The 117,211-nt window shown below is 37.7% G+C and overlaps 4 protein-coding genes across 7 annotated transcripts; 1 reads left to right on the top strand and 3 right to left on the bottom strand.

Annotated features, from left to right (window-relative positions):
• Positions 1-20,917: 20,917 nt before the first annotated feature.
• Positions 20,918-21,511, bottom strand: LOC121427932. The gene has a single exon (XM_041624509.1). The coding sequence runs from the start codon at positions 21,509-21,511 to the stop codon at positions 20,918-20,920; it is 594 nt and encodes a 197-aa protein (XP_041480443.1).
• A 7,402-nt stretch (positions 21,512-28,913) lies between these two features.
• LOC121427931 (putative nuclease HARBI1) lies at positions 28,914-30,215 on the bottom strand. The gene has a single exon (XM_041624507.1). It carries the CDS (start codon positions 30,213-30,215, stop codon positions 28,914-28,916), a length of 1,302 nt encoding a protein of 433 aa, XP_041480441.1.
• A 21,905-nt stretch (positions 30,216-52,120) lies between these two features.
• Positions 52,121-67,575, bottom strand: LOC121428151 (development-specific protein LVN1.2-like). 3 transcript variants are annotated; one of them, XM_041624742.1, is made up of 7 exons: positions 67,382-67,575; positions 61,893-62,031; positions 61,269-61,447; positions 58,344-58,428; positions 56,117-56,311; positions 54,462-54,556; positions 52,121-52,870 (listed from the first exon to the last, which is right to left on the bottom strand). In XM_041624742.1, the coding sequence occupies exons 2-7, from the start codon at positions 61,990-61,992 to the stop codon at positions 52,787-52,789; spliced, it is 738 nt and encodes a 245-aa protein (XP_041480676.1). In that variant the 5' UTR covers positions 61,993-62,031; positions 67,382-67,575; the 3' UTR covers positions 52,121-52,786. The 3 variants fall into 3 exon arrangements, with proteins under 3 accessions (XP_041480676.1, XP_041480675.1, XP_041480677.1); XM_041624741.1 differs by having other exon boundaries at positions 61,893-62,023; XM_041624743.1 differs by having other exon boundaries at positions 61,893-62,023; positions 67,402-67,575.
• Positions 67,576-72,374: 4,799 nt separating this feature from the next.
• Positions 72,375-109,129, top strand: LOC121427355 (chloride transport protein 6-like). Of its 2 annotated transcripts, XM_041623705.1 has the most exons (22): positions 72,375-72,521; positions 76,685-76,744; positions 77,381-77,512; positions 78,692-78,758; positions 79,599-79,705; positions 83,612-83,738; positions 84,402-84,528; positions 84,989-85,035; positions 86,008-86,093; positions 86,544-86,657; positions 88,907-89,067; positions 89,604-89,697; positions 90,031-90,163; positions 90,916-91,069; positions 92,684-92,843; positions 95,399-95,505; positions 96,018-96,204; positions 97,315-97,454; positions 105,020-105,185; positions 106,184-106,291; positions 107,380-107,505; positions 108,110-109,129. In XM_041623705.1, the coding sequence occupies exons 1-22, from the start codon at positions 72,438-72,440 to the stop codon at positions 108,218-108,220; spliced, it is 2,598 nt and encodes an 865-aa protein (XP_041479639.1). In that variant the 5' UTR covers positions 72,375-72,437; the 3' UTR covers positions 108,221-109,129. The 2 variants fall into 2 exon arrangements, with proteins under 2 accessions (XP_041479639.1, XP_041479640.1); XM_041623706.1 differs by lacking the exons at positions 72,375-72,521; positions 76,685-76,744 and having other exon boundaries at positions 77,387-77,512; positions 78,696-78,758.
• The last annotated feature ends 8,082 nt before the right edge of the window (positions 109,130-117,211 follow it).

Below are 117,211 nucleotides of genomic sequence, written 5' to 3'. Positions count from 1 at the left end.
TAAATCTTGGTTTTGTTTTTTCTGGGATGCACTGTATATTACTAATTTATCTCAAAAGGTACATTTCAAGACTAGCTCTTTATAATACATTGCCAATGAGAGACCACACAATAAATGGCCAGTTCATTTTCCCTCTATAAAGAGTGATAGGTGACCACATTTTCCAGAATATATCACAATAGACTTTCATGTGGTTCAATCAGTCACTCTTTGATGTAATTTCTGTAGTGGTTTCGTCCTGAAAACGACAAGAACACACTTGTTGAAACTTCGAGTTTGAGCATAAGCGGCGGAAGCGGGGGACAGGTCCCCCCTATATTTGAGGTGGGGGATGTTCCCCCCCCCTCATTTTTTTGTTGATTACCTTTTTTTTTCGCTTGTCAATTTTTTTTACCTGTGTCCATCACAAATTTCAGGTGGAACCCCCTAAATTTTTTGGCTTCTGCCGCCAATGAGTTTGACTGGTCCTTCTCAGCACCATCAATTGCCCAGTATGAAATACTTGGTGTATCATGTCACCAGTACACTCAGTCTTTAATATGTTGATTTTATCTATTCTTATAGTCGATTTGACATTTTCCGGACCTAGAAATGTTCTTTCCGATGAAGTTTTTTTCTTGATTCGTGTTCCTATGGGGTCCTAGAACAAATTCAGCTTGGTTGCCAAAAGTTGCCGTTTGGGCAATTTTGCTAATTTGCATAAATCCAAAATGGCCGCCAGATGCCATCTTGAAAACCTAACTTTTGAACCCCTGTCCACAAAATGATGAGTAATGACTCATTTTAGGGGTTTAGAGATGTGTAGAACTGATTTCTGTAATCATTTTTGCAATATAAGGTCATCTTTAGGTCAAATCCAAGATGGCCGCCATATGCAATCTTGAAAAATTGACTTGTGTTCCCCTTGCCCCAGAATGACGAGTAATACTTCTATTTAGGGGTTTTGGGGTGTGCAGAATCCATTTCTGCTTTCTATTTTGCAATATAATGTCATCTTCAGGTCAAATCCAAGATGGCCGCCATATGACGCCATCTTGAAATATCAATTGTTGAACCCTTTGCCCCAGAATCATGAATAATAATTCTATTCATGAGTCATTAGGTATGTTGATTCAATTCATGTAGTTATTTTGCACAAAAGATAATCTTCAGATCAAATCCAAGATGGCCGCCAACCGCCATCTTGAAAAATTACTGTCTGAGGCTTATACGTGTTAGAACTAATGTAAAGGGATTTCAGTAAGAATACTCATTTCTTTTATTAATTCTCAAGTTCATTTCAACATTAATTGCTCAACTTAGAATGAATCCTCTTTAGGTTTGGGCTATCCATTTCGAGTGTATTTTTTAAGGTCTATTCATACCTTTGTACTGAAGAGGCTTTTAGGGTCTTATTTCAATTTGAAAGTGTTTTATCAATATTATTTTTCTAAATCAATGTGTCCAATGATTGGTAGGCATCAGTTCGCCTTAAAAGACGATGGTGTATCGCTTGGCCTTACATTTTTGAGAGTGACTATAGAGCACCACTCTAGAGTGGCAGTCTCTAGAGCAAATTTTTACAGATGAAGGAGGAGGGCGCTGAGACACGTTTATATAGAAATGCTGCCCTAGCCTTCCTCCTAGGCCTTTTGTCTGCCAATTTAGCATTCCGATTATTTTCTGACGTCTTGACCCCTGTACTTAGTAGCTCTCCATAGAATGGATGGCGACTATCATCTACACCTTCATAAGTGTTAGTGTCTATGCCGGCAAGTTTTATGTCATATTTGCATGTGTCTTTAAAACAGAGGTGTGATCTATCGATGGGGTGAGACCAATCACACAGCTTACCTTACCTTGGCGAATCCAAGAAGGGATTCGCCAAGGTTTCATGGGGCAAACATGCCCCAACCACCTGAGGTGCCTTTGACTAAGGAGCGAGAATAAGCTTTTGATGCCAGCACGTACGCTGAAGGGCCTCTGTATTTTTCACTTTGTCCTGCCATTTAACGTGCATGATACGTCCGAGGCAGCTGACGTGGAAGGTGTTTAGACACTTTTCTTGGTCGGCGTACGTTTTCCAGGACTTACTTCCGTGCATGAGCTTGGCCATGACTGTGACAGATTTTACAATCCTGATGCTTATATGCTTGTCCTGTGAAAGGGGACAAGAGACATATAGTCGGTCCAAGGTAGGTGAGGAGTCCACCATAACCAGACGAGTGTGTGCTGTTGATATACATATCTGGAGGACAGTCGGTGTCTTGAGTCTATCAGGATTTCTGACTGTCTCAAAGTCTGATGGATGGTCCAAACCCCTTACATGCACAAGACAGGCAGCTGTTATGTATGACTAGGTCTTGTACTCCCACTTCTTGAGAGGCAGGGGCGACATCGTTTCCGTAAAACATTTCACGAATGAGAACAATCCTGACCGTGGAACAGTCTTGGGGAGCCTATCTTCTTCAGGAGGCTAAAGAGTGCACTCCTGCTGACCAAGTCAATGGCTCTTGTCAGGAGGAAAAGTCCAATAATAATTATAAAGGAAGTTAATAATTAAATCAATTTTTTTTAAAAAATATGGAGAAATCACTTTTTAATTCAAATAATACTTTAAAGTCATTTCACTGGAAAAGTATGGTTGCACAGAAATAAAAAAGGGATCAAAACTCCCGAAATCATAGCCCAAACCTTGAATGGTTTAATTCTAAAGTAAGCGGTTAATGACGAAATCTATCAACCATCTGACCATCTTAGACATGACTTGACCTCAAACTAAAAATGGAGTGATTAAAAGAAATGAATCATTCTCACTGAAATCCCCTTACATGAGCTCCAATACATAACAACAACCTTATTAGGGACAGCACTTCTTCAAGGTTCAATAGTCTCGGAAGTAGTTTTTTTTTCTTAATATGGCGTTTAGTGGTCATGTTGGATTATTTTGACCTGGAGATGATCCTACATTGCAAAATTATGAACAGAAATTGAATAAACATACCAAATAACTCACGAAAAGAGGGATATTATTCATGATTCTGGGACAAAAACTTGAGAATTAATAAAAGAAATGAGTATCTTACTGAAATCCCTTTACATTAGTTCTAACACGTATAAGCCTCAGACAGTAATTTTTCAAGATGGCGGTTGGCGGCCATCTTGGATTTTATCTGAAGATTATCCTTTGTGCAAAATAACTACATGAATTGAATCAACATACCTAATGACTCATGAATCGAGTTATTATGCATGATTCTGGGGCAAAGGGTTCAAAAATTGATATTTCAAGATGGTGTCATATGGCGGCCATCTTGGATTTGACCTGAAGATGACATTATATTGCAAAATAGAAAGCAGAAATGGATTCTGCACCCCCAAAACCCCTAAGTAGAGGTATTACTCGTCATTCTTGGGCAAGGGGAACAAAAGTCAATTTTTCAAGATTGCATATGGCGGCCATCTTGGATTTGACCTGAAGATGACCTTATATTGCAAAAATGATTACAGAAATCAGTTCTACACATCTCTAAACCCCGAAAACGAGTCATTACTCATCATTTTGTGGACAGGGGTTCAAAAGTTAGGTTTTCAAGATGGCATCTGGCGGCCATTTTGGATTTATGCAAATTAGCAAAATTGCCCAAACGGCAACTTTTGGCAACCAAGCTGAATTTGTTCTAGGACCCCTTAGGAACACGAATCAAGAAAAAAACTTCATCGGAAAGAACATTTCTAGGTTGGTGTATTGAGCCTATGAGACTGTCAAATCGACTATTATTCTGCATCCAGTATATTCAAATTTCAAGTGATGATGAAGGATTTGAATTATACATAGTAATTCTTCAGCCCTTTACAAGGAGGAGCTCACCAATAGTATATGTGGATTCTAATAATAGCAGAAAAATATTATCGAAAGTTTACTACAAAAAATACTTCAAGAATTATGATTTGTTGAACATTCTATTTTGTGACGTAATGCGAGCAGTTCCTCTACATGTGTGATATAAAAAATTTTAAATGCCACTTTCTCTATTAATAGTTGAAAGTGATTTTATTTGTGCCAGGAATGTATCGTCAGGCTCATCATTTCATACCACTTTCTGTTTATTCCTCATTTTCAAGAGCATGAATTTTATGGAATTCATGGTATATGGTGGAGCTTCTTGCATTATGACGTCACAAATTAGCAACTTGACCAATGTATTATATATTGTTTAATGGTACTGTGTCACGCATCCAACATTCCTCATATTTCTCTGCTTTTTATTAAGACTAACTTCTTGCTAGGGTGAACTTCCCGTATGATTATTTTTTTTTTAGGGAAATTGTTGTTTACCAATTAATTTCTTGCTTATATAGATTTTATTCCATCCATTCTAATTGGGTTTTGGAAAAGGTAAAAAAAGAGGCGAGACATTGGACAGAGGAAAAAGTGACTATGTATGGGAGGGAGAGAGAGAGGTGTGTGTGTGAGAGAGGAAGGGGGTGGGAAATGTAAGTATGTGTGAGTGGGAAGTTTTAGTAAGTGTGTGGGAGAAGGATAGGAGGTTTGTGCTGGGTGAGAGGAGTGGGAGATTTATGTGTGGGAGAGGGAGAGAGGGAATGGGGTTTGGGTGTGTGTGTGAGAGAGGAGGGGGTGGGAAATGTAAGTGTGTGTGAGTGGGAAGTTTTAGTAAGTGTGTGGGAGAAGGATAGGAGGTTTGTGCTGGGTGAGAGGAGTGGGAGATTTATGTGTGAGAGAGGAAATGGGGTTTGGGTGTGTGGTGTGTGAGAGGAAGGGGGTGGGAAATGTGTGTGTGAGTGGGAAGTTTTAGTAAGTGTGTGTGTGTGGGAGAAGGATAGGAGGTTTGTGTGAGGGGGAGTAGGTGGTTTTCGTGTGCGTAGGTGTGAGAGGGAAAAAGAATGGGGGTGAGAGACCGTTATAAATTATATCTCAAACCCAGTAAAATTCACAAGGTTAAATGCTGAAAATCTGATAATAGAAATGTAACAAAGTTATTGAATTTCAAAATATAGCAATATTTTGTGAAAAGATGTTAACCACACAGTCATGAATGCAAATGATGGCCTGATGACACCATGACCCCAATTTCCATTTTCGCTTGTTACATGTATTAATGGTTATTTCATAACAAGCGTGTATGTGTCCCTTTTAACGAAATAAATTAGTGGCAGTCAATCTAATGTCTTTCATTCTTGTTGGACAAAATTTGATTGAATATAATTGCGTATGATATAAAGTACAAATAGTAGACCTGCCAAAACGATTTTTGTCTCACCTGCATAGCAGAGTGAGACTATAGGCGCCGCTTTTCCGACGGCGGCGGCGGCGTCAACATCAAATCTTAAACTGAGGTTAAGTTTTTGAAATGACATCATAACTTAGAAAGTATATAGACCTAGGTCATGAAACTTGGCCATAAGGTTAATCAAGTATTACTGAACATCCTGCAAGAGTTTCATGTCACATGACCAAGTTCAAAGGTCATTTAGGGTCAATGAACTTCAGACCATGTTGGGGGAATCAACATCAAAATCTTAACCTGAGGTTAAGTTTTTGAAATGTCATCATAACTTCGAAAATATATGGACCTAGTTCATTAAACTTGGACATAAGAGTAATCAAGTATCACTGAACATCCTGTGCAAGCTTCAGATCACATGTTCCAGGTCAAAGGTCATGTGAGGTCAATGAACTTTGGCCACATTGGGGATATTTGTTGAATTACCATCCTATCTCTGTGAAGTGTATTGGTCTAGTTCATAAAACGTGGAAATAAGAGTAACCAAGTATCACTAAACATCTTGTGCGACACCGTGTGTCTCAAAAAAAACGTAACACTTTTGAAATGGTTGCCAAATTGAGCATATGTAATTTTATGAAGAAATGTCGATATGTATAGAAAGCTGGAGGACCAACCTTTCATATGATATGAAAAATTGGAAAAAAAAAATCATGCTTCGATGAACAGTGTTCACTTAAGTTAGAGGTATGAAAATGTGCCTGCGCAGGATTTTTCCTTCCAATTTTGGACAGGTAAGTTACTTGTAGCTTACAAAATAAGGTCGATATGAGATATTCATGATCAATGGATCAATAGGATATTTTGAATACCTTGAATACCATTCCTTTTTCTCTGTTATTTATCAATCCCGAAACTCCACCGCCCACCCCCCCCCCCCCCTCCTCACACACACACACGCACACACACTTCCACTCCCATCTTATTGTATCATTGATCTGGTAGATGTGAACGGGATTAAGGATGAATGGGAATTGGCTAAATTGAAATATTCCAAATCATAATTAACATTACGCAACCCACTGTCCTCCCACACACACACACACATACAGCCTTCTTCCTATCCTGTCACCTACTCCTTCCTTTTTATCACTTTTCTTCTGAAAGTTTGGTGGATCATTTTTTTTCCATTAATAATCAAATTATTAACCAGTCACTCATTTTGATCAATGAAATCAATCGATAAATCACTGAAACATTAATTCCATCAAGCAATTGCTCAAACCAATTATCACACGCACACAAACCACACACACACACGCATGTTTTTTTTTTAATAATATTTTATTTTCTTCCTCTTTCAAAACAATAAGTTGACAATCACAATTCATATAAATAAAGATTCTTTGCATGTATACAATCAATTAACAATCAAACAAATATATCAATTAAATTACAAATATTTTAAAAATGATTACAAATGAAATCAAACCGCCGTATTTCTCTTCTATCATGTCTATAACAATATGAAACTTTTTTTTGTAAGAGAGAAAAAAAATACCTCAAGATCATGTTGATATAAAAATTATGTCAAATCAAATAAGAAACTCTACACACACACACCCACATACACGCGCACACACACACACATTAGGGCAGACATGACAAAAAACAAGTTAGATTTTTTTTTTAAGATGTTCATGTTTCTTTTATTTTTTTTTCTTATTTACAACTGCTTTGTTCATCTTAAAATGAAAGATCTGACAAAAGTAATCAGTTCATAGTCCACATGGCTATCTTTTCTTCTTGACTGACTATCACGGCTTTCAAAGTACCGATTGAATATTTCAATTAAACATTTTCCAATTCTTCCTTCATCCTGTTCACATCTACCGGATCAATGATACATTAAGATGGGAGTGGAAGTTGGTGTGTGTGTGTGTGGCATGGGTGGTGTTTGGGGATTGATAAATGACAGAGAGAAAGGACTGGTATTCAAAACATCCTTTTAACTCTTAATCCATCGATCATGAATATCTCATCAAATTTATTTTGTATGCTATACCTGTCCAAAATTGGAAGGAAAAATCCTGCGCAGGCCAATTTTCATACCTCTAACTTAAGTGAACCCTGTTGATCGAAGCATGATTTTTTTTATCATTTCATATGAAAGGTTGGTCCTTTAGCTTTCCATACATATTGACATTTTTTCATGAAATAATATATGCTCAATTTGGCAACCATTTCAAAAGTGTTACGTTTTTTTTAGACACACGGTAGTAGTTTTCAAAGTCAGCACTGTTGCTATATTGAATCGCGTGATGCAGGTGAGACGGCCAGAGGCATTCCACTTGTTTATACTTTGGACGGCAAAATTTGTTAATGCTTGCTAATGCTTGGCATCCCAGCTAATAGTCTTGCAAAAATACCCAGGAATAGCGTACGGCCGGATGCCAAGCACACTTTTGCGTGAAAGTGTCATTTTGGCGTAAAATCTGAAAGAATGTCGAAAATCACGCATTTTGATATTTTGACGGGTTATTGTAATATTTTTGATTTTCGTTGATATGCATTTATTTTTATTTGGAGTTTCAAATTATAAGTCTCATGAATATGCATTTCAAATTTGAATATTACACACACTTATATGGCACAGGGAAACATAAAACCGCGATTTCCTCAAAATAAAAGTTTGTGAAAACAATCAATAGTAAGTTAAAGTTTTTTACGCAACTTAAATTCTTCGATTTCAATTCTTTTCTCCATCGAATGTATAGTAAATGTCCTAATGCCACAAATATTAAAAGAATTTTCAAGTAAGATGGAATATATCTCATTTTATGTTATCCAAAAGTAGACAATATACCAGGTGCGCATTTTGAAAGAAAAAATGAAAATACCGTACATTATGTACATGATTACATGTATAAGTACACACTAAAGCGAGTTTTTCATGGAATAGCACAATTTGTCAATTCTTTGCATCCCATTTCAAATTCTTGCGGAAAAACTGAGGAATAACGTACGGGCGGATGCCAAGTACACTTTTGCGTGAAAGTATCATTTTTAGCGTGAAATCTAAAAGACTGTCGAAAATCACGCATTTTGATATTTTGACGGATTATCATCATATTCTTTATTATCTTTGATATGGAATTATTTTTATTCAGAGTTTCAAATTATAAGTATACTAAATATTTTGGAATATTACACACATATATGGCAATATGACTTAACCCTAATTCTCCGGGGGGGCATAATGCCCCGCCCCCCCCCCCCCTCCCCCGACAATGTTCGCGATATATCTGCTGCCCTAAATTTCTTGACCTCGCCGCTCACTGACTTTTTAGTTTCAAGTCTCGCGCAAATTTTGAGACCACATTCGTAACGCCCGGGTACGCGGTTACGACATTACGCAACATTATGTAAGTGCATGTCAGGCCCAAAATTGCTCATAAACGTGATTTCATGTACAAATCCAATGCAAATTGTGTATTTAGCCAAAATTCATTAATGTATCATTATTTCTACTTTTATACTGATTTAACTCAATTTTGCCTTGTTTAATGATCAGAATTAAGTCTGGAACAATTTCCATTGAAAAAACAAAAAGAGAAAACAAAGAAATACATACGAAATTCATAAAACAATAAAGTACATAAGAATTTATGTCCAAACCGAAGTTTTTTTTATTACGATTATTAAGAATTCTACAAAGAATTTTTTTTACCAAATATTAGCATTTTAGGAGCTTTATTTAGTGAATCAGAGCAAAAAGTATGATTTATGCATAAATTAGCATAATTAATTCATATAAAATAAAATCTCATTATTTTGGAAAATTTTACCATACAGCCTTGTAGATTACATCGCACACTACCAGCGTGCAAATTTTTGCGTCTCTCGAGCGATCGGCGGCCGAGATCTTAAGGGGGGCCATAATGCCCCCCCCCCCCGGGAATGACAAGAATCAAAATACCCTGGGAGATTTAGGGTTAAAAAAAATCGTGACTTACTGAAAATAAAAGATTGTGAACACTGTCAATAGTTCTAAGTTTTTTTTATAACTTAAATTCTTCGATTTAAATTTGTTCATCTATTGAATATCGATCTTTCTAATTTCACAAATATTAAAAGAATTTTCGAGTAAGGTGGAAGAAATATTTTCCGAGAGGGGACATGCAAAATTTATCGGGGAGGCATTTTGAATGTAAAATTGAAGATAAATTATAAATAAATTAGAAACATAATTACATGAACAGGTACATACTTAAAACGAGTAACAAAATTTCTGGACGCAACTGCCTCTACACTCCCCCCCCCCCCCCCGCTACCTAAGGTCACGTGTAGTGTCCAAAAGGATTACATCGAGCTGAAAGTATCCCGTTTTCAAGATTATAAACCACTATATAGCGTACATAAGGGGGAGGGGTAGACTGCCCCCCCCCGACCAGACACAACTCATGCAGGGGATGTACCCCTGCCCCCTCCCCCTGACGATTTTTTTTTGTACGAAATCCTTTATTTGTGGTTCAAAAAAACTTTTTTTTTGCTTGTAAAAATTTTCGCGGACGAAATATCCTATCCTATCCTCCCCCCTGAAAATCCTGGGTACGCCGCTGTAATATATCCAAACTATTCTGCTCGTGATTAGAGTGTATATTTTATTGTGGTTTAGCGAGATAGGCACCCTACCCGGGATTACAAAAATATATGGCAAATAAATGTTGGCATTAATATATGAGATAAACAACTTGCTACCTGTTAAAAAAAACATGCTTGAAGTGTAAAATAAAAGCTAGCCGTCCGCGCTCACATTGTTTAGCTAAATACGCATCCAGTCCATTGTTAAATAATTGCCATAATTAATGTATGTCCAATTTTTAGCTCGCGCTTTTGCGCCAACGTTTTTGTTTAGTACGATATTCATCTTTTTCTACATTAAAAACATGTTTGGGATCCATCGTTTAATTCGAAATTTTCAATTTGCGCTCGCATCAAGCCCCCCTGCCTCTGTAACGTCATCAATTTTCTCATTGAATAATCTTAAAAACGTGCATTCTATTTGCTATTTCACTTTGTTATTCACTCTAAAAACAAATCAGTCAAAAATGACTGGTTAATAGGGTCAGCTGGGAGCAACTGTTATTCTAGTCATATATGATTTTTTTCTCGTCATATCTTACTAGAAAAGAGTTATTTCTAACTAGAATATATGTCAGAAATGTGAATATCAGTGATTGCCATATCAGTTGCTCCCAGCTGACTACTGGTCTAGTCAATTTGACTGTTTGTTTTAAGAGTGTTGCATTGACGCCTACAGGCGACAATGCTCTGTTCTTGTTCCAGATTCCTATTTGCATTGACGCCTACAGGCGACAATGCTCTGTTCTTGTTCCAAAGTCCTATTCCGTAATCTTTTCTTCTTCCGCCAAAAATCCCATTCATTTAACACATAGAGTTTGTTCACCCTGCCAAGGCCACGTTTCTCATCCAAATTCTTCCGAAATTTGCAGGCATGGTCCCCAGTACCCCTAGTTGTGCACCTTCCATTTAATTTTCCAAAATAACTCATGCATGACGGTACAGGCGCCATTTTGTCCATTTCAAGTCCATTTGCTACCATTCTTAATTCGTTCATATCTCTGTTGTCCTGCATGCGGTCTACAGACTTCTAACAAATTGCTATTGATAGTTAAAGAGTCGCTTTATCATCTGCGACGCATAACTTGCCCCTTTAGAATTCCATCTTCATGCCCTTAATTTGAATTTAACATAGTCTTCCTTCAAAAAATTCATATTTATTGAAATGCAAAGTCAAAAAATCGTAAAATGGCCATAACTTTTTTGTTTTTATTCATTTCGATCTCACATTTTCAGGACTTGATAATGGCATCATATACATGACAGTCAGTTTTTATCACTGACCTTCCGTTACTGAAATAGCGCCCTCTAAAGTCTCAAAAAATGGTTACCTTTGAATGCTCCTCATTGCATCACACATGGCCAAACCCTTTTTTTTATTTGAGGTCATCAAGATATGCCCTTTCATGCCATTTATAAAAATATATAATGGCGGCGGAAGCCAAAAATTTTAGGAGGGGACAACCCAAGAAAAAAATTTGACAAGCAAAAAAAAAAAAAAAAAAAAAAGGTTCTCAACCTAAAAATTTTAGGGGGACTCGTAGGAAAATAAATTGACAAGCAAAAAAAAAAAAAAAAAAAAAAAGGTCATCAACTACAAATTTAGGGGGGACCGTCCCCCCCTCCCCAAATTTAGGGGGGACACGTCCCCCCGCTTCCGCCGCCTATATACCTTACCACTGACAAAATATCTGAAAATGCTCCCGAAAATCACCAAAATACGTAAAAATTCACTATTATGTCAGCACAACTTCAGCTTGCTCTTATTTCTTTATTATTGAAGCTGTTTTTTCCAACTTGGTGCATATATCAGTATTGATATATATACTACAACCGTTCGTCAACCTTTTGTAACACAAAGTGACAAAGAGCCGACATCTGCTTCAAATTATTGTGAAAACCTCATTTACTCATTTATGGTCTATTGCTTGTGTACAAATAAAAGTGGTATCAATATCACCGCATTGAAATATTCTTTCCAGTGACACCAAATTTGACATAGGTTACAACAGAAAATTTCGAGATAATCCGATTTGAAAACGTGGTATACTACTGAATGCACACATTATCAACAACAGATTCGTACACAATGTCTATGGCAGAATCGGTTTACGCAAAAACTAACAATTTATTATACACGTACATTGTTCTGATACGTGCTTCCCGGTGGCCAATTCCAATGACGAGTGGATACCATGCGCCCCCCCCCCCAAAAAAAAAAAAAAACACGTAGAAATTGTATCCTTTTTCAAGGTAAGGCACGTCACATACGTAACGTAGTTAAGGGTGTCTAAAATAATAAAAGGTAATAGGCTATTTCACTAGGAAAGATCGGTATGTGTTTATGGTCCAATTGGGGAGGGTATTTAAAAACAAAAATGCACTAGCATTATGTGATATTGCTTGTGAACTTATTGTCCAATAATAAGCTGCATTTCATGCATGAGTAATATTATTTATATTAATAGCGCTCCCTTGTGTGTCATTCGCATTCATATTTTAAAGGATTGAAAAATTTCTGAGCAAAATTTCACTTACGACTAAATCTCTCTTATATAAATAGCACCCTCTATTGTTTACTAGTGTTTAAACCTTGCTTGTTTTTTATAAACTTGCCATAACTTTGGTGTTTCTATGCATTCGCATTGCATATTCTCAAGTATTGGTATATTGATTATTGCTTGTTGATTGCAAAGCCTAAGAAACCACAAGCGTCAATGCCTGCACATCGTTCTGATACGATTGCAGTTCTAGTTGCCTACAGAGTCATCATCAAATTTTCAAAGTTTTCTTATTTTTTTCTCAAATCATATTATTTTCAGCCTGGAATTCTCCTATGAGGACACCCCTTGTCTTTAACTAAAGACAGCGATATAGGGAATAAACGCTGTCAAGAAAGACGTATGAGTGGCAGTTCGTTTTAAGACTGATTAACTTTTTTGGTTATGCGTGGATTTCAGGTTTTGGTGGCGCACTAATGGACGTTTCAGCGCAGATTCGTTTTACTGTTATGCAGTTAGCAATTAAGTTTTCTCTTCTTTTATTCAACGGCTTTAAACAAACCTTTTTCTTCTGAAATGGCGGTCACGGAAAGCTTGGAACTGGCTGTAAATAAAGTCGAATGGTGGCTTGGTGTCAGTCTTAACACATATATTTTTATGTGTTTTCTCGCAGTGTTTATGAATGCTTTCGTACTGTTTGTAATCAACAAACAAAAGGAACTTCAAGAGAACATGAAACTCCTCTACCAAGTTCTTGCTATATCGGATTTGGTTATGGGTATAACCTGGAGCTTGTGGGGCTATTTCTGGTATTCACGGGATAGCTCCTATTGCTTTGCCATCAGCCTCATATTTCCGTTTCCATACAAAGTTTCTTTCTGGTCCGTAATGATATGTCTTTCGGGGATAAGTTTTAACCTGTATCTACTTATCACAAGACCTCTACGCTATCACACAATTGTCAGCAGAAAACGATTTGTAATCGTTCTGGCGATGACCCTTTCGGTAACCATACTGATATGCAGTATCTACATCCCCATTCCAGGATCACCATTTGTACAACTTTTAACAAATCAATGTCAGAATAGAGAAACCACGACAGAAGGACAATGGGTCTCCACCCTACATACTGTGTACGCCATAGTTCCCATTTGTCTCACTCTGACTTTCACGACTACCATCTACATTCGACTTCTTGTCATTGCACGTAAGAAAGTTAATGTGGTAGGAACTGTCGAGGTTCAGCCTGCAGTTGATCAACCTGCTGCAAATGACAACAGACTTAAGAATCATGACCACCCTACAACGCATCCCCAAGTGTTAGTTGAACGCCATCCCGTTCGCCGGCAAGTCCGACTGCATAAAAGGCGATGGCAGATGTCCAAAGGCCTGTGGACCATCCTTCTCTTGACTGGCTCGTTAAGTATGGTCTGGATACCTACTGTCATCATCTTTGCAGCTCCTATAGATGTTTACACCTCAGCTGCCCTTGACATGATGTCAATTAGCAGTACGTGGGTACAACCCATAGTTTACTTGATTACAAATTCAGAAGCCAGGAGACACTCCTTGAAGTATCTATCCATTTTGTTCAGGCAGATTTGCGGATACATTTGTTTAGTTAAGATTCCAAGGTTATAAGACGCACGTTAAGTCACATATCCCAGCATGTAAAGTAGATTCGCCCACAATCCAACAATAGTCTGTTGAGTGTTTTGCTTGTATGCTTGTTTACGCTATATGACATGCGTCAATTGAAATATTTTCAGTTTGAGATACAATTAATCAGCTGATTAACTATTATAATTGTTCAAATAGAATAACAATTAATGATCAAGAGAAATGAATATTGTGCACAATGTTGAGATACATTACTATCTACACATTTAATGATAGTATTTTCCTCATCACCGATCAAAAGTGCTTTCTCCTTTTATATATGTAATCACCCAATTAGAATTTATTGATTACATTTTAACCATGCACCGAAATTACCTCACCGAGTATCCAGACTTAAACCAGCCGTGTTATCAACCTGTTTCGATTATAGAATCATGATGCTTTTAATGGCCGCTTAAAAAAAATAATATTGAAAAAAAAACAGAGAACATGAGCTAATATATGATTTGTTTATCTTATTCATATACTGTAAAAAAACGAAGTTGTCAATAAGAGACAAGACCACCATCATGTGCACATTTTATACTTGAGTGAACCTCGAATTTCAGATCCTGTTTATTCATTATTTTGTTCACGCTCTCGCTGAAATTCCAATTCTTCTGCATTCACTGAAGTGCTTCTCAATTTTGACAAATTATATATTTTTGAAGGTTAGGATGTACTTTTCACGGGGCGCGGAACCGGGGGTGGAGGCTGGGTTGGCTTCAGCCCCCCCCCCCTTTTTTTCCAAAACCGTGTGCAAAAGAGTAAAAATGACCTACTGATTGTGATATTGCATGGTAAGCCCCCCCCCCTCGAAATCGTTCCTAATCTGCTTTTTCAAGTTCAAAGGAAATCGGTGTGTTGGCTTAGTTGGTAGAGCGTCCGTCTCACAACCGGGAGGTCGGGGGTTCAAACCCCGGCCGCGTCAGACCAAAAGACGTTAAAAGATGGGAGTTGCTGCTACCCTGTTTGGCGTTCAACAATTAAAGGGATAAAGCCTCGTCGATCTGGCTCTGCACGGTGGCTGCCGGGCCCACGATCAATTCGGCAAAGCAAGTTTTCGGAGTATTTCATTTCATGTCTATTTCGAACAATAAATTATGGATTTTCATGGATTTTTTTTTCATGGAAATCTCAAATCTCGAAAACTAATAGGCACTGTTGGTTTTAGGGTGTCAGGTCACACAAGAAAACAAGATAATTAAATTCGTAGCTCTTAAGATAACTATATGCTAATGAAGAAAAAAACAAATCGTAGTCCATTATATGCAATACTTCTTTGCGGCATTCCGGGTTGAAAGTGAATTCACCAAGCAGGATGCTGAAAATCGCATCTAAATCTGATAACAAATGCAAACTATAGCAATATTTTGTGGAAAGCTCATACGCACACAGTCATTGATATGAAATGATTATCTTATACAATAAACCAGTTGTCTATTACTTTCACTCTTGATTTACACAATTAAGATGAAGTACGAAATAAAAAGTTGGAATATGACGTCATCAGCTTGATCATTTAATATTCTAATATGTCTTAACTTTGTTTGCTATTCCTTGTCCGATTATATGTCATTTTCAGTGTTTTATTTGTCTGATTTTACTTATTTGTTCAAATCATATTGTTTTCAGCCTGGAGTTCTCCTATGAGGGCAGCCCGCCGGTAGCGAACCTACTCTCTTTTACTCAATGCTGTCAAAGTGACGTATTGAGTGACAGTTCGTTTTGTTGAGACTAATGAACAAATTTTGTCATGATGCGTAGACTTCGGAAATCAGTGGCGTACTAACATGACTAATGATCGTTTCATTGAAGATTCGTGTTACTGTTAATGCGCTTAGCCATTAAGTTATCTCGCCTTTTATGTGACGACTTTATCGGTTTAAGCATGCTTTTATCTTCTGAAATGGCGGTCACGGAAAGCTTGGAACTGGCTTTAAATAAAGTCGAATCGCTTAGTATCAGTCTTAACACATATATTTTTATTTGTTTCCTCGCAATCGTTATAAATGTTTTCGTACTGTTTATAATCAACAAACAAAAGGAACTTCAAGACAACATGAAACTCCTCTACCAAGTCCTGGCTATATCGGATTTGGTTATGGGTATAACCTGGAGCTTGTGGGGCTATTTCTGGTTTTCACGGGATAGTTCCTATTGCTTTGCCATCAGCCTCATATTTCCGTATCCATACAAAGTTTCTTTCTGGTCCGTAATGATATGTCTTTCGGGGATAAGTTTTAATCTGTATCTACTTATCACAAGACCTCTGCGCTATCACACAATTGTCAGCAGGAAACGATTTGTAATCGTTCTGGCGATGACCCTTTCCGTAACCATACTGGTATGCAGTATCTACATCCCCATTCCAGGATCACCATTTGTACAACTTTTAACAAATCGCTGCCAGGATAGAGAAACCACGGCAGTAGGACAATGGGTCTCCATCCTACATACTGTCTACGTCATAGTTCCCATTTGTCTCACTCTGACTTTCACGACTACCATCTACATTCGACTTCTTGTCATTGCACGTAAGAAAGTTAACGTTGTAGGAACTGTCGAGGTTCAGCCTGTAGCTGATCAACCTGATGGAAATGACACCAGTAATAAGCATCATGACCACCCGTCATCGCATCCCCACGTGATAGTTGAGCGTTACCCCGTTTACCAACAATTCCGACTGCAGAAAAGAAGATGTCAGATGTCTAAAGGCCTCTGGACCATCCTGCTCTTGACTGGTTCGTTCAGTATGGTTTGGATACCTACTGTCATCAACTATGTAACTCCTACAGATGTTTACACCTCAGCTGCCCTTGACATGATGTCAATAAGCAATACGTGGGTACAACCCATAGTTTACTTGATTACAAATTCAGAAGCCAGGAGACACTCCTTGAAGTATCTATCCATTTTGTCCAGGAAGATTTGCGGATACATTGGTTTAGTTAAACTTCCAAGGTTGTAAGACGCACGAAGTCACATATCCCAGCCTGTAAAGGAGATTTGCTCATAATCCAACAATAGTCTTTTTAGTGTTATGCCTGTATGCTTGTTTACGCTTTATGACATGCGTCAATTTAAATATTTTCAGTTTGAGATGCTGATTTATTCGTTAGCTTAGTGGTTACTAATTACGATTTCATCAAAATTTTACCCGAAAAACATCCCACATCAAGTTCAAAGGCAGTTTTATATTGAAAATTGAGCCAAATTCGTCCCGCCCACAAAAGATTGAGACCGATTTGGTTTCGTATATCACGTGACCATTAATAAGTCAGGGAAGGAAGCTGTTGAGTGTTTGTTGACGTTTGGAGCGTGATGTGCTTATTACATGTGGTTGCACGTGTGGATTCAAAGTTAATAAATTGAATTGCTGGAAACATATTCAGAACCTTAATCTTCAAAGTCTAAAGAATCAGACGCAGCTGATGACGATGCTGCAGCCATGATCAAAACCTCACAAATATCTATTTTTAAAAATCCGTTAAAGATGAACTCGGTCGAAACAGCAACTACTCGAGGAACATACAACAAGAAAAGGGTCCGGCTGCACAACTGGGAAAGTCTTCCTTCGATGACGTCACAGTGATTGACAGGACTCGATCGTTCGACTCTTTCAAAAAATTTAGTGGGCGTTCCCGTTGAAGTTTATTTCCATGGAATAACTCAACACTGGTTCGTCGTACACATAAACCAATGACAAATTTGCATTTTTCAAGTAAAACTACCTAACAATAGATATGTTTGTAGAATAAGATGGCCTATGTGTCATAGAACCTTTAATTACAGCCTTCCCCCCATTACCGATCAAAAGCGATATCTCCTATATTGTATGTAATCGCCCAATTAGACATTTGGATTACATTTCAACCATGCACTGAAATTTACCTCACCAACTATCCAGACTTTAACCAGCCGTGTTATCAACATGTGTCGATTTTAGAATCATGATTTTTTTTTATGGCCGCATAAAAAAAATTCAAAAATATTTATAATGTTAAAAAAAAAGAGAACATCAGCTTATATATGATTTGTTATTCTTATTCATAGTGTAAAAGATGACGTTGTCAATAAGAGACAAGAGAACCATCATGTGCACATCTATTATTTGAGTGAACCTCAAAATTTGATAATAATATAGTCTATACTTACTACATGGCACCTCACAAAATTTCTCTAAGCGCTTTACATCATAAAACCTACCTACTTAATGAACTAAAGTCACTTATCAACTTAACTACCTTACATTGAATTGAATTGAACTGGTTTATTATAAAAACAAAACATGCAGCCCAAAGGCTGATACTGTTTGCTTTACAAGTAACAAAATCAGCATGTCATACAGAAACTGAATCAAGATATAACTGTCGTGTACAGGATTAAGTTTTTGGTAATTTCTTTTGATACTGTTTTGTTTTATCTTGTAAATCGATATTTATTTAGATTTGTATTCACCGACTGAGGGCGCATTGATTTTTGTAGTCATGGAAAGCCTGTCGCCTATCAGTTTAGTTGTTAATTTCCCTCATTTTTGTGATACAAGCCCAATGATGTAAGTAATTTTTTGTTTATTTTGAAGTTTATTAGTTACATTATCAGATAAGCCAATTATTATGTTGAAATATGGTTTAAGTTATTACGAATTAATATGACAAAGTTATGTAAGCTTAGAATTTGTTCTAATTAAAACGCCGTACGTGTACGTGTATGCATTGTGTAATAGGAAGCGTACGTGGCGTACCTAGTTGTGTATGTAACTTGAATTTGGCGCTTTCGGGCACGTGATGTCTTCATTGTAAATAAGCCATGCAAACATAAATAAGTAAACGGATACGCATTTAAATAGTAGTTGATTTCTTTTATTTTGAAAACAGTTTCACAGAAAGGATTAATTTAGGGTACAAAATACAATAATCAATACATAACATTTAAAGTAATCAGTACGCCTATGCTTATACTTGATGTGGCCTTGAAACTTGTCAAGGTCATTCTTGGTTGTTGTTTGGAAATCAGTAGCCATTACTTATAGTTATATGTGTCATGACATGTCAATTAAGCTTATACAAGTTTTGTTTAATTTGCTATTAAATTGCAGATTGAACCAGTCAGTCTCATCAACACTATAGTCTAGACTCGGTCTGATTCTTGGGTTTTGTTTGACGTATCACACGCAACAATATTACAGCACAATTGGATGACACATTACTTAAAAAGTTACAAAATTAAGAATTTAGTTGTTGTGTTAAGGAGAAGGAAGGAGAATAAGGGACAGAAAAGAAAAGAATATAGAAAAGTGAAGTATGGAAAAGATAAGAATAAGTAGCATTCATTGATAATAAATGTATAAATACAGACGTGCATACATATTACATCCATATGAAAATTTACATTGCAGTCTACATATTGCACATAAGCATGAAAAAAAATAATTATAACTAACAATAATTATAACTAACATAACTAAGCATCCAACGCAACTACCTTACTTATCAAAAATACTAACTTAACTACGGGCATATTAATTGTAAACAAGTGGAATGCCTCTGGCCGTCTCACCTGCATCACGCGCTACAATATAGCAGCAGTGCTCACTTTGAAAAACTTCTCTAACTCGCACAAGATGTTCAGTGATACATGGTTACTCTTATGTCCACTTTTTATGAACTAGACCAATAAACTTACAGAGATAGGTTGGTTATTCAAGAAAAAAAACCAACATGGTCAAAGTTCATTGGCCTTACATGACCTTTGACCTTGATCATGTGACTTGAAACTCGCACAGGATGTTCAGTGATACTTGATTACTCTTATGTCCAAGATACGTGAATCAGATCCATAAACTTTCAAAGCTAAACAGTTACACCCATTCGGCCAAAGTTCATTGACCTTTGACCTTGGTCATGTGACCTGAAATGCGCACAGGATGTTCAGTGATACTTGATTACTCTAATGTCCAAGTTTAACGAACTAGACCAATAAAGTTTCAAAGTTATGATGGGAATTCAACAGATACCCCCCCAATTCGGCCAGAGTTCATTGACCCTAAATGACCTTTGACATTAATCATGAGACCTAAAACTCACGCAGGATGTTCAGTGATAATCAATTAATCTTATGTTCAAGTTTCATGAACTAGGTCTATATATTTTTTAAGTTATGATGACATTTCAAAAATTTAACCTCAGGTTAAGATTTCGATGTTGATTCCTCCAACATGGTCTAAGTTCATTCACCCTAAATGACCTTTGACCTTGGTCACGTGACATGAAATTCTAATAGGATGTTCAGTAATTAGTTATGGGAATTCAACAGATACCCCCAATTCGGCCAAAGTTCATTGACCCTAAATGACCTTTGACCTTGGTCATGTGACATAAAACTCACGCAGGATGTTCAGTGATAATCAATTAATCTTATGTCCAAGTTTCATGAACTAGGTCCATATATTTTCTAAGTTATGATGACATTTCAAAAACTTAACCTCAGGTTAAGATTTCGATGTTGATTCCTCCAACATGGTGTAAGTTCATTGACCCTAAATGACCTTTGACCTTGGTCATGTGACATGAAATTCTAATAGGATGTTCAGTAATACTTGATTAACCTTATGGCCAAGTTTCATGAACTAGGTTCATATACTTTCTAAGTTATGATGTCATTTCAAAAACTTAACCTCAGGTTAAGATTTGATGTTGACGCCGCCGTCGCCGTCGGAAAAGCGGCGCCTATAGTCTCACTCTGCTACGCAGGTGAGACAAAAATCATACTATTTTACGGAAGAGATATGTTTTAAGTGCTACTTTAAAGGAACTTAGAGAATAATGTGATCTTAAGCTAAGAGGAAGTGAGTTCCAGAGTGTAGGATCCACACCTGAAAAGGCTCTATCGCCATGGGTGTGGGAGGTTGCCTTGGGAACAACTAAAAGCTTCTTGTTGGATGACCGAAGTGACCGGAAGGGTTGGTGGGTGTTGATCATGCTCGCGATGTATGAGGGGGACTTTCCTTGGATGCTCTGTTATGACGAGGATTTTGAAGAGGATACGCTTCTCTACTGGTAGCCAGTGCAGTTGCTTGAGTGATTTGGATATATCCTGTTTTCGAGGGACTTTATTGACAATACTAGCAGCAGTGTTCTGTGTTCTTTGTAGCTGAGAAATGAAATTTTGCGAAAGTCCAAAAAAGAGACTGTTATTGTTGTCACGCCTGCTGGTAATGCTGGCATGGACCAAGGCCTGCGACGCTTGGGTCGGAAGGTATTGTCTGATCTGTCCTATTCTTCGAATGGCAATCGTAGCAGAGCGACATACTGCTGCAACATGTTCTTTCATCACAAGATGGCGATCCGTTATGCATCCAAGGTTTCTTGCGTGGGAGAAGGAATCAACTACCTGGTTTCCAATAGCAACAGATACTGATTCAGGTGAGGGCCGAAAACGTGATGAGAAGTTAACTATGTCTGTTTTAGATTCATTCATCGCGAGCATTTTTTTTTAGACCAATCTTTGATATCTGCAAGACATTCACTGATACTGGATAGCGACTGAGCCCTGTAAATAGGTTGAAAGTTCAAATATATCTGGGTGTCATCGGCGTACATCATCGCGTCCAATCCATGTGCTTTTACAATGTCACATATCGGAGCACTGTAGAGTGTGAACGTGAGTGGGCCAATCACAGATCCCTGGGATACTCCACATGTATCAACTCCTGAGGAAGAGCCGTTTATTGACACTACATGGGACCTGTCTTGCAAGTATGACTGGAACCAACTTAGAACCGTGTCACAAAAACGATAGCATTCAGCCAATTTTCTTAAAGGTCAAGTCCACCTCAGAAAAATGTTGATTTGAATCAATAGAGAAAAATCAGACAAGCACAAAGATGAAAATTTCATCAAAATCAGATGTGAAATAAGAAAGTTTATTTTTAACAAAAGTTATATGAACGAGCCAGTTACATCCAAATGAGAGAGTCGATGATGTCACTCACTCACTATTTCTTTTGTTTTTTATTGTTTGAATTATACAATATTTCAATTTTTAAGAATTTGATGATTAGGACCTCCTTGCCTGAAACACCAAATGTTGAAATAATGGAATTCCCCGTGTTCAGGGAGGAATGAATCTTCATTTCACATGACAATGACGAGAAAATCAAAATATTTCATATTTCACATAATAAAATAAAAAAGAAATAGTGAGTGAGTGATGTCATCAGTTCCCTCATTTGCATACCGACCGAGATGTGTATATAACTGTTTTGTGAAATAAAGCGAAACTTTAAAATGTCATAACTTTCTTATTTTACATCCGATTTTGATGAAATTTTCAGTGTTTTGCTCTTTAGATTTTTCTATTTTTTATTCAAATCAACTTTTTGCTGGGGTGGACTTGTCCTTTAAAGAGGACTCGATGGTCGATTGTGTCATATGCCGCAGTCTAAGAGGACAAGCACAGCTTCCTTGTGACCATCAAGCGCCAGAAGAATGTCATTTTGGACTCTTATTAGAGCTGTTTCAACCGAATGATGGGCCCTATATGCCGACATGACATCTGGCAAAAGATTATTAGTGGCCAAATAATCATTGACTTGACTAGCAACTGTTCTCTCAACCATTTTTGCCGAAAAAAATCAACATATCAATTTGTTGTGTACAAAAAACGCTCCTTTTATAAGGCATAGAAATGGGACGTTTAACGCACAGTCACTAATACGCGCCGCTGTCTTCGCATCGTGCAGGCAGTCTACGTGTATAGTGGCGGGCTGCTACATTGCGGTGCAGGGGTGTTCAACTTGCATATCGTGAGCGCACTCAGCTGCGTGTTTTCACTTCTTCTCCTTTTCTTGTAATTTTTCCTCGCATTACTTGTTTTCATAAATTTCCCTCTCACTTTCCTTGTTTTCTCACGTACTCCCTTCAGTTTTGTAACTCTTCTTGATCACTTGCATTCATTGGCACACCCCCCGGTCAAAAATGGTACGGTTCTATCCAACATACACTCAAGTCGTCGCTGTACGAATAGTGACATTCTTCACGCGCTGCGTTGCCTAGCTATGCGTGTTTACTGTGTACACACAATGCCATCGGCTGAACCGGTCGCCAAACTATAGTTTAGTTTAGTTTAGTTTACTCCAACGATGTTGTAGGACGAAGCCTGTTCATCGATCAAAGTAGAAATGTCTATTGTTGCTCTCCTTCAGACAAAATTAGATGCGCTACTTATGTTGGCATGGAGGGGTGGCAGGGGTATCGTAGACAGTGAAAAATCCCATGGAAACACACAAGAAACGAAAATTACTCAAAGTCATAGGCAATCTTCTCCCAATGCTTATCCAGTCTATTCTTAAAAGCAATCACTGAACAAGCAGTAACTACATCTTCTGGGAGACTGTTCCACACATCTATCACTCGGTTAGCAAAGAAAAACTTACGCACATCAAGACGCGAATATCTTTTCTCTAGCTTTAAGGAATGACCTCGCGTTTTACCACCTTGTCTCAGATAGAAAAGTTCAGAACTTGAATCATAGTAACCATGCACATATTTGTACACATCAATCATGTCACCTCTTTTACGTCGATGACTGAGTGATGGCAATTTCAGGAGGCGAAGACGTTCAGAGTATGATAGGTGCTTAATACCTGGGATCAATTTAGTAGCTCTACGTTGGACACTTTCTAACCGCCTCTGCTCACCCAGCTTATACGGTGACCACGCAGCCTGGCCATACTCTAAGATAGGGCGAATAATACCCTTAAACAAAAGCTTAATAGAGGTCTTATCCAAATGTACAAAAGTTCTTCTAATAATACCAAGCAGTCTATTAGACTTTGACACCACTTTAGAAATGTGCTCCTTGAAAGAAAGACGTGAGTCTACCTGAACTCCTAAATCTCTCTCACTCTCACATTCACGTAGAACAACCGATTGTGAACCTTTGGTCATATGATACTCAGAGTCAGAACTACTTCTTCCAATCTTCAACACAGTACATTTATCTGGGTGAAAACGTAGCTGCCACTTCTCAGCCCAGGCCTCAAGCTCAGTCAAATCATCCTGCAATTTACTGGTGGCCCCTGGAACATCAGAACGAACATACAACTTAGTATCGTCAGCAAACAGTTTGGCTGAAGTCTGCACTATATCTGGGAGATCATTAACATACATTAAAAACAAAATGGGGCCGAGAACACTGCCCTGGGGTATTCCACTGCAAACTTCTGACCAGTGGGAATGTTGACCACTGACAACGACCCTTTGACGTCTACCAAGCAGGAAATCACTAATCCATGCATGCATTTTCCCTTTGACTCCAAGAGCTTGTAGTTTACTAAGAAGTCGGTGATGGGGGACAGTGTCAAAGGCTTTCATAAAATCCATGAACACTACATCTATACTACCGCCATCATCCAAAATGCGGGTCCACTCATCCAAAACTTCTAAAAACTGTGTAGTACAAGAACGTCCAGCAATAAAACCATGCTGATGAACAGAGAGCAGCTCATTCTCCTGGAGATGACGAATAAGTTGTGTCCTTATCAAGCTTTCAAGTAACTTACAAATAACACATGTCAGACTTACAGGCCTGTAGTTCCTACCTTCTGATTTGCTACCCTTTTTGAATACAGGGGTCACATTAGCACTCTTCCAATCTTCAGGCAAAACTCCTTGTCCTACACTTTTCTGAAACAGAATGGAAATAGGAAAGCAAAGTACATCAGCTAATTCCTTGAGTACACGTGGGTGGATTTGGTCAGGCCCAGGAGCTTTACTTGGTTGCAGTTTACACAGAAGATTGAATACATCATTGGAAGATATCTCTATGTCATCAAACGGAGCAATAAAAACACCCACAGGGGGAGCTGGCATGTCATTCATATTCTCCTGAGTAAAAACTGATGTGAAAACATCCTGCAAAACTTCAGCCTTTTCCTTGTTTGAAGTAGTGGTACTTCCATCAGGTTTGACAATGTTGGCAACTGACTCCCGGACAGTGGTCTTGGATTTTACATAGGACCAAAAAGCTTTAGGGCATTGTTTAGATCCAGATGCAATACGTCCCTCAAAATTATGAACAGCTTTTCTACATGCCCATCTGGCCTGATTACTTGAACGGGCGTAACATTGGCGTTGTTCATCAATATCCCTCCCACTGTATCTTGTACGATTAACATCCTTTAGCATATCACGCAGTTTCCTATACTGTCTGTGCTTCTCCTGCACAAGGCCAAGGGTCTTTGCATCCATCCAAGGTTTCTTTTGTTGATGCCTCTTTGAGTCAATCTTTGGGGTATATCTATCGACAGCATCATGTAACTTCTGCTTGAAAAAGAGCCAAGATTCCTCAACAGACTTATCTGCAAACTCAGCTTCCCAATGTACATCATGTAGCTTATCACTCATAGTTGCAAAGTCTGCCTTGTTAAACAGGTACTTGCTGTCTCTAATGGAAGAGATAAATCCCTTAATCTTCATATCAAAAATGAGAGTGCAATGATCACTTTTCCCTATGCCTGCAGTCGTATTAATTTCAGAAATGTCATCCTCACTGCAAGTAAAAACCAAGTCTAAGATGTTAGAGCGCTGGCCTTGTCTGTGTCTAGTTGGTTCTTGTTGATGCTGTACAAGGAAAGCATCCCTCGTGCTTTCAAGAAATTTAAAGGCTGAGTGTTCTACACCAGGAATACATGTTTCAGACTTCCAATCAATCTCGGGATAATTAAAATCACCAAAAATCAAAACATCTTTAAAACCACCTGATCCAATCCCACGTAAAGTAGAACAGAGTTGTTCATTCTCAAGATCATTACTATTTGGGCTGCGATAAACTAAACCGACTAGAAGTTTGGTGCTTCCAGAGAAAGGAATCTGAGCAAACACAGCCTGCTGAAATCCATACACAGACAAACCTGTAAATAACTCGGGTTTCAAAGAACAAGATATATACAAACATACTCCACGACCGTCTTCTTGTAGGTTGTGGAAAACTTCATAACCATCTAGCTGAATTTCAGCTAAAGATAGATTGTAACGAGAATTCTTTGGTTTAACTTCTGTCAAACCAATAACATGGGGATGATAACTAGAAATAAGAACTTGTAACTCATGCCTTTTATTTAGGAACGTATCTACATTAGAATATATACACTTGAGGCTACTAGGATATGCATTTACTTGCTGATCTCCGGGAAGTCTTTTCGACTTGCCAGATCCAGCTCTGGAGCTACCTGCTGCCCTATCACCTGGGGTTGGCGAGGATCCTGCACTGATCTCATAGGAGAAGCTTGGTACCTTCCGATATTCACAACCCTTCCATTTCTCCTTATCCACTTTGCAGACAGGTCGCCCTGCTGAAAGGACTCTTTCTTCCTCTTGTTTAAGGCCTCCATCAAGTTTTTTTCTTGCTTCCTCTGGAGCGGAGTTAGATCTTGCCTAACCTGAATACTCTTCAGATCATCAAACTCCTTAAGACGATGAGCTGACTTCAAAAATGCATCCCTCTGAGAAACAGAATCAGTGCTGATGCGCAAAGGGCGCGGCGCAGCTGTCGCTGAGTCACGTTTGGAAGAACCGAGGCGTCTGCAGTCTGTGATAACAACTGGCGCCGCTTCAATGCTGGTAAATACAGCTTTCACTTTCTCTGTATCTTCATACTTCCTAGTATTACCATCAGCACTATCACTCTCTGGGACATTGAAGATCATAACATTGAATTTTCTCTTCTCCCTCTCATCCAATTCACCAAGACATGTATCAACACCTGACTCGACATTCCTTGACTGTTTCGATTTCAACAAATCCAAGTCAGACTGCACAGAAGTAAGCTGGGAGTGAAGGGACTCAACCTCACATTTATCAGCTTTTTGCTCAAGTTTATCTGACACCATCTTAAAGCTATTCTGAAACATAGTCATAACCTGACCAAAATTGCAAAAGCTTTTGCAAATGTGAAAACTGACAGAGGTTTTTTTTATCCAATCAAAATCATTCTTAGGTATTCGCAATCTACAGCATTTTCTGCAAAATGTCTTTTTTTGATAGGGTCTATTGTGACGTATATATTTTTTTACAACAATGTGAAGTCGCACCAAACGTTTCGTTTCCCGCACTTGCCCATTGGCTCATGTACAAATGGATTTTCAAAATCATCAAGAAAGGTTCCAAAAACCTCAAAATGACAGAACTTAATTTGACTAAAATTGACTGAAAATCATATCATGTTCAAGGTGAGAATCTGCTCTATTCTATTCTGTTTTGATAGATCACCTTGTTGAAGCGTTTGGGAGATATCTTAAGCCCGTTTCACAATTGGCGCCTCACTCGTGCGATATTTTTTTTTTCGAAAATATTTTTTCCGTCCTGTTGTAGAAGTGTTGTCTTTGAGTCGCAAGCAATATATAAAATCGTACGAGAGGTGAACGACCACTGCACCAGGATACAACAGTCGTGAGACGTAATCGTGCGATTATTTTCATGTTTCCGGGTGCAACAGTCGTACAACGGCTGCAACGGTTGAACGATGATGCGACCAAGTCGCACGACATATGCGTTTTGTAGCGCCATATGTCGCGCGACCTAGCGACCCGTTGTACGACTACTACAACCGATCGTACAAGGCTACGACCCATTGTGCGACACACCGCACGACCTGTCGCGCGAGGTGTTGGCCTATAAATACGACACGCGATGCGACTTTCTTCATTGCTACATGCTATTAAAGGAGAATCAACTTTTATTATTTCAAACATTTCATTGTCAAAGAAATTTTTGTTTAAAATAAATGTTGACATGATCATTCATTTCTTCTTTGAAATGATTCATTCCACTAAATCAAGGAGGCAGCAACAGCGCCGTCACATCAATCATCATCCATTTGAACTTGTCAGACTTGTCAAATAAAGAAAATGAACAGTGAACTTTTGTTTGGATTGTTATTGTTACTTGATGAACTCTCTCAATTTAATTTACAACTGACCCATTTTGGAACATTTATTTCAAACTTTATTTTAAACATTAACATGGTCAATAAAATTAATTATCGTTAATAAAATGTCTTTTAAAATATATATCATGTTTAAAACAACATGATTAATGACAAAAGAAAATATGTTATATCTGTACATCTTTTTTATTCTCATAAATCACATTTTTTCAAACATGTTCTCCTTCATTATTTTATTATTTTATTTCAAACACATGTTATTAAGGAGAGTTAACTTTTTAAATTTCAAACTACCTTTCGATGTAAAAGTAATGTATGTTTAAAATAAATGTTGACATGATCAGTCATTTCTTCTTTGAAATGATTCATTCCACTAAATCAAGGAGGCAGCAACAGCGCCGTCACATCAATCATCATCCATTTGAACTTGTCAGACTTGTCAAATAAAGAAAATGAACAGTGAACTTTTGTTTGGATTGTTATTGTTACTTGATGAACTCTCTCAATTTAATTTACAACTGACCCATTTTGGAACATTTATTTCAAACTTTATTTTAAACATTAACATGGTCAATAAAATTAATTATCGTTAATAAAATGTCTTTGAAAAATATATATCATGTTTAAAACAACATGATTAATGACAAAAGAAAATATGTTATATCTGTACATCTTTTTTATTCTCATAAATCACATTTTTTCAAACATGTTCTCCTTCATTATTTTATTTCAAACACATGTTATTAAGGAGAGTTAAGTTTTAAATTTCAAACTACCTTTCGATGTAAAAGTAATGTATGTTTAAAATAACTGTTGACATGGTCATTCATTTCTACTTTGAAATGATTCATTCCACAAAATCATGATCGAAGTTTACATGCCATTTTTATGGCAGAGTCTGTGCTTTATCGCAAGTAGTGCGCCAAGTGGCAGTCTATATCATGTGTTGTTGCCAGGGCAGGCTTCCAACTGGACTGTTGTAGTAGTGCTTCAGGTAAGTTCTCAGCTTCTTGCCCTCTTTGTTTGCCTGGTAGCCTCCGCCAACTCGTTCAACATCCTGCAGAACTGCTGCGTTTCTCCATGCCCCAGGGATGTGGTTGCCCAACTCATCTTCATGGTCAACGTCAATGTTCTGAAGCGCAGGAAAACGATCTCTCATTAGGTTGTGGAGGCACATGCAGGCCATAATGACTGTCCTGGCTTTTTCTGGATCAAGCTGTAGGGTACTCAACAAGCATCTCCAGCGATGGGCAAGGATGCCAAAGCTGTTCTCCACCACACGGCGAGCCCTCGAGAGACGGTAGTTGAAGGTTCTCTCCTCGTCGGTCTGCTCACGGTTGGAGTACGGCTTCTGCATCCATGTCCTGAGAGGGAAGGCGTCGTCCCCAATTAAGAAGTAAGGAGTGTCTCGGTCATCATCTAGCAGGGGCTCTGGATCTGGCAGGCCAAGAGTACCATTCTCCAGTCCACGTCTCAGCGGGCTGTGGTTGAAGACCTGGGCATCCGATGATGAACCGGGATTACCAACGTCAGCCCAGAGGAACTTGTAATTGCCATCAACTAGGGCCAAGAGGATGAGGCTGTAGAAACCCTTGTAGTTGTAGTAGATCGTACCAGAGCCTGGTGGATTTCTGATGGCCACGTGTTTTCCGTCCAAGGCTCCGCAGACATGATGAAAGTTCCATCTGTCAGCGTAAGTCCGGGCCACTTCTCTCCATTCATCTGGGGTAGTTGGACAGGAAAATACTTCATCTTGGTATTCACTGATGATGGCCTGGCACACCTCTGGTATAAACAGAGAGATGGTATTATGGGCAACACGGAAGGCATACTGCAGGGTTCTGTAGCTGTTGCTGGTCGCAAGATATCTCAAGGTGATGGCCAGTTTGAGCCCAGGATCCAGTGGCTGCCGGTAGCGATAGGACTTCTCTATCCTCGGAGTGATGCGCTGCAACAGTTCAAGGAACGTTTCTGGTGGCATCCTCATGTAGTTCAGGAAGTCACCCTGACATTCTCTCTGCAACTCCGTCATCAGATTATCATACTGTCCAAACAGCACACGTCTCTCAATCCAGGGTTTGACCCACCACCTTCTTCTTTGCCTTGCATGTCTTTGACGTCTACGGATGAGTAAGGCCATCAATATGACATGTCTGTCTTGAACGTTTTGGATTTGCCTTCTCAGACTTAGCAAATGCAAGAGCCTCCCAGGAGCTATTGGTCGAGCAGCAGCCATGTTTACAGTATGGATGGTCCAGACATTTGGGATGAAAGCTCAGGAGTTCTCGAGCTTATATTGGGGGTGAAAAAAAATCGTACAACGTTGCAAAGGGGGCAAGACAGGTCTTCCAATAGTCTTAGGGTGGTACAACGGACTCGTACGACAGGATGCATCATCGTACGACATGAAAATACTCGTGCAACACTCGTTCGGGGTCTTATGAGTGCGTGCAAAGTCGCACAACATTCGTACTGCCTGTCGTGCAATTATTTTTCATCGCGTCAGTCGCTCAAAATATCGCAGCAGCACGGTTTTTTTTCCCGACCGAGATGCGACCATTTTGTCGCATCTGGATCGTACAATAAGTGGTACAACGGCTACAACGAGTCGTACAACGGGAAAAATTTCGAGTCGCAAGCCGTTGTAGTCTGTTTGGCGCCAATTGTGAAAGGGGCTTTAGTAAATCCCTCAAAAACTGCGTATTTTCTATTATTCTCCATAGGGAAATAATTTAACACGCTACGCACTGCAAAAAAGGAGCGCAAACAAATTGATATGGTTCGCTATGGGTCGGTAGCTCCTGAGTTCGTTTCGATGGAGGTTGTCCTTATTGATCCTTGGTGACACAATATTGCCTGCTTCATTGTTTCTGGTACCACGCCTGCTTGAAGACTACTGTTGATGACATCAGTAATGATAGGAAGCAATATTGCCGTGCATTTATTTAGCAAAGATGTTGGAATTGGGTCCAGATTGCAGGTAGAATTGGAGGCTGCTTTGATTGTCTTCAGCACTTCATCTTCTGTGACATCATCGAATTCTGCTAATAGAGGCATCACACGTGTCAGGAACTTGTACAGACATGTCTGGGTTGGGACAACAGTTGAACTCATCGCACAACTTCTTGATTTTCGTTTCAAAGAAGTCACCGAATGACGTTGCGAGTTGTAGGTCAGAGACAGGTTCAGGAAGAACCATCCGCTGTGTTGGCATAGAAAGGCTGTTAGATGAGAAATGAGCACGATTGTCAGAAGCACGCACCTTTTGAGGGAAAGAACTGGACTTTGCTTGCAGAAGTTGCTTGTTGTATTACTTACAACTATCCAGGTAGTTCTCCTTGCCAACAGTCAGTTTCGTTTTCTCAGCGCGAGCTCCTTCCTTCGTCGATCCTGCTTCGCTTGGCGGAGGCTCTATGTATACCAAGGTGCATGGGGTCTTAATATAACATTTTTTGCCTTTGTTGGTGCATGGTCTTCAAGGATTATTCGAAGCTCTTTATCGTATAGTTCCATCAGCTGTTCCAGCTTAGAAACCGGTGTTCCATCACTGAACAAATGGGAGGAAGTGATGTCAAGTCAGAAATTTCAAATTCAAAGCACTTCATTCAATGAAGTGCTTCTCAATTTTGACAAATTATATCCTTTTGAAGCTCAAGATGTGCTCTTCACGGGGCGCGGAACCAGGGGGTGGAGGCTGGGTTGGCGTCACCCCTCACTTATTTTTCCAAAATCGTGTGCAAAAAGATAAAAAAATACTTACAGATTATGATTTTGCACGGTTAGCCCCCCCCCCCCCCGTTCGAAATCGTTCCTAATCCTCTGCTTTTTCAAGTTAAAAGGAAATCTAAAAAACTAATAGGCGCTGTTGGTCTTAGGGTGGCAGGTCACACAAGAAAACAAGATAATTAAATTCGTAGCTCTTATTCATCCATTTAATACTCCCAAGTAAAGATAACTATGCTAATAAGAACAAACATCGTAGTCTATTGTATGCAATACTTCTTTGCAGCATTCCGGGTTGAAAGTGAATGCAGTAAATTCACCAAGCAGGATGCTGAAAAACGCATGTAAATCACATAACAAATACAAAATATAGCAATATTTTGTGGAAAGCTCATACGCACACAATCATTAATATGCAAGAGGTGGGCTGATGATGTCGTGTCCCTACTTTACTATATCGTACATGAAATCCTATTTCGGCATAAACATGTGCGTATGTGCGTATGATATGTCTCCCTTCTAACAAAATAAATCGCAGAAATTATTATCTTATACAATAAATCAGTTATTGTCAACACAATTCATTTCATTCGTGGTTAACAAAATTTAGATGAATATAATTGCCTAAGATGAAGTGCGAAATAATAATTAGGAATATGACGTCATCAGCTTGATCAATTAATATTCATAGATATGCATATAGACTCAAATAATACGAAAAGTTAATGTCTTAACTTTGTTATTCCTTGTCCGATTATATAAATTTTCAGTGTTTTATTTGTCGGATTTTACTTATTTGTTCAAATCATATTATTTACAGCCAGGAGTACTCCCATAAGAGCAGCCCGCCGGTAGCGAACCTGCTCTCTTTTACTCAATGCTGTCAAAGAGAAGCATTGAGTGACAGTTCATTTTGTTGAGCCTAATGAACAAATTGGTTATGATGCGTAGACTTCAGAAATCAGTGGCGTACTATAATGAGTAATAAACGTTCCATTGCAGATTCGTGTTTCTGTTAATGCGCTTAGTCATTAAGTTTTCTCGCCTTTTATGTGACGACTTTAAACATGCTTTTATCTACTGAAATGGCGGTCACGGAAAGCTTGGAACTGGCTGTAAATAAAGTCGAATCGCTAAGTATTAATCTTAACACATATATTTTTATTTGTTTCCTCGCAATGGTTATGAATGCTTTCGTACTGTTTGTAATCAACAAACAAAAGGAACTTCAAGACAACATGAAACTGCTCTACCAAGTTCTAGCGACATCGGATTTGATTCTGGGTATAACTTGGAGCTTGTGGGACTATTTCTGGTTCTCGAGGGATAGCTCTTATTGCTTTGCCATCAGCCTCGCATTTCCGTATGCATACAACGTTTCTTTCTGGTTCGTAATGATATGCCTTTCAGGGATAAGTTTTAATCTTTTTCTTCTTGTCACAAGACCTCTGCAATATCACACAATTGTCAGCAGAAAACGATTTGTAATCGTTCTTGTACTGGCCCTTTCGGTAACCATGCTTGTATGTAGTATCTACATCCCGATTCCAGGATCACCATTTGTACAACTTTTAACAAATCGTTGCCTGGCTAGAAACACCACGGTTGTAGGACAATGGACATCCATCGTACATACCTTGTACCTCGTAGTTCCCATTTGTGTAACTCTGACTTTCACGACTACCATCTACATTCGACTTCTTGTCATTGCACGTAAAAAAGTTAATATCGTAGGAACTGTCGAGGTACAACCTACAGTTGATCAACCTGCTGCAAATGGCAACAGTCTTAAGAATCATGACCACCCGTCAACACATCCCCACGTGATAGATGAGCGTTATCCCGTTCGCCGGCAAGTCCGACTGCAAAAAAGGCGATGTCCAGTGTCCAAAGGCTTCTGGACAATCCTGCTCTTGACAGGTTCATTCAGTATGGTCTGGATACCTAATGTCATCAGCTTCGTAGCTCCTACAGATGTTCACACCTCAGCTGCCCTTGATATGATGTCAATAAGCAATACGTGGGTACAACCCATAGTTTACTTGATTACAAATTCAGAAGCCAGGAGACACTCCTTGAAATATATGTCCATTTTGTCAATGCAGATTTGCAGATACATTAGTTTAGATAAGATTCCAATGTTGTAAGACGCACGAAGTCACATATCCCAGTCTATAAAGGAGATTTGCTCACAATCCAAAAAGAATCTGTTGAGAGTTTTGCCTGTATGCTTGTTTACGATATATGGTATGTGTCAATTGAAATATTTTCAGTTTGATATACAACTAATCAGCTGATTAATTATTATAAATGTTCTAAAAAATAATAAAGAATTATTAAGAGAATTTATTATTATGAACAGTGTTGAGATACATTACTATCTACACAAATATTATTATTTTTTAATGAAAGTCTTTTCCCCATCACCGATCAAAAGTGTTATCTACCAATTAGTACATTCGGGATACATTTTATCCATTGACCCAAATTTACCTCACCAACTGTCCAGATATTAACCAGCCGTGTTATCAACCCGTGCCGATTTTAGAATCATGATTATTTTATGGCCGCTTTTGAAAAAAATCAAAAAATGTTTTTAATGTTAAAAAAAACAGAGAGCATCGACTTATGTCATGTTTGTTTTTTTCTTATTCATCCTTTCAAAAATAAAGTCTCATCTCATACTTGAGTTAACCTCGAATTTCAAATCCTGTTTTCTCCTTATGTTTTTTCAAGCTCCTGCTGAAGTTCTTCCGCATTCAATGAAGTGCTTGCCAATTTTGACATGTCATATCATTTTGAAGGTTAGGATGTGGTTTTCACGGGCCACGAAACTGGGAGGGGGGTTCAGCCCCCACTTTTTTTTTCAAAATCGTCTACAAGAACGTAAAATTACATACTGATTGTGGATTTTTGCATGGTTAGCCCCCCACTATTTGCTTAGTCCACCCCCTTTCGAAATCGTTCCTTACCCCCTACTTTTTTCAAGTTAAAAGGAAATCTCGAAAACTAATAGGCGCTGTTGGTTTTAGGGTGGCAGGTCACACAAGAAAACAAGATAATCAAATTCGTAGCTCTTATTCATCCATTAAATACTCCCAAGTAAAGATAACTATGCTAATGAAAAAAAAAACATATTGTAGTCTATTATATGCAATACTTCTATACGGCATTCCTGGTTGAAAATGGGTCTACATAAAAACAGTAAAATTCACCAACTAAGCAAAACGCTGAAAATCCCATCAAAATCTGATGACAAGTAACAACATTAATAAATTATAAAATATAGCAATATTTTGTGAAAAGCTCATACGCACACATTTATGAATATGCAAAAGGTGGGCTGATGATGTCGTGTCCCTACTTTGCCTTTTCGTACATGAAAAACCGCATACATTCGTAATTCCGAAGGTTCATTATTCCGAAGGTTCGTAATTCCGAAGGTTCATATTTCCGAAGGTTCGTAATTCCGAAGGTTCGTTAGTCCGAAACGAAATGAGGTTCGTAATTCCGAAGGTTCGTTAGTCCGAAAACGAAGTGAGGTTTGTATTTCCGAAGGTTCGTTAGTCCGAAAACGAAATGATTAAGGAACCTTATTTCGTTTTCGGACTATACGAACCTCCGGAACAACGAACCTTATTTCGTTTCCGGATTAACGAACCTTCGGAATATCGCCACAAATGTTCAGATTAACGAACCCTTTTACGTTTTCGGATTAACGAACATCGAGGTAAAGGCAATTTACGTCTTTCGGAATTACGAACCTTCGGAATAAAGAACCTTCGGAAATACGATCCTCCGGAATTACGAAGTGTAACCGAAATCCTTACTAACATGTGTATGATATGTTTCCCTTTTAACAAGATAAACGGCAGAAATGATTGTCTTATACACAATAAATTAGTTGTCAATACAATTCCTTTCATTCTTGGTTAACAAAATTGCCTAAGATGAAGTACGAAATAATAATTGGGAGTATGACGTCATCAGCTTCATCATTCAATATTCACAGATGTGCATACATGTATAGACTAAAATGAGACGTTTATGTCTTAACTCTGTTATTCCTTGTCCGATTTATGACATTTTCAGTGTTTTATTTGTCTGATTTTACTTATTTTTTTAAATCGTATGATTGTTCAAATTATATGATTTCAGTCTTGAGTACTCCTAGAAACAACCCGCCATTAGCGAACCCACTCGCTTTAACTCAAGCGAGACAGTGATGCTACGGGGTAAACGCTGTCAAAAGACGTATAGACTGACAGTTCGTTTTGTTGAGACTAATGAACGAATTTTGTTATGATGCGTATAGACTTCAGAATTCGGTGGCGTACTATGAACGTTTCATCGCAGATTCGTGTTACTGTTAATGCACTTTAGCAATTACTTTTTATCGCCTTTTATGTTACGGCTGTAAACATGCTTTTATCTTCTGATATAGCAGACACGGAAAGCTTGTGTTACAACCGATAATGTCGCACCAACGCATAATGTCGCAGATTGCGACATTATGCCAAGAGCGTCCGACGCATAATGTCGCAGTCAACGCATAATGTCGTAGTTTTTCTAACGCATAATGTCACATGTCGCAACGCATAATGTCGCAGCGGTAGTTTCTTCAGGACTCGAGCTACAGATAAGATATAAAATATGCTTTCACTAAATATTTTGAGACACGAGAAAGAGAATTAAGTGATTTGGAAATCAGGATAACTCTTTGTATGGATATTTATCGGTTTATTGCCATTTCGTCTACTGCCCTTTTCCCCATTATCGCATGGTCTGATATCATTTCGTCTACCATTAGTTAGTCAACCATCAGGAGCGGATCCAGGCCCCCCCCCCCCGCCTATTTTTGACAACCTGCAGGAAAAGTGTACTCTTTATCTTGATAAAAACTACAAAAACAGAAAGAAAAGTAAAAAGGAGATATTAAAGCCATGATGTGTAATTTACAGCCTCTTTACGGCCGGCCAGACCCCGAAAGGAAACAAGAAAAAGGTGAGGGGAAGAATTGGAAAATAGACTTTATATAAAAAATTTCCCTCGCTTCGCGCTCGCATTGCCTGTGTAATGAATCCCATTCAAGAGGATTAAATGACACTTCATATCCAGTTCTAAAATCAATTTGCAAACAACATTTTAGCTGGCACATCAAGCTTTTATTATTTTGTTTGATTTATACAAACTGTTATATCAAAATTTTCAGCTCGCTCTGCGCGCTTGCATTGTTTGATTTGTGAGATATCTATCTTCTTTGCAAATTCTTTCCAAAATTTGTCAAAATGCTCCTTTATCATGTCAGTATATAAAAAATAAGCTCATGCTTCGCGCTCGCATTTCTTGTTTGAGACACACAGCTTGTTCTTTATTTAAATAAAAACGCGCTTGTACTGTCCAGTTTTCAGGTCGGAATATCAATTTTTTTAGCTCGCGCTTCGCACTCTCATTATTTAATTGGTGATACTTGTATCTTTATTAATCACTAAAAACAGTCCTCGAGTCCATTTTCACGTTACTATGATTACTATTTCTTCGCGCTCGCATTGTTTAGTCGGATACTTATTTTTGTTCATGATTATAAAAACTGCTCAGAATCTTCAGTTCTAAGGACATAAAATATCAAAGAATGTAGCTCGCGCTTCGCGCTCAAATTATATATTAAGACCACATGAGATACCTTATCGTGTTAAAACCAACATATACTTAGGACTACCCCGTGAAAAACCAATCAAAAAAGATTGTAGCTGCCAAGCGAGAAAAATGTTGATGAAAATATTTTTCGGCCCCCCCCCCATTGGCGAAAGCTGGATCCGCCAGTTGGTCTAATAGCCGTTTTGTTTATTATCATTTAGTCTAATTGTACTTTTTTTCAATTGGTCCAATATCCACTTTGTCCAACATCATTACGTCTATTACCTTTTGATCTAATAGCCAATTGATCTCATAAGCACTTGGTCCGCTCTCATTTTGTCAATGTTCCATTTGGTCTAACTTCAGTTCGTTCGCTATCACTTTGTCTAAACCCATTTCGGCTAATAAGCATTTGGTATCGTTGCCATTGGTCCATCAATCACCAATAGGTCCAATCACAGGTTCTAGGACAATTACCACCCGGACAATCACCTCCCGGACAACTACCCCCCAAGGACAATTACCCCCCGGACAATTACCCCCTGAGGACAATTACCCCCCCCCCCGAGGAAATTACCCCTCGAGGACAATGACCCCCATACAATTACCCCCCGAAAAATTACCCCCTGACAATTACCACCTGAAGACAGGCAATGCGAGCGCGGAGCGTGACCGAAAATTTCATATACTGCATTGACATAAAAGCAGTCTTCCCCTCACCTTATTTTATTTACTCCTCTTATTTTCCTCTTTTTTCCCTTTTATCTTTCCCCTTCTTTTTTCTTTATTTCTCCCCTTTTTTTGTTCCTCCATTTTTTTTTCAGGTGACGGGGTTGGCCCCTGGTCTTGTGCTACCATGACATAAAAATTATGATAGAATTTTGGGTTTCGTAAAGATTTGCAGATGGAGCTCACTTTTTACGGCTTTCTTACTGCGTTCGTTTGATTCCAAGATACTCGAGAATGCTTTGAGTACTTCTTACGTCAAACGTACGGCCGTCGTATGACTCTATGCACTTTCTTTATCCAGGGGGTTATTGTCCCCGGGGATGGTAAATGTTCCCGATGATAATTGTCCTCGGGAGTAATTATCCTCAGGGGTAATTGTCCGGGGGTAGTTGTCCGGGGGTAATTGTCTGGGGATTTGTCCAGGGGTCATTGTCCTCGGGGGGATTGTCCCCAGGGGGTAATTGTCCGGGGGTAATTGTCCTGGGGGTAGTTGTCCTGAGGGTGATTGTCCGGAAGGTGATTGTCTGGGAGGTAATTGACCTAGAACCGGTGATTGGACCCATGGCAACGATACCAAATGATTGTTAGCCGAAATGGGTTTAGACAAAGTGAGGGCGAACGAACTGAAGTTAGACTAAATGGAACATTGACGAAATGAGAGCAGACCAAGTGCTTATTAGACCAATTGGCTATTCAAAAGGTAATAGACGTAATGATATTGGACAAAGTGGATATTGGACCAATTGAAAAGAAAAACACTATTCGACTAAATTATAATAAACAAAACGGCTATTAGACCAACTGGCTATTAGACGAGATGGTAATTAGACGAAATATTTATTGGACTATGTTGACGGTTGACTAACTAATGGTAGACGAAATGATATCAGACCATGCGATAATGGGGAAAAGGGCAGTAGACGAAATGGCAATAAACCGATAAATATCCATACAAAGAGTTATCATGATTTCCAAATCACTTAATTCTCTTTCTCGTGTCTCAAAATACTAAGTAAAAGCATATTTTATATCTTATCTGTAGCTCGAGTCCTGAAGAAAATACCGCTGCGACATTATGCGTTGCGACATGTGACATTATGCGTTGACAATTTGCTGCGACATTATGCGTTGCGACATGTGACATTATGCGTTAGAAAAACTACGACATTATGCGTTGACTGCGACATTCCCGACCTTTCGTTTGAGGACGCGTACGCTTATTTAGAACGGTAGTTCATTTTGGGAGAGACTTTTGGGCCCGTCGTCATGGTCGTAAAACTCCGTCCTGTAATGCAAATTGTGTGACATGGGAATTTTTTTTCGTTTCGCATCTGGAACGGAAACATTCAATTTGCGTTTCGTGTGCAAAATTCTGGTTGCTACTATGGTAACAGCGATATATCTGATTTAGGACGACTTTCCAAATCCAAATTTGCTTCCTCCCAGAGCTCGAGAGGCCGCCCGGGGGACCCACTTCCATTGAATGGTGGATACCAGGCGCGACCACACGTAAAAAGGAAAGAGTGGGTATACGTATAGGCCTATGTAGCGTTATGAGGGTGTGAGAAACAATGATTAAAATACTGAAAAGGGATATATTTCCACTATTTGTAGCGTGTCACAACCCAAATACTTGTTGAGAGATGCATTTTCATAATCTGGAAAAGACCTTCCCTTGTTTAGGGTGCTTTACGAAACCCCATGGTTGCGCCTGGTATCCACTCATCAATGGAAGTGTACCCCCCGGCAACCCCCCATTTCTGCGGAAAAGTAAAACATACTGCCCATTACATTGTATGCTAGAGGCATATCGTTTATGTAGAAGGTGCTAGCAAAAGAAAAAAAACTCCGCAAATTTAGACGGTTTATGGCCTGTTGCATGCTGTGTACATGTCAACGCATGAGAAATGATTCGGCTTGAGAGGTGACTGACCCATGGAATCAATTGCCAGTGATCCACAAATAATGCACATTAAATGCAATATCGATTCGATGGACTGTAATGATCTATATCTAAGCCTTAATTCGGTAAGTTTGTCCTTATTCAATATGTACTCGATTTGTTTGAAAAACCACTTTCTTATCCATGTCATAATCTACATTTCGCATGTCTCCAGCCAGCTGGAGTCATAGCCATGATACAGGTACAGTCCCGCCGCGAGCTTAGGCAGGCGAATGACATGGCATGGCATGCTGGTATCGTATGAAAGAGCTTTGCACACGAAAAGCAAGATCTATAGGGCCTGTATCACAAAGCTTGGCAATGATCGTAAACAATTTTCTACGTTTGATTGTATTGACTGTTATGTATAATCAATTTAGAAATTCGAGTCTATGATTAATCGTTAAGTTTTGAGTTACCCGACTCTAATCTCGCGTTGTAGAGATTTGCGAAAGGTGCCTATTATGCGTCGGACGCTCTTGGCATAATGTCGCAATATGCGTTGCTGCGACATTATGCGTTGGTGCGACATTATCGGTTGTAACAGCTTGAACCCAGTATTAAATAAAGCCGAATCGCTTGATATCAGTCGCAACACATATATTTTCCTTTGTTTCCTCGCAGGGGTTATAAATGCTTTCGTACTATTGTAAGAAATAAACAGAATGAACTTTAGACCAACATGAAAATCCTCTACCAACTTCTTGCTGCATCGGATTTGATTCTGGGTATATCCTGGAGCTTGTGGGACTATGTTCGGTTTTCAAGAGATGGCACTTATTGCTTTGTCATCAGTTTCATATTTCCGTATCCAGTCAATGTTTCCTTCTGGTTCGTGATGACCTTTCTTTCAGGGATAAGTTCTTTTTTTTCTTCTTGTCATAAGACCTCTGCAATATCACACAATGGTCAGCAGAAAACGATTTGTAATCTTTCTTGTGATGGCCCTATCAGTAACCATGGTAACCATACTTTAATATACTATCTACCTCCCGATTCCAGGATCACCATTTATACAACTTGCCTGGCTAGAAACACCACGGTTGTAGGACAATGCACATCCATCGTACATACCTTGTACCTCGTAGTTCCCATTTTTTGTAACTCTGACATTCACGACTACCATCTACATTCGACTTCTTGTCATTGCACGTAGGAAAGTTAATATTGTAGGAACTGTCGAGGTTCAGACTGAAGTAGATCAACCTGATGCAAATGACAACGGTCTCGAGAATCATGACCACCCTTCAACGCATCCCAAATGATAGTTGAACGCCATCCCGTTCGCCAGCAAGTCCGACTGCAAAAAAAGCGATGTCAGATGTTCAAAGGGTTCTGGACCATCCTGTTCTTGACTGGTTCCTTCAGTATGGTCTGGATACCTAATGTCGTCAACTTCGTAGCTCCTATACGTTTGCACAACAGCTCTCCTTGATATGATGTCAATTGCAATACGTGGGTACAACCTATTGTTTACCTGGTCATAAATTCAGAAGCCAGAAGGCACTCCTTGAAGTATTTGTCCATTTTGTTCAGGCAAGTCAGCGGATGCATTGGTATAGTACAGATTCCAAGGATGTAAGACCCATAAAGTCCCATATGCCAACCAAATTGATCGTAACAAAATATTGTTTATACTGAAAATCTTCAAAAAAATCAACATTGTTTACGAAACACTTTATGATGACTCGAACTAAAACAGGGATTTCAAATAATAATAATAGGCATTTATATAGCGCCATCTATCTAGAAATATTCTATTCCGAGGCGCGTTGTTATTATTATTATTACCCCGGCTTTAGCTCGAGCTGCCTCTCAGCGCTCATGCATTCAAGGAATTAATCCTGCCGGGTACCCATTCACCTCACCTGGGTCGAGTGCAGCACAATGTGGATAAATTTCTTGCTGAAGGAAATTACGCCATGGCTGGGATTCGAACCCACGACCCTCTGTTTCAAAGTCAGAAGACTTATCCACTGGGCCACAACGCTCCGGGGAATAGAGGAAAAGAAATCTCCACTAAGAAGGGTAAGCCGACAACTCATTAGCTTTAATGGCAAAATTAACTCACAGTACGAGTGACAGTTCGCTTTGCCGAGGCTAATGGACAATTATTATTATTATTATAGTCATGGTCATTATGAGAGTAGACGTCAGGATTAGATGATGCAGGGGCGGATCCAGCCTCCGCATATAGGGGGAACAATTCTTTCACCAATATTTTTCCCGATCGTGCAATCAAAGTTGATTATTGTTTGTTTCCTTCAAGGGGTTGTCCCAGTGGCGTAATGACCAAAAATTTTTGAGGCGGCTCGATATGGCGTATCGCGTAGAATTGATAAGCAGAGGCGAGCGAGTGAGAAAAAATTGACATTTTTATTATAAAAATCCAAGTTTGTTATCGACTTTGACATAATATTAAGAAAATAATATCATATTTCACCCTTATCCCTTTCCTTTTCTTTTTTTGGGGGGTCGTGAAAATTGGGGGGGGGCAAAGCGCCCATGTCCTATAACAGTCCTTTCTCAGCTTTATTCTTATAAAACAACATAAATGTGTCATAATCTCATAAGCCCTTTATAAATAGTGCGAACGCGAAGCGTAATTTTATGTATTGTGTCCTGAAAATTGAACATTCTGGCCATTCTAGATAATTACTGGGAGCAAAGCGCGAAGCTCGAGTAGAAATGTTTAATATGCGTTCTGGCCTGATCGAAAAGGCACTTGTTGAGGACGTTTTGCAATTAGCCATTACGACGGTGCATATTTCAACGTTAAAATTATGCGAGCGCTAAGCGCGAGCTGAAAATTTTTAACGTTCCGAACTTAAAAATTGACATACTAAGCACTTATTTGTAATCATTTACGGTATACGTATATAACCAAACAATATTGATTCGAGCACGAAGCGCGAACTGAAAATATTTGGTATTCCGGTATTAAAAGAGTCAATTCAAGCACTGTTTAAAGCACTGTGTAAGGAAATTGTGAAATAGATGTGGATAGAACTTACTAAAAGATGCAAGCGCTAGGCACGAGCTGATATTTTTTTTATCATTTTGATATCGGACCGGGACAATTAGGCCTAAGGATATTTTGTCATCATATGAAAATGATGACTATCTTCCTATTCCTCTTCCTAAGCGCGATATGAAATTTGTCGATATTCCTCTCTGAAAAAGGGAATTTAGTTATTAGGAATTCATTAAAAAAATATATCATATTTATTAATCTAATAAGCCTAATGAGTTCGTAATTTTTGTTATCGTTGAGGCATGAAAACTGAATATTCTAAACACTTTTGTATTTAGATTCATGTGTTGATGTGTTTTTTAACAATTAATGCGAGCGCAAATCGCGAGCCGAAATTCTTTATATACTGTCATAAAATGGGGATTTTAAGTAGTTTGTTATTGAATTAATATAGAGGTATGCATAACTCACCAATCAAAATGCGAGCGCGCAGCGCTAGCTGATAGGCCTTTGCTTTTGACAATCACACTTGAAAAGGGAGAATCTTATGGAATACACAAAGACAGTAGGAAGGCCTACTTGGCAAATCAAATAATGCGAAGGCACAGTGCAAGCATGAAAATGAAATTTCACACCATTTTACAGAGCACTTTAAAAATGAATTTGTCAATTAAACAAAATAATGAAAGCTCGATGTCCTAGTTGAAATTATGTTTTGTATATTGACTTCAAAACTTGATATTTTAAGCTACACTCTAAAAACAAATCAGTCAAAAATGACTGGTTAATCGGGTCAGCTGGGAGCAACTGTTATTCTAGTCATATTTGACTATTTTCTAGTCATATTTTACTAGAAAAGAGTTATTTCTGACTAGAATATATGTCAGAAATGTGAATATCAGTGATTGCCATATCAGTTGCTCCCAGCTGACTACTGGTCTAGTCAATTTGACTGATTTGTTTTAAGAGTGTACATATCAGCCTATTGAGCAAGATGTGTATCTCTTTGAACAGGCAATGCCAACGCGAAGCGGCGCGAGCGAAAATTCAATATAGTGACATGAAATATTTTCTAAAATTATCTTCCAAGCCTTCCCCTGACCTTATTTTATTCACTCGTCTCTCTCTTATTTTTCCTCTTCTTTTTTCCTCCTTTCTTTCCCCTTCTTTTTTTCTTTCTTCCACTTTCTTCATTTTTTTTGCTCCCCCAATAGGGGGGGGGGGCGGACCGGGCCCCTCGGCCACCCCTTGGATCCGCTTATGATGGTGTACTAATATAAGTATCGTTTTCATTCACTGTTAGTACAGCAAGGAAATGAAAAGATTCACTTGTATCCAAGCGTGCCAACGGGTTAGTATATGCCTGTACCTTCCAGATGGCGGTCACAGATAGTGGGGAATTGGCAGCAAATACAACAGATGCGCGTGATATTAATCTCAATATATATATTGTAATTTGCTTTCTCGCGGTGGTTATGAATTTTTTTGTTCTGTTTGTAATTAACAAACAACAGGAAATTCAGGACAACATGAGACTCCTCTACCAAGTTCTTGCTACATCAGATTTGATTCTGGGTATAACCTGGAGCTTGTGGGACTATTTCTGGTTCTCACGAGATTACTCTTATTGCTTTGTCATCAGCCTTGTATTTCCTTATCCATTTATGGTCTCTATGTTGTTTATAATGATCTGTCTTTCTGGGATCAGTTTTAATCTTTATCTTCTTGTCACAAGACCATTGCGATATCACACGATTGCCAACAGAAAACGATTTTTGATCGCTTTTGTGACATCTCTTTTGATACCCATACTTGTATGTGGTATCTATATCCCGATTCCTGAATCAATATTTATACAACTTTTAACAGATCGCTGTCAAGCTAGAGACCTAACAGCAAAAAGACAATGGGCATCTATTGTTCATACCTTGTATCGAGTAGGTCCCATCTGTGCAACTCTGACTTTTACGACTACCATCTACATTCGACTTCTTGTCATTGCGCGCAAGAAAATTAATGTGGTAGGAACTGTCGAGGTTCAGCCTGCAGTTGATCAACTTGATGCAAATGACGACAGTCTTAAGCATTCCCAAGTGATAGTTGGGCGCCAGCATCCCGTTCGCCGGCAGGTCCGACTGTGCAACAGACGATTTCAGAATTTCAAAGGCTTCTGGACCATCCTGCTTTTGACTGGCTCGTTCAGTATGGTTTGGATACCTGATGTCATCAACTTCGTAGCTCCTACAGATGTTTACACCTCAGCTGCCCTCGATATGATGTCAATCAGCAATACGTGGGTACAACCCATACTTTACTTGATTACAAATTCAGAAGCCAGGACGCACTCCTTGAAGTATTTGTCCATGTTGTTCAGGCAAGTCCGTGGATGCATTGGTATAGTAAAGATCCCATGGGTGTAAGACCGTCAATCCAAATTGATCACTGCAAAATGATTCCTCATTAAATTAGTCGGTAGTTTTTTAGCTGGTAATATTTGATTTTGTACTTGTGGATCAGTTGATTTATATTTTGTCACTTTGGAACACGGTAGATTCTGCCTCACCAGCTGTGTTAAAAACTGTATATATTCATATTGTTGGGAGAATAGACAAATTATTAAGACAAAGAGTTTGACCATATGCCTGTGAACACTATTATGAATCATGATTTTTTTTGGTTAGTTTCTTGTCAATTTGAAGTACAGGAGATTTGACGTTTGGCTAAGAAATCAAATTATCTATGTTTACAATATACTTAATTGTTAGAATTACTGATTGTGAGACAGAAATGCTGTGTGGTATCAAAATGGTGTCATGACATTTTGATAGGGGCTTGCCGTACTAAAGGTAGCATCATGTCATCATTTTTATCAATTGATTTTTGAGTTACACGACCTAGCCCATGTTCTCCATGCTTTCTCCTCTCCCTTCCTTCTGCAATGTTTTCATCTCTTTCCACTCTTTCCTCCTTTTTCTTTTCTTTTTTTTTGTACTTAAAAATTCATCATAGGAGCATGTGCTTTTCATCTGCTTTTTTTAAGATTTAAGTTTTCAAATCAAATGGCCCGAATTCACAAAGGTGGTTTTGAAAGCCCAAGGTTGAGTCCACTCTTCAAACTGTGGAATCATGAATAAAATAGCGTATCTTACCATGGTAACAGGCGTCAATTTGGCGCACTGTGACAAAAGCGCGCATCAGCATTGGACAGTTTTATACACGCGCCCGATACGCGGTAAATTAAGCTAATTTATACAGGAAATCTGGATAAAATATGGACTCAACCGTGGGTTTTCAAAACTACCTTTGTGAATTCGGGTCATTGTGTTTGATATGATTGAATTCATGAAAAGAGTTTTGTATAACGATCCACTGCCATCATTGCCATACGAAGAACAAACACCAAATTTTCATCAACATTTAGAAGCGCGATGTTTAATTGACACGTACCACAATATTGGAAATGCTCCTAGTAAATCATGTAGTTACACTTCAATTTAAAATAGATACATCATAGAACAATGCAAGGTTCATTTCACTGGAAATTAAGAATGATTAAATATATCCATGATGGTTTCATAAATTCCTGTTGGAAAAATATATATATTTGTTTATTTAGGATACCTTAATGTTAGATGTTTTGTTTTTATTTTCTTTTGCTTCGACTAATTTGCAATCTTTAAATTATTATTACTTGTAATACTTTTTCTAAGTTGGCAGTCATCATAAGGTAAAGTCCTTCCCGGTCAGACCGCAACGCGATTTGCAGTGCTGTATTTTTTGTATCTATTTTTGTTGTGTGTGTGTTTTAAAAAATATCTTTATTGGGGGAAAGTAGGGTATTCTATCACAAAACTATAAATGAGTGGAAATCTGCAAACAAACCAAACTTGATATCAGAAGTTGTACAAGTAAGCCTTGCATGCAATATAAAAGTTCAAAGTTTGAAAAAAAAATCAGGAATAGTTATTTATTATGTTTATTGTGACAAATACAAACATGTAAGGTTATATTACAAGATCAAATTGAAAACTTTGGTGACAAGAATACATAATAAAATTTTACACAATCATGTTGAAAACTAGGCACATAAAATCAGTTAAACAAACGTTACGGCCTCCTTTAGACATCCAAATGATAAAGGAAATTAAATGTAAAAGGGGAGGTCTGTTCAAGCGGGGATGTGGTTATCTCGTAGAGGTGTTGTGGCTCAGTGGATAAGTCTCCGGACTGTGAACCACAAGGTCCAGCGTTCACATCCCACAACAGCACTATAGCGTCCTTTGACAAGGCGTTTATTTACATTCGTCACTCTCCACCCAGGTGTAGTAAACGGGTACCCGGTAGGAAGGAATATTTGAACGCTCGAGACATAGCCGTGCTAAAGTCGGGGTAAACGCTTTAATATAAACATTGGTATCAAGCGCTGTATAAATGCAACATATAATTATTATTATCATTGTTGTTATTATTATTCTCATTATTATTATTATTGTTATTATTATTATTTATTATTCATAGGCGGATCCAGGGAGCCCCCCCCCCCCCCTATTGGCGGAGCAGAAAAAGGAAAGAAAGAAAAAAGGGGAAAGAGGAGGGAAACGAGCGGAGAAAAAAAGAAGAGGAGGAAGGCGAGTTAATAAAACAAGATGAGAAGAAGACTTGGAAAATACAAATAATCTTTCATGTCACTATATAAATCGCATTGCCTATAAGGCGATTTTCATATCTTGTTCAATGGTTTAAATCTCGATATACAAAACATATTTCACCTCGGAAATCAAATTTTCATCATGTGTTTAAAAAGTGCTATGTACAAATATAAGTTTATGGTCTGACTATTAAAATTTTCTGCTCGTGCTGCGCGCTCGCAAATTTTGATTGGTACCTATATCATTTTCGTGTATTCCATAAAGTTTTCAAAATATCCATTTTCAGGTGTGATTCTCAAAACGTATCAGCTAGCGCTGCATGCTCGCATTTTGATTGATGAGTTATGTATGTCTCAATATTGAATATACAACAAATTACTTAAAATCTTAAAATTTTGCTCGCGATTTGCGCTCGCATTAATGGTTCAAATTAAATTGATATGATGCATCCTATTTATGATACAGAAGTGCTTGAAATGTCCAGTTTCAGGCCATATCATCAGATTTTGCGCCCTCATTAGGCATTAATGAATAAGATATTAATTTAATAATCAAATAGTCCCTTTGAATGTTTCATCTCGCACTTAGCAAGAGGAATAGGAAGATAGTCATCATTTTCATACGCATGTCCTAAGAATGTCCTGGTCCTATGTAAAAATTCAAAGTAATAATAATAAAACATATCAGCTCTTTATGAAATGAGATCTATATCCACCTCACAAATTTTCCTATAAAGTGCTTGAAATATAGAACTAAATTTGACTCTTTTTGTCAGATTGGAATGTCAAATAGTGTAAGCTCGCGCTTCGCGCTCGCTTTGATTTTCATGACATGAGATGTATTTAGAATGCCTAGATTCTAGGTCTGGATATGAAACACGCGCGTGCATGTGTATTCAGATAGTCAACTTAATTGTCCTCTATTTAAATCATTATCCAGTATCAGATCACAATATCAAAAATTTTCTGCTCGCACTTTGTGCTCACACTATCAATGGAGGAAGACCCCCTATTACTCATTCTTTTCCTGAGAGCATTCCGTTTTTAGGTCTAAATATCGATTTTTTTCGCTCGCGCTCACTTCAATTGTTAAGTTATATACCTATCCTGTTTACGATTACAAAAATTGTTTAAAATTTTACATTCTTCATTTAGAAATGTAATTTTTTCAGCTCGCGCTTCGCGCACGCATTATTTAAAGTGTCTCGTTCAGTAGGTCTAGATTTCGAAATTTTCGCTCGCGCTCGCAATAACTGTTTAGCTATATCATCTGTTTAAGTTACAAAAAGTGCTTAGGATTTCCTTTCCTTAGGTAGAAATGTTCAAAACAAATCAGCTCGCGCTTCGCGCTCGCATCATTTAATTTTTAAAATATGTAACGTCTTCATGGCTAACTGCAAGCAGTCTAAACAGTAACTTCTCCATTAGTTCATTTCTGCTCCCGCTTCATGTGCGTAGTAATTATTCATTTGCATACACATCCTTTTGAGGATAACAAACATATTGCCAAGAATGTTCAAAATTTTAGGAAAAAATACATTAGATTTCCCAAAAAAAATGAGGATTATATATTTATGTTTCTTTATAAGAATAAAGCTAAGAATGAATATTAGGACTACCCCTTCTAAGAAACCAAAAATCCCGGCAAAACTCATCTTTGAGCGGCCGATCGGGGGAAAAAATGGCTGAAAAAATTCTGCCGCCCCCCCCTTCCTTCCCTATTGGTGAAGGCTGGATCCGCCCTGTTATCATCATTCCCGACCTTTCGTTTGAGGACGCGCACGCTTATTTAGGACGGTAGTTCATTTTGGAAGAGACTTTTGGGCCCGTCGTCATGGTCGTAAAACTCCGTCCTTTAATGCAAATTATGTGACATGATATTTTTTTTTCGTTTCGCATCTGGAACGGAAACATTCAATTTGCGTTTCGTGTGCAAAATTCTGGTTGCTACTATGGTAACAGCGGTATTTCCGACTTAGGACGACTTTCCAAATCCAAATTTGGTTCCTCCCAGAGCTCGAGAGGCCGCCCGGGCCACTTAAATTGAACGGTGGATACCAGGCGCGACCACACGTAAAAGGGGAAAGAGCTAGTGGGTAAGTACGTTACGTATAGGCCTATGTAGCGTTATAAGGGTGTGAAAACGATGATTAAAATACTGAAATAAGGGATATATTTCCACTACTTGTAGGGTGTCACAACCCAAATACTTGTTGAGAGATGCATTTTCATAATCTGGAAAAGACCTTCCCTTGTTTAGGGTGCTTTTCGAAACCCCATGGTCGCGCCTGGTATCCACTCATCAATGGAAGTGTACCCCCCGGCAAACCCCCCATTTCCGCGGAAAAGTAAAACATACTGCCCATTACATTGTGTGCTAGAGGCATCGGTTTGTGTAGAAGGTGCAGGCAAAAGAAAAAAACTCCGCAAATTTAGATGGTTTATGGCCTGTTGCATGCTGTGTACATGTCAACGCATGCGAAATGATTCGGCTTGAGAGGTGATCTGACCCATGGAATCAATTGCCAGTGATCCACAAATAATGCACATTAAATGTAATATCGATTCGATGGACTGTAATGATCTATATCTAAGCCTTAATTCGGTAAGTTTTTCCTTACTCAATATATGTACTCGATTTGTTTGAAAAACCACTTTCTTATCCATGTCATAATCTACATTTCGCAGGTCTCCAGCCAGCTGGACTCCTTACCATGATACAGGTACAGTCCCGCCGCGAGCTCAGGCAGGCAAATGACATGGCATGGCATGCTGGTATCGCATGAAAGAGCTTTGCACACGAAAAGCAAGATCTATAGGGCCTGTAGCACAAAGCTTGGCAATGATTGTAGAACAGTTTTCTACGTTTGATTGTATTGACTGTAATGTACAATCAATCTAGAAAATCGAGTCTATGATTAATTGTTAACTTTTGAGTTACCCGACTCTAATCTCGCGTTGTAGAGGTTTGCGAAAGGTGCCTATTATCTCCACTTGATACAACGTTCGCGTTATCACTTTGACCATATATCAAAATCATGAATTATAGCACTGAGAAGGGATCCAGAAATTAATTATGAATATATATTCTCCTTGACGGAAGTAGCATCAGGAGAAACACACTTGAGAATTCGGCGTATCATTATTTCACTCAACCATGCTCAAATAATATTCAGTGATATAACAGTTATATAATTTTCTTTCTACCGTGAGAGACAAAAAAATTGCCACCTCACAAATCCCTACTTTAAAGAAAAATTATGTCATGGACACATAATTACATGTATTACATATGGCCTAAAAGGGTATGTTCTCCCAAATAATTTGATACCATGTTTTAACGTTCGGATGATCAGGAGGTATTCTTTGCAGTGATGTAAAGTTTGACTTGCGCCACAGTAAGGCATATGGCTGCAATGAATGAATCCAGATGTCAATGGTGGTATAATCCTACAACGGTTGCATTAACATCCATTTCAAAACACATTTTCAATAATTCACATTATAATTGTTTGATAAACGTTTCTTTAGTATTAATTCTCAAAATTAATTTTATTGAAAAGGGATTCGCAAATATGTTTACTAACTCATATGGTATTGACATCTCGATTCATTCATTGCAGTCATGTCTTACTTTGGCGCAAGTCAATATTTATATCACTGCAGAGAATGCCTACTGATCATCCAAGCATTTACACATACCACATAAAATGGTATCAAATTATTCTGGAGAACATAGGCTTTCAGGCAAGTCTGTTAATGATTATGCGTTCATGATATATTTTTCTTAAAATGGTGATATGCGAGGTGTCATTTTTTAGTTTGATCACTAATTAATGATTCGGCCACTCTTCATGTAATCGTTTTGAGTTATTGGTGATTAAAGAAACTACAAATACAAGGTATACGAATATATAGTTTAATTAATAATAATTGGTTAATGGCTAAATCATGGTTGTAAAAAATGTTCAACAATCAAAGATAAATCGTACAATTGCCGTTATATATGTCTTAATTGAATTCCCTTTTATAACTAATAAGTAGAATGAAATAGACTTTGATTTTAATTTGAGTATTCATTTGACGATCCAGAACTAATTTGTTCTGTGATTTCATCTTCTCCTCAGTTTTCATACTTTTTTATTCAATGCTTTCACATAGACGTCTATTTCATCACAGCTAGCCAATTATCAATCGCCTATGTTCAGTTCGCCGACCGTCATTATCATTTGACCCGTTATTGATTCGACTATAATCAATAAAAATTATGATCAACAACGGAAAGCGCCCTTTGCAATTAGAGCATCACGTTCTGAAATCATGCAATCGTGTTTCAAATATGGCTTTGTCGATAATTGAACGCGAGTAATGGACGGTATGAGTCTTTCTTTGCTCTCATTCACTTGCCATCATACAATTTATGTGGGCGGTACTGTTGTACCTAAGCCACTTAGCGATACATAATTCTTCCTTCGATCTCGCTTTTGGTTTAATCATATCGATTCATCCAGTAAAACGTACTGATATAATTTTTTCTTCAGATTCCTCATTGAAGTATCACGGGCGGAAAGATGTAAAAAGAACGATAGTGTATTTGTCGACGTGTATATGAGAAAGAGAGAACAGGGTGGGTAAGGGTGCACATGCGATGTGTGCGTGTGCGCACATGTGTGTGTGTGTGTGTGAGGGAGAGAGAGGGGTAAGAGAGATGGATGTTGCAATAGAAAAAAAGTACGGATAGGGGTGAGCGTAATGCGTGTGGATGTCAAAGGAACAAGGGGAAGATTAGAGAATGGAATGGAATTGCATAAAGTAATTATATACACTCTATTGTCCATGTCACCATGGTCAAGGCAGTTGTTTAAGACTTTATATCCAACTTTGGGTAGTTTTCAACCAATACTGTGTAGTTTTCATCCAAAGCACACGGTTGGTTTACAACGACCCAAAATCGGATAAAGTGTTAACCAATTATTGTTGTGTGGACAGTATGTTGCCCAACATTTTTAAGAGTGTATAATTTTTTTTTTCTGTGTAACGGTGAACATGATGACACCGTTCCATGGGTATTTCAAGGATGAATATCTTGTTCGTCGACATGGTGGATGATTTTTGTCATTATATTTCAGCTTGTTCAAGGGTGCCCATTGTATTTTAAAAGAATAGAGGCAGTTGAAAGAATTCCAGATCTGGCAGGTATGATGCAGATCGTGCCATGTTTGTCGTTAGGCTGTTGATCTGGTGAAACAGAATTATAAATAAAAACAAATGTAAGATATATCAACAATATGAAAACATATCTCGTAAAAATATAAAGATGCCGTAATGTCAATTTCCAAGGTATTTAAGCAATCGGGATGAAAGATCACACACACACACACAAATATATATATAGAGAGAGAGAGCAAAACGAAACCGAGATTAAGCGATGATTTATCATAACTTATTCACAAGTACAATAGACAAATGACCTACCAATGTAAAGCTTAGAATCTTTTCTTTTATCTGATATTACTTAGATTATTCCACATTCAGGCATGAGTGAGCAAAATCAATTTGAAAAAAGGATACTAAAAACTCATTTGGCGGGGGTATCTGAATTTCAAAAACGAAATCACATGCATAAAAAGTTAAATACCTGCTCTTTTATTCGATACCTTAATCACAAAAAATGGTCAAGAAGAAAAAAAAAGTTATGTTCCCTCGAAACAATGCTTTTATTTCCATAATTTCATTAGATAAACGTGTTTTCACCGGTTTCCCATCGCATGGTTAACAAAAGACTTAATGCATGGCTGATCGTCAACAAATCAGTGTCAAGTGAGTTTAAACACTAGCCTGTAGAACCTCTTAAATATATGAAATTATTGAAATTCAACCCTTATTTCAAATAAACGGAACTTTGTTATTTTTTGACTATTTTCTGTAATTGAGGTATCAAATTAAAGAGCAGGTATTGAACTGTTTAAAAATGTGGTTTTCTTTTTAAAACCCAGATACAGCCCGTCAAATGACTTTTTTGTATCCCCTGTTCAAATTGTTTTTGCTCACTCATGCGTGAATGGGAAATAATCTTAATAATTTCAGATAAAGGAGAAGATCCTAAGATTTACAATGGTAGGTCATTTGTCTATTTTATTTGTGATTAAGTCATGATAAAATCTCTGTTTCGTTTTTTATGGGACTGTACTTAATAGACCAGTTCGTAGTTACTTCATGGGCAATTTTGGTCAAATGACCATTCATTTCTTTCATCATGATAGGCAGATTTCAAAGCAAGATATTATGTAAGCTTGCCTTACATAGCAGGATGAAGAAATTGAATAGACCAGGTGACTAGAATAGCACACCAATGAACACTTAATGAAGGTATTTGTTGCATTCCTACTTTGAATGCATATCTTAGCATGTTGCACAATGTACTTGACAAACTGTGAAATACCAGTCGTTCGTGGAAGCATTGTTTTTTTTTGTGGATGTAAATGAAAACGACAATTCAAAAGAATATATGAATAATCAAGACATCAAAGTTGGTGCTTATCTCATTAGATTTTAAAGCACCATGTCACTTTAGTACAAATGACCTTCTTCTGATCATGCGTAGAATCTTTTGATCATGCGCAGAAAGGAACTACGAACTGGCTTATACTTTCGATAAAGTTACGAATCACACTTTAAATTCATGCTTAGGGCATTCTACTCCAAGATTTTACATCATTCTTGAAAATCGTTTTTAGGGTGAGATGCATGGGATAGTCGAGATGTTTGAGATATTATGAAAACAACACTGTCATCGCCACATCTGCGGCAATTATGGATGACGTCATACCTCTTTAGGACAGAAGTCTGGTACAGTGAACCACTCTTCGGGATGTGGGATACCACTCGTCAAGTTCAGAAGGCCTCCCATACTGATTAGAGGAACTGCAATGGAAATGAAATCGTTAATCAACATCACTTTTTATTGTGACTTATTGTGAAAGATTATTGTCTGAATTACCAGAGAGTCTTTTAACGCAACATTTTTTTAACATGAAAATCAATCGAAAATGCTGTTCCAACTCTCTTGGATATAGGCCTAGTTGCCCTTCATTCAATCCTATATTAACTAAATAATTATGAAAGCGTTCTCATAAGTTCATAAATTGTCCCTTAAAGCAGTTTTGCTTTGCTTATTTGTATTTTCCTAGGTACCTTCAATTTTGATTTTTTTTTTTTCCAGGATTTTTTTTTATTTTATCATTTTTATTTTTGTGTTATTTTTTCTGTTTGCAACCGTATGGGATAGATCCCAAGATTTTGGTAAATTCATTTTGGGAAGATGTGGAATGGGTACTGGCATTAACACTTTTCATTTTTTCTTTGACAATTACATATTTATAACCATGTCATTAGTTCCCGCCCGACATCTTGTCCGAAAAATGAACGAGAACAATGAATCTCTTTTTGTGTCGTTCATAAAGGGGTATGGGACATAGGGCATCGTGTACACGCAAGGGTTGGTTCCGGGGGTTGGTTCAATCATGAAAAAATATTGATTTTTTTTTTTGTTCCACCGCTAAACGAACCGAATCCTAGAACATAGCAAATGCATTGATAATGCAAGTCAAATCACAATGAATATCTCGGAGTCTTTGTCCAAATTTGCTGAACCGGATCAGCAGTTTTGTCCTAGGTTTCGGACCTGACGAAAAATTGCAACTATGTCGTTTTAACCCAATAAACGTTTAACTAATTTTCTTCATCATTGGACCTCATGACTGCAATTTTTGTAGGGATATTTTACTCTCTTAGGAAGCGTTCACAATCTTTTTTTTTGTTAAGTGAAGAAGAAATTAAGGATAAGTTCGTCCCTGCCATAAGGCGTGCAGACTATATAAGATTTATCGCCGATATCGTGTCGAGGACTTTAAATGCTTTACTCAATAATAATAGTAATGATAATAATAATAATAATAAGATAGTAATAAAACAATTATAATAATGATAATAATAGTAATAAAACAATAATGATAATAATGATAATGTGCGGTCATGAAGCTACCCATCCACCTTGTTTAACTGGTTGCTTTATTATCCAGAATACTATATTACCGATTCCAGTGCTCACAGATTTGTGAGAATTAACGGTTCCTATTTATCCAACCTGGGTTGAGAGCAGCACATTGTGAATAAATTTCTTACTAAAGGAAATTCTGCATTGGCTGGAATTAGGACGCATGACCGTCAGTTTTGATGGCTTTAGTAAGAACCACATGGGGTCTGTTGCATAAAACATTTGCCATGAAAAAAATCTTGGAAATTGATAAAAATTCTGGCAAACAAAATTATGCCATTGACAATAGCACATTGAGAAACATCTGGCCGAAAAAATGCCAGAGTTTTTTATTTATGCAGCAGGCCAAAGATCGCCTTCTTATAACGCAAACACAGAACAAAAACTTGATAAATAGAAATTGAAAAAAGAAAAACATGTACAATAACCTTTACGGCCCCCTTCAAATCGATCACCAATGAAGGTAGTACTAAACGGTGAGCAGTCATCTTGAAAGACATTTGCTACTATGTCGCCCTCTACAGCATCCTTAGGGTGAACGAACTTATAGGTCCACGAATCTGCAAACAGACTACCACCTTTGGCGCCCCCGATGCGAAAACTGGATTGCCATGTTGCGTTATCTACAAATGAAACGAAAACAGTACTGTCATGACAGTGCACTTTACTTCTAACTGCACAACCCGACCGCGACCAAATTTGTAGTTTGGGGTGTTTTTACAAGATTAAACATTTCAAAATATTTCAATTAGGGTTCAAAATAATTACTTAGTTGAAGGAGTCTAGTTTACATACATAATGTAGGCCTATATAATACCATGGAGCTAACAGCTCTATGATAATACTATTACCAATTTTTATTGTCACCAATCACCAATTTACTACTCGTCATTATAATCAAATTCGTATACATGAAGTTATAGCTTATTATGAGCTATAGGTGTCATTCCCCATAGACTTGTGTGTTAATGGCACTCAAAAATTCATTATAAAATAGATGTGAAATTAGAGGGTGGAATGTTTACTACCATTGGAGAGGATATATATCTGACATTCCACATCTGGCCAGAAAAGGGTACCATAGCCAGCTCATTTTAAAAATAAATCGCCATTTATGAAGATAACTATGAATGAATCGAATTCATTGACTGATCCAGTAAAATAGCCCTAGTCAAAAAAATAGTTCCAAGTCACTTATTTATCTTCCCTATTTGGTAGAATGAAGTTCAGTAGTTACCATTTCTAGAATCAGTGTTAGATTTTGAATCATATTCACACATTTTTGTCGATCAGCAATATCAAATTGAAAAAAAAATCGAATGGGCTGGGTCGAACGAATATCTTTAGCCCTTCTGATGCAATTAGGCTCGTGGCACCTATATACCTCGGGTATGTTAATAATGATGACATGGATGATGGTGATGACGATGATGATGACGATGATGATGATGATGATGATGATGATGATGATGGTATCGGTGACATGCATCAACAGGTTCAAAAGGAGGCAGGTGATGCGATGTGACTCCAACCCACTTCTTTGGTTGTCAGGGAAACTATAGCATTCCAGACAAAGTCATCATCACTAGCTAGTTTCTACAACAGAATAACTTGCACCATTGATTGAGTTGAAGTTGTGGTACACCGCTAGAACTTTGACGGAGCGGTCCTTGAACGGTAGGGAAGAAGGAGATCGACAACGCTTGACACCACGCGCAATATGGAAAAAAAAATCGAAAACACGGGCGTTACCTTTGCGGTGCATCGCTGAAGCCGGTGTTGCTTTAGCGTTGGTTTAGCGAAGACACCTCCATACCAACGCGCGGCGAAGCTAAAGATCATCACCGCAAAGGATCGCTGCTTCAACGCCCGTCACCATTCAAGCAATCCCGCGTCCGCTCGTAAAATGCTTACCACCACTCCAACAAAATTTGTGCAACGTTTAATAACCCGCATCGTTGGTCTAGCGTTCAAGATTTCTGCGTTGGCCTAGCGGATCCAAGCGTCCACGAACTTGTGTCTAGCGGTGCTAAACTTTGACTGAGCGTTGTTGGAGCGGTGGTGAAGTTTGCCAGAGTGGAAAATTGCTCATTCCTCGCCGCTCGCAGTATTTTGTGCAGCCCAAAGCTTTCGGAGCGGTAGGAGGGACCATCAGCGGTGACCGAGCGTATACATGTACTGTACATGGTATACGACGTTGCCTTGAACAGTGGCCAATTTCTGTTAAACGGTGGTGAACGGTAACGAGCGGTGATATTTTTTTATTATTATACTGACTTCATCAAAGTACAGGCTGAAGTCTATGGCCCCTATTCTGAACTCGGTTATAAGTTAAACTCTGGTCTAAAATTGTGGTTTAACTGTAGCCAATTGTGTCACAAATATCTATCACTGCAGGATCGATTTATCAGCTTATGACAATCATTACAGTCTGGGAACAATAAGTAAATTATTTTTCTTTCCCATTTATAAAGGCCTAACACGGCGAAAGATCACAGTGGACAAGAGAAATTTACAAAGTTAACAAAGTAATGAGCTTTTTCAGCTTCCCACATTTTTTGCACATAGTTAGACCATGGCTTAACTTATAAACCGGACATCGGAATACGAGCTAATCCATTCTTTTTTTTGGGGGGGGTAATGAATTTCTCTTACTCGGAATGCAATTGGTTGGTTGTGGCTCTGTGACCTGTTGTTTCTGACAGTATTGCAATGCATCAAGAATAATATACTGGTACTTCTGTTTGACAAGGAAAATAATTGTTAGATAACGTAAATGTTTACAGTCATCGGATCTTAGTCAGCAGTGACCAATCAAAATAAATGTTACATTAGTTAAAAAAAACTGACCCGGAACAGATGAGATTAGTCGCAGTCCATATCACGCCTTATAAGGCCACCGCACACCTTATGACTGTTCGCGATCCGATTTCAGAATAAGACGTAGTAGATTTTGATGCTATATGAGACACGGAATATCTTACTGTGTATTGTTCTAAATCATCATATGAATACCCATGTTCAAATCCGTGACTATGCCATCATCCGTCTTAGAATAAAAGCAAATTCAATATCTAGTCGTAATGACAGGCGCGGTTCCAGGATGGGGATTTTATCCATGATGTGTAATTTATGGCCTTCTAACGGCCGGCCCGAACCAGAAAGGAAACAAGAAAAGGGTGAGGGGAAGAATTGGAAAATAGATCTTATTTAAATTAAAAAGTTTCGCTCGCGCTTCGCGCTCGCATTGCCTGTGTAATGAATCCTATTCAAGAGGATTAAATGACACTTCATATAACCAGTTCTCAAATCAATTTGCACACAATATTTTAGCTCGTATATCAAGCTTTCATTATGATTTACACAAATTCTTATATCAAAATTTTCAGCTCACGCTGTGCGCTCGCATTGTTTGATTATTGATATGCCTATCCTCTTTGGAAATTCTTTCCAAAATTTGTCAAAATGCTCCTTTATCATGTCACAATATCAAAAATTAAGCTCGTGCTTCGCACTCGCATTAAATTATTTGAGACTCACAGCTTGTTCTCTATTTAAATAAAAACGCGCTGAGACTTTCCAGTTTTCAGGTCGTAATATCAAACATTTTGAGCTCGCGCTTCGCACTCTCTTGTGATATACCTTATCTTGTTTATAACAATAAAAACTAACATATACTTAAGACTTCAATCTTAGTTAGGACTACCCCCTGAAAACCCCAAAATAAATCAGATTATAGCGGCCAATTGAGAAAAATTTTGATGAAAATATTTTTCGCCCCCCCCCCCCTATTGGCGAAAGCTGGATCTGCCCCTGAATGATGTCGTAGCAGTCGGTCGATTGACTGCGATTTGAAACTAATTTGGCCTTTACTACAAAATAAAGGCTTGCAATCTTTCAAAGTGGTTATATAAGTATTCTTTCAATTAATTTTAACCTCAAATAAAGTGATATGTTCCATTCAACATTTTCAAGAAATTAACAAAATGCGATTTGTTCCAAAATCGGATCGCGAGCAGTCGTAAGGTGTGCGGTGGCCTTTACGGGTATCTATAAAAAAATTGATTTAAAACAAAATATTAATTATGTATTAAAAATTTAAATCATAATTGACAATCTTTGATATAATAATTTGTTTTTGAATTAAATTGGGGATGGGATGATAACTCGACATTGCTGTTATTCACACAAGAAAGTACGTTCTCAAAAACAAGAGAAGATGTTTCCAAAAACCACCACACGAGTATTTTAAATAGGGGATGATTATTAGATAAATTAACCCCGCCATCACGCATTACCACATAGTTTAATCGTCAATGATATCAATCATAAATGCCAATAAATATACATTTCCGTCCCTTTATAGACTTCTCAGTTGTTACCGAAGTAAATCAAGAAACTTTTTTTATCAATTTTTTTCAATAGACCATAATTATAGCCCCTTCATCCAGACTGAACTGCCCATTCCCCCGGTCGCGTGCTCGTAACCCCCCCCCCCTGCATCTATGTGATTTCTTCCAAGCTCTGCAATTATTATACAAAATATTTATTTATTTATTAAAGCATATTTAATCAGGTACAAAAGATCAGTATAAAACTGTTTTTCATCAATGACCTGATGAAAACATAAAGAATAACATAAATCATCACATCATACATGAAAATATAGTCAAAATCTAAATCAAAGATAACAATACTTAGTAACATAAATAAACAAATATTGTTATTTAAATGGTAATATTAATCAAACTAAAATATTTTAAATTATTAAAAGGAACAGTAACTAATTTTAATACTACTAATTGTATAATTTATTCGCTGATAAAAACAATGAACAATGAAATAATCCTGGCACAATAGAAAATCGAGTGAAAAATAAAAAAAAATGGCAATCAGTTATAAATGTATGTCTAACTATAAGATATCAAAGGGTTAGGATCATTACAAATAAAAGCAATGTAACATCAATATTAAATAGGAATAGGGGAATTGTATGTTACAACAAATGAAATATAAGTAAGGGTTATTATGGACAAAATCATTGGATTACTAATACTGTCTGAAAAGATTTTTATAAAAATACCCTAGTGGGTGGTTCATAAAGCTGTTCGTAAACTTACGCATAACTTTACACACGACTGGAACATGTTCTTATATGTCTCATAAATCACTTTATTCTGTTTATGGTAACTCCCGTAGGAACTCGGCTGGACAGCATTTTGCTGGTAAACGCCAAGCTGGTATAATTATAACCAATTACCTTGGAAACATTTTACGTCTATGTTAATCAGTCATTGTTAATCAGACATTGTAGACGACAGATATTACTCTCGGGCCTTTTTATCAAAATGGAGACAATGGCAGAGTTTGGATTCGAACTCACAACCTTGCGATTATAAGTCCAATGCTCTAACCACTGGACCACACGACCCGTGTTCGTTCGAAGAAGTTCGACCCGTTATCATGAATAAATTCAGATCACCGGTCGTGCATGCGTAACTGCGTAAAGTCATTCGTATCGAACAGCTTTATGCAACGGCCCCAGAACAAGAAATACGTCTCCAAGTCATTAAACTATACCTGAGCGTAGTTCTGGATCAGCCTAATGAGTGTCGATGTACCGTTGGGGTATGTAACAGACATATTATAACCGAACATCTTCCTTTCAAAGTCAAAGGCACCATACTGATAGGTAAAGAACCCTTCCGAGCGGGACGTATTGGTGTCGGGGTCAGTAATTACCTGCCCCACCGAGGCACCTGAGGAAATAATGGACAAGGTCACCTTTCAGAAAGGACTTGCGGTTGTGGAAACTATCTACGACCATTGCTGCAGAAGAGCCCTTTGAGCAACATAATTGCCATAATAATTGCAAGAACATTATGAAACAGGCACCGGGGTCCCGTGACACAAATATCAATTTATCGTAAGCTTGATTTTCACGCAAACAGATTTCTGCGAGCTTTACAAAAATGGAAAGTGCTCACTCAAGTGTAACATTCTGTCAAATCTTTTACTTTCATTGGATAAAATGAGACCCAAACCCAAGATTTTATGTGAAAAAAATACCAACATGTTGTATATTTTTTAATTCCCAGGGCCTTTTCAAAGTTTTAACGTTTTTTGATACGCACAGTATAGGCCCCCTTTTTTATTACAATATTTACCTCTAACCATGGAGATGGATATTAACACAGATCTTACCATTGCCTGCCATGAATTTTGTTGGGCCACAGCATGGTTTCTTAGCATCGGCAGCTATCACAACGGCAAAGAGAGTGACAAACAAAACGTTTTTGATCATCTTGAACAATTACGGTGATTCCATGTATTTCCTAAATGACAAAAAAAGGGAAAAAAGAGAAATACAAGAACTTCTTCGTTTTGATCTACGTTCCTATTTTCTTTGTTGTGATCTTCTCCTCCTCCCCCCCCCCCCCCCCTCCTCCTTCTTCCTCTTCTTCTTCCGCTTCTTCTTCTTCTTCTGCACTGTTAAAACATGAAGTGCTAATTTAGCACTTACAGTGCTTGTACAGTGACTGCACTGTACGTTTTAGACAAGACCAATATTGGGAGAATTTGAATTCAAAGAGCATTTTGGGGTAAAAGTTGGGAACCGGTCTATTTCACCTAATTTTAAGGTGCTGAATCTGATAAGACCGGTTCCCAAGCCAATTTTTAATGTCTTGACCACCCAATTTGCATAAACAAAATGGCTGCCAAATTGACCATTTAAAATCTTATTTCTACAATATTCTTTTATAATACTCGCTTTCATCGACATGGATACTGCAGAATCCTGCATACATACCATTCGGGAAAATTTGTTATTTCTGTTTGCGGCTAATTAATTATGCAAATTTATGCATACTTTGCAATATTATGCAATAATTTGATAATTACACCTAAAAAGTTTATCATTTTAGGTACAAATAGCATTTGTATCATTATGATAATTGTTTGGCCCTTTAATATAACATTTAGGTCAATTTTTCTATGTATTTTATCGTTCTTTGATATTTCGTTATGTTCCTTATTTTCTGCCATTTGCTTTGGATTTGTTTGATATGAGATCTTTTCAAAACTAATATCAATGGCAGACAAATGTTAAGCTTCAGTGATTGAATCATTTGATAAACTTCTTTTGCTACAAATGTTAATTGTACTCAGGAACAAATACACACACACACATGCTCCCACACCCACACCTGTATATAGAAAGTAATATACTTGCAAGGTATATATAGTAGACATGCCCAATATAAATCACATTGACGCCTATCCGATCATGCCAATTACCAATTCAATAAACCCGTACGAAAATAACAGTTTAGGAGTTGGAAAACCTGTAATCATGCTGAAATTAAATTTCTTGAAAAAGAAATATCATAATGTTTTATAACAGATCTAATAATCAAATAAATGTATGACTTAAGCAGTGTAGTTTAGCAATCTGATATAAGTATCAGTACATTGTTAACATCCTTGTATCAAAATTATATCATTTGATTCAGCTCCATCAGAACTACAATCATGGCAGTTAACCAAAGAACAATTTGTGACAAATGCAAAGGGTCTGTATTACTGGATCACCTACTAATTTGTTGGTCATTACCGATTTATTCATTTATTTGGCAACGATACATTTTCCCCAAGTCAACCATCAAAGTGATAACTGAAAACCACAGCTTCTATCCAATCCTTGCCTTGGAAGATTCTTTGACAAACGATACTGAATACAGAAGAGGAAATGATAAAAACATGGGGCTAAACACAGATTAGCTCCATGGTAAAAACATGGGCGAAACGAGGAGATTTCCAGCCCAGTCACTGCCCAATGCAGAACAAATTTTCACACTGCATCCTATGGTTAAAAAGTGCTCGGGATGCCTGAAGAAGGTAAACCAGCATGTAGACAGTTGCAGAATTCCAGTCTAGAGGTCATCCGGTCATGGATGATATTTTCTGCACCATCTCATGTAAGACAATGTCTGATCTCAGCAATATTGTGGAGCTGGTAATATGCAGATTGGCAGACATCTGATGTGCATTTCTTCATGCTCATTGTTCTATCAAAGACTACGCCAAGAGATCTAGCCTTGCATACTGGAGATATATAGCTTCCTCAACTATTAAGACTGGAGTTGTAATCATAATAATTACGCATATATGGAGATGACAGAACAAGATACTTCGCTTTTTATTGTTAAGGTCCAAGAAGTTGATCTTCATCCAAAATCGGATCCTCAATGGCAGCACCAACAACAGCAGCTGCACGAACCTCTATATCTTTAACTTTTGGATCAAAAGTGAGGTGTACAGCTGGATAACGTCAGAATAGAAGTGTATACCAAGACCATGAAGCCACATTATAGAGCCAAGAGGAGTGATGTACAGTTTGAAGAGTAAGGGACCAAGGACAGACTCCCAAGGAACTCCATAGCAAAGGGTAGTCACAGGATACTGCACGCCAGTGATGAATACAGCTTCATACAGCTCTGTTGGCAAGGTAAGAGGAAAGCCATTGGAGTGCAGAATCATCAATTCCAAAACAGACTGTCAGTCTTCCAAAAAGAATGACATGTTCAGTGGTATCAAAACCGGTTGTCAAGTTAAAAATAACTTAGGCAACTATTTTCCTCATAGAACGAGATATCCTGGCTCTACAATCGAAGAAAATTCTCGACCTAGACTTTGATGGTGAAATATCAGACTCGCATGCCTATCAGAGCTTTGTAAGCTATTGGATGCTGTTGAGTTTAATACCGATCAAAAGAAGTGGATTAATAATAACCTACAGGAGCGCCAAACATGTCAGGTACCCACCATCCTCTGAAAGATATCTTCGTTATCAATTAGAAATAGTCTATCTTATGAAGATATGAAGATGTGTGAATATAAGAAGTTTGATAAGTGGCCAAAGGGACATTACATGATTCACTGCGGTATTAAAAAGGTGCACTCCGAGCATTTTAACACCTGAAACAAGATCTGGTCAGACAGCAGATTCTCTCTCAAGACAAAAGTTTATGTTTCTCTATGGATCTGTGACATGAGAATCGGACATATCTCAAGAACACAAACACGATGACTTCGATACGAACTGCCTCCGCAGAATACTTGTACTAAATTGGTTTGATTTCAACAATTAGAGATGACTTTTATAATATGAGGCTGCCCTATCAATGAAATATGGAACACCAAATCGAGCTGACATTGATCATTCAACACCACGAAGGTAAAGGTGTATATCAAGCTGGGGGAAGCTGGATGCATCTAAGCTGGATGAAGCAACAAACCGTGATAGGACAGGTGCAGTACTGCATTGGAAAAGATATATTATGGAGATGCACAAGTAATCTGTTAATGAAGTCCAATGATCAAAATTTGTTATTGAAAGGATATGCAGTGACTTATTCGTTGTGGAACTTTAGGAAATCACAGTATGGCTTTTAAAACATGGCAAACTGTATAATTGATAGGTAAAATGAGATATTAGATGGTTTATATGCGGGTTCAGTTCTGATTTTTTTTTTAATTGGGACTATTTGACAAGCATAATGGAGAAACACACAGGACATCTTATTTCGGCAGGCTGTTTTCACTTCATTTTGCTAAAGAAAAACACACTAAATATATATACATGTATGTGTGATCAGATTCTGTTGGTAGGGGAACATAACTACTCCAAAGGATATTAAATGCAACTGATTGACTATTAGGAGTTGAGAATTACAGTACTGTCATGATTCAAATCTAATAATTCAACATCTAAAATTGTAAATATGAATAAATTGATTGATATCATACTTCAAGATACAATTTTATGATAAAAATTTAAGCAATTTTTAGTGACATTCGCTTGAATACTGATCGGTTCCTTAAATTCGTTGGATCTCCACCAGCATGACCAGTGTGCTTTTAAACGGGAAGGCACTCCCTGCACGAATTTATCTTTGCAGATGTGGGTGCATCTGTTCATGCCCATGGATATATACGAATAAAAAATGTAAAAAAGTGATTACATAATTAAATCATTGAAGCTGATTATTTTCTTCCAGTGATAATCAATACCTTGACAAATCCCATAGCAAACATGTACAAAAAGGGACAAAATACAAAGAATTACATGAGAAATAAAAAAACAATAAAATACATTATTATTCACTGTGATATTATATTCTAAGGGTCGTACAATTATTTGTAATGATGCAAATGCTATTTGTACCAAAAATATAAACATTTGAGCTGAAATTATCAAATTATAGCACAATGATACAAAATATGCATAAATTTGCATAATTAATTAGCCACAAGCAAAAGTAACAAATTTTCCAGAAAGGTACACTATGTATGCATGGTTTTGCAGTATTTATGTCTGTGAAAGCAAATATAATTAGAGAACATTATCGATATAATATTCTGAATTGTCAATTTGGCAGCCATTTTGTTTATGCAAATTAGGTGGTCAAAACATGAGAAATCAGCTTGAGAACCGATCTTATCAGATTCAGCATATTTGAATTGTGTGAAATAGTCCAGTTCCAAACTTTTACCCCAAAATTCTTCTTAAAGTTTATATATAGGCCTCTTTTTCCAGAATGGCTCTAGTCTATGCATAAATTTGCATAATTAATTAGCCGCGCAAAGCGAAATAGCCAATTTTCCCAAATAGTACATGTTATGTATTCAAGATTTTGCAGTATTCATGTAAGTGAAAGCGAATATAATAACAGAACACTGTAAAAATAATATTCTGAATGGTCAGATTGGCAGCCATTTTGTTTATGCAAATTAGGTGGTCAAAACATGAGAAATCAGCTTGGGAACCGATCCTATCAGATTCAGCATATTTGAATTGTGTTAAAAAGTCCGGTTCCCAACTTTTACCCCAAAATGCTTCTTAAAGTTTACATAGGCCTCTTTTTCCAGAATGTTTCTAGTCTATTTTACGAATGCGGATTTTCTAGTTGAATTTGAATCAGCACTCGTAGTGGAGTATACAAGCAAGTGCTAAACTAGCACTTAATTTTTACAGTGAACTTCTTCTTCTCGTGCTCTCCTTTTCAATTCTCTTCCTTATTATTTTCCTTTCTGTACTTCACAATGATTCATCTTCGTCTCCTTTTCCTCTTTCTTTTACTTCTCCCTCTTCCTCCAGGGAGAAGAATCATTCTTCACCGTGGTGTATTCACCCTTGTCCGAAAAGCTCAGATAGGCATCCCGGGAGGTATCTTGGTGTATGATCTTCCTAACCAAATTTGCAAGTAAATGACGTCCAGTGATGTGAGTCTGTTTCATATGGGCTGCAAGATTAATTTTGGAATATATTACCAAGGAGATCTCCTTGATTATTACAGCCCCACCTGCTGTGCTATCTAAATTCATTAAAAAAAAATCTTGAAATAGAAAGTTGTCAGTGCTTGAAATTGCAGGCTTAAGTCTTCACATTATAAAAAAAAACCTATAAGTGTATGGTGCGAATAAAGTTTGGTTTATGTGTTCTGTTCAAAAACATAATAGTCAGTACGGCGATTTCGTGAGATTTGTTTGTCCCAAATAACAGGTACTCTGCTTATCAATATCATTTATGAAAAACTTCAGATTACTCATGAGAATAAGCATTTCAATCTTTGAAATCTGATAATGAAAATAAGCAGTAATCTTAAGCCTATACCTGAATTTATACTCACGTGAAAAACGATATACTTGCCCGATGATAATGATAAAGCTGTCTTGTATATTGAGTACCGGTGATATTCGTTTGAATATATACGGACTACTCTGAAACTATATCAGCAACTGTATTTAAGCAAATGAAATAAAATATTTATTGCCAAGTTCATTCACGTGAGGAGTGCTTTACGTGGCAATTTGCCTAAATATAGTGTTGATTCGCTTCACGGGGGCAACTTAAAAGTTGCAGTTGAACCCGGCCGATCGGGGTCCGAAGTCCAGAATCATATTAAAAGGATACAAATATTGATTCTCGGGTATTGATTTCTGTCGATGTACTTTAAAGGACAAATCCAACCCAACGTGGATTTGAATAAAAAGAGAAGAATCCAACAAGCAAAACACTGAAAATTTCAAAATCGGATGTAAAATAAGAAAGTTATATGACATTTTCAAGTTTCGCTTAATTTCACAAAACAGTTGTGCATATCCTGGTCGGTATGCAAATGTGGTAACTGCATGATGACGTCATCCTCTTACTACTCCCTTTGTATTTTATTATATGAAATATGAATATTCTCATTTTCTCTTCATCAAACAAAAGAAATAGGAAGTGATGGACATCATCGACCGTCTCATCTATATGTCACTGAGTTGTGCATATCACTGTTTTGTGAAAAATGAGCGAAACTTTAAAATGTCCTAACTTTTTAATTTTACATCCAATTTTAATGAAATTTTCAGCATTATGCTAGTTTGATTTTTCTCTATTTATTCAAATCGATAATTTTCTTGGGTGGACTTGACCTTTAAAAAAAGAAAAGAATATAACGTCCAATCATGTGATTTTAGTTACGGTGAGCTTCTGGGATCGTTGTGGATCATTTTCTGTAAAGATTATTAATTTATAGACATATCCCATTTCCAAATTTTCGCGAATGAAAATTTTGTGATATCTCAATGAATATTTATTTATTTACTTATATATCTTACTGCTTGCCGACCTTTCTTTGTTGTGTTAGAAAATAATTGTCAAGGATAGTGGTGCTAACACAAAAGTGTTAGCACCGAGAAAAAGAAGGGGATTAGATAGAGGTAATCAGTAGCGTAACGTGGGTCACTGTATTGGGAGGCACCAGCAAAATTTTGGAGTCACTTATTGAGGGCGCGGAGCGCGCTCAATAGCCAGGTATACTGACCTTAAAGACAAGTCCGCACCAACAAAAAATTGATTTGAATAAAGAGAGAAAAATCCAACAAGCATAACACTGAAAATTTCATCAAAGTCGGATGTAAAATAAGAAAGTTATGGCAATTTAAATTTATACGCACATCTTGGTCGGTATGATATGCAGATGAGGAGACGGATGACGTCATCCACTCACTATTTCTTTTGTATTTCATTGTATGAAATATTCTAATTTTTCTCAACATTATCAAGTGAACAGTGATTAATTCTTCCCTGAACATCTGGAATTAGCATTCTGTAAAGAAATGAAATATTGTATAATTTCAAACAAAAAACAAAAGAAATAGTGAGTGATGGACATAATCGACTGACTCATCACTCATCGACTAGGGCGACCCCGATCCGATTGACCGTCAGATAGACAGATTTTTGACACTATACCAATTATAATTGGTAATCGGCTTGTCATTATTCAAAACCCACCTACACCCGACAAAGGAAATTATAATTGGTATAGCGTCGAAAATCTGTCTATCTGACGGTCGATCGGATCGAGGTCGCCCTAGTCACTAACCCATCTCTGTGTTCTAGTGGTTAAGGCACCGGCGTTCAAAGCTGGGGTCCGGGTTCGATTCCCGGCAGATAAATATTTTCGGCATTGCCATTTTTTCCAAAGGGCAGATAGCTGAGCTCTGGGGAACCTTGATTTAAGCTACGCCTACCATTGTTCTCTTCATCCATTTTCAGTCGCAAAATATTTATATAAAAGAGTTGCCAAGGCTGTTGTACATGTATGATATTTCACACATTTGTATATTTTCTCCCATAGGTGTACTGTATCAAAGCTATAGCTTTGATCCAGCTTAGGCATGGCGGCTTGTCATTGTTCAAAATCCACCTACACCCGACAAAGGAAATTATAATTGGTATAGTGTCGAAAATCTGTCTATCTGACGGTCAATCGGATCGGGGTCGCCCTAGCAACTAACCCGTATCTGTGGTCTAGTGGTTAAGGCACCGGCGTTCAAAGCTGGGGGCCCGAGTTCGATTCCCCTTGCAGAGACATTTTTTCGGCATTGCTATTTTTTTTAAAGAGCAGATAGCTCTGGGGAACCTTGATTTAAGCTAAGCCTACCATTGTTCTCTTCATCCATTTTCAGTCAATATACAGCGCGTATCAAAAAAAAAAGTTTACACTTTGAAAAATCCTGTGAAATTATACATTTGTAATATCCTGAATATTTTTCCACATTTTAACATTGGTACAGATCTATTTAAGCAAATGACGATATAACTGTCGAAAAATAATTCAGCTTGAGTGAGCACCACTTACTTTTGAAAAGTTAGTGAAAAATGATTTGCACAGAACTTTAAAATAGTTATGCAAATAAAAGTAGATCTTTATCGTGAAGAAAACATGGAATTCAGCAAGTAAAATTGATTTGAAGATATCTTTTACCTTTTTAAACTTGTTTCCTTGCCCAACACTTCGAAGAGTGCATTGCGCCCCACCCAACTCCCCCACACACCGAGGCCATCCAGGCGACATTTGCTTTACAATGAGCTGTGATTTACATGAAATGGCTTAGGCTTGATTTTAATTTGGTAATCATTGTCAAGCTTTGAAAAGTGTAGAGAAACAAGTATTAAATAAAAAATGAATTGTAAACACACTTTAAATGATAAAAACTCAGTGAAAAATGCTGGAGATGTCTGATATAAACTTTTTTTCAGATTCAGTTATGTCTTCAGATCCAGCTGGCACAAAAAGGGTAAAGGTTGTGCTTACTAAATGTTGAAATTTCAATTCGGGTGGCAAAATTGTTACAAAATGCTTAAATGTATCCGTTTTATTTCAATTGACTAAAAGTGCAAGGGAAATGTATGAGAAATGTTTCGCAGGGTAAGTTTGATTTCGCCCTTTTCCCTTGGCACAGCGTGAAAACAAGCATTTCTGTGCAAACAAATTTCTGCGAGTTTTACAAAAATGGACAATGCTCACTCAAATGTAACATTCTTTTACATGGTCGAGGGGTATTGAGGGGGGATAATGCCGGGCCGCGGGAATGCGAAACACAAATGTAAGAAAGGAAGAGGCTTGCAGATACTTTCAGTCACTGGTGTGCGGATGGGGGGGGGGCTCCGGGTTACTGCCCGGCTGCCCCAACTTCCTGGCCAAAAGAAGAAAGTCCACGATTAAGGGAAAGGGATGCAATATTATAAAGAACTTATTAGCAGACGACATCAGCGCAAGGTCTCCGCCCACATTTTGCTGATATCAGTAACTAGCTTACTAGCAACATACGTACCCATAGAGATGTATATTGACACTAGAGTAATCGCTCGCATTGACGCGCGCGTAATGCGGCTGTGATTCCATGTATTGCGCAGCCGCCATCTTAAAGAGGGCAAGAGCGCGGATTTATAACACACGGCTCTATGGGAGAATATCACATATTTCACTTTTTTACATTATATTTTCAATTTAATGCTGTATGCAACGTTAAAATCATAAGGCAAAACATTTTTATGTTAAAATATATGATAACCATGCATATTTTATAAAGGAGATGGACTGAACATCCAGAAAACGGGGGAAAACGACGAGGTCGACTGATTCAATATATTAGCCATCATATAGCATATACCGTGACAAGGGTGTCAGATAAGGTCAACTTAACACTTTAGAGTGTTCATATGTTCTCTTGATTTGGTGCTCATTTGACACTCAGTGTTCAAGCAATATACTGTATTGAAACAACACTTAGAGTGTAAAATAAACACCAAATACTCAGAAGTGTTGAAACAACACCGTGACAGGTGTTGGATAGAAATATTTTAACAAAAATTATTGTTGAAGTTACACTTCACTGGAGTAACTCAACACTGTCTGTTGTTGGGGTATTTTAAAAAAATACCCTAGTGTTAAGTTACACCGTCAGGCTGCAGGTGTTGAAGAACTTGAAATCGGACACCAAATGTGAATCCGAACCGTGAAACAACACCAAAGCTGGTGTAAGTGGTGTTGGTATTTTTTTACACCAATGGGTGATTTAAACTTTCGTTTAAATGTTCGTTTCTGCAGGTGTTCGAGGGTGTCAAATGAACACCAAATGTTGTCAACTTCATAACATTCTCCGACTCGTGTTCAAATCGAACACCAAGACTGGTGTTGATATATTTTAACATCTTTAATGTTGGTAATCTTAACACCAGTGGCAGCTACTCCAACACCAGATGGCGAGGTCCCTTATTGATTGGGCTGCTAGATTGAACACCCGTGGTGTTAAATATAGCTAGGCGTCGCATAGTCTCCAATATTATATTTAATGGGATTATCAGTGATTCACCATATGATTTCTACTTTGATTTCCTCAAAATTAACTGAATGGAGGGGAAAACTTAAGACAAGCCCTGATCTACATCATAGGTAATGCACGTACAGCAACCTATTTTTCCCCCGTTTTCTGGATGTTCAGTCCATCTCCTCTATAAAATATGCATGGTTATCGTATATTTTAACATAACAATGTTTTACCTTGTGATTTTAACGTTGCATACAGCATTAAATTGAAAATATAATGTAAAAAAGTGAAATATGTGATATTCTTCCATAGAGCCGTGTGTTATAAATCCGCGCTCTTGCCCTCCTCTTTAAGATGGCGGCAGCCCCGAACATGGAATCACAGCAATTTGATGAAGTCCGCCCTCTAGTGTCAATAATATACATCTCTATGTACGTACCCCACCACCGTGCATGCGCTAGGCGCGACATGCAGCGCGCGTAGTGCGTCAGGGAAATTTTAACCCAAACCTAGCGGCCTACTTAATTGCATGCAGGACAAGATTTTACTTGAACAGTCTATTCAAACTGAGTCACTGATATGCCTCACGCAGATCGTAATTGCTGCCTAACTTCGTGTTTTAAATGTTGCAGTACTCCTAGAAGAACAGTAGACGAAGAGCTGGTGAGTTCATGGAGTTTATTAGCTAATGTAAATGTAATAATAATGTGACCCCGGCCCCGATGTGACGGTGTTCCTCAGCCTGAGGCTCAGGCCAGGGACTTAGCCAGGGACCCGCTACGCGGCCGCGGGCGGGAGTCCAGGCCAGGACTCAGGAGCGAGGAGGACCTAGAGTAGACAGCTGGCAGCTGTCTGTTTCGAGGAGTTTTTATTTTATTTTCTCCTCTTACACAGACGGCTCGCTATCGTGCTCCCACCATTAGGGGACTTGCAATGCAAAATCCCCCGTCGGGGCTCTCCAATTTTTGTCTTTAAAATTAAAATAGGCCTAATGAATAAAAATTTTGAAAATTAACGCGACCTTAAAATATGCAAATTAATAATAAATAGCCTAGGCATAGCATAGCCATAGGCCTATTCCCTCTTGACATTAATTGCCAAAAAACGGAGAAAAATCAAGTTAAAAGGAACAAAAACAGTGACTAACCTTGGCTGTCCCGCAAATTCACTTCCCTGTTTTATCCGATCTTAAGTAGGCCTAGGCCTACATAAACATATGGCCTTATGGCCATTGAGTCCCCTGTACAGATCGCGCTAGAACTTCGGTCTCTGTATTTGGTGAGTGAAGCCAACGGAGTTCAGCTGAACAACCAACATAACAGAGACCGAAGCTTCTGGTCTATAAAGGAGGACCTTACGTGTATGACCATACTCGCCTGACTAGTGTGAAGTCAGGGAAGTATGTATGGTCAAAATAATTCTCCGAATAAATAGTTAAAACAGAAATCAAGCACTTACCACGATTATATGGATGAAGGTCTAACGAGTGGCAGTTTTCCTGACATCTGCGCACAGACTGGAACCTCAAAAAAACGAAAAGTTCTCTCCTAGTTCTACCCCTGTCTCGATCTGTCATTTTTGTTTAGAAATTGCGGCATAATCATGATAAAAAAACTTCCCAAAATCCAAAAGTGGGGATTATTAGAATCACACCTACCAGAACGCTTGAAAATCACTTCCTTTCTCCAGAACACAGTCCCCAACCGTCGCACAACTATGTGGCAAAATGATAACACACCCAAATAAAACACACTGTATATAACACTAGGGTTCTCTCTAAGCCTGAGTCATATTGATTATTTTGAAAACCGGTGTTCGACAGCTCTAATTCGATCGAACATCGATGCATCGAATATTGAAGGCGGGGAAAATTAAGTCTTTTGTTTTTGCGTTGATGCGATGCGCTTTGCATATGCACTACGCACTGACGGTATGCGCTGGCATTGGCCGGGTGAGCGTTGCACAAGCAGATGACAGCAAAGTTCGTTTGTATTTTCCATGATCACAAAACACACAAAAAAAGGCCGGGGACCAAAGCAGAATTCTTCCCAAAATATCTTCAACAATGATATTTGCAGATGACAACATATAAGTTTAAAATTAAACTATAATAAAGACATGAATCACGCAGAGTCGATCGAATGATTTTCGGTCAACTAGCATTGGCAGTCCATTCACCAGCCCCGTCCGCAGCTCCGTACACTCACTCTCCCGAAACGACAGGCTGCTTGACGTCAGCGCCAGCAAACAAGTGCAATCAACAGAGAGCGCTGTAACTTGCCTGAGATTGTGTAGTTGGATCCAAAATGAGCTCCAAATAAATTTATGGGAATAAATACGTAATTTTCTCTGGATGGTCATTTGAATTGCTATTCAATGCTGATATAACGATTGTGAGGAAAGATTGTGGAATATGAGTTATGACGATGTTCGAGGATTAATCCTGATAATGACAATCCAGTTTTTTAGACGCAATTGAGCATGCGATCAAAATAAATACGAATGTTTCGAATCGAGCCCTAAATTCATCTAAATTATTACGATTTAACAAGATCTTATGGTCATACTAAGAATATTGACGATGTCAGCAAAGTATGTTATGTTCATATGGAAGAATTAATACTGGCCGGATTATTTCTATTGTTATTCCATCTCTGGACGTCTCCTCCAAGCTCCGAGAAAATAAGCACAATGCGCATGCGTGTTCGATGACGTATGACATATTTTCCCATTCATGAAATCAGAGCCCAAAGTTGGGCACAAACTAGCTTCAAATTGATGGGAAAAAAAATCAAACGCAATTTTCTCTGTTTTGTCATGTAAAATGTTATTATATGGTGATATTACGAACTTGAACAGAGTTTTTGCATGTAGACAATGTTCGAGAATCAACCCTGATGTGATGATTATTTTTTTTAGACAAGTGCACTAGCTCGAAGTCAAGTCGATCGTCATGAGATGTCCGCCATTGAAAATTGAAACGAAATACAAACGTTTCACATCATGCTCTAAATTCATATTAATGATAATCATATGCAAATTATTGTTAAATATTACGATTGAATAATGTTCTATGGTCATGATATTAATATTGTTCATGAAAGCAAGATTTATTTTACGTTGATCGCGTCAATTTCCGGCCATTTTCTGGTTTGATTAAAGAACAGTACTGCGCATGCACGATCGATGGCCATGACTTCCATTCATGAATTCATCGTGTATGAATTATCTCGGCACGAGCAGACGAGTAAGACTCGAACTATGATCGAAATAAACTTCAAATTAATGGTGAATAGCATAATTACTCAATCGGTTTCATTTTGGGGGCAATAGAAATCAAGTAAGTAGTAGTAAAGTTGGACATTACTGTTATTTTGATGATTGATTGTGTAAACCAAACGAATCGTCCGGCCGACGTACTGTATTTTTTTTTTTTTTTCGATGCACCGATTTTGCAAAACCTGCACCAGTGTTCGATGACATCGATCGAACACCGATTTTAAAATCGATTCGACTCAGGCTTAGTTCTCTCCCTAGTATATACTCATGATACAGTCCCCACTCAATGGGAAATCAAGTTTGATTTTCACGGCAGTGGGGACAGTTTCAACAGTATACCGTAGCTATACTCTTGATACAATCCCCACGCTATGGGATACACAGTTCGTTTGGCACTTGATTTCCCATTGAGTGGGGGCTGTATCATGAGTATTAATAGGGAGAGAACCCTAGTGTTTATATAGGGCCTACAGTGTGTTTCATTTGTGTGTGTTATTTTGCCACATAGTTGTGGGAGAGTTGGGGACTGTGTTCTGGAGAAAGGAAGTGATTTTCATGCGTTCTGGTAGGTGTGATTCTGATAATCCCCACTTTTGGATTTGGGGACTATATCACGATTATGCTAGAATTGCAACAAAATCGCCGATCGAAACAGGGTTAGAAGGAGAGAACTTTTCATTTTTTTGGGGGGGGTTCCAGTCTGTGCCCAGATGTCAAGAAAACTGCCACTCGTTACACCTTCATCCATATAATCGTGGTAAGTGCTTAATTTCTTTTTTAACTATTTATTCGGGGAATTATTTTGACCATACTTCACGCTAGTCCCGTGAGTATGGTCAATTACACTGTAAGCTCCTGGGCGCGGGAGTTCCCTGGGTTAGCCCTAGTAAATTGGCCAGGTGAATCATCATACACTAGTCAAAATGAACCGCAATGGAGTCAGATTGATAATTTGTGCTTCCTTGGACATTCTAGGCCCGTTTTAAATATTCAACTTCATTCTGAGTGCATTCGAAGTATATTTGTCATTTCTTTTGGCTGTCCTGAAGGTTTTGATCATGTTCAAAACATTTGAGGGGTATTTTCGAATGTTGTTCGAAGTAGGGGAGACCGGGTTAGTTGGAACATGGGGTAAGTTGAAACATTGTAATTTTCTTTAATGCCTGTAAAATAAATTCATGCAATATTGCCTTCAATTTTTTGCTAGTAATAATACAACACTGTTGAATTATTATTGCAATAAATTGAGGGCAGTATTTCATAAATTTTTTTTGCAGGCATTAAAGAAAATTACAATGTTTCAACTTACCCCATGTTCCAACTAACCCCGGTCTCCCCTATATTTAAATGACCAACTGGCGTTCGAATAATAGTCCTTTCATTCCGGCCAATTCTGCTTGATTCGGAATAAGTGTGATAGGGGCTTTACTAAGGTGTCTTCCATTGAAACCAAAATATATGTAATGCAAATGTGACTTCAATTTGTAAACATGTACATGTATGGTTTTGTGTGTCATTGCTTTTACTTCTGTCTTTGTTTCATCCAGGAATCTCTAGCATCACACCAACATGGACACCGTTCACACTTGCCTACGAAAGACTATGATGTAAGAAAGCTTTTTTATATTATAATTTAAATATCAATGGGGATTAGGGCTTTGGGATCAATATGATTTTTCAGCATTTATTTTTTTACATCAATTTCTAGTAAAATACCTTCTTGCAATGCTTGAAAATTCTGCCAAGAAATTTATACCAATTGGAATATAAATTTGTTTTTGAGGGAGGGATGGACCATTGAGAATCAGATACGATTATTTGCATCTGGAATTGACGTGGAATGGGGGAATAGTTCAAGTCTACAAAGTAAAGCTTTTTATTACGAATGGTAATGGTGGTATTACGAATAGATTGATATTGTACCAATAATGTACAGTAATAAATGTGATATAATTTTTTACATATTCAATTGACTGAGAGCATTGTGGCGTATGCCTGTAATCCAAAGCTGCATGGGGAAGTTACAAATTGATTCAGAGGTTGGTGACTGGTTAGAGCCCAGGTCACGTGTCTCAGATGGTGACGTTAAAGGTCAATCCCAGACCTAAATAATCATATCTGATTGATACAGGTCTGTAAAGCCTCTTACAGACATAATTGATACAGTGACTTAATGATGTTTGAAAAAGGAATAAAACTATGAGATGGCATTGAGAACTTGGTTTTTGCATTATTCCCAACAGAGCCTTGACTATGATACATGTTATAGTCAAATCCACACTGAGATGTTGGAGGCTAAGACATCGTGGGCAAGTCGGCATCTTGAAGTCTTTCGATGGATCATGACAGCTGCTATTGGTATCCTAACTGGTTTGGTGAGCACATAGAATAAATCAAGGGTTTTTTTATCTTCTCTTACACTTAGTCACGTTTCTCTTTGTTTCTTGCCCATATAAAAAAAAGAGATTTATAAAGTATCCCATTATGAGAGTGTGAAAAGGGTGCAAGAATTGGGGGAATGGTCATAAAGGAATTAATCTAGATCAAGAATAACACAAGATATTAAATCATTGCCCCACTAATTTGTTTAACAAATTTTTGGCATTACTCCTATTTGTTTAAGATCAGTATGCTCGATCTGTAATGAAAATCATAAGATCAGTACGCTCGATCTGTATGAAAATCATAAGTCAGAAAAAATTGGAACCAGTGGGATTCGAACCCGCCATCCACTGCCTTCCGGGCAGCGACTCAACCACCAGGCCATTCTGGTTCACGGCCAAGCCACGATGAACTGGAATTCAAATACCCTCGATCCTCGATTTATGATTTTCATACAGATCGAGCATACTGATATTATGATTTTCATTACAGATCGAGCATACTGATCTTAAACAAATAGGAGTAATGCCGAAAATTTGTTAAACAAATTATAATTTCCTCCTATAAAAAAGCCTCTTAATTTACTATTGCCCCACTACTTTCACAAACATAAACTCCCACTGCCTTTGATTGACTGAGGCTAAATTTGTCAGGAGAAATCATTGCCCCTGATTGGCTGAGGTCAAATTTGTCAAGAGAATGCATTGTGTCTGATTGGCTGATGCTAAATTTACCAAGATTGATGACAAATTATTTCCTTTGATTGGCTTAGGGGGTGTTGCAAGAAAATATTTGCAATCAATTGAAAATATTCTGTTGCAATTTTACAACAGATAGATCAAGTTTAATTGTAGCAAGTGAGATCACACTACATGTTTCAAGTAGTAGATTAGAAATCAATTACAGATTTGCAATCAATTGCAAGACATATGATTGATAAAGGGAACCAAAAATAGACTTGCAATTGATTGCAAGTTTCTTGCAACACCCCATAAGTCCAACTTTGTCAAGAGAAATCATTTACATGACAGTTTATTAACTGTTTCTCAGTATTAAACCCAAATTGCCATATAAATGTCTACATGTACAGTCATGTGTAGTCAATCTTAGTTTTGATCTAGATGTATAACAATTTTTTAGATGCCCTATAATTATTGTTTTGCTTCCTTCAGGTAGCTGTTTTCATCAACTACTTTGTTGGATTGCTGAGTGATTGGAAACTTGGAACAGTTGATAATTGTATCCTTTGAAATCTTGACTGCTTCCCTTACAGGTTGGGGAGATGTACATTGCAATCAAGTAATGAGATTGTTTCAATTGTTTCAATTTCCAATTTAAGATATTCAAACATTTGCACCTATGTTTACACTTGTGGTCACACACTTGATCAATTGTTCTTACATTCCCACTTCACACATGATAATAAGAAAATATCAGGGGCCCTTTTCATACAGTTACAGGTATGGTAATGTTTACCATTATGGCAATTACCATGGCAACAGGGCTCAGCAGCCGATCACAATCAATGTTGCCATGAAAATTATAATAAGCGCAAAGATACGTGTACCATAGTTGTATAAAGTATTTTATAGGTAAGCATTCCCAACGGCAAGTCAATGCTTTTTGCTGTTTTAAATTAGTGAAATCTTTGGATCTGATTGGCACAGAGGAGACCAGCCAGTGATTAATGCATATGGGTGACATCACAGTTGGGACTCAATTTGGGTGCACATGTTTATATGAAATGTATGATTTGTGACATGCCACCCCAAAACCAAGGAAGGATCTCTGCTAATATCCAAAATTGTAGTGTGACCTTCAAAAATACAAATGAGAAAATTACACTATCTAAAAAAGTAATTATTTTTCTCCATACTGTTAAAAGTTGAAGGTTTAATGAGAAGACGAGATGCAAGAGTTTATTTGACATCTTTTTTTTTCCTGGACTGCGTGGAAATTGCTCTGAGATTGTACAGTGTGCACGTAGCATTCTTGAGTGCACTCTGACAGTTCTGCATTTTTCTTTAATTCTTTAATTTTGATTTTGATTCACATAAACTTGACTGAATAACTGCTCAGACTTGGGTGACTGTTCCAGATACAAATGCCTTGGTGTGCCTCTCATGATCCTCCTAGCCTTCAATGTTACATTTGTCCTCATAGCAAGTCTGTTGGTAGCGCTCGAGGTAAGTTCTACATGTACATCCACTTGTTCAATACTATTTTCCAAAACAATGGTCACTGGTTCTGGTAGCCAACAGATTGAATCAAACCTAGTTGAAAATACATGCAAGGGGGAAATGTTTCTGAAATAAACTTGCTACTGGGCAGGCAAAACAAATCATTCAAAAACTTTTTGGAGGCTGTTTTTGTCTCGCCTGCATAGCAGAGTGAGACTATAGGCGCCGCTTTTCTGACGGCGGCGTCAACATCAAATCTTAACCTGAGGTTAAGTTTTTGAAATGACATCATAACTTAGAAAGTATATGGACCTAGTTCATGAAAATTGGCCATAGGGTTAATCAAGTATTAACATAATAGTAATCAAGTATCATTGAACATCCTGTGCAAGTTTCAGGTCACATGATCAAGGTCAAAGGTCATTTAGGGTCAATGAACTTTGGCCGAATTGGGGGTATTTGTTGAATTACCATCATAAATTTAAAAGTATGTTGGTCTAGTTCATAAAACTTGGACATAAGAGTAGTCAAGTATCACTGAACATCCTGTGCACATCTTAGGTCACATGACCAGGGTCAAAGGTCAATGAACTTTGGCCATAATGGGGGTATCTGTTGAATTACCATTATAACTTTGCAAGTTTATTGATCTGACTTTTGAAACTTGGACATAAGAGTAATCAAGTATCACTGAATATCCTGTGCAAGTTTCAGGTCACATGATCAAGGTCAAAGGTCATGTGAGGTCAATGAACTTTGGCCACATTGGGGGTATTTGTTGAATTACCATCCTATCTCTGTAAAGTGTATTGGTCTAGTTCATAAAACGTGGAAATAAGAGTAACCAAGTATCACTGAACATCTTGTGCGAGTTATAGTAGTTTTCAAAGTCAGCACTGCTGCTATGTTGAATCGCGTGATGCAGGTGAGACGGCCAGAGGCATTCCACTTGTTTATCTTGCAACTCAAAGACTTTCATTTTGTATTAGGCTAAACCATAAGATAATTTCAAGGGCTCTTTGTTTAGTTTTCCAGGGCTCTATCTTGGGGCAAATTAGCCCAGAGTCCTTGTATGTTAAAAACCTTACAAGGTATATCACCCAGTGCTACATTATGGACCTATGGAGTAGTAGGTCCATGTCTACACGGACAAGCAGGACACTTGATTCGGGGCCAACTTCCAAGGATGAATCACTGAATTGTCGTTCTCTGATCATTTCCTGGCAAAGTTTAAATTAATGCCTTTTTGCTAGAGATTTTGCGATTATGTTTGAACACTCTGCATTGATGCCTTAACTAAAGGAGTTGTGTCACACGGTCAACCTTGCCTGTTATGTTTTTCTCGAGTGTTTCAATACGACCGGTTACCTCTTCAAGATATGTATTGCAGCGACTTTTGATTTCATGGTCGCTTTTCATAGCCGATCGAGCTTTTGGCTTACACAAAGCACAACACCAAATTAGATCAGGATTATTGGTCAAAGTCCCATACAAGTCAGGGGACACATCCGCACAAAACAGACAAAGCCAGAGATCGCCAAGATCTCATTGAAGCATCCCTCGCCCAGTCTCAACATCAGACAGGCACATTCCACAAGAATTTGTAGCTTCACCAGACACATCATTTATACTAGGCCCTGACTCCATACGCTTCTCCTTGGAATTAGAAGCACCACTACTGGAAGTACTTTTATCGGGGTAAGAATTTCCCTTCCTTTGGCTTTTGGTTTGGCTCTGCTTTGCAGCTTTTCCCTAGATCTACCACCAGTTAGCGCAGCAGAATAGCTACCCTCAGATTGAGAAGATGGATCATGGTCGTGCTTGGTCTTTGCAGACCCCATATTGGCATAAAAAAGACAAAATATGTCTAGTAAGAAACTTAATATGAAGTTATGTAATATGTTATATTTATTGCTTAGCAAAAAAGAAGTAGATCAAGCTAACGTTGGATCTTGTAACTCAACAACTGGTGAGGTGTGGAAATGTGGATTAAGGACTTTCAAGAGAAGTCTTGATAAAAACCCACCAAACTAACACCTGTGTATTTTAAGTTACAATTCAGATGAGCTATTTGCTTCAGGATATTGTGTTTTGCTTTGATCCTAAATGTCCAGTACTGATGCAATGGTCAGACAAATAGTAATAGTCTTCGGGTAATGAATCATGAAATGATGTTTCGGTCTTAGGTGCTCCCCAGAGACTTGAAGATGCAATTCATGGTGGTCTCTTGTCAGTTGCTTTTAGACTTCCCTTGTTATTCTTGGAGAAAATATGTTTCCATCATATGCATCGTATACATAAACAAATACATATCATATACATATAAAAAATTTCCATCATATGCATGGTATACATAAACAAATATATATCATATACATATAAAAATCAAATATAATTACAAATCAACTACAGATAAATTATGACAAATTATGCTATACAATAGTATAGCAAAAGCTTGTTTGGAAACGTGGAGATCCACCAAGAATCACTGCCTGTAGAGCATGGCTCAGAACAATTACCTCTCAGTTTGTTTTTTTTTGTCCGCCTCCACAAGATCACCCATCATCAGGCAAAAATGGTGCATGAGGCACCAACTTTGAGAGGCACTTTGACCAGCAGCTTTGTATAAGTACGGATTGTGGGTCTGGATCTAGATGTATACTCTGCAGCACAAATTGGTATAAATGCCGCAGGTGAGAGAGGGGGATTCAATATCTAGTCATATCGTAGGTGGCTTTTATCAACCTTTGACTCAAACACCTCTAGTGATGTGCTACCTCTGGTAGGAGATGGTTCCAAGCCAAAGGTACTCACTGAACATGATTGTTTCAGTTGCTCTGTGTTTGTTGGGTGCATCATGTAATCTGTGTTGTGGTTCACTACTTTCTATAATATTTTGCACTTGAAAGTCTTTAAATTGTTTGGTCTTGACTTGTCATTTTGGTCTTGCTTTTAATCAGATATTTTTTCTATGGGAAGGGCTGGGACCATCCCCTCAGCCAACTTGGAGAAGGAAGATAGGTTCAGGACCTGTTGTCTTTAGAAAAGTGTTGGCAGATTTAGCTTTTCTCTCATTCTCTCATGCTAGTAATGCTGCCTTGGTTGCAAGATGTGTTAGTCTCCAGGCGTCTGCATCATTTATACACTTTGGTTTCTTTGATGCATCTTGGAATAGTAAAAATGTTATTTCCTCACTGAGCATTGCATGAGTACATGTTTTAGAAGTAACGATGCTTTATTGCTAGCCTCAGTTCCCACATGCATATGCCGTCCAACATGTCATGCATTATGTCTAGAGCATAATTAAAAGCTCATTCAAAATCGATGTTTTCCGAATTCCATTCTCGTATAGACTATTTTTTTTTCAACATGTTCATCTTAGTTATGAACGTTTTTTTTCACAAGAGCCATGGCTGCTACACATTAGTTTACTCCATACATTGTTTGCCACTTTGCAATGACATGGGTAATTCACTGAAAAAGATTAAGTGAATCCCAATGTTTTGTTTACACCAAGATTGTCACCCACCGCTTGAGCAACTGCAATCCGAAGTCTGCTTGCATAAGCACTGCCCGTTACATATACCTCCTTCTTCAAGAATTTTTATGTCCTGTAAACCTCTCTGTAGTATGGCATCTAGCCCATAGTGCTTGGTACTACTCTGTAGAGTGTCTGTGCATGACTCTGTATCAAACTTGACAAGAATTTTTAGATAGTGTTGTGCATAATACAATTTTTTTCTAAATGTTAGAATCTTGTTATTGGTTATCAGATTTTCATGAAATTTTCAATGTTTTGCTTGATGAATTTCATTCAGACTGTGTTACCCCTTTAACGATGCAGTCCCAATGTTTTTATCGAAGCGCAGTGTATAATCGGATAATTATCATAACTCATTATTGTTATTATAGCCCATTGCTGGTGGATCCGGGATACCAGAGATCAAATGTTACCTGAACGGCGTCAAAGTGCCTCATGTAGTGCGTCTCAAGACCCTGGTTTCCAAGGCTGTTGGAGTACTCTTCAGTGTGGCAGGGGGTGAGCTTAAAGGAACTTGTCATTCTGTAGTATGTACAATGTATATGTTTTAATTGTGATTTCTTGAATTGTTTCAAGTATACACTAATGAATTGCCAACTTCAACCCTAGATTTAACACAAGTACACCCTAACTTAAATCAAAAATTAAACCTTATCGCACCCCTCACACTTTATCTTAGACAAAATAAAACCCCTCACACTATATCTTAGACGAGGTAAAACCCAAAGTAATTATCTCAGGAGCAAAAAAAAAATGTTGTGTCACTTTAAATGGAGACCATTGTTAAATGGAGAACTATATTTTTCCTGTCATCAATATTTTTACAAAGATAAACTGTATTTCAACAATATATTTCTGAGATATTTTAGTATTAATGTAGTATTTTGTCGCTGGGCTGCTAAAACCTTTTTTTTACCTAGAAACAGTTCTCTACAGGAATTACGCAACTGTTTTCAGTCAGTATGAAGTTGCCAACATGCCATATTTCTGAAATACAGCTTTTTGTGAGCTGCCCTCAATTTTTTAATTTGAGATACAAATTAAATTAAAGGCGGAGTGACTATTTGTTTGCTTACTTGCTGGACAGGTGTCTTGTCTTTTCCAGATAATGCTTTCCATGAAAGATTAAGTTTCACCGCGAAAGTATTTTCACTTTTTTAGGATTATTTGTTGGGAAAGAAGGGCCAATGATCCACAGCGGTGCTATCGTCGGAGCAGGTATCCCACAATTCCAGAGCATCACATTCCGCAAGCTCAACTTTAACTTCCCATATTTTAGAACCGATAGGTAAGCCTCAACATTGAAGATATTAATTCATTTTTTGGTAAAAAAATAAACCTTTTTTTTGGCGGAGGGGGGGCTGTAACGATTGCTTATGTCTAGATATATGTAGACAGACAGACGGACGGACAGTCGTTTGGATTGTTAGTGAGTGAGTGAACCAATAAACATAATTCTGAACTAATTCACTAATCAACCATTTCACTTAATTTCCGACACTGATCAAATGTATGCTTTATAGCAGTGTCACAATCAAACTGTAAATTAATCATCCAACTGTGTATACAAACATTGATAAGCTATATTTTATATTTTTTTTAGTATTTTATTTGTTGGGAAAATCTTGAATTTGATTCAGAACTGGACTGGACACTAGTGTAAACTAGACAGCCGATGTAAATTTTTTGATTATTTGGAGGACTTTTGGGGGCAATGAGGTAAACGAAATCATTTGTTTTTTTCACAGAGATAAGAGAGATTTTGTGTCAGGTGGAGCAGCAGCAGGAGTGGCAGGTAAGTTTATGTTTTTAATGTTTTAAAAAGCCCAGGCAATTCTGCTTACAGGTGAAAAGACAGTAGTTGCAGCAAGCAATTATTTCATGAGAAAGTCTTTTCAATCAAGGTTAGTTGTCAAAAAATTATCATAAACTAGATCTGGTACATTAATGTAAACTTATCTTTGTAAAATCATGAAATCTTTGCTCAAAATCGATAATTCTGATGATCACTAACACAGAAAAGCATATGTGGGACAGTATAAATATTGCTTTGAATAATACCCAACATTTGATGGAATTCCATGCTTGTTTTTCTCACTTCTCAGCTATTACTCATTTTCTTCCAGAGCTATTTGGCAGATACATGTATTTTTTATTTATACATACAAACACTTTGGTGATCATTTCATTGGATTTTGTTTGAACTCATTTTGAGATTGTTTCCACAACTGGTATTAATCTTTAATGCCATGTTTGTTCTGTCAATTTCTCAGCAATGAGGTATATTCAACAAGAATCATTTGATATATATTTCTATTTGTAAACATTTTAGGCGTTATTTTATTGCATTCGTTCCAATCACCTTGAGGACTTCATTTCATTTTATTTATCAGCAAGTTTCATTGTTATGTCAACTGAATTGAAATATATTATTATCATCAAGGGAGATTCTTTTATTTAAACAGTGGATTAAAGAAAAATTGTTTAGTAATTCAAAAAATTTAAATTATTGGGTAATTTCAAGTTCAGTGTTGATCTTTTGGTGTTAGTGTCATTAGGTCAATTTTTACACTAGTATAACACCAAACATAAAATGAAGATGGTCCTGAAAAGTCACTCACTAGTTGTTGAGGTGTCAATGTGATCTGGCTCAGTTTTACAATCTCAGCATAGGTTTTGGAGCTAGGGGAAGCAGTCCAAATTGTGCTTCCAACACCAGACTTGAAATCACCTTCTGTATTCCTGTCGGTCTTTATTTGCACCATAGCTGCCTTTGGATCTCCTATAGGCGGTGTACTATTCAGCTTAGAAGAGGGGTCTTCGTTTTGGAACCAAGCATTAACATGGAGAACTGTGAGTTCAAGTAATTGGTGTGTTCATGATAATGATAAAAATAATAAATTATAATAATAATAGATGATGGTGATGATAAGGTGATGAGAATGATGGTGATGATGATGATGATGATGATGATGATGATGATGATGATGATGATGATGATGATGATGATGATGATGATGATGGTGATGATAAGGAGGAGGATAGTGATGATGATGATGATAATAATCATATTAATAATAATAATAACAATATGAACAGTAAGAACAATGATAACCATAATAATAATAATGATGATTATACAGAAAATGTTGCAGACTATTCTCAGTATGCCCAGTTTATATAAGGAGGATGAAATTTATTCATAACAATGATTATTACTTTCCTGTCAAAGTTTGAATTCATGGAAACATTTCTATCTCCTGTACTTTGAGTGTTCATTGATGATGTTCTTTTCTTTTCTAGTTTTTCTGTGCCATGTGTGCAACTTTTGCTCTCAATTTCTTGATGTCTGGTATCAACTTTGGAGATTGGGGAGGACTAAGCCAACCAGGTCTAATTGACTTTGGATTATTCAAGGTAAGAGAACCGATAGTCTGAAAAAACTGTACACCTCAAAACTTGCCAATTTAATGGGTACACACATCATGAATACAAATCTGTTATATAGGTTTATTTCCAATTCGTCCAATTTGCCAACTCGTCAACTATCATTTGGTCTACCATCAGTTCGTCTATCCACTCACCATGTGGTCTACTTTCATAGTCTAATGCCATTCCGTCTAATAACCAGTTGGTCCATTAAGCATTTAGTCCATATACCATTTTGTCTAATTCAGATTCAGATATTTTTATTGTCCAATTGCAATCAAGTACAAATGGAAATTCAATTTGTTCGCACAAAATAATTTAGAATATTACATGATATTACATACAGAAGATTACACGATTCATAGGGGAAGGCGGGGTAAGTTGAGCATAGGGGCAAGTGTAGCCACCACCCCCAGGCTAATAATGAATGAGTCAGACATTGTGGTGGTGTCATGTATTGATGACCCATTGCATAACCCTTAACCCAACCACTTTATTTCCAACTTTGAACAAAAAGTACTTTCTCAGAGGGAAAAATACAAATTTCAGCCAAAAAAGTAAAAGAGGGTGTGAAATAGATAAGTACTTTTTACCCACACACATCTTTAAATATATTATAGAAAACGAACAATATTGTTAGTCCAGGCATGGATTCTCATTTTTTACATGATGAATGCATAAGAAATGTGTGGATGTGAAAATATCGCAATAAGTTCGGACTGGGGAAATTTAAGCCAAATCAACATGGGGCAAGTTGAGCCATGTTAATTCTTATGGTGATGTATAATAAAACAAATTAAAAACGTTAAAAAGCCACTGATGTGCAGGCAGAAAGGAGCAAATTCACATGACAGTTCTTTTAATTTTAGAAGATGTTAGAATTTATAGAGAATTAGTAAGTGAAAAGACTTCAAATGAAAAATTGACATGCTGGTTCTCCCCTCATACATTTTGTACATAGTTTTTGTGGCTCAACTTACCCCAGATGGTGGCAAAACTTACCCCATATATGGGGAAAGTTGAGCCATTTGACATCGGTTTTTTCAAAGGTCACGTTGACTTTCAGTGTGGGGGTAGAAAGTTATATGTATGTGATAAACATTTCCCAAGAATCAAATTTAAAGGCAGGGTACTTATTTCTACAATAGTACTAGTCATATCAATTCTAAAATGCAAAATTCAAAAGTTGTCACAACTTACCCGCCTTCCCCTATATTAAACATTATACAAATCAACAAGCAAAGATAAGAGAAAGTAAGATAAAGGCAGTGGGATAACATAATTTCAAGTATGGATATTAAATGCATGAATTGAAACTGGAACAAAAGAATTTACTAAGCGTGAGGTTCTGCCGGGAAGGGATCTCAGACGTTTGCCTGACCTCATCAAATTATATTTATGAAGAGCATGTTTCTCATAGGTCAGGATCTCTTTGGCTTTTTCAAGGACCTAATTGGACTTGATGTTAAATTGATGAAATGGTGATTAGACGTAGTGATGATTGGACCAAATGGTTGTTAGACGAAATGTTGATGGATGGAATGGCCTAAGACTAAATGAAACTAGACCATGTGGTGAGTGGACGAGTTGGCAGTAGACAAATTGGCAATATACCATATACATGTCCTGAAATAGTTTGATACCATTTTTATGTGGTATATGTTTTACGCTTGGATAGTCAGCTGGTATTCTTTGCAATGAACTGAAATTCAATTTTTGTTACAGTAAGTCACTACTGCTATAAATGTGATGAATGAATCCAGATGTCCATAACGTCATAATTTCATGTTGGTTGCAGCAAAAGTTATTCCAAAAATACCTTTTCAATTAAATTTCAATAAAAGTTTATGCTAAAAAGTGGTTATTGATATGAATCAATTTTCATGTCAGTGTCAGCAAAAAGGTTTTTGCAATGATGCCTTACTGCAAATCTTGTATGGTTATCATTTTCATGGACATTTTTATTCATTCACTGCAGCCCTTAATTGATTTACACAAAAAAAAAGAAAATCTTTTGACCATCCAAGCATAAATATGTATATCATATTAATTGGTATCAAATTGTTTTGGACTAGATACTTTTTTACTTCAGGAAATGAAAAAAATATATGGGTTTATTGGGTATATTCAAGGTGTAATGTTTTTCTGCCCCACACTGTAGAGATAACACTTTATATTTTCAATTAATGTGTTAATAGCTAGTTAATTATGTGCAAGTGTCAATTTATATTTTTCAGTGTGGTTCAGGGAAGTGCAATTTATGGACAGCATTCGACTTGCTAATCTTCATTGCCATGGGTTTTGTTGGTGGACTATTGGGGGCGCTCTTCAATGCCATCAATACGTTCATCACGGTCTGTCGCCTCCAGAATCCCGTCATGAGACGGAAAGTGGCAAGGTGAGTCAACAATATTTTTATTTATTTCTTGAATAGGCCCTTGAAAAAAATAGTATGTTTGCCGTAATTTGGGGAGACAATAGGGTCAGTTGATCAGTCGGTCGTTGTTATTTTGTGGGAAGGTAAGGATGCTATGATAAAGCTCCTGGGTCTGTTTTATTTGGAGATTAAGGGTTGCTCAGGCACATGTTTCCTCTTTTTATAAAATGATTTTATGGACATTATTTGTACAAAAAAAAGTATGGAAACTATATATGGTGGCACACATTTTTTTTTTTGGGGGGGGGTTGGGAGAGTCAAATTTGAACGATAGAATTATCAAGAGTCAGCAGGTTGTACTCGAGTAGGTTGGTTATGGCAAGTAATGTTTTTTTTTGCCAAAAGTTGTCTTACTTGTTGGCGTTTTCCATATATTTGCTCTAATTCAAAATACAGGTATGGCTTTCTATTTTGTAAAGCAGTTTGTATGTAAATTACTGTTACTTTTGCTCTATTCGATGCAAATTTACCTCTGTTTCCTATTCTTCCTTCGACAGGGTTTTGGAGGCAATCCTAGTTGCCACGGTCACGACTTTAGTTGCCTTTCTTGCTGCCATGACAATGGGACAATGTATACAACTTCCGTCAACAGTAAGTACCATGGAGTCGTGTGACTCTCGTGTAGATTTCAAGATTTGATGTCTTGATCAATATTGAGAAATGTCTGCAACCGTTTGTTGTAATCGACATATCAAGTCTTACACTTTAGGCATGAGACTCTTGCCCATCCCCCAAGCTACTCACAAATGTATCTCAGCGTATGCCTGTGATATTGCACTGATAAGGGTTTAGCTGTGCTAAAGGTATGGTAAAGTATGCAGTGCTGTATAGAAACATTGTAGTAGCTCTTTATAAGTGTTGCGAATATATGTCTTTATGGATAAAACTATTGATATCCTTGTCTTCCCCCCCCCCCCAAATTAGAATTCCACATCTCCTGCTGAGATCAGCTCCTCAGTGAGGACCTATTTCTGTCCTGACGGTTACTACAATGACATGGCTACTCTGTTCTTTAATCCACAAGAACAAGCCATCAAACAACTCTTTCATCAGGAAGGTAATATTAATAAACCATTATTGCAGAGCGAGACTTGGGCACCACTTTTCCGACAGCAGCGTCTACATTGAAATCTTTATCAAGGTTAAGTTTCTAAAAATGTCTTCATAACTTTTAAAGTTTGCAGATCTAGTTCATGTAGCTTGAACATAGGGTAATTGAGTATCAGTGAATATCCTTTGTGAGTTTCAGGTCGCATGACTAAGGTCAAACGTCATTTAAGATCAATGAACTTTGTCCATATTGTGAGTATTTGTTGAATTGGCATCATGACTTTGAAAGTTTGCGGATATAGTTCCTGAAATGTGGATATAAGGGTAATTAAGTATCACTGATCGTCTTGCACAAGACTTTGATCTCATGATCAAGGTCAATGGTCATTTAAGGTCACATCATAATTTATGATATGAAAGGTATTTTTGTGGATAATAATTAATAGCTGTTTTCAAAGACAGCACTTGCTCTATTGAATCACGTAATACAGGCGAGACTGCCAGAGCCGTTCCACTAGTTAACACATTTAATTTAATGTTCAGTTTTAAATATCTATAAACAGATGTTTAATTTTTTACAATTTTGTTAACAATGAATCATTCTGAGGTTTTGTATTGTATTAGTGGCGCAAACAAGTAGTGTGTAGGCCGTACACTGAAAGGAAAAAGTGCCATATCAGATGACTATTAGATCAGATTGGATAAATCAAAACTGATACTATAGAGTCTACAGAGTCTTTTCTTGTTTCCTTCTATCAGGTACATTCAGCCTTCAATCTCTCGGTCTCTTCTTCATGTATTTCTTCTTTCTGTCGTGTTGGACCTATGGGTCGGCTGTACCCAGCGGTCTCTTTGTACCCTCGTTGCTGTGTGGAGCTGCCTATGGTCGCTTCATAGGAAATGCTTTGAAAAGGTATCCAGCAAACAGTATTTTTGTCTTACTAGACACCATGCACCCATTTTCAAATTCCCTTTAATCATCTTTTGAGTACAGATTTTAACCAATGACCAATCAAGATCATCGTTGCATGCGCACTCTGTGGAAATACTGACTGGGAGCCAATCAGTGCGGCTCTTTCATATTTGCAATTCATCGCAAACCTTTGTGTTACGGAGCCCAGCAGTTTCTAAAATTTCATTTCCAAATACCTAAAGTAAAAAGAGATGTAGATTTCCAAAGTAGATCACATAAAATAAAGCATTTTTCAGGTAACCCACCCCTTCCCCCCTCCCTCATCGTTTGAGAGAGGGGTTACAACCCCCAATGCACAAAGCACATATGGGGAAGTACGAGACTGACTCGTATTTAGAGATGAATATCACATTTGAATATTGGGTCTATATATGAAAAAATGTTCACTGTGGTGTCTCTCTCCACCCACAGTGTTAAAGACCCTGACCGGTGTAAAAACAATCATATATTAAAAGAAAGGCAATGATTCATACAATACAAATATACCAAAGATATTCTATACATCTCCTTCCATTTTTAAGAAATATTAGATAAAAATCAAAGAAACTGCTCCTCCAAAGTACGCTTCGATTGAGCACCCCACGTCGCCTGGAAAGGATGACGTCATGTTGTGTCTGGAGGGTTGCGATTCCATAGGTTTGTGTACAAAAGCATTGGGTATTTTCTTCCATTTCTATATTATGAATCCAATTTTTTTCCGTTTTCAGATGAAAATGGCACTCACAATTATTCACTGTTGAAATTGATGGAAACCTACAACTATTCACTGCCTTTTTTGTGACTTCTTTGTTTGGCTCTTATTGGGCCTAAATTGCTATGTCAGGAAAAGTTGTTATACATAATCTGAATGCAGATAGATTTGAAATCTACGCCAAATAAGCAGGAAATAAAATATGGCAAAAACTAGTTCAAAACTGTAGATTTCATAATTTAAGCATGTAGGAAAAATATATGTGATATCACTCTTTGATGGAAGTGAAGAAAATGAAATGCGTAATCTGGAAAGCAAAAAAATAACCCAGTTTTTCTGTGTACAAACCTATGGAAGCGCGACGCTTCTTACACAACATGACGTCACGGTCTTGAGGCATTTGAAAAGCACAATAAAGCCTATTTTCTAAGCCGGGTTCGAAGCCCGATAATTGGAATATTCTTAAGCAAAATACTCAGCTGGGAAGGGTGAAAATGAATAAAGCTCACAATGCTGTATTTAGTAGCTTATAAGCTTTCGATTGGTATATAATTTGTCAATTTCATTTTTGGGTCCGGTCTGGGTCTCTCTCCACCCACAGTGTTAAATGGGTAACTGGTAGGATGTGAATGTCGATGTGATTAGCATATTGTGTGCACCGATAAAACCGATTGCCTGGCCAGATACTCCTCAAGGAGTGGAGGTAGTACACTATATGTGTGGAACAATGATGGATTCTATGAGTGGGATAATAACAATTGCGATTTAAAGTGCTTGGAAACGCAAAGTATGAAGCGTTATGTAAATGTAAGTATCATTTCTAATTGTCGGGTAAATCAGCTTTTTTTTTTTACCCTGCACAGTTACCTCTCCTACACACGGATCTACTCTGGAACCTTTGCACTGGTAGGCGCTGCTGCTTTCCTTGGGGGCGTAGTCCGTATGACGATCAGCCTTACTGTTATCTTGATTGAATCTACCAACGAGATCAGCTATGGCTTGCCGATCATGGTCACCCTCATGGTAAGAGACGTTATTGTCAAGTTCTTTAAAGGGGAAGTTCACCCTGACAAAATGTTTATTGTAAAAATAGCAGAAAAAATAATAAGAAATATTGCAGAAGGTTTGAGAAAAATTCATCAAATAATTAAAAAGTTATTAGAATTTCAATTATTTGATTTGTGACATCATATGCGAGCAGCATTCCTACATAGCGAATGGTAAAAATCAATGAAATGTCATTTTCTCAGAAAATCAAAAATGTTTTTTACTGTACCTTTTGTATATCAATAGACAAATCATTTCACACCCGATCATGAATAGAAAACAAAATTAAGTCATCAGGAACCATACAAAATTTAAAATTCATGCATTTTATATTACATAGCACATGGGCAGCTGCTCGTTTACAGAGCTGCCAAGTAGTACGATTTTTCCATATTTCGTACGGAAATCAATTTAAAATACGGCAGTACGCTTTTTCATGATAAAATACGGGAAAAACAAATTAGAGAAGAAAAGGTATTCCGTGTGTTGCTGCCCTCTACGTTCAATGAGTTATGCTTTCATCAAGGCTTTCCGATTAGAATTTTCGATATCCTGGCGAATCAATGCGGGTGACAAGTTCCGAGCGCACGCACGTAGTTTACAAGCGCAAAGCAGCGGCTCAAATCGCGATATTTTGCGACTGGTAAATATGTCTATAAGGATGATGACGTCATCCAAGATGGCAACTTACGTTGACCGACGGAAGGATCGAAGATGACGATGTTTCTGATCATAATTTGAAACGAAGTAGCCGTAACTTCGGTCTAAGGTACGATATTTCTGAATTTCTTACATTTTTCCGTAAATATGGATGCAATTTCTTTTTCATAATGTGACATTCTATGATTTTATGTGCAAAAAACGATCGGAAAACCAGGTTTCTGTCGAATGTTAGATCTAACGTTACTGCTAATACGATGTCTGTACGTACGGGCCTCCAAATTCTTCAGTCTATGTATTGGTGAGTGAGCCAACGCATTTCAGCGGAACAACCAAAATCTAGACTGAAGCTTTCGGTGTGCGACGGTGTGGGGCGCAAAATAATGTAAGAAGTGATCGAACTTTGCCATTATGCATGCATATTTATCTCATGGTAAAAATACGGATTTTTTGGTCAAAATACTGATTTTGGGGGATAAGAATACTGAAAATGCAAAATACAACTTGGCAGCTCTGCGTTTATGACGTCACAAATCCAAAACTTTGAACTCTAATAACTTTCTTACTCTTTAAAGGATTTTCCTCAAACCTTCAATATTTTTTACTATTTTTTCTGCTATTTTTACAACAAAGTTTTCTTCAGGGTGAACTTCCCATTAAATAATATGGAATGTTAAGGTTGAGTAAGGAAGTTTGATATTGGAGGTGCAATATCTGGATAGGACCCAGTATAAGATTGCATACTTGATCTGTTAAATAAGTCAGAAAAAATATTGGACCCGCAAGATATGAACCTTACATTTAAGTTGTTATACATATAGCGAATAGGCATGACTAAGACGGTGCAAGATTTTGCATAAGCTGAAAGAATGATATTCAATGAGGCGTATGAATAGTGTCTCTTTCAACGAATGCAAAATGTCACACCATTACATGAAAAAGAATATCCACTAATCGTGTTGCGCAAATGCAAACATTAATGATTCTTCTTTTCTTAATTTTATCTATGAAAATAAGAAATAATAATGAAAGCAGAAAGGAAAATCCCTAAAATATGTGTAAGATCAGAAGCAGGAAAGCACATTTAGCCAGTAAGCACTTTGCATATTGCAATTGCATTTACTAAGTGCAATGCATTGAATCCTAATTTATATAATGACGTCACCTTGACCCTGACTGTGCAACTGTGCATTATGGACGGCAAGAGTAAATTTGCCATAGATTCTTGTATGTATATATTCTGGAATATATAGGATTGATTTGAATGTGAATTGCAGGTAAATTTTGCTCTTGTGGAAGAGCCTTGGTGTAGTGGTTCTGACTCTCCTCTCGCCTTGTAAACAGAGGGCCGTGTGTTTGAATCCCACCATGGTCTAGCGTCCTTTGGCAAGGCATTAATCCACACTTTGCCACTCTCGACCCAGGTGATAAATGGGTACTCGGTAAGATGCGAAAGATATTGTATGTTTGATTTCGCCAGCGCCGTAATGTGGCTGCAATGAATGCAAGGAATGCTCCCCAGGGAGTGGAAATTGTGCACTTTTCGTGCTTGATTGAAATGAATCCATTGACCAGGGTAATAATATAATACACCTTGATCGTGACCGTGCACCTTTTCATTATGGACAGCAAGGGTAAATTTGCCCCAGAATCTTATATGTATATTCAGGAATATATAGGATTGACTTAAATGTGAATTACAGGTAATTTTTGCTGGGCATAAGTACATTACTTATAGTGCAACAATGCATAGCACAATAGGCAAAGGTGTCAACCTAGCTTAACAGGATATTGCTGCTGTTGTTGCTCGCTTCATTTGACCATGGTAGGGCAATAATATTAATTATCCTTTCAATTTTCTTGCTTATCAGGTTGCCAAGTGGTCTGGTGATCTCTTCAACGAAGGTCTCTACGACATACACATCAAGCTACGAGGGGTGCCACTCCTAGAATGGGAAGCTAACAGGAAAATTGAAAGGTATCAGTTTGGGAATTTTTTTCTCTCTCAAGTGGCAATTTGACCAAATTGATAAATAGACCACAAGGGCTTAGCCCATGTAGTATCAGACTTTCTGAGAAGTAGGCCAACTACTTGTAGACCAACTTAGTAAAAACTGCATTTTCTTGCTGTTCACTAGCATAAAACGGAATACTAGATCAATAATGTGTTCAAATAAGAGTAAAGCGGCTGTCAGATTATGCATCTTCCAACATAGCATATTTCAAAAGTTGTGAAGGCGTGATACATGGAGCTCAGTAGGTAGAGCGGGGAATTCGGATTCCGGTGACCCAGGTTCGATTCCCAAGTGGTGCGCTAGTGCCCTTTGGTAAGGCATTTATCATCATCACCAGGTCCCTCGGAGAGGACCTTAAGCCGTTGGTCCCCTGGTTGGTTGCTCACAGGCATTCGTGCTTTCTTAGCAGTCAGGTAAAAAACCTCGGTATAACTTATAAACTTCAATCCATTTTATCATAACCATTCCTCTTCAGACTCTGTGCCCACGACGTCATGGAGCCAGACTTGGTCTACATCTACCCCCACACCAGAGTCCACTCGCTGGTCAACATCCTGCGAACCACTACCCATCATGCCTTTCCTGTCGTCACGGAAACAACGCCTAGGCAAAAGGTCAAGAGGTCGGCTGATGCAGTGACGAGTAGGAACATGATGTTTAAGGTATTCCATTTTCTAAAAGGAAACAGAGGTCCAAGTGTGATAGCACATGGTGAATGTCTTATCACAAGCCATTTTGTAATTACAACTTGCGCATGAGCTAATGAAGGTCATTGGCTGTGTATGAAAATAGTGCATTTTAAATCACTGATATAAGCATCCATATATATATATGTTATTTTGATATTGCTTGTAATCCCATTTAGAGAAAACCAACAAAATGTTCAGTTATATTTGGTATTTGGTTTGGTATTGTGGGCTTGTCAGGGTCTTGTGGTTCCGACTCTTCTCTTTCCCAACACATCGTTGCGGGCTTGAGTCCTAGCCATGGCATGTTTCCTTCAGTAAGAAATGTATCTACATTGTGCTGCACTCGACCCAGGAGAAGTGAATGGGTACCTGGCAAGATTGATTCCATTAATGCATTGAACCCTGCTGCAAAAGTTGTAGCTCAAGCTAAACCTGAGGGAATAATGTTTGTCGTTTGTATCCTCAAGCAAAAAGGGCACTATAAATCTAGTTATTATAATTTTTTTTTATTTATTCTAATTTAGTAGTATTATTATCAATATTATTAGATAGATAGATAAATGGATTTTATTAAAAACATGTCTCACAGTAAAAACTGAAATGAACATGAATTACAGATTAAAACAATTACAAGACAAAAAGCAATATAAAGTATTAACATAGGAATTAAAATTAAGGGGTCACTCTCGCAGTGCACTTAACTTTGAATACAATCATCCAAAGTGCATCACGAAAATGACCCTGTAAATACTTTACATGAAAAAAAAATATATATATAAAAAAATACTAAGTTCTTACTTCGGTATAACAAGGCATAAATTAAACTAGATTCGATTCATAAGAAATCATGAGTAAAGTTAAAACTATCAAAATTGTACAGAGGAAACCATTAGGACTTTACATTTATTATTGATAAAATACTTTACTACTAATAAAATAGGGAAAACTAGCATTTATATAAAACAGAATATCAAATTATATGGACCCTAATTGCACTTACAATTAGTTACACCAGTGTAGAAAATTAACTTTATCATTATTGTTGTTGTTATTGCTGTTATTGATTTGTACTCTTCTTCATAGAATGCCACTTTGACGAGGGCCGGAGAGAGGAAGCTCCGGGGTCGGTCCGTTCTCCTGAATGATGTCAACCAGGTCAACGAACTATCTGCAACAACTGGTAGACGACGCTTTCACTCAGAATCAACGTATGCCTCACCCAGGTGAGCTAAATAAAAAATGCTGTTGTTATTCACACTTTTTAGTACTTGTGTGCATGTATATTACTCTTTATTTTTTTTATTTAATCCTGAAATTTGAAGTTAACTGACTCACCATAATAATATAATCTCTCTTAAAACCCAGATGAATAAAATGAAACTGCACATTGTTATTGGTATAAAAAGCCACCGCACACCTCACGACTGGTTCATCATCCGATTCGGGAACAAATCGCATTTTGCTCATGTAGCGGCACAGCTTTGCAAGACGGCCGGTGGCCGCCCACCGTCTTGCGCTGCCCACGTACAAAAAAAAGACGGGAGTCAAAGAATGACAAGTTCGATGAAGTTAAGTTGTGTATCAGGTTTTATTCTAAATCAAAGTCAAATTACATGCTGGATAATAATAAATGTCGCATCTCTGGGCTGGACGACCGACGACAGACAAAAATTAAACCGACATGGCCTACGGCGGCAAAACAAATCGGGAACGAAAAACTGCCCCTTGGCAACTAATCACTCCCTTTTTATCCCCTTTTTGGTCAAACACCGCGTGGCGAAAAAGCCTTTCCAAGTCGACCCTATCACCTTTGGTGTAATGTGCGAAATTAATCCGCCTATAATGTAAGTATATAAAACGGAACTTAATTATTGTGTACCCCGATTCCAAATTCAAGTTCTTCGGCTTTCCATTATTCTTCCAACTTACGTAACTCTCTTAACCACTCCCCAACTGCTCTCTCGGTCAATTAATCCTCTTTTGCGACTCTTGTCACTTCAGCCACTCCCACTCACAGCTCACTTCCACCAAGGAATTCACTCCTTGCTTCCACACCTGTTCACATTCTCGCTCTCTCTCTCTAATCACTGAAGAATGCAAGCGAGCCGAAGAACATGAATAAGAAGCAAAGTAGTAAAATAACTGAAGTTCCAATGGACTTCTATTAGCCCTGAACGCCTAGCAACCCAGTCAGTTTGCCCTCTTTCACTTCCACATTCCAATCGCTAGCCTGGCCCAGAAAAACTAGCAAACGAAATCAACACCTTTAAGGAATGTAAACAATGGAAGAAGGCGAACGAACTTCTTTACCCAAACAAACAAATCTCTATTTTCCATCCCGCTATAACTCTCCCCTACTGAATCGATCTGTTCCATAAGATCGCAAAAAATAAGGAAAAAAAGATTTGATACTGACGGTCGTCCATCCATGACACTTACAATTTGTCATAAACAATATAAACATTTCAACATCGTTCTATATTTATGCCAAATATTGTTTTTTCAAAATCTTCCCTTTTTTGGTAGATTGCATGTATATACATTGTACCTGTACCTTCTTCAATTAAAAATAGGATTTGGAGAGCTTCCATCAGGGGAATGTCAACGTATAGGCATTGGGAAGTGGATGACCCAAGCTTCCTGCTGCTTCATCGATGACATCACCCCTTCAAAGATGAACACTCCAGACCCCTGAAAAAAATGGATTAAAAGGTTAAGTTACAAATTCAACCTCTAAACATCTATTAAACCTTCATTATACCTCTTATGCACAACTAGTTACGTCAAAATACTACAGGTACATAAACATACATGTACAGTAGTAATAATAGCAATGATACATGTGAAAAGTAAAATTATCCATATCCGTATCTGTATCCACCTTACAAAATGAAAAACCAACAGCAGTAAATCTGGTCATCTTAAAAAAAACTATAAATAACCTTAGTTAACAAGTGCATGTTTCATGTCCAAAATGATACTAAAAAATATTTTGCATCAGCATACTTGTATAATGCCCTAGTAAAAGTGTTTATTAATCAATTGAACATTAATCAATGGATGGGTTGTAATTGTAAACCATGAACAATCAACTTCAGGCATTATCAACCATGAACATGTATCATAAACAGTAAACAGTAAATATTTTGATATTGGACAGCATGCATGCACATGTTAGACCTCGCTCTGCTATGCTTACAAATAATGACGGTTATTCTGAAAGTTACTATTATTTTATGTGTTATACTTTCAGAATCATTACTTTACAGTGTTTTTTTTTTGTACAATTCATCCTTTGCTTCCAAACAGATGACATAGTGCACCTCTAGGGTAAACCTCCACATTAAAAAGATAACAATTGTTAAAAAAATCCCTTCTTTCATTTGTTCAGATTTTACACGTCCTTTTACATGGACAAAAAATAACCCAAACATTACTGTTTTCTACCATTTACCAAGACTTTGGGATGATGTCAAAACTACCATCAGAGGTGGATATCCCATGCCTCCTCCAGTTCCGTTTGACACCATCCTGCCGTCTGATATGTGGTTTTCCTATAAGGACAAATATAATTACATATTTACAGATTAATTAATATCACAAAATATATTAAATGATCCATGTCGGCAAACCAAACTGGGCCAGTCAATCAATAGAACCAAGCAATCATACATATAACCCATAATCACTGATGTACATCATTTATCCCACAATAATAAAAAACTAATTAAATCCAAAAATGTGTCTGACAAAAACTTACTATTCTACGTAGGTATAGCTCCTTCCCCCTTTCTGTTATGGGGTGCATCCGGCAGGGAACGGTGCTCCCAAACCCAGAACATATCCCTATGTATTTGTATTATGTAGCATTCTTTCAAAGTTGAGTCACCTTCTCCAAAACTTCTCAATATTTGTTATTTACCACCAATTTCCAAATACATGCTCCTTACCCCACTCCCTACTAATCGTTTCACAAAGCTATGTCCAAATAATAAAACTGTCAGTCATAAATAATTGAAGGCGGAGTCCAGCCCAGAGACCCAAGGTAAATTTTTAATTGTTTACTTATTACTTTATTTTTCCAATACAGACTTAGGTAAGTTGTATGGATTAGAATGAATGCCTTTATTTTGTCTTTAAGATCTCATCTGGACGACACTTGTTCTGCCTCTGGTACGCCCCCATCCGTACTCTGGTTAGACCAGTACTCTCCCCTACTGTTTCTGTAGTTACTCTTTCTGGTACTAAAACATATTCATCCTCAAAATCTTTTCTAGAATCCTTGTAGCTAGCAATGATTTTCCTTCTCTCATAACCCAAAATCTTCCATATTTTGGTCAACCACATCTGATTCAGAAGGTACTTTCCTTACTAGCCTACGATTCACTATCTTTGGATTACCTCCATTAATAGGTCGGATACGATAAATATCCTCAGTAAGATTTATCCAATCAACAACATATAATTCATCAAAATAAACATTCTCCAACTTGTGTCTTTTACTAAAAGCACACTTCTTTAAGTAAACAAGAGATCCTATGCCCAGGGGAGGGGACTTGCAGAGATATTTGCATCAGCTCGGGCCTTATTCCGGGCTGCTAACTTGTCAGTTCTTTCTTTGGCAATTTTTTGAGCCCTCTCACCCAACTCGGCTTGTTCTTTAACAAAGTCTTGTTCCCATTCTACATCAGACACACCCAACAAATGATCTAAAGGAATACGCTCTTTCCTACCAAACATAAGAGCAAAAGGGCTGACCCTCGTAGTTTCGTGGGGGGTGGTATTATACATGTAGACAAGATGAGGCAATAATTCAGGCCATCTACGTCTATCACGCTGATACAGCGATTTGATTAGGCCAAATAAAGTCCTATTGAATCTTTCAGCCTGAGCATTACCCTCAGGATGATATGGTGTTGTACGAGTCTTACGTATACCATAAAGCCTACATAATTCTTTTATCACCTGACCCTCAAAATTACGTCCCTGATCACTATGAATTCTATTTGGAATTCCATACTTTGTGAACCAGTGCTCTTGTAGAGCTTTAGCTACTGTTGAGGCGTGTTGATTTCTACAAGGGATTGCCTGAGCTAATTTCGTATATACATCTGTAATAACAAGTACATCCTCAAATCCTCCCTTACCAGGATCTAACTTAACAAAATCAATAGCAATAATTTCCAATGGACTAAATGCCATTAGATGTCTCATTGGGGTTCTTACCCGAGGCTGCATCTCCTTTGCCTTAGCACATTTAATACATCTTTTAACATAAAATTTTATATCACGAGCCATGCCAGGCCAATAAACTCTTGACCTAGCTTAATTGTTGAGTTTTATTTCTACCTTGATGTCCCCATTCATCATGACATCCAACTAAAATACTCTTACGCAAACACTGTGGGAGTAAAATTTGAAATATATTACCAAATAAAGGATCAAGAACCTTCCTTCCTAATATTCCATCTTTAACAGTAAAATTAGACCATTGATATAACCATTGTTTCAAACTATCCGGTTCTGAAAAATGTGCGGGAAATTCATCCCCCGGTTTCCAGTGCGCACTCCACCGTTCCCACACAAATCTCAGTTCTGGGTCAATTTTCTGCATTTGAATGAGTCGTTCAGGCGAAAAGGAAGGAAACAAATTTAAAAAAGTGGTCCCTAACAAATTTTCCTGGTCAGAAACACCAGACTTCGATTGGATTTCATAAAAGGTTTGCTGCAAAGATTGCACAGTTTGTTTCTTTCCAAAATGTTTTTGAAATAGTTCAATAATACTTTTAGTATCTTATTTCCCCGAAAAACAACTTTTTTACCTTCCAAATTTGCTCTGATTATGCCGCACTTTTTGAGTTTCAGAGATTTGGTATTGTTCACAATAAAGATCTATCTCTTCTAACCATTCGGTAAGGGAAATGCCACCTTGTCCAGAAAATCTCTCAAGTTTGGTACTTCAACCACTAGGGGTAAACCTACACCCTTGTAATGCTCCGGTTAAACCGGTTACTAAATCTTCAACAAACTTTTCAGCCATAATTTTACTATGTATATGTGAATACTACTGAAAGGAGATGCAACCTCAACTACGATAAACCTTCAGTTATAACACACTTATAAAATAGTCTACTATCTAACTCTGGGAGAGAAAGGTAACCAATCGAACCAGACGCAGAACCTAGGAAAAAAGGCATTTAGTTAAAATTGTGAAATGTGTAAGTCCAGATCACAATAAACATTGGGGGTCTGACATAAAGGTAAGCACAAAAGACTGCAAATTCTATATAGATTTTCTGAAGATGTATTTTCACGTGTTGCCAAAGAACACTATCAAAATCTAGATTTTTACTATTATTCTGTCTAGTGGTGTATTTGCAGAATTTATTTGTGCTATCCCCTTCAGATCCCAATGCACACTAATGCAAAACAGACATAATAACAAACTGCATAGCTACACACATATCTTAACACATCGTCATGTTGAGAAGATAACGAGTTCATATCTTTTCAGATACATATCAAGCATATCTTATAGTTTGTAATATGAGAGTCTACATTAAATGTGAATGACTGTTCTGGAAAAATCTTAACAAGGGCTTCACTACATACCAGCGACTCCTGCTGCTTCACTCGCCAAGGCTATCGGCTTCCAAACGACAGTGCCAGCTTCCACCGTCGAAGATATCGAAGACAGGGTCTACCACACCACGTCGATAACGAAGATGAAGGGCCGTGTCGAAGCGTTGGTTGGAAGAACGATGTCTCGGAGCTCCTCGATAGCGTCCAACTCCCCGAGCCGGACTAGCGCCTGCGGCCTTCAGTACCTAACCTCAATCCATCCTCATGAGACGACCAAAGGAAAAGCAATCGCCCTGCTGAGTTCCTTTACAGCCCCTTCCAAGACGATTCTCGCGCAGTTAAACGACTCCTCTCACCGCAGTGTAATGTGAAATCACCAGACTTCGTCGGTACCAACTAATCCGGAGGGTTTTAGTGGAAACCAGCTATGCTACCTCGTCAGGTCTATTTGCAGTGGTTTTCACAGGTCCCTCGACTCCTCGCTACAATGCAGCCACGCGTGAGTCCCAGGACGAAGGGTTCTTTCTCCTGAGCTCAACGGCACATGTAAGGTCCCAACGTCGAAAACCCGGGCGATGTGGGGGCTCAATCCAACCCCTGCAGCTGAATTTCTCTCTCCAACGTTAAAGTTAAAATAATATCAATTCACATCCTCGAACAAAAAATAAGCCGGAACCGGTGACATGAAGTGAAGCTCTCCTTGTTGAATTTATCTCAATGTCCGATAAACATTGTGTTTATGCGTAAAACCAGACTGAAGGACTAAAACGTTCCCCGAACATGCTGAAGATGACGGTCGACCCCATCCGTACTACCAATTTTGTAGCGGCACAGCTTTGCAAGACGGCCGGTGGCCGCCCACCGTCTTGCGCTGCCCACGTACAAAAAAAAGACGGGAGTCAAAGAATGACAAGTTCGATGAAGTTAAGTTGTGTATCAGGTTTTATTCTAAATCAAAGTCAAATTACATGCTGGATAATAATAAATGTCGCATCTCTGGGCTGGACGACCGACGACAGACAAAAATCAAACCGACATGGCCTACGGCGGCAAAACAAATCGGGAACGAAAAACTGCCCCTTGGCAACTAATCACTCCCTTTTTATCCCCTTTTTGGTCAAACACCGCGTGGCGAAAAAGCCTTTCCAAGTCGACCCTATCACCTTTGGTGTAATGTGCGAAATTAATCCGCCTATAATGTAAGTATATAAAACGGAACTTAATTATTGTGTACCCCGATTCCAAATTCAAGTTCTTCGGCTTTCCATTATTCTTCCAACTTACGTAACTCTCTTAACCACTCCCCAACTGCTCTCTCGGTCAATTAATCCTCTTTTGCGACTCTTGTCACTTCAGCCACTCCCACTCACAGCTCACTTCCACCAAGGAATTCACTCCTTGCTTCCACACCTGTTCACATTCTCGCTCTCCCTCTCTAATCACTGAAGAATGCAAGCGAGCCGAAGAACATGAATAAGAAGCAAAGTAGTAAAATAACTGAAGTTCCAATGGACTTCTATTAGCCCTGAACGCCTAGCAACCCAGTCAGTTTGCCCTCTTTCACTTCCACATTCCAATCGCTAGCCTGGCCCAGAAAAACTAGCAAACGAAATCAACACCTTTAAGGAATGTAAACAATGGAAGAAGGCGAACGAACTTCTTTACCCAAACAAACAAATCTCTATTTTCCATCCCGCTATACTCATTTTCTGAAAATGTGAATGAAAAATATCTTTTTATTTGAAGTTCAAATTAAATGAAAGAATACTAATATAACAATTTTGGAGTATTGCAAACCTTTATTTTGGAGTAAAGGCCAAATTAGTGTGAAATCATAGTCAATCGTACTATTTACTATGACGTCATTACGACTAGATATTAAATTCGCTTTTGTTCCAACAAGGATGATAGCCTTGTCACAGATTTGAATGTAGGTGTTCGCACGCTGATTTAGAACATTACACAGTAAGATATTCCTTCAATAGTAGCATAAAATTCTAACATGTTTTATTCCAAAACTGGATCGCAGACAAATCTTAAGATGTGCAGTGGCTTGAACACTTTGTTTACAGTGCCTTCATTCACACATAAATTCTAGTTACCAACATGATAATGATTACAAATCAACTTCAAAGACAAAAAAAAAATCACAAATTGTATGTTTGCATTTCCTTTCTCCTTTAATTATTCTTCATCCACCATCCAGCTCACCATCAAATCCATCCACTGAAGAGGCTACGGCTGAACCTGACTGTGAGAGTGAACAAGTTTTCCAGGACGAATATCGACCTTTGACCTTCCACGGGCTCCTCCTCAGGGATCACTTGGTGACCCTGCTGCAACATGGGGCATGCTATCCTGAAAATGTCTCTGTGAGTATATGATCAGAGGGGTTGCCTTGGGTGGTATCCAGGGCCCCGTCTTACAAAGAGTTACGATCGATCCAATCAGTTGTAACTCTATGGAAATCCATCAGTGTCATAATTTTTTCTACAGGAAATTTGCATTAAGTCCTATGTAAACACAGAGAGAAACACAGTGAATTTTCAAGAAAATAATGAATGCATGAATATACATCATAGTTAGAAAATATTTTGATCAAACATGCATAATAGATGTTGACGTCGCTGGTTGTGATTCGTGACTCTTTGTAAGACGAGGCCCTGGCCAGCAGTGGTCTTGTTGGCCCCGGGTCGAGTCCTGTGTGTCCAGAGGAGGGAGTTTCTCCAACAGCATCATGCCTCGGTTCCCCCGGGCATGACTTCATCCCTGGTTGTCGCAAGAAAATTATGTAGCAATTGTTTGCAAATACCTACATGTGTGATAATATTAATTTGCAGCAGGTAAATAAGTTGCAATTTTCAATGAATGGTCAATTCCTGTTGCAAAAAACCAGTCATTCCTGGTAATCAATGGCACTTTTGAATATGAGAAGGGATATATCGAGGAAAGAAAGAGTGGTGAAAAGTAAAAAAGTAAACACATGGAGTGAAAGAATCTGAGCTAAGAATAAGTAAGTGAAGAAACAAAATAAATGTGAAATTGAGATAGAGAAAGAAGAGAGAAATTTCTATATAGAAGTGAAGAAAAGCAAGATTTGTGGAGGAAGATTATTAAGGAAGGAAGAGGTGAAAAAAAAGAAAACGGGAAGAATGGGAGAAGTCAAAATACAGGAAGAAAGAGAGAAAAGGAAAGAAAGAGAAACATTTAGAAAGATAAAAGAAGGATAGAGAATGGGAAAGGGAAACATTGAATTTGAACAAAAGAAAAAGAGCAAGGAAATAAGGAAACACTAAAAAGGGAACAAGAATGTTGTCGTCTTCATTTTATGTCCATTCAACCTGATCTGTGATATTTTTATCAATCACAGAGTTCAACTCAGCCTGATGTTACATATGAAGATATGGTGGCCAGGTATCCAAGATATCTTGACATCTACGACATTGACATTTCTAACGTCAATGCTAATATGATAGTGGTAAGTTCGACACAGAAGCACTTTTTCAGAGAAAAATAATTCTTATATAGAATGAAAAAATATAGGAGCACCTTGAGTACCCAACAAGGTGGATATGTACGCTACTTATTTCCTATAGTAGAAGTAGTAGTACTAGTAGTAGTAGTAGTAGTAGCAGTAGTAGCAGCAGCAGCAGCAGCAGCAGCAGCAGCAGCAGCAGCAGCAGCAGCAGCAGCAGCAGCAGCAGTAGTAGAAGTAGTAGTAGTAGTAGAAATAGTAGTAAGTAGTCGTAAGAAGTAAGTAGTAGTAGTAGTAGTAGTAGTAGTAGTAGTAGTAGTAGTAGTAGTAGTAGTAAGTAGTAGTAGTAGTAGTAGTAATAGTAGTAAGTAGTAGTAGTAGTAGTAGTAGTAGTAGTAGTAAGTAGTAGTAGTAGTAGTAGTAGTAGTAGTAAGTAGTAGTAGTAGTAGTAGTAGTAGTAGTAGTAGTAAGTAGTAGTAGTAGTAAGTAGTAGTAAGTAGTAGTAAGTAGTAGTAGTAGTAGTAGTAGTAGTAGTAGTAGTAGTAGTAGTAGTAGTAGTAGTAGTAGTAGTAGTAGTAATAGTAGTAATAGTAGTAATAGTACTAGTAGTTGTTGTTGTTGTTGGAGTTGTAAGTAGTAGTAAGTAGTAAGTAGTAGTAGTAGTAGAAGTAGTAGTAGTAGTAGTAGTAGTTGTAGTAAGAAGTAAGTAGTAAGTAGTAGTAGTAGTTAGTAGTAGTAGTAGTAGTAAGTAATAGTAGTAGTTGTTGTAGTAGTAGTAGTAGTAGTAGTAGTAGTAGTAGTAGTAGTAGTAGTAGTAATAGTAGTAGTTAGTATTTCTTCTAATATAGCACCAGTTTCTCTTTCATTGGTCATTGTGCTATAAACAGGTATAATGTAAATTTACATATGAACAATAGCATAGAAATAGAAATTCAGGGGTCAAAGCTTGAAGCCTCCTAAGTGAAAGACTACCAAAACAGGTGTAATTTTTTTTAATGATCATTAGAAAGGTATGTGTCCCTTACATCATTATAATCAGAGGAACCTTTGTAGAGATTATCTGTAAATCATCCTGTCCTTACATGATTCAGGATGTGAGCAAGTACATGACACCATGCCCCTACACTGTCTATCCGGACACACCAGCACCAAAGGTCTTCAATCTATTTCGTACCATGGGACTCAGACATCTACCCGTTGTCAATAGTTTTGGAGAGGTAAGATGATGAAAGAAGTGACAATGATGATGATGATTATTATAATGATAGTGATGATGATGAAAATGATGATTATGATGATGAAAGAAATGATGATGATGATGATGGTGATGAAAATGATGATGATGATGGTGGTGATGGTGATGATGATGATGATGAAAGAAGTGATGATGATGATGATGAAAGAAGTAATGATGATGATGATGATGATGATGATGAAAGAAGTGATGATGATGATGATGATGATGATAATGATGGTGATGATGATGAAAATGATGATGATGATGGTGGTGTTGATGGTGATGGTGATAATGATGGTGATGCTGATGATGATTTTGGTAGTGATTGATGTATATGGAAGAGGAGGACATATTTGTTATGATTATGGGGATGATATTGAGGATGCTTGTATTGTTGATAGTGATGATGCTTGGTGTTTATTTTGGTAGTAGTGATGGTGAAGGTCGATGATATGGAGTTCGTGGTAGTGATGGTGATGAACATGTTAATGATAAGTTTTCATAACTTATGATAGCTCTTACTCTTGCTTTGACTAAGTTGCCCATCTCTCATTTCTATTTGGATTTTGTTATTCCATTCTCAGATCTTGGGAATCATCACCAGGCACAATCTAACAGAGGAATTCTTGGAAGAGAAACAAGAAGAACTTCATCACAGAACAACTAATCCAGTAGTTGACGATAGTTTGGGGTAAATCTTTGATAATTGCATCTGGCGTGATCTTATACTGATATAGTATAAGTATGTAATATGTTGACATATGTACTTAAATAGATTCCACTTCCCAGATGGAAGAAAGATTTTTCTATTTTTAATAATATATTGTGTAAAAAATTTTAATTATGAATTCTTTTTCTACCTTTTTAATTAGTCTTAATTCTCGTCCATGACTATGCAAACAAAAAGAGGATACTTCTTGACAATCATCTAATAAGCTGTTTTTATTCATACCTTTAATTTTCATCTAATATTTCAGGAGGTAGTGTTGTCCATAGCTATGTGTTAATGGGCCATCATGATAATAGTATTATCACACCAATTTTAAAGTATTAGAAGTAGTCTTTGATTACACAGTTAGGTTCAGTGATGAAAATGATGCTAGAATGTCCAATTTGCTATTGAATTGTCTTCTTTTTTTTTTAATAGATTTTTTTTTTTGGGGGGGGTCTGTTCTGCTTCTGTCACTTATTCCCTTTTGAACCCGATTTTTTTTATAGATATATGGATATCAAATCTCTTATGCGAAATTTACCTTTTGGGGGAAGTGTGATTGTATTTAGATAATGTTTGAAGGTTTGCAAGGTGGTATGAACAATCACGAAAGTGGTTCTACAGTATTCCATGTCAATGTCTAAAGTCCTGGAAAGGACTGAGATTAAAGTGGATAGAGTTAGAAGTGAAATGGAAAGGCGAGAAGAAGACGGACAGACAACGTACCCGAAGCGTCAAGTCTTCTCTTCCGCTCCTGCTCTGCAACTCATTTGCTGAGTTTATCCAGCCTTCTCTAATCTACTCAAGCCTCTCTCACCTCTCCAAATCAATCAGCCTTCTACTCAAGCCTCTCATCCGACATGTCCCTACTACTCAAGCTTTCCACTCCTTCTGGTTTACAGTTCTTAAGTACTACACTCTATGTGCTTGTATTTGTTTCATTGTCATATTTCAACATTATTGGTTAATGCTATTTAATAGTACATGTACTTATCAAATAGGAAATGATGATATATTTGAGGACCGCCTGTCCATATAGACCACAATTATGACATTCCTCAGTTGGATAAATATCACCATGATTGAAAAAAAACCTTTCCAGAAAGACCACCTGTGCATAGAGACCACTTATTCTCCACTGAATGGTCTCTATGATACAGCTTTCATGGTATATGAATTTGGAGCAGGAAAAAAGAAATCAGCTTTTTGAATGTTTTTCCGTTTTAAATTTCAGATCCATTTTCATTGGATCTGGGGCTTACATGTACATATGGGTAGCCAAATGCGACAATCGTTTTTCTTCTGTCACTTCACTTTTCATCCAACACTGATCCTAACTAATAAGTTTCTTCACTATTTCTTACATCCAGTTTGTGACAATTATTGGATTTTCATGAATTTGTCTGTTTTGTTCCTTTTATTTTGTCTTATGTAAACAAGATACATGGAGCATTATTGCCCAGTAGATTAGTCTCCAGACTTTGAAACAGAGGGTCTTGGGTTCAAATCCCAGCCATGGCGTAGTTTCCTTCAGCAAGAAATTATCCACATTATGCTTTACTCAACCCAGGTGAGGTGAATGGGTACCTGGTAGGAATTTATTCCTTGAAATCCCAAGCGCGTAAAAGCTCCTCGAGCTACAGCCAGGGTAATAATATCCAAGTCCTTAGGAAGCGAATACGTGTAGAGACGTTATTCATTATGTGTTATGCGCTATACAAGAACTATTATTTTTATCATTACATTGTAGGTGATTAACTATCATATCCACGGCTTCACCAAAGTAGATATTTAACAGGTAGATCCATCTCTTGTAACTAGTCACAGAAAAAGCATACTACTACTACTTTATCTAAATTTAGATTATACTTTGAATTTAATTCTATCCCGCTTCATATTTAAAAATATAAACAAATGTAACATGACTAATTCAAGTACATGACCAAAATTAGTCATTGTAGAATACTTTAATGATGTGTTTCTCCTATAGGTAGAAATATGTGTCTGTTTATTTCAACCATTATCCATTCAATTGGAGTTACCTCAAGTCGTAGTACTTAAGGTCAGCGTCCTGCACCTTTATACTCTGCATGAATTGCAAGACATTGATAGGCCTCTGCACCTGACTATCAAGACCTGATGAGTCCTGCACCTTTTACCCGCATTGACTGAGTAAGATGAAAGGAGCATCCATGTAGGCCTTCGTACCATGGACTTCTATACCTAAAACTCTGGAGAATGCTCATCTGATAGCTAGCTATGTCATTAGTTGGTCTTACAGGAATTCTTCCATTCGTTTTGTGATTGCTGACTTTCCAACTGCAGTGCCTCCAACGATCACTTACTTGTTTCTTACAAGAAAGATGAACTGAGAATCTGTTTCACATAGATAGAAAGTCTGTCCGTTTGCTTTGCAAGAACTCTTCATCCATTCTTTTTTGCGTTTACTGACTTTCCAAATACAGGCCTCCAACGATCACTTCTTGCTTGTTTCTTACAAGGAAGATGAACTCAGAGTCTGTCTGTCTCTAATGCAAAGTCTGTCCCTTGTTTTCTCCAAATTTTGTCAACACTATTTTGTATCTCTCGTCCATGGTAGTTCTATTGTCCTTTAATACCCTCCGATTCTCGCCAAAAAGGCACTGTTACATACACTTATTGACGAACCCTAAAGCCCTACACCCAGTAGAGAACAATTAGATCGGAGTAATAATAATAGCGGCATATTTACCCGGGTAGCCACTTCAGTTCCGAAAACTGTTCTCCCAGCGGGCCCTGCTATTATTACCCCGGCTTTAGCACGGCTACCTTGATCGGGCGCTCGAGCATTCGAGGAATTTCTTCCTACCGGGTACCCATTCACCTCACCTGGGTCGAGTGCAGCACAATGTGGATAAATTGAGTCTACCTGCCTTAAGTAACAAGTTATCTTCCCTATGGTCTGCAGAAACATTCTTCAAATCATGTCTTAGATAATAAACGCCCCTCCATTATGAAATAGCATGTTGAACCTGTTACCCCTGAAGGGTTCTCGCGGAACTAACGTTTTGCCCCTGATTTATACGCCGTTCTTATTGACCTAACTACTCCACCTTCTCCCCCTTTTGATGCCACTCTAACCTTCTGCGTCCCTACTTGTTCTCCATTACATACCATATCTTCCTATACTTTGTTTGTCCCGCCTGATCCGACAGCCCTACTATAAAGTGTAACCCACAAAAGTAATATTTATTTTCGACAGTGACTCCCTTTCCAAATCTGTGAAATATACCCATTCTTTCACAACTGTTGGAAAGATCTCTTGCCTGTAGTTTTGCAGAAGTTTGTTGAATTTTTTCGGTACGATATGTCCATCACTGATTGTATTTTTGATCTTTTGACTACATTATTTACTTTACAGCCATCACCAATAGCTGAACACACATCCTCTATAACTGTCTTCATTGTCTCGAGCATTTTTTCAGCTGTACCTCCTACCCTGCTCTTGCCCCCAAGACAAAACAATTTCTTTTCTAACATTCAGCATATTCAACAGTTTCTCATTCCTCTTCTTTGTGTTTCTATTTTTGGCACATGCCTTGACAAGCCTCAAACTGCTTTCATCTATTTTTTCTTCTATTTTTTTTTCCATTTATATTTTTCTTCATCCTCAGAATGACTTTCTGCATAATTAATGCATGCACTTTCAATCCCCTTCTTTGTCGAGGATGAACAGACCTTTGTCTGCACTGACGGTACACGTCATTTGAAACATTCTTCCTGAATTCTATTTTTATATATTTTTTCTGTTTCCTTTTTTCATTTCTTTTCTCACTTACAAATCTTCCATTATACCTTCATGTTTTTCAAACCTTTCTTGTCCCTTCGTTCATTATCATACAAATTCCTAATCTTTTTGTACGAAGTTTGGTTGGAGACAAGAGTCATGTCAACATAAAAAGAACCCCCTCTAATAGTATTTTGAATTGTGCAGTTGTCAAATCTTGTTTCCTTCCCCCAAAGAATAATTCAATCACAGCTTCGTTTGCGAGGCTCTTCCACCCCATTTTCTCTCTTTCGTACTCCCCACATAACACAACCTGTATGTCTCCTTCATAAATGCCCAAGCGATTACAGTATGGCCAACTTGTGACAGAGTTTGAAACTCAGTTGTTTTATTGTTGCCCTTCCACTGAATTCATTTTATTTTGCTCTTTCGCTTCAAAGACACGAATGTTGTCGCGTCGACCATATTGCTCCAGCTGGTTGACCTCCCAGAATTCCATCTGATCATGAGGGCGAGGGTTGTTCCAATGTTGTAGGTGAGTGGCATGAGAGTTGTTGACCCAGATCAGCGACATGGGCCTAGGTACAAGAAAAATGGAGGAGTGTCAATTAGTCAGGAAAATTCTGGTTCGTTTTAGGTTTAAATAGTGTTGTTTGTTTGATTTTCATATTTGAAGCAAAAATATCATGAGAAACCGTGTAACATAGGTAAAATCTTGTCACATCTTATTTCTTCACATCACTAAACTCTCTTACAGTTTTACTAATATCAAACTTTGCCTGAATCAACTTCCACCAAATTTCTGCCGTCAAATTGATTCCCCATTTTCCCGGAAGCATTCTGTTGGTGCCCTTCAGGGGTTATCCCTGAATTTTTTTACCACGTGACAGCAAAACAGTGTCCACCCAAATGGAATGGTTTGGACCCAATTTCAAATTCACAATTTTTCATCTCCTGACTAGAATGACACCCTGCCTCTTCCCGTACCGTAAATAAATTTTCGCCTTTTCTTTCCTCAGTCGCCTATAAAGAAACAATATTGAATTATTCTGATTAGGCGATTGAAAGGTTGCTTGTTATATTCACTCATTCCTCTTCTTTGTGTTTCTATTTTTGGCATATGCATTGACATATATAAAATATTTGTTTATATAAAAGTTATTCTTTTGCTTAAAAAGAATACATACTAACAAAAATATATCTTTTATCAGCCAATAATATTGAAGTTGACACTTCCTATCAAAGCAAGGAGTCCTGGAGGTGTAGGTGCACTCGTCTGTTCCGCGCTTCCTCCCTCTCTTCTTCGATCTCCTGTCTCTTCTCAATTCTTTCTTGTCAATCATGCTCTTCCATTTTTTCCTTAGGTAATGGTAGGCTGGATCATGGTGTGTCTACTTCTTTGACATGTGCTCTGTGGTGTCGTTTATAATGTTGCCTCATAGTCTCTCGTCTGTCTGTCTCATAATTGCATCTCTCATGTCGAATAAGGCAAGTCATATGATGCACCCTCCTTAAATGGTAATTCAATTCAGGATATGATGCAAATACTCTTACCTTGTTACACAACTTGTATGCAGCGATTCTCTCACAACTGTTGGCAAGATCTCTTGCCTGTAGTTTTGCAGAAGTTTGTTGAATTTTTTCTGTATGATATGTCTATCACTGATTGTATTTTTGATCTTTTGACTACATTATTTACTTTACTAACATCACCAATAACTAAACACACATTCTCTATAGCTGTCTTCATTGTATCAAGCATTTTTTCACCTGTACCTCCTACCTGCTCTTGCCCCCAAGACAAAACAATTTTCTTTTCTAACATTCAACATATTCAACATTTCTCATTCCTCTTCTTTGTGATTCTATTTTTTGCATATGCCTTGACAAGCCTCACACTGCTTTCATCTTCTATTTTTTTCCATTTATTTTTTTTCTTCATTCTCAGAACGACTTTCTGCATAATTAATGCATCCACTTTCAATTGCCTTCTCTGTTGAGGATGAACAGAACTCTGTCTGCACTGACGGCACTGTATTTTGAAACATTCTTCCTGAATTCTATTCTTACATATTTTTTTCTGTTTCTTTTTTTCATTTCTTTTCTTACTAACAAATCGTCATACAATAAATAATAACATTTCACGACAGCATTGTTCGTAATAAGATTTTTTGCTGTCTTTAGCGAAGGAATATATTATACATTCTTATTCTGTAATGTAAATACATATATTAAGAATCCAAATATTTACAAATATCAAAGTGAAAACAACATATTTTTTAATTAGACATCAGACATCTTGTAGTGCAGATAGAACTTGTTGATCTAACTTTTGTGCAGCACACTATGTCACTGAACATTTATAAAAGTCTCTGTGGTAATGGATACGCATTTCAGCATTGTGTTTCCCAGGCTGAGCTTCTTGACAAAACATGTCACCCCAATTTGGTCTTCAGTAGATGGGTGGTGCACTAGCACCTGTGAGGTGGCACCTTTGGCTCCACGGCCTCCTCTTCACTTTTGCTGCTATCTTCGTTCTTGTTTTCCCCTTCAATCGCTCTCTACATCTCCCCCACTATTGCCTTTGCTCTCTGAATCTGATGTGGTTGCGTTCACACTAACTTCTCTTCTTTTCTTCTTCAATCTCTTTTGAAATCCGCTTCGCCATTTCCCGTCTTTCTTTGTCCCGCCTGATCTGACAGCCCTACTACAAAGTGTAAACCACAAAAGTAATATTCGTTTTCGACAGTGACTCGGACCTTTCCAAATCTGTTAAATCCATTCTTTCACAACTGTTGGCAAGATCTCTTGCCTGTAGTTTTACAGAAGTTCATTAACATTTTTCTGTATGATATGTCCATCACTGAATGTATTTTTGATCTTTTAACTACATTATTTACTTTGCTACCATCACCATTAATTTAACACACATCCTCTGTAACTGTCTTCATTGTATTGTGGCGTGATAGGGGGGGGGTGTTATATACAAGGGATGAATAAAGAGGAGGAGAAGAGGAGGGGAGACCGGAGCGAGAGACCAGAGTGGGGAGAGACAGAGAGAAGAGAAATAATAGGGGGAAGAGTCTCTGCACTTGCACTCTATTCTTCTCACAATTTCTCATCAATCTCCATCAAATATAAATCAATCATTCATAACGGTAAGCTGCCACCATCTAGCCTTTTTATGAGAGCACTAGATTCTCCTCTCTTTACAACATTCGTTTATAAAGAGACTCCAGACTCGCTGGAGCATAATTAAAATAAATATCCACAAAACCAATCATTCCAATTGGCTTATTTGCCAACACAATACATACGTCACAACTCGTAATAGGTCACCTGACCTCAAGACACTGAAAATCGTAAACAATTGCACCTTCCTTCGTGTACACTATTTCACATGCTCTCCAGCATCTTCTCAGAAATCTTCCTCATTGCAACAATTCTGGTAAGTGGAAACATTGCATGATTCTATTATTTACTAATAAATTAATCTAAGAATTCACCATCAAACAAAACAAGCAAACTAGTAATTTTGCATACTAAAACGTGCACCAATAATCTAATTCATCAACAACAACTCATGATTCAGCATAGCGCACACGTGCAACGCCGCACACTCAGTGCCTCACTGGCAAAGTCGAACTTGCCAAAACAATATACCACAACTCAATACATTAAAGGTCTCTCTCTCGAAGTCTCTCGTGCTAACTCTTCATAATCGGTAGCGAGCAATCTAAGGCACAATGACATGGAAAAGTGATTTCGTTCTATAAATGATCTCATTTTCTAAATTTGCTATCTCGAGTAGAAGTAAATGTACTAATCATTGTTGTCACTTCTGTAACTAACGTTCACACCAGACAGTTACTCTAGTAAAATAAATAACTCTGTATTCAGTAATTGTTCAACTGAATCAATAACAAGTTATTCTTTATTAATAAACTTTAACTAACATCTAGGCATTGTTGCCAATATCAAGTTGTGTTCTTGTTCAATAAATTCTTCTTTGATCTTTGTATACTATGTACAATATCTACAGACGACACCTCATGACCATATTTTGTCGTCATAATTTATTCAAAGTACTTGTCGTCATTTCGATATGACAACAATAAATATTCTTAAAAACCAAGTAATATGTCTTAAATTCTATCTTTGTTCTAAATCACTACTATCATGAGACTGATCAAAGTAAGTTGATCGAACTGTACTAGTTTCCTTCCTACAAATATACTTATCACTCCAGCAAAAAGTATGAAAAGAAATTCTATTCTCGGCTACGTCTAGCCTCTCTATCACTTTCTAAAACTTGGCCCTTAGCCATCCACTAAACTCTTTCCTTATCCTGAGCTAAAACGCTCAAATAAACTGACTTTCAACTTCAATCCAACAGAGTCACCGCTCAACGGGTCATTTTACCAAACTGGCCTATCCGCCCCTTAAAGTATTCAATGATAGCTCACTTTGTCGGCTTATCATTTCACTTTTTACTGACCTAAGTCTTTAGATAGGACAAGTCTCAAATTGTCACATTCCTTCCTATCGCAACTATCAGAACTTACTTGACATCTTTATAAACAAACTTAAATCCAAGGAAAATCCGAATTCCTCCAAGGATTCTTTCCTTATTGTTTTTCAAAGAAAACTATCCAGTAAACCTAATCGTCTCATGAAAAGATTGTATTGATAAATCAATACATCCCTATAAATAATCCCTCTACTTTTACTATACATGTCTATTTTAGAAGGAGTAAAGGCTCTGATTATTCGAAATAGAAAATGACTGCCTTTATCCTAGGAGGCATCCTAGATAATAGAATAATTTACATATTTACAACATTGCCTGAACTATCAGGAACTCACCAAAATCCTAATCTCAACTATCTGTCCTATTAAAAGATCAAGGATCTACAATCAGGTAAGATCCGAAAATAATTAATATTCATCTGTTAACCTTAAGTCCTATTCCTAACAATGATCTTCATAAAAGATCAAGGATGCCTCATCTAGAGACCCCTGGTGACATATGGCTAAGTTACGAAGGCTCTCAGCCTTCTCCAAAAATTCATCTTTATTAAGATATACCTGTAAGTAATAAGTTCATAATGTCCAGATTCAAATAAACCATTCATCTCAAACCATTAATGTCACGGAAACTACCCTGGGTAAGGTTAGACGAGAAGCACGGTTGCATTCGAGACAGAT

This window comes from Lytechinus variegatus, chromosome 14, assembly GCF_018143015.1.
Source record: "Lytechinus variegatus isolate NC3 chromosome 14, Lvar_3.0, whole genome shotgun sequence".
Taxonomy (NCBI): Eukaryota; Metazoa; Echinodermata; class Echinoidea; order Temnopleuroida; family Toxopneustidae; genus Lytechinus; species Lytechinus variegatus.
Note: the sequence above shows the minus strand (reverse complement) of the source record. Positions and strands in the feature narration are given on the sequence as shown.

Bases quoted from the DNA above. Each gene is read 5' to 3' on its own strand.
- LOC121427932 (XM_041624509.1), bottom strand. From the start codon at position 21,511: ATGAATGAATCTAAAACAGACATAGTTAACTTCTCATCACGTTTTCGG.
- LOC121427931 (XM_041624507.1), bottom strand. From the start codon at position 30,215: ATGGCTGCTGCTCGACCAATAGCTCCTGGGAGGCTCTTGCATTTGCTA.
- LOC121428151 (XM_041624742.1), bottom strand. From the start codon at position 61,992: ATGATCAAAAACGTTTTGTTTGTCACTCTCTTTGCCGTTGTGATAGCT. The intron at 61,448-61,892 runs GTAAGATCTGTG...TTATTTCCTCAG, and splicing joins AAAATTCATGGCAGGCAATG to GTGCCTCGGTGGGGCAGGTA. The intron at 54,557-56,116 runs GTTATTGTACAT...TTTCCATTGCAG, and splicing joins ATTTGAAGGGGGCCGTAAAG to TTCCTCTAATCAGTATGGGA.
- LOC121427355 (XM_041623705.1), top strand. From the start codon at position 72,438: ATGCCTCACGCAGATCGTAATTGCTGCCTAACTTCGTGTTTTAAATGT. The intron at 78,759-79,598 runs GTATCCTTTGAA...ATAACTGCTCAG, and splicing joins ACTTGGAACAGTTGATAATT to ACTTGGGTGACTGTTCCAGA. The intron at 89,698-90,030 runs GTAAGTACCATG...CCCCCAAATTAG, and splicing joins GTATACAACTTCCGTCAACA to AATTCCACATCTCCTGCTGA.